The sequence below is a fragment of the Theropithecus gelada genome, chromosome 14, assembly GCF_003255815.1.
Source record: "Theropithecus gelada isolate Dixy chromosome 14, Tgel_1.0, whole genome shotgun sequence".
In the NCBI taxonomy this organism is placed as follows: Eukaryota; Metazoa; Chordata; class Mammalia; order Primates; family Cercopithecidae; genus Theropithecus; species Theropithecus gelada.
In genome coordinates this window covers 42,986,276-43,108,930 of record NC_037682.1, presented here as the reverse complement: position 1 = coordinate 43,108,930, position 122,655 = coordinate 42,986,276, and the positions used below count along the sequence as shown (strand labels likewise).

Sequence of the window (122,655 nt, the reverse complement as noted above, 5' to 3'; positions counted from 1 at the left end):
TTAGAAACATTAAAATATATATATATATAAACATGTTTAACTCATGAAATTACATGTTTTTGCACATGTAGATGTTTGCATATTGACAATGCAAATTCCTTTAAGTAGAAAGCTGGATAATCTAGAAAAATTTGAGAAGGTGGTAGTTTTTGTTGTCTTGTCTTATTTTTACTACTTTGGAAGATAAGGGTGAACAGAGAGGCCCCCAAAAAGAAAAACTGCATGTTGAAAATTACAGGTAGGTAGATAGGCAATGAGCGGGGCAAGAGAGGGCTCCCGACACACTCACTAGGAACGTAGGTGATGATTACACGATTATCATACTGTTTCTCTAAAAATTATAATTCTGCAACCAGGGAGAGGCAACCTCCTGATGATCCACACCTGTTAACATTAAAAGTGTTACTTGAATGCAGGCCCCAGGGAGAAGCAACTTCCTGGGCATGCATGTTAAGAGACAAAAATGGCGAAGTATGATCTTCCAGGCACACTCCACCTGAAAAAGGAAGAAAGCCTCAGATGGGCGTGAGTTTAATTCCAAAGGGTAAGGAGAGCACTGCAGATGCAGAAAGTCCACACTAAGGGAAGAATCATGGGAAAGAGACAAGCCGATAAAGTCCCAGGATCATGGTTAAATGCCTTTTTTCTCCTTTGGAGCTTCGGGTGCCCACTTAGGTCTCCACCCAGTGAATTTTCCTTTTTTTTTTTTTTCTTATTCTAAAGCCTTTTAAAATAAAGTCCCACCACTGCTCCAAAATGCCTTGGTCTCTTTTTCTGCTTTTTGCCCCTCAATTGAATTCTTTCTTCTGAGGAGGCAAGGACTGAAGTTGCTGTGGACCCATACGGATTCGCCTCTGGTAACTCAGGGTAACTTGGATGTCTGCCACCGCTAACAGAAATAGCTCACACATATTTTTTCTAGTCCCATGTTTTTCATAAAGAAGTCCACAACCTTGTTCATCAGAATTATCTGGGTTGCTTGTTAGAAATGCATACCCCTAGGTCTCTTATTCCCAGATCTCTAGAAACAGAGTCTTTGGAAGAGACGCTTTGAAAAATCTCTTTTGGGGGATGTTTTGGGGAATGGGTGTGGGGGAGTAGTAATACTGATGGTAATTTCATAAGATGCCAAATTCCCTAGCCCAAAGTATTTCTACAATGACTCTCAAACATTAATTTATTGTTCCAGCCCATTGAAGAAGTATGTTAAGACAGGTAGTCAGGGTTTCCAAATTTGTAGAACTGTTCCAATTCTGTTGTATATGGAAGTAGTTAAAATCCTACAGCCTAAGAGCTCTAGCCCTTTAGTTTCTTTCTTTCTTTTTTTTTTTTAAAAAAGGAAGTAGTAAATTAAATTTATTTGCTTTTACCAATATATTCAAAAAAAAAGTGTAGACTGGACAAAAATTATGGTGGATACATCCCATTCTAAGAACAAATAGAACAAAGAGTTTAACAGACAACATTTAATCAAGAAAGCAAAGCTGTTAGGAATATTATGGAATAAAGGGTTGTTTATAGAAAATAGCCCTTTTTAAATTGTGAAAGAAACGGGAAAGCAACGGTCTGGAAGAAAGATTTGGAGGATAATATGGTTTGGCTGTGTCCCCACCGAAATTTCATCTTGAAATGTAGCTCCCATAATGTCCATGTGTCCTGGGAGGGACCCAGTGGGAGGTAATTGAATCATGGGGATGGGTTTTTCCCATGCTGTTCTCATGGTAATGAATAAGTCTCACAACATGTGATGGTTTTATGAAGGGCAGTTCCCCTGCATACACTCTCTTGGCTACCGCCATGTAAGACGTGCCTTTGCTCCTCCTTCACCTTCCACCATGATTGTGAGGCCTCCCCAGTGATGTGGAACTGTGAGTCCATTAAACCTCTTTACTTTTTAATAAATTGCCCAGTCTTGGTTATTTCTTCATAGCAGTGTAAGAATGGACTAATACAGAGAGTCAGAGAAGAATAACTCTTCAGCACTCCTGAAACACTGCCATAGGTAGAGAACTTGAAGCTGGTAGAGAGATCCATGTGATGTGCTGAAGTGAGACTGGGAAGGAAAGCTAATGAAGAAGTCTATGGGGAAGTGTTACATTTATCTAGCTACTGTTTCTATAAATCTGCAGCCAAGAATCATACACAAACTTGGAGCACACTGCTGGTCAGGAATAGTTGCACATGGAGTGAAAAAGAGTGAGGAGAGGATAGAGCCCACTAGACTCCAATTTGCATGTCCTTTATCACATCTGTCCTCAAAGACCAGAAAGAAATCTTTCTGTTGCTTTACTTCTATATGCCTCTTGTACAAATCTAACCTGACACCAGATAAAGAAAAGTCTTTGAGCAGTGCAGTTCCAGCTTCACTTAGTAAGGCTACTGGCCATTTGAACAAAATGATTAATAAAATAGACACAATGTGCTTTCATTAAATGTTGTGCTCAGTAACTGAGGAATAGGGATTTCTTTACAAATACATTCTAAACACTAACAAAATCTGGTCAAATACCAAGCCCCACCCAAACAACAACAACAACAACAACCACCACCCAGCAAATCTCAAATGACTAATATAAATCAGATAATTTTCTCTGTCCACAATAGAATGAAATTATAAAAAAATTTAAAAAGATGGTAATCAAAGTTTAGAAGATAATTTTTAATTAATTATACCAAAAATACTGCACAGCTCAAATTTTGTGGGATATACTAAATATATTTTGTGGTGGTTTTAGAAGCAATGTATAGCATTTAATTAGGCTATTAAAAAAAGAACAAAGAAGTTAACCATCTAAAGAAGTTAGAGAACAGCAGTATAAACAAAAAAAATGTACAAGGAAGGGAAAATCATTTTAAGAGGAGGAATTACTGAAAAATATATGGAAAACAATATCCTTAATGGGAACATACTAGACTTATACCCTTTATAATTAGCAATAAGAAAGCACACTTGCAGCAATAATAGCCTACTTTTTCAGACTATCGCAACCCCAAAAAACACTAGAAAAACTTGGTAATGTGTTTTTAAAAATGATTGAAAGCATCAGAAAAATAAAATACAATGGGTTTTCATAGAAATAATACCTAAGAGAGGAGACAAAAGCAGAGAAGTAAGCCTGTTTTTTGTAACAATATTTTCCCTTGAGGAAATTGTAGATTCAAGAAGAAAAAAAAGGCTGAAAGAGAGGTTCTGCTGAGCTTTCAATTACAACTTGGGAGAAATATTTAGGGTCTATCAAGGATAAAGAGCCCTGGTAAAATTTCAGTACTTTCTGTGGAGACATTAAATATAAAGACACAGAAGGGTTGAAATGAACATGAGGGGAAAAAAATATTCCTTGGAAATACCAAAATAAAATAAAATTGATCTATACTAACATCAGGCAAAGTAGAGTGTGAGGCAAGGTGTAATAGTAGAGATTGAGATACTGTATAATGATAAAGTGATAAATTTAAGAATAATACATAATTAAACATGTATTCATCTAATAACATACAGGAAAACTTATCAAGAAATGTTGACAGAACTGAGAGATGGTAAACCCACTATTTTATCTGGAGATGTTAACATGCTCTTAATGACTGATAGACCAATGGAAACAAATACAATAGGATATGTAATATTTAAACTGTACAATCAATCAATTTGACAACTGACAAATACATATATGTGTATATATATAATGTATACACACACACACACATATATATACACACACACACAAACATGAGAAATAACATGCAACAATGGCAAAACACACATTTTTAAGTGTACATGGAAGATTTCCAAAATGATCGTATCCTGGACCTTAAGGCAGATGAAATTAATTTCAAAGGACTGAAATCATTTAGAGTATTTCTCTGACTATAGTAAATTAAACTAGAACTCAATAGCAGAAAGATAACTAGAAAATCACCAAAATGTTTGGAAACTAAGCAAGCAAAACACAGTTCTCAATATATATGGATCAGAGAAGAAATCTCAATGAATATTAGATAACATTTGAAAATAAAAATGAATATTTACATTTTCAAATTTGTTGGAATCAGTTAAATCATTGTTTTTAGAGAATGCAAGTGTGTGAAAAAAATCCATGCAGGGGGTGACTCAGCGCGAGATTTCAAAGGCCAAGCAGATCAAAGAGAGTTTGCCAAAAATGGGGCACCCTAGAGTAGGGGTCTCAAAGCCCAAACAGACTTTGCCAAAAAAGGGGCACCCAGAGGAGGGGTCTCAAAGCCCAAACATAGTGAGGTTGGTGAATTCATGGGAGAACAGCTTGTTTCGGAGAGTTAGTTCAACAATGGTGGGAATGGCGTAAGTGCATTCACACAGGATGAAGGTGGTCCTGGCTGTAGGTGTTGATCCTTAAAAAGGTGAGCAGGGCATCTATGCAATGCCAACCCAACACGGAGAGTCAGAGCCCAAACCAGGTGATGACCACATCCCCAAAAAGGTGTAGCCTGGAGGAAGAAATAAGAGTCAGAATGTGGCAAGGAGTGTGGACACACATGGTGGTAACATGACATGGAGTTTTGAGGCCCAACTGATGTGAAGAGAGCACCCACATAGTGCTAACGCTGGGCTGAGGGAAGGGAACTTGTCGTGACCTGACATAGTATGATGGAGCTAGGTGGGGTGAGCTGGGACTCACACAGGTAGCCAAATTATCTGAAAGTGTCAGAAACTGAATGTGAGGCACTTCGAGGGTGGGATGTCATTCTTGCAGGCTGTGATGGTGGCAGCTGAGTTGAGGTTTGGGGCTCAGAGAGGAATGAGAAGGTCATGCACATTGAGAAAGGGGTGGTAGGGGTGATGGGAAAGATAGGTTATATACAAAGGCTTAATCAAGTATGTGAAAACACTAAGGATATAATCAGCTGGAGATGGGAGTTACAGATCTCTAAAGGAGAACCATAGAACGACTCCTCTAGTGTTTGATTGAAGTTAGAGGTAATGGATAGAACTAAGGATTTTTCATATGTAGATATAGAAATAAATCTAAATGTGAGTACACACACTCACACACAAAATGGCAAGACGGGGGCAGGCAATGTCCAAGGTGACCCTGAAACATTTCATTATGCTAGAAAGCAAGAAAATTCTCAAAGGATGATTCAACGTGTTGTAAAAAGAATATAGGAGCCAGATTTCAAATGCATAACCTAAATTTAATCATGAATAAACATTGAACAAACCCAAACCTGAAGGGCATTCTACTAAATCACTCTAATTCTCGAAGTAGCAAAGACATAAAACTAATGAAAAGACTAAAGAACTATCCCAGATCAAAGTAAACTAAAGAAATTTGACAAATTTGACAAACACAGTGTGTGATTATGACCCCCATGTTTTTGCTACAAAAACCAAGATTGGTATAAATGATAATACTTGAACATTATCTGAGGATTAAATTGGAGAAATGTGTCAATGTTAATATCCTAATTTTGAAGGTTGTATTGAGTTTCTGCGGAAACTGTGTGTTTACAGGAAATACACACTAAAGAATTGTGAAGGAAAAAATAAATACTGGAATTATAAACAAAAACTAATATGATAAAATTGGAGAATATATTTGCAAATCATGAGTATGATAAGAGGTTGACATCTAAAAATACATCAGGAATGCAAACAAATCAATAGTAAAGAAAGAGATAACTAGATTTTTAAAATAGAGGAATGATCTGAATAGACATTCTCAAAAGAAGAATACAAATGGAAAGCAGATATACAAAAAATGTTCAAAATCACCGATCATAAGAGAAATGCAAATTAAAATCACAATGAGATATTACCTTAAACCTGTTAAAGGGTCATTATCAAAAAAAAAAAAAGAGAGAGAGATAAAAAGTGTTAGCAAGAATGTGGAGAAAAGGGAACACTTGCACACTGTGCGGGGTGCAGCGTAAATTAGGACAGCCATTATGGAAAACAGTATGGAGGCCCCTAAAAACATTAAAAATAGAACTATCATATGATCCAGGAATCCCACTACTGGATATGTATCCAAAGGAAATGACATCAGTATGTCAATGAGATATCTTCACTCCTATGTTCATTGCAGTACCGTTCACAATACCCAAGATATGGAGTAAATCTAAGTGTCTATCATTGGAAGAATGGATAAAGAAAGTGTAGTATATAAACACAACGTGATACTATGCATCTTTAAAATAGAAAGAAATCCTACCACTTGCTACAACATGAATGAACGTGGATGACGTTACGTCAAGAAAAGGCAGGAATAAATAAACAAATACTACATGGTCTCACATATATGTGTAGCCTAAAATAGTTGAACTCATAGGAACAAAAAGTAAAATGGTGGTTACCAGAGGCGGGGGCAGGTGGGGTATTGGGGAGATGTTGATCAAGCAACACCAAGTTAGACAGGAGACATAAGTTTAAGAGATCTGTTGTATGTCATCGCATGAGTTAATAAATATATAGCTGAAAATTGATGAGAGAGTAGATTGTAAGTGCTTTCACCGCAAAAGTACGTGAGATAATGTCTGTGTTAAATAGTTTGATATAGTCATTCCACAATGCATACCTATAAGAAAACATTGTATTGGACACCATAAATATATGCATGTTTTACTTGTCAACTACAAAGAAATAAAGAAATCTTTAATATAAATTGTTACCTAAGGGTGGTAGATGGAGCCATAAAAAGAAAAATGGAAATATGTCCCTTTGATAGTAATGTTTTGATTTTTGAACCTGTAAATATTTTAAACATAAAAAAGAGAGATCAAAAATTTTAAAAACTCGCACTAAATGTTGTAAATTAAATTAAACAAACTAAACAAAAGAAAAATAATTATTTCAAGTGATTTGGTGCATAGTATTCTGTGCATTCTTAGTGTGGTATGTTCTAAATATAAAAAGAACTGCAAAGATACCTTAAACTTCACTCTGTAGTTTTATTGTTAGTCGAAATGTTGGTATTTTGAGTTTGAAACTATTTCATTTAAACAAGCACATAAATATGTTTATAATAGGAATGAAAATTATCAATTAAAAATAAAAATATAAAATAAGTTTTTTTCAGTTGTAATATTAAATTTGAAAGAGAACTGTCCACATGAACTCATGATTATTTAATGTCTTTCGTGTATCTACTGAAAGTGTCAAGAAGAAATTAGAACCTACTATAAATAAGGACATATAGCACCCAGATTTTGGCTTCTAAATTGGTCTCCCCATTGAAAAAAAAAAAAAAGACTGACTCCAAGTTTATGGAAGAAAATAAGATAAACCTTAAATTCATTTTTAAGCAGAAAGGAAAATTTAAGCACTGATGGATCATGTCAAAAGAGTCTGAGATAAGCCTGTGCAATGTGGCAAAATCCTGTCTCTACAAAATACTACAAAAATTAGCCAGGTGTGGTGGCGTTCGCCTGTAGTCCCAGGTATTTGGGAGGCTGAGGTGGGAGGACCCCTTGAGCCCGGATGCGGCTTGTGGAGACAGGGCGGGGAGGGGAGTTGCAGTGAGCCAAGATCATGCCATTGAACTCTAACCTGGGTGACAGAGCAAGACTGGCTCGACACACTCACACACACAAACACAGAGTCAGCCTGAAGGAGCACCTTATGGTCAAATTTGAGAAAATCTGAGCACCAAAAAACATACTAACTATATATGATTACAGCACATTGAATAAATATATATATTGGGTCTATAAAACACTTAAAAAGAGAAAACTTAAAGAATGTCAGCTATTAAACTTGGAAGAAGTGATTTTAAAAATCACTATTTTGACTCGGGCATGGTGGCTCATGCCTGTAATCCCAGCACTTTGGGAGGCCGAGGCAGGCGGATCACCTGAGGTTGGGAGTTCGAGACCACCCTGACCAACATGGAGAAACCCCATCTCTGCTAAAAATGCAAAACTAGCCGGGTGTGGTGGTTCACGCCTGTAATCCCAGCTACTCGGGAGGCTGAGGCAGGAGAATGACTTGAACCTGGGAGGTGGAGCTTGCGATGAGCAGGAGATCGTGCCATTGCACTCCAGCCTGGGCAACGAGAGTGAAACACCGTCCCCCCCGCCAAAAAAAAAATCATTATTTTGCAGTCCTCTCATGTAGTAATTGATCTGTGAAAGTATCATCATTAATTGCTAAATATATTGTATAGTAAAAGGGTTTGTAAGCCGAGAATATTTACATGGTACCGAAGTATCACTTCACATACTACTTACTAATTGCAAAGAAAACTATGTGTTTTTACAATGGGAAAATCTTATGGTTATCAACCTTTTCCTTATCATCAAACTTAGCATCGCTAATTGTGGAACAACTTAATATCATATTATATAATAAGATATAAACATATAGTACAGAGCATAACATCTGAGGTATGTTTAGACTTCTAGTTTACAGGAAATCTAGGGCATAGAAGCACAAACACGGTGAGGAACCATGAAACCAATGCACAATATAGTATACCCTTATAAGACCTATAGCCATAAAACATTAAATGTAATGAAAAATAGAGGAGGAATGCTGTTGTAGATTAAAAGAGAACATTAGCCTTGATATAATATTGATATTTAAAAGTAACACAAACTATAGACTTCAGGGTAGCTGAAGATAATAGTAGTGCCACCAGTCTGCCAATATTTTTTTCCAAAACAATACAAAACAACAAAAAGAGAAAAGTAAATGTATACCAAATCCATGCTTCAGCATATCTTGAAGAAAGAGAATGGTTGAAATTTCACATTAACTGTGAGTAAAGGTAGATAAGTCACCAAATCCCAGTTAACGATCTTTCATATTCCTGCTCTACACCCATCCTACAGCAAGGCTTTACTGTGAACGAAGTTAGACCAAAAGCAAACAAATGGAAAAACCACAGGGAAGACAAATAGAAAATTATCAAAGGGGCCTAATGTTGATGTAAAAGTGCTGCCCCCAAAACTGAGTACATCAAAGTCTAGAAATACTCGAAAAGTGTCCAGGCAGATCAGAACACAGAATGCAGGGAAGAGAGTTCAAAGAATGTGCTGCTTCAAAAAAGTCTTATAATCATGACTCAAAATCCAAAGACACTGGATTGGCAAAAGATTGGTAAAGTTGATTTCATAAAAATTTTTAAAAATGCATTACAAAGGTACCATAAGGGAAATGACTAACTGGGAGAAAATATTTGCAAATTAGACAAAGAACAAATAACTATTTTATACAGAACCCTAAAAATTAAAGTACAGAGGACTGAGGGCCTATGGAAAAAATGGGACAAGAAATGAACAGATTATTAATGAAAACTATATAAAAATGGTCCTCAAATATATGAAAATTGTTGAACTTATAATTAGAGGAATGTAAATTGAAACAACACTGAGGCAGAATTTTTCCTATCAGACTGGTAAATATTTAAGTTTGATGACGAGTTCTTTATGAGGCTCTGAGGAAAAAGGCACTCTTTTACATTCCTAGTGAGTTATAAACTGTACAACCCACCAAGAAGATAATTTATTGTTTAGGGTTTTTTTGTTTGTTTGTTTGTTTGAGATGGGATCTCTGTCGCCCAGGATGGAGGGCAGTGGCGTGATCTCGGCTCACTGCAAGCTCCTTCTGGGTTTACACCATTCTCTTGCCTCAGCCTCCTGAGCATCTGGGACCACAGGCGCCCGTCACCACCCCCGGCTAATTTTTTTTTGTATTTTTAGTAGAGACAGGGTAGCCAGGATGGTCTAGATCTCCTGTCCTCGTGATCCGCCCGCCTCGGCCTCCCAAAGTGCTGGGATTACAGGCGTGAGCCACTGCACCCGACCTATCATTTAGCTTTTATTCCATTTGGGGGTTCTATCCTACATGCTGATTGATTTTAATTATTTTTTTATTTCAAGGTTTGTGAAATGTTATAATGGTTGTAACACCCAACAAAACTACATATGCATTGTTTTCACCTGACATTCCTTCTTCCAGAAATCTATTCTAAAGATGTATCTTGAACAATACAAAAATACATATGCAATAGGTTATTCTTTACAACACTGTTTATAATTGCAAAATATTAAAAACAATGTAAATGTTAATACATAGAAGAGTGAGTGCTTAAGTAAACTGTAACACATCCACACAATGGAATATTATTCAACTGTGTAAAAAAGAATAAAGAAACCTGTCTGAATTGATATGGAATGATTTGCAAGATATATAGTTATGTGAGAAAAGCAAAATCCAAAAGAGGGCCTATGGTATGCTACACTTGGTGTAAAAGTGGATTGGATAAAAAAAAGTATATATATATATATGTATGTATATCTGCTAATTTTTGCAAAAGAAATAGAAGACTAAATCAGAAACTAATGATATTACTTACCTACAGGAAATGGTTGAGAACAGAATAAATATTGTGTAGAAGGGATGATGAGTAACAATGTTTCTCTAGGCATACCTTTTCCATACCTCTGACTGTTATAACTATGGTAATGTTTCACAAACCTTGAAATAAAAAAAAACACAACAAAGTCCATCAGGATGTAGGGTACAAACCCCAGATGGAATACAAATTTAAAAAGAAATAACTATATTAAAAGTGAATAATAAATCCACTCTACAGGGCAAGGGGAAGAAAAAAAAATAACCTAAGTACCTGGAAAACAATTTAATTTGACTATATGCTGTACAGCTAAATACAGAAAGAACTATACTTACATACTATACTCTAGTTAGTTAATGTGTTTCTCACAGGAATATTAACTGGCAATTCTGAAATTACTTATATATATACTAGAATTGAAAAAAAAAGTAAATACAGTGTGGATAATGAGAATAGGGTTTATCACTGTCAGAGAAAGAAGTTACAAATAACAGAAAGAGAAAAGAAGAAATGAACTCTATGGTTTTAAGTTGGAACTAAAGATAACAAAATACTCATGATAGATTAGATAGATGATAGATGATAGATAGATAGATAGATAGATAGATAGATATAAAAAATGTAGATGTGCATATTTTAATGTACATGCTTATATTTTCTAGTTATGTTCTCTGAGAGAGCACAGGAAACAATGACACGACAGTAGTGCAGACTACAAACTAGCCTCAGTGGACTCTGGGGAAAAATACTTGATTCTAAAGACTAGAGCAGAGAGAATACAAAAGGAGTCTCAAACATTTTTTGGTGACAGAAAGTAAGAGAGTGCTCAACAAATGACGGGACATGTCAAAGGACACAGAAGTCAACCTGCAGGAACTCCTACTAACTAAACTTAGAAAAACTAGAGCAACAAAATGAGTAATAATAATAATAATAATAATACCCACTAGTTAACGCTGATACAAACAAATAAATAAATGAACAAACGAGGGAAAATATATTGAAGAATTCCAAATAATAAATTGGAAGGAATGAGAGAGACAAATCATATTAAACATAAACCACAGAAATAATTGTTAAAGGCTAAAATTAATAGGAGAAAGCATGATAAAAATAGGACATTTGAAAAGACTTAAAGAATCACTACCCACAATGTATTGATTTAATTCAAAGAGAAAAAAATAACAACTTTGCAATAGGGAAAGTTGTCATACACTACTTTAACCGAGTAATCAAGATTAACATCACCAGAATAACACGTATTACTATCATGTATCCCAGTATAATGTACTGAGGACACGTCAGTACTTTGGTATTCGTGCCAAAAAGGCATTACCTCAATCTAATTATGAAAAAAAAATCAGACAAAGTCAAATTAAGATACATTCTACTAAAGGATTAAATCATCAAAACAAAGAATGAACAGGTAACTGACAGATTAGAGGAGAGTAAAAACCTTGACAAGTACTAAGTGAAATATGAGATCTGGGGCTGGATCCTACACTTGAAAAAGGACATCAATGAGAAAACTAGTGAGATTAAAATACGCGAGTAGTGTAGCTAATCCTATTGTATCAATGTTAATTCCTTGCTTTTGAAAATTGTACTGCAGTTGTGTAAGGCACTAATATTAGAGAAAGCTGGGTAAAGGGTAGCACTATAGTTGCAATTCTTCTGTAAGTCTGAAATTATTTCAAAACATAAAGTTTAAAAAAATAACATTTTTGTGGACAATTGGAGAAATGTGGACATAGATTATGAGATGATATTCATCACTGTTAATTCTGGTAAAGGTATTTTGGTTAAATAGGAATAATACCGTTATTCTTAAAAGATGTACATTGAAGTAGGTAAGACAAAGTGACATGATGTCTAAAACTTAATGTCAAATGACTCATCAAATACGTACTAAATAGATAAAAGAAAATGACTCAAATTATTAAAAACTATTGAATCTAATTAGTACACTGACATTTAGTTACAGTATTTTCAAGCTTTTGTACTTTTGAAAATTTTTAAAATAAAAATTTGGTTTTAAAAAATCACACAATTACCCTTTTTATTCCACATGGACGTTGTAGTCAGAAAAATATAGGTTAAAGAAAGAAAATATGTATAACTCATAAAGCAATCAACAAAACTGTTACTTGTATCTAGATCTATCAATTTGCACGGGATACAGGGGTTGGAGGAACTTATTAAACATGATGGAGCCACGAACATCTAGACTACAAAACCTCCATAGGACCAATAACTGGCTTTCTTTTGTAAGTAAATTACAAGCAAAAAGAAAAGAGGTGGAGGGAAACCTATGAAAAAAAAAACAAAAAACAAAAAACAAAAAAAACTTAAGAAACCTATCACTCATGTATGCATCTCCTTTAGATCCTGATTTGAGCAAACTTCAACAAAGGAAGGAAGAGCAAAAGGAGGAAGAATAGGAGGTTGAGAAGCAGGAGGTGAAGGAGGAGATAAAAGAGAGGAAGAAGAAGAACGGAGGAAGAGAAAGCTGAACAGCGGCAGAAAAATTAGGAGAACATATTTGAGAAATGACTATCTAGTGTTTACCTCAAAATGAATGATGAATTATTTTTAATGTTAGATATGATAATGGTATTATGGCCGTGACTTTGAGAGCACATATCTTTTAAATACACATCCTAAATATTTGCAGGTGAAATGACATGATGCCTGGGATTTCCTTCAAAATTATCCCGGATGGGGATGGAGAGGTGAAATCAGAGGGGATAAATAAAACAAGATTACAAGCCGTTCATATTTGTTGAAGCTCAGTAAGGAGTGGCATATATATTTTAAATGCTATTCTTTCTACTTTTGTGTATGTTTGAATTTTTTTTTTTTTTTACAATAAAGGGTTTTTAAAAAGAGCACAAAAACTGCATACATCTGACCAGCAATTTCATTCTAGAAATCTACATTACACAAATACTCAAATTTGTAAATTGTAGATATAAAGGTGTGGGTAGAAGGTTGATAGCGTAAGTATATTTTATTATTTGCAGCGTTGTTTGTAATAGGCAAACATAGGAAACAACCTAACAACAATTAGTTTTTAAAATAATATTATGGGATATAACACAATCCATTCATTAAAATTAACATGAGTGTTCTATTATATTTGTCGAGTAAAAAACTAGTTACAAAGCTGTAGATATAGTGTAATCTCATTTGTGTGCAGTTGAGTTCCCAATTTAACTCACACTAGAAACTCCCATAAGCAGCAAAAATGTTTTAATTCTTCTTATCTTGATTGCCACCTGCTGGTCAGCAGGGGGAAATACAATTTTAAAAGTTTATGAGATTTCCGACTTGGTTGGATCCAAAGAAATGAATACTCCGTTTAGGTGGTTTTCAGAAATTCCTAGATGAAAGTGCTTAGTTTCTTGGAGATCCTGCATCCCCCTCATGCTTCTGTGGCAAATATGGTGTCCCAGTTTATTAATAGTAGGAAAATGGCATGGGAAAAGAAGGGCCTCTGGTTTATGAATATGGACTGTGTACAAGCTGCAGGTGCAGGCCACCGCTGTTATTTGGGTAAAATAGCCGTTGTTTGTTTGGTCACTGTTAACCTTACCGGCATCCTATGGCAAATAAATCTGTAGTATATTCTTTTTACTTGGATAATACTTATTGTGAAAAGCAACTATATTCCTCTTGCCAAATCTACTCTTCTTAGGTTTTGCTGGCTAAAAGCTCCTGGGTTTATGTTATGTGCCTCATATATACCCTGGTCCAGTGTTCTGCTATAAACTTCTCTAGATAGCACCTTCATTCTTCCACAGTGCATTCAATGGCAGCTTCACAGGTTCTCAGCTTAGGGTCTACTGAACACAAAAAATTGAGAGGGGCTTGAGGAGGACAACTATATATATATTATACCCACCCACTCCTCCTTGCTGTTATGCTGAGCTGACCCACATTTATGTGGAGTCCTCTGTACAACTTCTGGTTTCCTACTGGATACCCCAACTGGAAAACTGTGCAACTACCTCCCTGCTTTCAGTGTTCCCTTGCTTGTTGCAGAAAGTGCAATAAGGATGTGGGTGAAGTGCTGTATGTAGGATAGGATTCCAGGGAGTGCGCAAGTGAGAAAAGGAATAAAGCAAGTATTTATCAGTGGGTTATCATTGTGGGAAACCAGTATGTCCCGCTGAGAAGCCCTCTGAAAGACTGTTTGAAATAAAGCTCAGAAGTATCACATAGAAGAGATGAGCAAGATGGGGATTTTATCCAATTCAATCCCTCATTGATTGAGGTTGATTCTAGGAATGGTAAGTCCTTAGCAGTCCAAGATGTCCCAACCAGCCAAGCACATTCCCATAGCTAGAAAAAAATCATTAAGGTAAAAAGATGTAAGTACATACCCAGGGTAAAATGCCATCAGTCATTATGGAAATTGCCCTCTGAAGCTGCAGATAAACTTTAAGTAAGTTTGCAGCTTTGGGTGGGACACCAATGGCGTCTGCTGATATCCTCATACTTTATTTGGGCACATATTCCGCTCTGGACTGAAGCCGAGAAAGAGGAAAGGGGGAAAAAAAATTCTCTTTCTCCAACTGCTCAATAATTAAAGCATTTTTATGACTTATTCTGAACTTCAAAACCTCAGAAAACAGGAAGTATTTTGATAACGTATTTAGCAGCAATATATGATCTAATTTAATTTATAATCTAATTTTAGAGATCTATATCTTATTAATATGTTATTCTGCTTCTGACTTCATCTTTATTTTCACTATCCTCTACCAGTACAAGCAGTGATACTTCTTTCTACTGTGTTATACCTCGTTTCTTCCCAGTTCTACATCCAGTCTTGCTTAGGATTTAAATACTAAATCAAGATTGACTTCAGCTATACACTGGAAGAACTCTATAGGTGATTTCTCTAGCCTTAGTTCTTGATTTGTTAAGTGGAAGCTGAATGAATTTATTTTTTAAAAGACAGTCTGTGGAGATGTAAATACATTCCATAGAATTTATCCATTTAAAGCCTTTTGGCTATGAAGAATAATACTGATTTAAACATTCATGAACAAGTTTTTTTGTGGACATAGTTTTCATTTCTCCTGGCTATATACTAAGGCATGGAATTTCTGGGTCAAATGGTAAATCTATGTTTAATCATGTAAGAAACCAAATAAATTTATTAGATACCTATCATTTTACTATATATATAATGCCTTTATTTTATGATTATTAAAGTCCTATAAACTGCATCTTGTGTACTTGAAACTGAGTATTACTTTATACTTTGTCTTTAAATTCTTTTTTGAATAAATTTTAATTACCCTAGCTGAACAAACAGCTTATTTTGACTAAGTTGAATATTGTATACTTAGAAATATGGAAAAGTACACAAATAATTTTCAAAACATTATTCTCTATTGTATATAAATATATATATATACATATATATATGTTAGTGACTGTATGAACTTAAAAGAAGTTTAGTAAGAATACACAGTAACACATCAGCAGTGGCTTCTACAGAGTAGGATAGAGGTACCTCCATTATTCATTTTCTGAAATTAGTTGTTGTTTTAATTTTATTATGAGGAGTATATAATAGATTCATTTTTAAAGGCTAGGTGATAGAAATATATATAGAAAGTTAGCCAAACTGTTATAAAATTTAAATATTCCTCTAGAATGAACTCACATGTTTAGATCACAGTAGGTGAATGCTTTGAGGTGATACCTTAACTGAGTTACAATTTTAAATTTGAAAACTAGAAATATCCCAGTTAAATTTGCACTGCCTTGCTCTAAAACTATTGTTGAAATCATAGACTATTAAGCTATTAAGCTTCTTAATAATTTCTGTGTATGGTCCTCTCCGAAGTATTTTTTAAACTAAAAATTAACGTCACAGCCTTTGTGGGGCTACTATGGAATCTCAGAAACATGATTTTCTCTTGGCTGTGGAATCTAGAAAGCTAAGAACTGATTCAATGACATAACTTACCAACTCATTTCATCATCATTGCTGTCATCTTCATCGTCGTCATCATCATAGCAACCATTCCTTGAACGTTTATTGTGTTACATACACTGGTCTAGAACCTTAAGGCAGATGTTCTAATTCATCTTCTCAAGAAATCTATAAGATAGGTTTAATTATTGTTATTTCATGCTCAAAATCACTAAGGCCCGAAGATGTTTAGTATTCTGCTCAAAGTTATGTAATTCATGTCAGAGCAAGAATTTAATCCAAGTTAGTCTTACTCCAACATTCATCTTATTCATTAAAGAGGACTTTTTAAGTTGCAAACAACAGAACACCTCAACCAAGTTGGCTTTTAAAAATGTACAGTAAATATACATTTTATTATATATAATCTAGAAAGATAACAGTACATCTTTTACCTCACCTTACAGCTATGTAAGTTCTTAATTCTCTGCCACAATCTAGTCTGAATATGTTGACCATCTTGTAAAACAGAGAATATCACATTGGTCCACTATATTGGTAACACCATGTTTATTAAATTGTTAAAAAAAAAAAGAGCATATATTTTTTATGCGGACATAGGTAAGTTTGTTTTAAAATTTATATGGAAATGCTAGGGAGCTAGAAGAGATAAAACCACTAAACTTTGCTTGAAGTTAAGGCTTAAAAGACATTTGCAGTGATCAAGAATATTGGCGGAAGAATAAAAACATATGTTAAAGAACTATAATCAGTAATCCAGAAACAGATCGACACAAATATGCTTAAACAATTTTTGAAAATGGTGTCAGGCAATTTGATAGAGGAAGGATAGTTTTTTCAATAAACGGTGCTGGAACATTTTGACAGCCATAGGCAAAATAAAAAAAACAGCCTTGCCTGAGTAAAAGCATAAAACTTTTAAATAAAAAATAGGAGAAAATTTTCAGGACCTAAGATTAGAAAAATTAGTGTTAAACCTTACAACAAAATCATGATCTGCAAAAGGAAAGGTTGAATAAATTAGGCTTCATCAAAATTAAAAGGTTTTTACGAAAGACCTTGTAAAGAAGATGAAAAGCCAAGCTACATATTGGGAAAAAATATTTGTAAACCAGATATTCTACAAAGTATCTTATATATAGAATATAAAAATCTCTCAAAGTTACAGTCAAAAAAGAAAAGAACAATCCCATTAGTGAATGGGCAAAAGACATTTTGCTTAAGTGAGTGTACAGATGGAAAATAAGCACATGAAAAGATGTTCAGCATCATTCATCATTAGACACATGTACATTACAACCACAATGACACATCACAATACACCCATCAGAATAGCTAAAATAAAAAATAGTAATAACACCAAACACTGGTGAAGATGTAAAAAAACTGGATCATTCTGATTGTTACTGAGAATCTAAAGTGGTATATATATTCAGGAAAACAGTTTTTCAGTTTCTTATAAATCGTATATTTACCGTAAAACTCAGCAATTGAATACTTGAACATCTATGCAAGAAAAAAAAAAGCACTTAAACTTTTGCACAAAACTGGTACATGAATGTTCATAGCAGCTTTATTCATATTAGCCCCATAGTGGAAACAACCCAAATATCATTCATGTGTGAATGAGTAGACAAATGTGGTACATCCACACAGTGGAATACAACTCAGCAGTAAAAAAGGAACAACTATTGATACACCAAAAACAGCTTGAATGGACCTCAAGTAAATTGTGTTGAGTAAAATAATCCAGTCTTCAAAAGTTGCATACTGCTTGATTCTATTTATATTATAGTATTGAAATTACAAAATTATAAGGATAGTGAAAAGATTGGGGACTGTCAAGGATTTGGAGATAAGTTGTACCTATAAAAGGAGAACATGAGGAATCCTTATTAGGCAACTGTTTTATATTTTAACTGTGGTGGTGTTCACATGAATATAGATCCCCAGTACGTCAAGAATCCATAACTAGAACTCATGATCAAGAAATCTTGAATGTATATGTGCCTAATAACAGAGTTTCAAAGTTTTTAAAGCAAAAATAAGTAGAACTAAAACAAAAATTACAGAATTACAGTTGAAGTTGTTAACACATGTATTTCAGTAATTTATAGAACAAGTATATAAAAAATTAGTTAAGACATAGAAAACTTGAAAAATACTATCAGCTGATTTAATTTATATTATTTATATCACTGTAACTAAAACGGGTAGAAACCTAATTTTTTTGAAGAATATGTGGATTGTTTACTAAGATAAACTGTATTCTGGGCCATTAAAAAGTCTTAATAAATTTAAAGTAATTAAATATACAAAATAGTCTGGCTATAATAGAATTGAATAATGTATATTACAAAAAAAATCTAGAAAATTCCAACAAATTTGAAAATTAAACAACACACTTTTAAATAACCTATGACTCAAAACAAAATTTAAAACATTTTGAACTGAAAGCCAATGAAAGCACAACATATTCAAATTTGTGGGGTATGGTTAGAGAAATGGCTGAAGTAAAATTTATAACTTTAATTACTTATATTGGAAAAGAAGACACAAATCATTGACTTAAGGTTTCTCCTTGAGGCGTAGAAGAAATTAAATTAATCCCAAGATAAGTGGAATTAAATAATAAAGAGGAGTCAATAAAATATACATGGGTAAACAATTGGGAAAATCATTCAGATTAAAAACTAGTTCTATGAAATGATCAATAAAATTGATACCTTTCCCACCAGAAAGATTAATGGAAAAAATGGAGAGAATGCATTAATTGCTTGTATCAGAAACAAAGAGGGGAATGTCATTAAGGTTTCCAAAAGATGTTGTACTGATTTTTACAAAAGTGTCAACAATATGTAAAAGATATTAAGAAATTACGAAAAATTTGTGATGATAAATTTATGAATTTAGATGAAATTATTAAAGCACTTTAAAACACAAATTACAAAACTTGTACAAAGACAAATATAGAAAATTGTAATAGTTTGTAATCTATTAAAAAAATTGACTTTGTAATTTAAATTCTCCTCACAAAGAAAATTGGAAGCCCAGATGGTTTCATTTGTGACATCTATCAATCATAAAGGAAAATATAATAGTCTTATATACACTCGCTCAGAAAATATAAGAGGGAACACTTTCCAACTTATTTTATAAGGCCATACATATGGTGTTACTCTCATACCAAAACCAAAAGAAAATATTACAAAAACATGAAAGTACAGGCTTATATCCTTCATTAACATAGAAACAAAAATTCTTATCAGCAACATACACATATTATAATACATCATCACTGACAGAGGTTTATCCCCAAGTGTGAGGTTGATTTCATATTCAATATTTAATCAATGTAATTGGCCATACTTAAAGGATAAGGGAGAAAATCTACGTGATTATATTAATTAAGATCCAGGAGAAAAAATATCTATGACAAAATTCAACACCCACTCCTGATAAAAATGCTCAGCAAACTAGAAATAAAAGAGAACTTCTACAATATAAAAATATCTAATGAATACTTAAAAAATAATCTTTTGTCATCAGACCTGCACTATGAGAAAAGTTAAAGTGCCACATACTGAAAATAAATAAATAAATAAATAAAAACTTATACCAGATGGAAGCATAGATCTACTCGAAGGGTAAGAGACATCGGTATACAGAAATCAATTTCATTTAAAATAGCAGTAAAACATGAAATACTTAGAGATACACACAATAAAATATGGGCAAGACCTGTAAACTGAAAACTACCAAACATTGCTGGTAAAATTAAGAATAACATACATAAATGAGTAAGATATACTGTGTTTACAGGTTGGGAAAGTCAAAATTGGTAGAATGTTAATTCTTCCCAAATTGATCAATAGATTTATTATGTAACCAATGAAAAGCCTGTAAGGCTGTTTTAGTTTGTTTTTCTTTGTTTTTAGAAACTAACAAACTCATTCTTAAGTTTATATTTAAGGGCCTAGGAAATCTAAAATAATTACGATGAACTTTGCACTACCTGATTTCAGGACTTAAAATATAACTTCAGTAAGAAACACTGTGTGATGTTGGCATAAAGACAGACATATAAATAAATAGAACAGGATGGGGAGTCCAAAAATAGACCCATACTTAAATGGTGTATCTATTTCTATAAAAGTGTCAAAACAATTCAGTAGGGAAATGATACATTATTAAACAAACTGCTACAATAATGGGATATTCACAAGGAAACAAATGAGTCTCAAGCCTTACCTCACACTTTATACAAAAAGTAAGTCGAAATATATGATGCCAAATTTAAGAGCTAAAGCTTAAACTTTCAGAAGTAAAAACACAGGAGAAAATCTTTGCAGCTTTGGCTACATAAAAATTTCCTACAGCCATCACACACATAAAAAAACCCAAATCATTAGAGACAATTTTAAATTTAACTTTATCAAACTTAATAATGCTTACTGTTTCAAAGACATTGTATCAATAAGGGTTTTCCACAGAGGTAGATCCAGTAGGACAGAGAGACAGACAGAGAGAGAGAGAGAGAGAGAAAGAGAGAGAGAGAGAGAGAGAGAGAATATATGGGGAATTGGTTCACACAATTACAGAGGCTGAGAATTCTCAATATATGTTGGCTACATCATAAACATCGTATTTCATCCATACATTATCCCTGTATTTCACTAACTATCCCTGTATTTCCCATTGATTGAAGAGAGAAATTTAGCCAGAGAGGTAAAATCATCTATCCAGGTATTGTTGAAAATTCCAGAAACAGAATTTGGACTCAGGATGAAGTGAAACTTGTTCTTAACTACTATGCTACATTTTTTCACCACTGTCCACCTACATGAATTTCTTTACTGGAGAAATTTCTAAAGAAAAATGTCATTGACAAAGTTCTAATATTATCTTCTGCTAGAGCAGGTTGTTTTAAGGGATGTCATATCCTATTCCAGAAAACTTTCTTCATCTCCAGACTCAGAATCTTTGAGTCTGTTATTGCCACTCTATTTGTCAGAAATGTTTCTAAGAATATTCCTTCTAGACTTCTACTTGGGCAAAACATAAGCCTTTCTTAGAAACTCCCATCCTAAGTTAAGTGGGATCAGGAGGAAAAAATCTACGTTATGATTATGTGCTGGGCACTATGTTAAGAACTTCACTGACAGGAATTGGCTGTGTCCCCACCCAAATCTCATTTTGAATTATAACTCCCACAATTCCCACTGTCGTGGGAGGAACCCAGTGGGAGGTGATTAACTTATGGTGGCAGGTCTTTCCTGTGCTGTTCTCATGATAGTGAATGAGTCTCATGAGATCTGATAGTTTTAAAAATGGGAGTTTCCCTGTACAAGCTCTCTTTTTGTGTGCTGCCATCCATGTAAGACTTGACTTGCTCCTCCTTCACCTCCCACCATTATTATGAGGCTTCCTCAGCCACGTGGAACTGTGAGTTCTCCATTAAACTTCTTTCCTTTGTCAATTGTACAGTCTCAGGTATGTCTTTATCAGCAGTGTGAAAACAGACTAATACACTTTTTTATTTCTCAGTGCAACTTTATGAAGTAGAGATTGTTATGTTTCTATTATGCATAAAGAAACTGAGACTCAGAGGGAAGAAATAACTTCCCAAGTAGATAATGATGGACCAATGGTTTTTTTTCAAATGCTGCTCAAAAATGAAATAAGGCCAGGCATGGTGGCTCACACCTGTAATCCAAACACTTTGGGAGGCTGAGGGGGGCAGATCACTTGAGGTCAGGAGATCAAGACCAGCCTGATCAACATGGTGAAACCCTGTCTCTACTAAAAATACAAAAATTAGCCAGGTGTGCTGGTAAGTGCTTGTAATCCCAGCTACTCAGGAGACTGAGGCAGGAGAATCGCTTGAACCAGGAGGTGGAGGTTGCAGTGAGCCGAGATTGTGCCATTGACCTCCAACTTTGGCAACAAGAGTGAAACTCTGTCTCAAGAAAATAAATAAATAAATATAAAATAAAAAAATTAAAAAGAGATATACTGCCGGCTGAAAAGTAGCATATCTCGTTGGGGATTTCAGTTAGAACGTAAATTATTTGTGCAGGCTACCCTGGAAGATTTGTGACAGAGGGTTCCTGACAGACTTGGTCAGAAACGATACAGTTTTATTCTCACTAACTGCGCAGGTAAGAGCCAGGACTCTAGAGAAAGCAAGCTGAGTGGAGGCACAGACACCAACAAGGGGCTATCCTAAGTGTGGCTTCAGATTCCTGATACCAAAAGAAAAAAACTCCCCCTTGACAGCAACAAGTCCCTTTGATGAGTCTTTGGTAGATGTTGGATCCTGGTGGAGCAGCACTTCATATGTGGAAACAAAAGGTCGGCATCAGGAAGATTGCCATTGTGGCAGGAAGATTCCAAGGTAGGGGAGACTTGGGCTGGAAGCACTGTGCCTTGCTGACAGTTTCTTGTCTTGGCAAAATGCTCTTTCTCGGAAAATAGAGGTGACCTTGCTTCTTATGTAGTCTCTAATACCCTGAAAGGAAAAACACTTATAGGATTATCCGAAAAAAAAAAAATTAAATATGATGACAGGAAAGGGGACAGTTCTAAACAAGTCAGATGATGTCTATCTGTGATCATTTGTTTTTTGTACTGGAGCTCTCAAGTTGACTTACCCTTTCATCCTTCATTATGTGTGTTCCTTTATTCTTTCTCTCACTCTTTACTTCTTCCCTTCCTTCCTTCCTTCTCCCTGTTCTTTTTTTCTTTATCCTGTCTTTTAGTCATCTGATCAGAGCAACCCAGTAAAACTTCTCACAGCTGAGAACCGTCTCATTTCTTGTTTAAAAGAGATAAAAGGTGCTTTAACTGTCTTTTCCAGGACCAATTTTGCAGTCAGAACATAAAGTCTAAAGGAATAAAAAAGACATAAAGTAACTCCTTCCTCCTGCAGAAATATGGGCTACAAAACAAATGAGCAGAAATTATCCATCAGCTTTTATATAAGTTTTTAACCAGTCCTTTAAACTATTTTATTTAATACATCTTGTGTTTATCAATACATTCAAATATCACTTAATATTTTCACCCACAAATTTTACTAATTTTTTCAGGTAACTCATACAAGACAAAAGCATAAAAATACAAGGAAACAGTTTAAAACCGATGAACAAGACTTTGTGGGAAGTGAAGATAGGCATCCAAGGAAGTTACAGGTTACGTAACAACATGCTTAACATAAGCCCTTAACAGTTAAGAAACTTACTTAACTGAGGCACAATGGCTTAAAACCAGACATATATTATCTCAGATAGAAGAAGTCTTATAGATAGGCAGTTCCAAGACTTGTTTGTTGTTTCAATTATACTAGCAAGAACACAAGCTCATTCTTCCTTTCCACTTTGCCTTCCTTAACTGCTTATTTTTATCCTCATTCTCATCATTTCATATTATAAGATGGCTACTCTAGCTCTCGATGCCATGGTGGTATTTAAGGCAAAAGTAAAGAGCATTAGTCAAGTACCTTAGTTGAAAACAAAAAATTCATCCCTGCTAGTTTAAGCTTAAAAATAGTTTACAATCTATTCAGCATCCCATGAAACTGTTGGGAGGATGGTAGAAAAGAGGGCCTAGTCTCAGCTTTCAGGAGAAAAAAATCCCCAAGTCCCATCACAAAACAGTATGGAAACTACAGCTACTGCCATTGTTTACCCCTAAATTTTAGGAACTTGTTTTAACTGAAACTTGAGCTTACTTTCAAGTTGGTGCACATGTTATTGTGGTTTTTGCCATTACTTGTAAAAGACAAAAACCACAATTAGTTTTGCACCAAACTAATACCACACCTGTTTCAGGAATGTTACCCTAGTCACAGGGTGACCAACTGTTCAGATTTACCTGTGACTAAGGGAGTTCCTAGGGACACAAGACTTCCAGTAGCAAAACTAAGGATTAAGATTAGTAGGTTACCCTATCTTACTACTAGTATTAGTAGGTTACCCTATCTTACTATCTCTAGGAAACTGCCATCATTGCCACTGATGATGCCTAAATCCAGATACCTCAGCCATCAACCACCTAAAACAGGGTGGAAACTCCACACAGAGACTGTTTCCTAAACAGTGCTCACTTCCAAATCATCCTCATGAGGGTGTCTGATGGGGCTTAGATTGTACATCTGATCAGTTACAAGATCCTAACTTCTATGCTAGGCAATCCAAAAGATGATTGATAGTAACAAATACAAATATCTACTTCAAAGGGTCAGGAGGCAGTGACAATTAATTTGCTCCTGTACCTTTTTGTTTTATCAGAAAACAGATTAGATTTCCCAGAAGCTCTTGCTGGGCAAAACTGGGTCACATGGCCAACTGTAGCTGCAGAGGAGATTAGAAAAATTAATACTGGGATTCCCAACTCCTGGGGGAAATAAGTTGAAAATCACATTGGAGGAGTCAACCAATGATATCTACCACAAGAACATTTATGTGAATTTGTATACCTTTTCCTACAGTGGCACAGAATGTTGTCTGTGGCAGTAGTTTTGTTGTTGTTTTGTTTTTTCTTCAAAATATGGTATGCAGGTCATCACTATCAGAATTGCTTCAGATTTTTAAAAAGTCTCTTGCTATTCTAAACTCAGAATACTGGACTCAGCCTGAATGAACTAAGGCAAACCCCTAGGAGTGAAGGCCTGAGGGACTCTGCAGTGTTACAAAGCTTCCTAGGTAATTCTGAAGCATATTAAAGTCTGGGAATTACCAATATGGAGAGAAAGTTTTCAAAATGTAAATGGGAGCCATATCTGGGTAGCAGGCTTTTAGGTGAATTTAGAATTTTATTCTCCTGTTCGAATTTTTGGAACACACAAGAATAATTTGTATAGCAGTTTTTAAATTTGTAAAGGCAGAATCAGACAAAACACTCATACTTTGATCAAAGTAAAATTAAAGAAAGAATGGATAAATATATGGGTGACATATATAAGGAACGAGAATAAAATTCTGTAGGAGTAATGCCAAATTCCAGAAACTGATGACATGCAGTGAAAAAGGGATGGCACAAGAGAAACAATTTTTATATAAATAACTGTACTCAGGCTGTGTGAAGACAGGCTATGGATTTTGAATGATTTGGCCTAGAAAAGAGAAGATTAAAAAGTGAAAAAGTTATTTAATAATATTTATGAATATTAAACATGCTGCATATTCTTATGACACATTATCTTTTGCCAAATCACTGCTCACTTCTTATTCTACTATTACAGCATACAAATTATCCTGTATTTACAGCATACAACTCCATGTGGGGATAAGGCAGGTGCGTTTCATTTGATTGTGAATATGAAAAAAAAATACATGAAAAACAAACCCTCAGAATATTAGAGGTTTTAGCTGTTTCTCACATTGTCAGTTAGAAACAAAATTTTATCTAGAAAACTGGTGACTTGTCTCCTTCCTTCCACTGTGATCGCATAACTGCTTTACTCTAAATTCAGTGGCACCCAGATGTAAAAGGGCATTCAACACAGTGATAGATGCAACTTGGAAACCCTGTCTTCTTGGCAATTTGTGTCACCTTCTTTTTCTCCTTTTTCTCCCACTGCCTCCTTTACAGCTCTCAGCCACAGTTCTCATAGCACATCATTACAATAATTTGTTTGTACAGTTGTCTCCTCTACCAGCTGGCTGTTTCTTGATAGTAAAGACCATTCCTATTTGTCTTTATATTTCCACTATTTTCATAGCACCCAAGACATTGTGATTGCTTCCTAATAATGGTAAATGAAAAATATAAGTTCACTTACATGTAGTTTGATTCAGATGACTCTAAGTTTAGGTTCTAGTTCAGACACTGAAGAGCAGTGGAAACTTGGAAAATTTGCAGCTTTATCACCTGCGAAATATTGCATTATTATATTACATAATATAGTAGTATAACATGTTATATCATGTTATACTTTATTATATACCTACTTAATAGGATTGCAATAAGGACGAAATGATATATCATTTAGAAATACTTCAAACAGTACCTAAATCTTGATGAATGATCAAAGTTACACAATGCTTTTGGAAATTGGATGACATATTGATACGTTTGTTTGTTTTTGTCTCTCCAACTAAAATAAAAGCTCCATCAAGATGGAAAATTGTCTCTCTTGCTCACCTCTTTGTCTCCAGTACTTGGAATAGAGTGTGGCACACAAAAGATGCTTAATAAATATTTTTTTGTGTAAATGAATTAATTGAGTTTTGGTTGAAATATATTGAAGAACCTGAGAAACACCTAAATTTTGTCCTACTAATAACGATCCCCCTCCTCTGTAGGAATTTCATACATTAGTTTCCAAAAATAAACCAAACAACCCCTTTATTAAAAGTTTTATTATAGGTGTTAAATTTTAGGTGTTCCTATACAGACCTTTGAGGTGGGACATGCAGCTGGATGGAGCTTGTGGGTAAAACTTGATGCCTTCCTCTCAATCTAATTCTTAAAATTGTACCAAGCTTTGTACAATCATATGAAAGAAGAAATGCAAAACAAAGGAAACAAGAAGGCCACATCTGCTTAACTTACTCCCTCGGTTGCATTAATGATGAAGGTATAAAAGGCAAAAGCAGTGCTTGATACTTTATCTCAGTGACGTGCTCAAGTGGTACATGTGGCCTAACTGATGTTCTAAATTTTATCTGGGTAATACATTCTCAATTGAGGGAGTAACAAGAAAAGAGGTGGAGCTAAGGAAGTCAGATGCCTCCTGCTAAATTTTATATATAGTGTTTCTATAAATAAAAATGCATTTGTATTTTATCCACATATCCTTTGCAGTTATTAAACACAGTTTGTTACTAAGAAAGAGAGCAACAGTCTATAATATGTCCTGGGTCACTATACAAATAAAATATAAAAATAGACTCTTGCGTATTAGAGATGAAAGGACCCTTGAAACTCAGCAATGAGATGAAATAAATCCTCAAAGCTCTTCTAGTCCAGGAGTTGCATGACGTTGCATCTTAACTGTAAATGGAACAGCTTTCCTTAGTAAGTGAGCCCAGGGAAGGAGAGAATCTCTGCTAAGTGCACAATAGACCTGGTTTTCAACTCTGAATTGGAAATACCAGTGTGGTATTGTGATGTGGCCCTGGATGCATCAGGTAACCTCTCTGCTCCTCAGTTTTATCACTGGTGAACTGAGAACTTTGGGCTTAAGTTCTAAAATTATGTGGCTCAGCAAAAATCATCATTGTTTCAGCTCCTTCTATTTAAAGAAATATAAGTGACTTCAACCATCAAACTGTCAGCCCCCAAAAAGTAGATTTAAAATCTGTGCAATTCATGACTCACTTTAAAAAGAAAATGACATTTCTACCAGAGTTTTAAACCAGGTCAGTCTGATGTCAAAGCTATGCCACTAAATTGTCTGTACTGCAAAGGCAATGCAGAAATAAATGTGTTCCTCAATGGGCATATTTATTCTAGAGCACCAACTTATTCTTAGGAAACAATTTTCCTTTAAACTTCAAAGCTACTTTTAAATGTTTACTCAACAGTGTTGTTTTTCTAGACCGTAGAGATGCACGTTAAAATCTGCAAAGTCCTGGTGTGTTTCCTTCTCTCCTCACACCAAAGCATTATTCTCTCAAGGCATGCTTCACCTGCTAAGGAACAAGACTTGCCTTAGCCTGATATGTTTTACTACCTTCCCAGAAGCCTTTCTCCATTTCTGAAAGACCACCCTAGGGCTAGAAACAAATTGGATTCTCCAAACCTTCTTTTCTTTTTTTCAATTCTGGTTCTAAATAGGATTGTAGGGAAATTATTTGGGGCAGTGGTGTTAGTCAGTTCCTCCCCCGGGGTTTCAAGTCCCTTTGGTTAGAGAAAACCTCTAATGAGGACAAGGTAACTAGAACCTATTGAATTTTCACACAATTCTGTGGCACAGATTGTATTTCTAGATTTGGCCAATAACCTGGTTCATTCATTCAGTATTAATTCATTCGTTTAACTGACTAGTGCCATGAGTTGAAAAAATATTAATACTAATTAGCAAGTTATAGGCACTTAGGATGTGCCAGGTATGGTGAACTATGTGTTTTATAAACAGAATTTAATTTAATGCTCACAACAATTGACTGAAATAAGTAAGATTATTATCACCATTTGCATATGAAGAAACTGAGATTTAAGCAGATTTAGGAATTTATCCAAGTAGAAAAAGTGAAGAAACCACAACTCAATTGCAGGCATTCTGAGTTTATATCAAACTAAACATAATTCTTGTCACCATGAGATGTATATCATCATCAAGGAACCAGATATTACATATTAACTCCCTTGTGTTTGTTTGGTTGTGATTTGATTGCAATAATCAATCATTACATAATTGTGATAAGGGATGAAAAGAGGTATAGCAGGTTATTAGATTTTATTGATGATGTCAGAAAATGCCTCCTTGAGGAAGTGATACCTAAGCAGAGACACGGATGTTTATAAGGATTTAGTCAGCTAAAACGTGGGAGTGGTGCTGAGTTTCCCAGGCAGAGGGACCCACCTTATAGAAGGTAAAGGAAAGAAGCAGCAAGCATTTGTTGATGGATTTATGACAACCGGGCCATACGAAACCCTTTACAAGGAATGTATCTTTCAACCTTTACAGAAACCCTTCCAGGTAGATACCATTATCCTCATTTCGTTTACTCAGAAAGAGAAACTGGGCATAATTAAAGTAACATAGCCTAAGCCTTATATCCAGTAAGGATAGGCAGGTGCCTGGACCTGGACAGTCTAGCTCTAAAATTATATTCTTAAATATATAAATTCAATTTTTAAGTGGGGAGGAACCTTGTGTATAACTGTCATGGCTTGAATAGTATCCCCCAAAAATTCATGTTCACCCAAAACCTTAAAATGTGACCTTATTTGGAAATAGGACCTTTACAGATGTAATTAGAGCCTTGAGATGAAATCATTCTGGATTTACTGTATGCCCTAAAACTAATCACTCATTATGGCCTTATAAGAAGAGAGGGCACAAAAGCACAGAGAATAAAGCAATGTAAAGTTAGAGGCAAAGACTGGAATGACAAATCTCTAAGCTAAAGAACTGCAAGGACTGCCACCAACCACTGGAAGGTAGGAGAGACATGGAATGATTTTCCCTCACAGAAGGAACCAATCCTACTGATACCTTGAGTTTGGACTTTTATCCTTCTAAATTATGAGAGAATAAATTCATGTTATTTTAAGCCACTGAATTTGTGGTAATTTTCATGGCATCTCCAGGGAACTAATGCAACACCCTTTGCTACAGAACAGCCTTGTAACAAAGTTTAGGAGGTTTCATTTATTCAGTCATTTTTACTGTTTATACTATGTGTCAGATATTTTGGCAAGAGTTACGGACAATATAGATTATGCAAATATAGACCCCATCTTCAAAGATTGCAAGGTAGAAAGTGATGGGTGATATTAAAAATTTAGATAAAGAACCATAATTGCCACTCCCATATGTTAAGTATACTTATGTGTCAGACAGTGAGAGGTGGCTTACATGCATTATTTAATCTGAAAATGGTATATATAATTCTTTCCACTTAGATAAGTAAAATAAGTCTTAAATAATTTGAATTACCTTCTCCAAAGTTGTGTGTTTCTACCAATGGCAGCATTAGATTCCAATTTCCAATGGGAGGATAGAGGAGGAAACTTCATTCAAGAAAATGTATCTGATACAGATTTTGAATGATCAGTAATGATGGACACTGGTAAGTGGAGGCAAAGACAATATCATTATGGGTGAGAATAATAGTGAGCTTAAAGACAGAGGATCGGCCGGGCGCGGTGGCTCAAGCCTGTAATCCCAGCACTTTGGGAGGCCGAGACGGGCGGATCACGAGGACAGGAGATTGAGACCATCCTGGCTAACACGATGAAAGCCCGTCTCTACTAAAAAATACAAAAAACTAGCCGGGCGAGGTGGCGGGCGCCTGTAGTCCCAGCTACACAGGAGGCTGAGGCAGGAGAATGGCGTGAACCCGGGAGGCGGAGCTTGCAGTGAGCTGAGATCCGGCCACTGCACGCCAGTCCGAGCGACAGAGCGAGACTCCGTCTCAAAAAAAAAAAAAAAAAAAAAAAAAAGACAGAGGATCAGGGAATGGGGTTTCTGTGTGTAATAGGGCTCCAGTTTGTTGGAGTGCATAGAACACTAACAGATAAAAGTGAGAAATCAATTTAGAATTGTAGATTCAGACCAGTTGCTGACTAATGAGCAAATGTCAGGAGCTGGGAAATTTTTCCTTACAGAGAGATTAAAGTCCTGTAAGATTTTGCTAAAACAAGTGAATGATCAGGGTTTTCTTCAGGGAGATGAATTCCTCAAGAGTGTGATAATGGACTGGAGACTAGGAGAGATTTGTGACCAGGTATCTATTTAGGGAGACAAATGCCACAAGGGAGGGGGACAAAATCTACTCACTCCTTGGAAAACAACTCTATGATCAAACCTCAATTATTCTTTTATTCAAAAAATACCTGTTGAGCCTTCCCATGCTACCCAAAGAGGGGTCCGTCTGACATTGTCCTACGTTCCCATAGTAACTTAAATGGACACTTTCACAATGTCTGGAGCCCTGTAGATGAATGATGAGGATATTCTCAAATTCCTTCCAAGAGTTCACTTTGGTGGCACCAATATTGACTTTCAATGTAACTGTACATCTACAAAAGAAAAAGTAATGGTATCTATTATCTGTATATGTATAACTGTAGTGGCTTGAATAGTATCCCCCCCAAAATTCATGTTCACCCAAAACCTTAAAATGTACATCTACAAAAGAAAAAGTAATGGTGTTTGTATCATAAATCTTAAAAGGACCCGGAGGAAGCTTCAGTTGGCAACTCATGCCATTGTTGCCATTGAACATCTAGCTGATGTCAGTGTTGTTTCCTCCAGCAATAATGCCCAGCAAGCTGTGCTGATGTCTTCTGCAACCACTTTGCTGCTAGTCACTCTTATTGCTGCTAGCCAGTCCTACTGCTGGGTGCTTCACTCTCAGAAACTTCACCAGCCAGATCCATGCAGCCTCTGGAAATCAAGCCTTCTGGTGGGCCGGGCGCGGTGATTCACGCCTGTAATCCCAACACTTTGGGAGGCCAAGGTGGGCGGATCACGAGGTCAGGAGATCGAGACCATCCTGACTAACACAGTGAAACCTCGTCTCTACTAAAAATACAAAAATCAGCCGGTGGCGGGCGCCTGTAGTCCCAGCCACTTGGAAGGCTGAGGCAGGAGAATAGCGTGAACCCGGGAGGCGGAGCTTGCAGTGAGCCGAGATGGCGCCACCGCACCCCAGCCTGGGCGACACAGCGAGACTCTGTCTCAAAAAAAAAAAAAAAAAAAAAAAAAGTCTTCTGGTGGTTACTGATGTAAGCGCTGACCACCAGACTCCACAGAGTCGTCTTATTTAAACCAGCTGATCATTTCTCTGTGTGACACAGATTGTTCTCTGTACTAGGTGGATATTGCCATCTCATGCAACAACAAGAGAGTGCTCTTCTTGGGCTGATGTGATCGATTTTGACCCAGGAAGTTCTGTATATGTGCCGCTCCATGTAAGACCAACGTGATGTCAGGCCTGATCTCTACTTCTACAGAGATCTTGAAAAGATTGAAAAGGGAGAGAGCAGGTTTCTACTGGAAAGACTGTTACCAAGGAAGGGTCATTGTACATTCAGTATGAATGTAGTGCTCTAACTGCTGAGTTTGCTGCTACTCAACTTGAGGTTGGAGACTGATCTAAAGTTGTTCAGTTGTTCCCTGTGCCTATCTAGCGGTCCTCATTTGAAGACTAGGGCACTGAGTCTGAGCCAGGAAAATAGGGTCTGGAGGCAGGGAACATAAGGACGATTCACACTTCAGCTATGACAGGAAATATCCTCTCCATAGGGTGGACACCAAGTAAATGACTTTGTAACTTTACTTCATTCTTTCCATTTACATAGGGCATACACCAAGTAACCATTGGAATCCTCTAGAGGGTATTTAAACTCTCCCAAATTTTGTAATGGGCCCTTTGAGCTTGGGCCTGCTCCCACACTGTGGAGAGTGCTTTCATTTTCAATAAATCCCTTCATTCCTTCCTTGCTTTGTTTGTGCATTTTGTCCAATTGTTTGTTCAAGATGCCAAGAACCTCTCACTGCTCTGGCCACTGAATGAGGAGGAATGACCATTGAGAGGTGTTAAGCTGTGCTTCCATATGCTGTTAAGCAGAAAAACATGAATAAGTTCAACAAAAAATAGACGTTCATTTCTTTTTTTTTTTTTTTTTTTTTTTTGAGACGGAGTCTCGCTCTGTCACCCAGGCTGGAGTGCAGTGGCCGGATCTCGGCTCACTGCAAGCTCCGCCTCCCGGGTTTACGCCATTCTCCTGCCTCAGCCTCCCGAGTAGCTGGGACTACAGGCGCCCGCCACCTCGCCCGGCTAGCTTTTCGTATTTTTTTTTTTAGTAGAGACGGGCTTTCACCGTGTTAGCCAGGATGGTCTCAATCTCCTGACCTCGTGATCCGCCCGTCTCGGCCTCCCAAAGTGCTGGGATTACAGGCTTGAGCCACCACGCCCGGCCAACATTCATTTAAAAAAAAAATAATAATAAGCAATTTGCAGGGAGTCTTCTACATGCTGGAAATAGAATTCTGCAGGAGGTAGGCACAGTTCCTGCCATTTAGAAGTTTTCTCTAGTTGACTTAGGAAGGCAGAACAGAAAACAAAGCAAAGAACCAGTAGATATTGTGGTAACCATAATAATAGCCTCCCAAAGACGTTCTCTTCAAGATCCCCAGAACTTGTGAATACGTTACCTGATGTGCCAAAGGGGACTTTGCAGGTGTGATTGTGTTAAGGATCCTGAAGTATGGCAATTATTCTAGATTATCTGGCTGAGCCCAGTGAAATTATAAGGGATCTTCTTGGTGAAAGAGAGAGGCAGTAGAGACAGAGGAGATGTGATAATGAAAGCAGAGGTCTTGTTTGTTAACTTGGGGGTTGGTTGTATCACCAGTCAAGAAATGCAGGCAGCCTCCAGAAGCTAAAAAGGCAAGGATATATTCCCTCTAGAGTGTCCAGAGAATAAAGCCCTGCTGACAGCATGACATTAGCCCAGTAAGCCCTATGTCAGACTTTTAATCTACAGACTTGCAGCAAATTTGTGTTTTAGTAAGTTACTTAGTTTGTGGCCCTTCCTCACAACAGCAATAGGAAAACAAAACAGATAGTAATTAGAAAAATAAGATACTTTAGATAGTGATAAGTTGTAGAATAAAGAAAAGTTAAAAAAGGATAATATGATAGCAAGCCAGTGAAAAGGCACTAACACAGGGACACACTTGGCCTGTGTTCATGATATATAAGAGCAAGAAAGAAAAGAGTTAAGATGATGATGGAGAGGTAGCCTTCCCTAGAAACGAAATGCTTCAAAATTCTGCATGTGGTCTTAGTCAGAATAAGGAAATTTAACACTTGTATAAGCTCAAATATTAGAATTTTTTCTGTGTGTTATGTTTTTTTTACCCCTGAAAAAGAGATGTTTGCTTCTATGTTTACACATAGAAGTAAAATAACTATCAATCAAGCGTGAAAAGGAAAAAAAAATCAATTTTCAGATACACAAGTTTTCAGAGTTTACATCTCTTTTTTCAGGGGTAAATATAAACGGACACAGAGTTCCAATTAAATCTGGAAGATTGAGCATATGAGTTTGTGTCCACTTTCTCCTGGGACTCACTAAAATGATAGAAAAGCAGTTTTTGTAAAGCTATAAAAGAGAATGACAGATGAAGCCATAGCATTAAGAAGATGTTAACAGGATTTTAAAAGATGGAAAGCTGACGGATAAGGGGAAGTGACCTAGATAGTGAAGAATGATGAAACCTAAATGCCTTTTGGCAGAAAGCAATTCAAGTCATGCACAAACCATGGAAAAGCCTGGGAGTTGGAATTACCAGGATTGTGAGCCCAGGCTATAAACAGGATGGTTTGCTGCAAGTCTACATGAAGAGGACTTATACCTAGCTCAGCCTATGCAGCAAGACAAACGGACCTCGCCAACCATGGTAGAAATGGAAACTTATCTCTTCAGAGTGAATCACATAGACCCAGGCCTCAAGAACAGCAGGCATTGCTGAGATGTGGGGTTAGATGCCTTACTGAAATCAGGAAGAAAAATTGAAAGTTGCATACTGACTGGTGAGACTCTATCCTCAACTTCCTTTCTACTCAGCTTCTAGAATGCTGGTTGCCAGATGCCTAATCATCTCTAGGAAAGAGACTGAAGGACTCCCATATAGAGAAGCTTATCAGCTTAAGAAAAAGGCTTGAATTTATTGCTATCTGGGGCCCACAAGTAAAGGACTGTCGAAATAATCCCAGTTAACAAGCCTTATATACCCACAGTGCCTTGCTCTTAAATACAAATGAACAGCTAAGGACCACTAGGTATTTAAGGAAAGACCCTAAAACAAGCTAATCAAAAATGAGAAAATTAACTGGAAGAAATCAGAAAAAAATTAAAATAGTAACAACTAAAATTAACATTTTCAGGGAGAAAATATAGTGCAGCCTTAAAAGAAAAATAAGATGTTATTGAAAAAAAGAAAGATTCAAAACTAAACAGCCCTTGCAAATTAAAAATATAATAGCAGAAACTTTAACGTTAATAAGTTGGTAGAAAAAGAAGAAAATGTATGAAAAAATTAAAAATCAAAAGAAATAAACAATTAGAAATAAGATTTTAAAAACTGAAGATCAATCCAGCATGGCTAATATCCAACTGATAAGGTTTTGAGAAAGAATAGAGAAATTAGAGGAAAGGGAATTGTTAAGAAGATGATGTAAGAACAGTTTCCATTTTTTTTTCAAGGGATGAGGTCTTGCTCTGTGGCCCAGTCTGGAGTGCAGTGGTGCAATCATAGCTCACTGCAGCCTTGAACTCCTAGGCTCGAGTTAGCCTTCCATCTCAGCCTCCTGAGTAGCTGGAACTACAGGCACCCACCACTACAACCAGCTAATTTTAAAAAAATGTACACATAGGGTCTCACTATGTTGCCCAGGCTGGTCTTAAACTCCTGGCCTTGAGCAACCTGCAGTCCTCCTGCTTGGCTTCCCAAAGTGCTGGGACAGAAATGAGACACCATATCTAGCTCACTTCCAGATTTGAAGGATATGAGAGAGTCAGCCTCTGAGTGACAAGCACAAGACTATTAAAAAAGAACTTTTTCTTAAAATGCCATAAATTTTCATAACACTAGAGATAGAGTATCATAAAGTCTCTAGAGAGACTTAGCATTAAAAGTATACATGAAGCTTCAGGAATCAGAATGGTACTAGCCTACCCATTAGCAATACTAGAAGATAACAGGTAATGGGACAAAACTGCCAAAATAGAAAAACATTATTGCCCTTAGATTCACAGAAGCAAAACAACTATCAATCAAGTGTGAAAAGGAAAAAAAAAATCAATTTTCAGATACACAAGTTTTCAGAGTTTACATCCCAGGCCCCTGTTTAAGGAAACTACAAGAGTATATAATCCAGAAAGATATGGGATCCAGAAAGCAAGGAGGTGACATAGAAGAGAGAGAGAGGGGATTTCCCAAGATGATGGGGATGGAGGACCCCAAATCAGCAACTGTGTAGCAGGATAGAGGGCATTTAGTTCAAACTGAAGTAGAAGGGCAGAGAGCTCCGAGAGGAAAGCATCTAGTGAAAAAAAGAATTGATATGTTATCTGACAAGTCTGATTATGTTAAGGGAATTTTATAGCTCTCTGGGATCATTTTGAGATGGATTAATGACAGGAACACAGAAACATAAGATAACATTTACAAATAGAAATGCAATTATAAACCCCTGGGTGGGGAAATGCTATGTAAAAAAGGAAATGTACTAGGCACAGTGGCTCATGCCTGTACTCCCAGCACTTTGGGATGCCAAGGCAGGCGGATCACCTGAGCTCGGGAGTTCGAGACCAGTCGTACCAACATGAAGAAACCCCATTTCTACAAAAAAATAAAAAATAAAATAAATAAAAATAACTTGGGTGGTGGTGTATGCCTATAATCCCAGCTACTCGGGAGGCTGAGGCAGGAGAATCACTTGAGTCTGGGAGGCGGAAGTTGCAATGAGCTGAGATCGGTTCCAGCCTGGTTAACAAGAGAGAAACCCCGTTTCAAAAAACAAACAAACAAACAAACAAACGCCCTATAGTTTCATTGTGAGCAATAAGAAGTGGGCTACTTAAGTTAGAATTTTAACTCTGCTGCTGAGTTATGTGACCTTGGGACAATTGCTTAACATTTCTAATTATATAAACAGAATTTTGATTTCAATAAAATGAATTAAAAGATAGAGGGTAGGATGTGAATGTCGGGGGTGGAAAGAGAGATGAAGAGGGAGAGACAGTTGAAAGAGAGAGAATTAAATTTAGTTCCTCATCTTTCATAGGAAGATGTCAACAGACATGTAAAATATTGAAAATCAACGAACAGGCCCGGGCATGGTGGTTCACGCCTGTAATCCCAGCACTTTGGGAGGCGGAAGCGGGCGGATCACGAGGTCAGGAGATCGAGACCATCCTGGCTAACACGGTGAAACCCCGTCTCTTCCAATAATACAAAAAAGAAATTGGCCGGGCGTGGTGGCGGGCGCCTGTAGTCCCAACTACTTGGGAGGCTGAGGCAGGAGAATGGCGTGAACCCGGGAGGCAGAGGTTGCAGTGAGCCAAGATCGCGCCACTGCACTCCAGCCTGGGCGACAGAGTGAGACTCCGTCTCAAAAAACAAATGAACAACAGTATAATGATCATAATAGCTAAAACATATAGTGTTAATTCTATGCCAAACACTCCTTTATTCTGTAAGACACACACACACACACACACACACACACACACACACACACACTCTTAATTTTCTCCTCCAAAGTGATGTCTCCTAGTTACAAGAGTTGCCAGTAGATGGAATGAGTGAAATAATTGCTTCTTTTTTAAAAACAAAAAAGTAGTATTTCACCTTTACATCTTGGTACATGTATTATTTTGAGAAAATAAAAGCTAATTGAGACATAAAATATGTAATGGATTCAAGAAACTTTTGTGTTGTCTTACTTGCTATGTTAGAATAGTGCTTTAATTTCTGTGATTGCCAAAATTTCTCTTCACATAATGGATGTAATATGAAGTAATGAGCTATTGAAAATTGTTCTCACCTCTTTCTGTTCCCTCTTCTGATATTATAGCCTCTCAGAAAGCACTGTAAGAAACCTGAGCTCCACTCAAATGGCGGGGCTACTGTTTGACACGTTTTGGGTGTTCTGATTTTGTTTTAAGATCCGTTTCAACCTTAGAGACTTTCTCTAAAAGAATAATACAAATGGTAAAAACATAAATGTCAATTTGCTTACAGATTTCAATTCAAGAGGAGTCCATCACATCAGATCCATGAGAGCATCATCTGCCCTGAGGAGGATATTTTTAGATGATGGGCATATTCTACCTTGGGCTAAAGTGTAGGATGAGTTAGGGTTGCTGATTGATACCATTTGTCATTGACATTTTTTTCTTTTCTACTCACTAAATAAGTGTGTTAATTTTTTTTCCCTAATGTTTGGTGTTATAACAGAGAAGAAATAGGGGAATGTGCTAGGGATAAAGGAAATATGCTTATTATAAATTAAATTAACCCATAGAAGCAATTTCCCAATATTATTTGAGTTGTGATTCTCATATTGATTTAAGCCAAAGACCTGTGTTCTAATTCCAGGACTTGTGTACCATCTGTGTGTATATGGGTAATTTTCCCCACCCGTGAATGAGTTGAAAGCGTCATCATTACATGGGAAAGAAGAGTCATTTTAAAATATTTTATCAACTGACACACAGACTATTGCAATGGTCATCTTCTGAACTGGAGTTCCTGCCTCCATCTCTCTACCCAATTTATCACATAGTTGCCTGATTAAATTTCTAAGAGTGTTACTGTCCTTGAGCAAATTATTTATTTGCTGATACATTTTTAAAAAACTTTTCAATTGACCATAAGAAAAGTTTTACATTCTTAGTTAAAAATCTAAAAGTTCTATGAGAGCAAGATCTGTGACTTACTTATCTCTGTTTCTCTGGTACTCAACAAAGACCAGGCATATAGTATTTAACTTAGAAATGTTAAATAAAAATTTAATTTAACTAACCCTAAAATTCAAGGCTTCCTTTTGTCTGGGCCTGTCTTTCTAATATTTTGGTCTAGAATTACATGATTCTTTCTTTTTTCCAGTGTTTTAACTTTGTATTTTAAACTTTGATTCTGTTTATCCATCCTTCTTCCATACGTTTATCCATCTATCAAATATCTATAGGATAACATATCAAGATGTTCGCAGTTGCGAGCAGTAGATACCTTAACTCAAACTGGCTAAAATATTAACTGAATAATGTCATTGGCTCAAAAATTTGAAAAATCAGTCTAGTTAACAGGACTTAGTGTGGTTTGATCAGACCTCTGACTCTGTTTCTCCATAATGAACGAATGAAGGAATTAGCACTCAATATCAAAAGATCTGCAATGAGTGAACAAAAACTCTTCATGCCACACAATAAGATCTTCCCACTATACTTCTCACAACAGTATAAAGGTGTATTTACCATTATTATAAGCCCACAAGTAGGTACAAAAGAGTAAGTGGTGGCACCTTTTTTAAGTGATGTATCAGCAACAATTTCTTCTTTGTACTAGGAAAAAAGGCCACAAATAATGTTAATATCATGGGAAGCATGTTTACCCACTAACTTTCAAATGATTTAAGTCAATGTTGTAGGTCTGCCTTTTAATTCAAATAAATATTTTTCATTTTCACCACTAGCGGGCAGCAGCTAGAAAATATGAATAGTGACTACTATTGTACATTTTTTTCACTTCTTCAAAATTATGATTAACTTATGCTTACAGCAGTGAAATATCCTGGATCGTGTATATTCTGTTCTATTACAAAACTTTGTATTCAGATTTTTTGCTTTGGAAAATTTTAGTCTGAATATTGTAGAAGTAGAAACCATCTCACCCTCTGCCTCTAGTAGCTTAAGTAACTTAGAAAATAGTGTGAAATTAAACAGAAACTTCCTAGATGCTAATAGCCACGTGGGAAATTTCAATAATATTAGAAGCCTTCCTTCAAAGAAGATGGTATTTCACAGTCTATGACAACAAAATGTATGGCAGCCAAAGGAACAGAATCAGTAACCTAGGATGGTAAAAGTAAAATAGGATCCCTATGGGACTTAGATGGAGAGACATTTCAATTAGGTGTGTTTTGTCATGTCATTAAATTTATTTATTTATCTGTAAAACACCATAATTCCTGGCGGTCTGCCTTGATCTCCTTCATACTAAAGTGTATATTTCTTTTACTGTCTTTACAGATTTGCATTTATTTTCTATTCTTAGATTTTTATCAAACTTTCCTTACACAATTAAGACTTTTACTTTAAGAATTTTAGGGTTGTTTTAGAGTTGAAGATGTCAATGTTTTCAAAGTCCTTCTGTAATTTATCATGTTACTCTATGTGTATAGTGTGGAATTCATAAATAGAAATACTTTTCTGGCATTAGAGGAGCAGCATTTGTTCTCCATTCACTTTAAAGTCTTAATTTTCCCAAGACACAATGGCCTCTAGTGAATTAAGGCTATTTTCTCCCATGAATGCAGAAAGAAAAGGGGTTGAATAAGATGTTTACATTTTTCTCATAGTAAATCATAAATACAGAGGAGATGCACACAAAAAAGGAAGCATTGCATTTATGACTACATACATTGTTTTTGGTAATTAAAACATATGTTTAAGGTAACAATATAGGCTTATTTAATATTTCCTGCTTCCAGTTTTTTAATCAGACAGTTCACAGAGAAGTCAAAAGATATTTTATACCAGGCCACTAAATATAGCAGTGTAAAGTATTGGGCTATGTGCACAGGTGTGGTTTTTAAGACAAACTGAATTATTTCTTCTATTTCCAGTTCCAAGGAAATTATATAATGATAGTTTCTTAGAAATTGTCTCCGAGGCTAACACTGCAAAGTAAAATCAAATAAAGCTGAACTAAACATTGTCTGCTTAAAAACCCTTGGTAAGAAAAAGTCACAGATGAATTCTAGAGCTTTTTGTATAGCTTTGACCTGAAAGAAGTGTGTAATTATTAGACTGAACATTTACTTAGGAATTCAAAGTCAAATAAAGCCATACTGTAAAAAAAGCTTTTCACAGCAGTTTTGTCTTTAGGAATGTCCACTCTATACATATAATATAAAAAGCTATAAAAATGTATTGAGTCCATTTGTTTACTATATCCCAGAAAAGGGTCTAGCCTACAGTAGGTACAAATACCTGTTGAGTGAATATTTTTTGAAATAATAAACAGAAGTTGTTGCATTAAAAAATAGCCTCAGAATCAGTCACCTTAAGGTTTGTTTTTCTCTTTTTGAGGTGGGGTCTGGCTATATTTCCCCGACTGACTTCAAACTTCTGGGTTCCAGCAGTCCTCCCGCCTCTGCGTTCCCGGTGACTGGGACTACAGATGCATACCACCACCTTGAGGTATGTACTTGAGGTATGTTTTTTAAATCAATTTGCCTTAAAAGTACCCCAGAAATAGTTTTTGGATGACCTTAAGTATAATGCCTTTAAGATATATTTGTATTTTTGGTAGTAGGGAGCAAAACATCAAATTTATGTTACTATTTCAAAATATTTATAAAATTATCACAGTTTATTCTATTGTATATCATTTTTACCTGTGTGATTGTCATAGCATTACTAAATCTTAATACAGTGAAGTTTCCTTTAGTACTAGCTTTTTGGTTAACTGGGGGATTCTCAGACAATCAACTTATTTCTAAATACATTTAGTACTAAGGCAATTGCAAATGTGTTGTCCACAAAGAAGACTTTATAGTTTCAGACAGATTTAATTTAACAAATATCAAAAGAAAGAAAGAAAGAAAGAAAGAAAGAAAGAAAGAAAGAAAGAAAGAAAGAAAGAAAGAGAGAGAGAAAACAGTAGGTGTAATTGCATAATTAAGGACCACAATTTTCTCTAAAATATTAACATATCCTTCCACCAGAGGGCAATATTTGCAAGACATTTAAATAATTACTCAAAAGTATTTCCTCACACAGGGATATAAACAAATAGAAACCTATTACATTGCTGTTGGTTAATACCTTGTGTACATCTTGAAAAATACTATGAATGCAATTATTTAAACAATTGCATATAATACTCAATGTATACATATAGTGAAACAACAAATAAGGTAACTCTTCTTTAAATATGTAAACAGAACTTTCAGAAAGAAGCACATTTCTACATATTAGTATTTTTTCCATTTATTATTAATCATTTAACTCAAATATAATAAAAAAAAACTTAGGGTGGGAGAAACAACAAAAGAAAAGAAGTTTTATATCAATGGGTAAAGTCATGAAAAGGCATAAAATTTTACAAGCAGAAAGGATAATAGAAACCACACAATACAAGCCTTCATTTGTGCCAGTAAGAAAACTGGCTCATTAATGTTCAACGATTGATACAAAATTGCAGAGATGATAATCAGTAGAACCAGGACCCAAACTCAGGTAAACTGATTTCACATTTCATACTCCGTGATGTTGATGTTCAAAATGTGATCCTTAGGCAAGCAGTTGTGGAAATTTGTTACAATTGCTGGATATTGGGCTCCACTCTAGACCTATTGAATCAGAATCTGTATTTTAACAAGACCTTAAACTATGAAAAACTACTCTAACCTGTGCTGTTTTCTCATCACCAGTTACGCGACTTCAGGTGATTACTAAATCTCACTTTCCTCCTTGATAACATGGGAATACAGCTGTTTTAGTTTAAGGAATAATTATAAAGAATAAATAAGTTTATCATGTAAATAAAAGCTACTCATAAATTGTAATATGGTACGCACATTACATTAATTATATTCAGTGAAAACTTCTCCTTTTATTGTTCACAGTTCTTGACAAGAGGGACAATTCTTCCCCTAGAAGAAAAGTGGTCTAATAATGCAATTTAGGGCTTGTTAAAATTGGATGTAAAATATTGGGGATTTTAGTTAAAAAATCTTGACAGAGAGAGGAAGTCTTTTTCTGACATGCTTAAATTAATGTCCTACATATAACTACTAGTGTTTCTTTGCGTTAAGATAAATCTGATGAATTTAGGGCTGCAAAAGCACATGTTCAGCATTGCAATTTGTGTCCACCCATGAAGAAAATCTGTTGGGTTAGCAAATGGTGTCTGAATATACGTTTCTTACATTGGGTGCAGCTATGGGTTTAAAGCCAGCCTAAATGACATTCTTCAGTCTCAGGTGGTCTAGTAACATTTCTTGTAATTCTCCACACACAACATTTTTCATAGTTTATGGAAATACCATTAAATACATCCCCTCTGGCTGGGGTGTTATCCAAATACCACCACTCCAGCCTGCCAAACTCCACTGGACTGCCGTCATCTTTATAGAACTACATTTATTTTAACTATTAAGACAGACAAGAAAACATTGTCTCCTGAAATATATTCTGGACATTTTCACTCCCAGGCTGGGTTACTTAACTTGTGTAATTTCACTCATAATTATTTGAAATTGTATTTATGTGTCTATCTCCCATGTAGCTTGTGAGATATTTCAGGGAGAATTCCCAGATCTAATATTATTCTTGACACTCAATGAATATTTTTAGAATGAATAAATCAATATTACCAGTTATTCTGATTCAGTTGCTCATCCTATTACCAAGAGAGTGGAAGAGAGAGGAGGATGACATTCATTTCAATCAAGGTGAATATAACTGTTTTACTCTAAAAACAATGCTTTGGTGTTAGATTTATATTGCTTAGTGTTCCTTCATATTTGTATATTGGAGATGTAGCTATCATGTTTACTGATGGTTTAGGTAGATCTCTAGTCATTTGTGGTGCAACTTAACCTGGAGTGCTTAGGAAAATCATTTATATATCATCACCCCAGCTTCACAAATATTTGTTGTAAATTCTAATTTTTTTGTATAACTTCCCAGAATTCCAAAATCATTAATATCTCTAAATAAATATAATTTAATGAACTTAGTTACTAAAGATTTGAAAAATACAGATATTTTGAAAACACCTAGATAAGTCAAGTCCTGAGTAGCTTGAATCTTTTAATCTTTTTCCTTTTTTTTTTTTGTAAGGAAGTAGTAGTTTAGTGAGGGATTTTTTTTTGTCCCTTTATACTTGATCTTGAGAAATAGATATTATTCTGAGGCATCACATGGTTTTAGAGAAAATTCAAATTCACAGTTTTATTGAAGATATGTATTTTAACACAAATTTATCAAAAAAGATAGAAATGTCTTCATTATCCTTTTCCTTATCATATTTCACAATGGAAAATAATTTGACACTATCAAACTTAATAATGGCAAATGGTTTTAGCTACTTTGACATTTTTTTTTTCCAGCTATCCATTCAGTGAATACATAGCCATTATATCACTTGAACTATTCAGGTAATATTATTATTTGAATCTGAATTTAGATCCATACTTTTGAGATTTTGTCTCAGGATCTTAAGTAAAATTGACTCCCTCTGTTGGCTTATATGACATCCAAGGTTTTGACCTTGAAAATGTGGTTCAAGGCCAATCTGTTTTGTAAGCATTGGCCTGAGTTTTACACAAGAAGTTTGTGATTCATGTGAAAGAGATTAATAATTTATATTAATCTAGCACAGTTTTCTTGCTTTGCTTAATGAGATAAATTCATTGATGCTGTACCTATATACATAAAACCAAAAGTCTTACATGAGTGTCTTTCAAAACTTATGCTTTAGGGGAAGGAGATACAAAGAAAAATAAAATATGATTTGAATGTAATATATGTAAATTAGAATAAATCTTTTTGTTAATAAATCTTTAAATTATCAATTACAATTTGTTGGCAAGCACAAAGTATAGCCACATATTTCATCAGTATATTGGTTTTCAGTAGTGCATTGTAAATTAGTTAAATAAAGATACTTAAAATTCCAAGGAATTTATATTAAATTAACTCTCTTTTATTTAATCAACTTCACCGAGTTTATAGCTATTCCTTTTTTTCTCCTCCCACCTCTTTTTATTTATTTCTCCCTTGCTCTAGTCTTCCTTCTCTCCCTTTCTTTCTTTCATCTTTTTCCTGTCAGAGGTTAAAGCAAACACATGAACAATATAATTGTGTATTTTGTGTGCACATATTTTATATTCAAGGGACCCTAGGTGTCTTGGAACACCACAAGCATAAGTTAAATATATTGAAATCTTTCTTGCCTGCAATACTGGCATCAGCGTGCTGGGCAAAACGTAGCAAACTAGAAGTAACTTGTCAATTTTTAATAAAGTTGTCTTCCCTAGCAGAGCTAAATGCACCATTCTCCCTGCAAACTCTGGAGATGATGACATCTTCCCACATGGTTTCCATAGCATCCGTTCCTGAAGAGCCCCAGTATGGTCCTTGGTCAGGGCGATCCGCCCAGCTCCCCTAGAAAGTTGGCAACCTAGCTAGCCAAAAGAAGCATCCCCTTTTCCTGAAACTTACTCTGTCCGTGGTGCTGAACCATTGTACTGAGACCCGCCCAGACGGGCGCTGTCAGCCGCTGAAAAAAGATATTCCCTGACGCTGCCCAAATCAGAACGGTGTATCTTTTATTTACTCACGTCCTCAAAGAGCAGCAAGCCTTCTCCATCTTAATTTGACTCTACCGCAGAGCAGAGTTACGCTGGCGTGATGGGAGGAGATCATGGGCAGAGAGGAAAAACTAATAGCAGCATTGCTCACCTGAGACCTGAGATGCTCCCATGAGTTTTGAATATGCTCTGTTCCTTACGGCAAAGACACCATTTTTAAAAGTACTATTCTTTTGACTTTGTTGTTACCCAAGGGTTCTGTGACATTCCGGCCCCTCCGTTTAAAAACCAGCAGATTTGAGAGCAATAAATCTTCAAAACGGGGAATTTACATTGTTTTTCAGCTGACCGACTTCCAGGACAAGGACTCAACCGCATCTACCCAAATACCATGGTACTGCTTGCGCCCTTTGCCACCGGATCCTCCCCTTCCAATGAGACTTTCTGATTGTGTCTACCAACTCTCCTATTAGGAAACCCGTGGGTTGCATGCAGCTATTCTGTTATATTCTCATTCTCACTCTCCCTCCCTTCTCTCACTCTCACTCTTGCTGGAGGCAAGCCACTACCATTCTGCTGAGAAGGAAAAACCAACAACTACTTTAAGAGATTAAGACAATATGCGCAATCCTCGCCGTTTTTAGCAATCACTATTTAAATCTGGCAAGAACCGACAACAGTCTTTGCAAGAATGGAATCAGTAAAACAAAGGATTTTGGCCCCAGGAAAAGAGGGGCTAAAGAATTTTGCTGGAAAATCCCTCGGCCAGATCTACAGGTAAGACAAAGGAAACCGTTGCTTACCTGGGGCTCAGCATGAAAAAATCTGCAGGGCCGTTTCCGTAAACCCTGGTGGCTCAGAAAGATTGTAATATGATCGGAAAGTCTTTTTGTTGCCCATTGCTTGGAGCAGGGGTGCTCTGGAAACCTGCTTATTAATGCAGGAATGTTGCACTAAATGAACCTGTCTGGTGTGTGTGTGTGTGTGTGTGTGTGTGTGTGTGTGTGTGTTTGATTTTTGCTTTGGTGACTGCAGAGTTTTATCCTTTATTACACAGGATTTATCTCCTTTACAGTTAAGAAATAACCAGCACCTGCTCAAACAGCGTTTCTTTTGGTGCTCATAGAATGCCCCAAATTAAATTCCTTTCATGCAGACAAATGAATATAAAACACAACCCTCTAAAAAAATTAACCAAGAAATTCCAAAGAGTAATAGTTTATATATTATTAATATATATGTTATATATGTATATATGCTATATATATGTGTGTGTGTGTATATGTTGGGGAGAGAGAAAGAGAGAGGTCTCAGCTTCGAAAGCATAGTAGAGAATCCCCTAGTGGAATATGTCTTCTGCATTGAATGAAGAAGAATCAAAATATATCAATAATTGATAGTTGAAGCAATTCCTTTCTCTAAGACTGAAACAATGTATATGCATTTTTAATTATTTTCATCTCCTAGAGTCTATTTCTTGCATAGGAAATGTCAATGCCTGGAAGAACAGCCATAAATATAACAAGCAACATTACTTTGAAAGTCCTAGAAATGATTTAATTATTGAATCCTCCGATAGTCACTACACTAATTATGCTGTAATTTGCAAAACTTTAAATCATTTCAAGTATGTGATATGGATACAGCTTTTCTTAATAATTAGAGCAAAATCAAGAAGACAGAGCAGACATAAAAGGAAAAAGAATTACAAAGGAGCGCTAATTTTAATATTTGGGAAATTGAAGTCTCTGTAAATGCATGAGAAATGTAAAGAAAATGATCAAACCACTCCCAAATTTTCCAAATCTCTTCAGGTTTGGCGGGCTTCATGTAGGCACGATTATGCACCTATGCGGCAGTAGATACCGCAAGGGCCCTGCAGTCCCACAGCTACCATGGAAAGGGATGTTCTTTCCCAGTACAACTGCCATCCGGCGCAGAGTTCAACTTTGTAGATTTGAGCACACGAAGCCAATACAGGAAAAGAACACACACACACACACACACACACACACACACACATTGGCTGAATGTTTTTCTCCCAGTAAAAATAAATTGCAATATTTTCTAACATTATGATCAGACTTTAAGAATAAACATTAACCTAGCCACAAATACCTTTATGACCTATTCTCCAGGTGCTTTTTATAGAATTTGGAAGCCTGACATTTTTTTTCTGGTGGCCTCAAACTGCTTGACAGCAATATTCCAAGCTATGCATATTTGAAATTAATTGTAAAAATTTCGCTTGCTTCACCCGTGTGTGTGAAAACAATTGCGTGTGCACATAGCATTTAAAACGGCACAGGTGAAAAACAATTACATGGTAGACTGGAAAAAATTTCTGCAAATTGTAAACGGAGAGGCTCTTTGTTTAAATATCGAAAGTATAAATCGCAAGGGGCTACGTACGGAGATGTTATCTTATACGTTCCTTTCGTTTGTTTGTTGTTAATAGAAATTTCATAAATATGTTGTAGACTAGAACACTGCCACCTTTTAGTAAAACCATTCCTTTTCTCCGCGTTCCCCTTTTCATTTACGCCTTCTCCCAAGGACCAAAGCCAAAAATGACTTGATGGTTGAAATCTCATGAAACACTATGCAAAAACAAATATTGAAGTGAGATCTTCCCCTTTGATGTGGAATATCTTACAAAAGTTGATTTGGGAGCACGTTTGTGTATCTGGGAGTCGCATTTTGCGTCTTGGGAAAGGGATCCTTGATATTTTTCGGTGTTTGTAAGAGAGAGAGTAATGACGCAAGATTGTGAATAATTAATTATTCATGTTCTGGCAGTAGGAAGCTTAGGTGTCGGCCATATGCTGTAGAGTCCTTTGTCTCCAACTCCAGTAATAAGGAAAAAAAAATAGTAAGAAGTGTAACAGGGGCGTAAGCATTGAATTAGAACCCTGGAGCGGGATAAAGGGGCAGGAGAGTGCATGACACTCTCGGCGAGAGCTCTCAGGCCTTCTTCTTATGCACAAGCACTGGCCTAGAGAGGCCTTAGTCCCGGGGGTGCCCCAGGCTCAGCTCCAGGGGTGGGCTGGGGGACAGAATACCAGCATCGCCAAACTGGAAAACCTCAGCTTGCTAGAAACGGAAAAGGCAGCGCGGGTGGAAAAGGCTCTCAAGTTGGGCCCGCCTGCAGCGGAGTAGCCCTCTGGTGCTGGGTTGCAGGAGGACACCGCGGTTGTCAGGGTTAAGCTCTGCTGGGCGAGGGTAGGAGTGGGAGGTCCCTATTCAGGTGCAGAGGACGCTCTGGTAACCCCTGCCCTCACAAAATGCAGACCTTGCAGACTCTGCAAGAAAGTTAGGCCCAAGCGGCCTGTGTATCTGAATCAGAGCGCCCAGGGGTGGATCCCGAGACAGGGACTCGCTACCTTAGGCCTAAATGTGCTAAAGTTGAAGCAATGTCGCCGCCGCGGCCAAGGGCACCTGCAGAATGTGAGAGTGTGGGAGGTCTTGCAGCTTGGTGTCACCCCACCACCCTAATCCCCGAGGGTGGGGTGAGGTCGACGGCCCTCCTCCTAACCCCGACGGGTCCTGAAAAATGGGAATGGGTCAGCATCGGGGGTGCCTAAGCCGCCACGTCCTTGACTCGCCCCTGCTCTGCCGCGCAGGGTGCTGGAGAAGAAGCAAGACACCAGGGAGACGATCGAGCTGACGGAGGATGGGAAGCCCCTAGAGGTGCCCGAGAGGAAGGCGCCGCTGTGCGACTGCACATGCTTCGGCCTGCCGCGCCGCTACATTATCGCCATCATGAGCGGCCTGGGCTTCTGCATCTCCTTCGGCATCCGCTGCAACCTGGGCGTGGCCATTGTGGACATGGTCAACAACAGCACCATCCACCGCGGGGGCAAGGTCATCAAGGAGGTGGGCAACGTCTGGCCGCCCTGGCTCCCGCCCTTCGGCCATGCGGCCTCGCAAAACCATATCTCCTGTGTGAGCTCCGTTTTTCCCCACTGAAAGGAAGGTTTGGGTGCTCCCTAAGCTCCTCGCTAACTCTGCCGTTCTAGAATGGACCCCAGTAGTGTTATCAGTTCCCTTTTCGCTCTGCTGTCTGGGCCTTCCCTTCCTCATCTGCAAAGTAGAAAAGAGCGTCTAGCTCACCAGGTTTTGTGAACTGTGACTTAATACAAGCCGTTGGTGACTAGCAATGTCCACTAAGTCTAAATAGAAGTGTGTTTGTTTTACTTGGGTGAATAGTGCAGCATATTAATTATAGTTTTCCCAGGACTTCATTCAGTCCCCGCCAAAACATTCTTAATATTCAAAATGAAACAAACTGGAAAACAAAATCAGCTGTGTTCATATCAGCAGGTTCGGCTGAGGGGTCTTTGGGAAGGTTTACCTCCCCTAGGAGAGGCCACAATGTAAGAGGGTCCCAGGGTGGCAGGGAGTCGAGCCCAGAGGGGAGGGTCACGTCAAGGTCACAGAACCCCTGGGTCCGGACTTCCTTCTTAGAAACCCCAACTGCCGTAAACCAGACTAAGCAGGAGTTGAGAGCAGAAACTGGGGAAGGCTCTTGGAATCTGGGAGACTTTGCAAAATCCGCTGGGTGTCAAAATATCAAAGGAGAAAAAGGGTCCCCAGTTCTCAGGCGGGAAAAGCGCGCTCCCACCTTTCGGACATAAATATTGCGACCCAGTTTACTTTGAGGTTCCCCTCGGGAAGTCACCCAGGCTGATTAGAACGGAATTAGACCTCCACCTTCAGAAATACCCCTGCCCCGCATTTATTAAAACCCCTGAGCAATGACTCCCTCTCCCTTTACTCCTCCCAATTCACCGACTACTCCAAATCCTTCAGGCCCATATCCATCCCCATTTGTGGGGACACCCTTTCTCTTAGCCACCAGGAGTCCTGCATCTTTCATCCTTCGCTCCCCACCTTCTTTCCTCCCCACTTTCCTTCCCCAGAATTTCCCTATTTAAGTCGCCAGGGTTAGAAGTCACTACACTACTGCGGCCGCATTGACCGGATTCGTTAAGTGGACCCATGCCAGGCGTCTCCACATCTGGCTAACAAATCTCTTCAGGAGGAGTCCGAGTTTCCAAGACGGGCCCTCTAGATTCCTCCATTCAGATGATTCGATCTGCCTGACAGCAGTCGGGGAGCAAAGCCGGTGCGCGCGGCCTCACTATTAATCATAATACATTTTGTTAATGAGCAAGGTTTTTTCGTTGCAAGAGGCAATTTTGTTAGGAAACGAAAATGAAGCCACTCTTATCCCCGGAATGCATGAAGCGCCCAAGCGTTGGGGGCTTTTTGGCTTGTGAACCTCTGAAAGTGAGCCTTTGGCACTGACGCTACTCTTTCCCTTCACGCTTATTTCTCCTACCCCTCCATAGAAAGCCAAATTCAACTGGGACCCGGAAACCGTGGGGATGATCCACGGTTCCTTCTTTTGGGGCTACATCATCACCCAGATTCCGGGAGGCTACATCGCGTCTCGACTGGCAGCCAACAGGTAACGCACCAGGCGGGGCTGGGGCTCAGGGCGTGGTGTTTGTTCCTTCCGAAGGGGCAGCAGAAGCTGGGAGCAGAGACAACAGCCCAGAGGGGTTTGAGGACCCCCAAGCGAAGTCTTCTAGTCCCTTGACAACACCCTGTCAGGGCTGGAGCTGCTGGTGACTCCTTCCAGAATTAGTCGTCTAAACGAATGCAGGCTCTCTGGGACCGGCGCACGCGGCCTCCTTCCCTCTGCTGTGGCTGAACTTGCTTTTGGCGAAATGATCGACGTGCTTTATAGCCTGACCCGAGCTCAGGGCAGACCTAGAGCAGGCAGAGCAGGGACCGTGTGCCTGAGTGCACAAAGGAGTGGGGAACGGCAGATGCTGCGCTGTCTCCTGCACTCCCCACAGTCGCCCAGGCTCCCCGAGGGTCTGACCTCCTGGCAAGGCGCCTCGAACGGCTGGCCCCGTACCCCGCCCAGTTCGTGCTCTGGGTTTGAAGGATTTGTTTCTAGGAGGGGCAGGAACCAGCGATGCGATTCCACCTGTTAATGAGCTGCTTAGGGGCGGGGGTTGGGGGAGCCCTCAGCTGCTTTCAGTGGCCTCCTGCCTTGCTGTGGTGTCCACAACCAAGGTCCTAGCGCCTGTTCCCAGAAGCGCCACCAGCGGCACCTGCAGAGACACCCCTAAAGCATAAGTCCTAAGGACTGATGGAGTGGGGGTGTCGACGGGCATAGCCTGGCCACCAGAAGGTGAAGGATAGGTTCCTTTGCTTCACTCTGTGTATATTGATAAACAAAACTAAATGTTCTTCACGTCTGAATTGAACCCACATAGAACATATGCACCAGCACTTTCTGTTCTTTCTGCTTAGATACCACAAAGAAAGACTTTCAGTCACATTTTAACAGCAGAGGACTAGAAGTTGGCACCTCCCTAATAGTGGTCATATGCAACCTGGCCCTTTGTAACCTGGGAACACCTCATCTCTCAGGCCCCATACTGCGGCTTTTATCAATTACAATCCCTTTCACTAGCGGTGTCTTTTCTTCCCAAGGCTTCTCAGAGTCCTCAGGGCCTGGAGAGGAATTCTTGGAAATTTATTTTAGGCTTAAGGATCCCTAGAGTGAGGATGTTGGGGCAGTGCTTTAAAATGTCAAGAGGAGAGTGCCATAAATTAGGAATAATGCCTTTCGAGGGCTGTCTTTACTTGACACACGGATGGCTGACACTAAGACCAAGTAGTAGACGACTAGTCCCTACAAAAAAATCAATGTAGTGTGTATATATACCACATTTTCTTTATCCATTCATCTGCTGATGGACACTTGATGAAACTCATTAACTACGTAGAGAACCCCTTTTTATGGATGTGATAAATCAAAGAAAACATTGATATTAGGCAAAAAAAAATTAAAGAAATACTCTGTTAAATATTATTGATTATGAACATGTTACATTTTTGGATTTTAGATCCCCAATATATATAGTCTTCACTCCTTTTATTCCCTAGAAAGTATTTCCTAAAATAAAACAAAGTTTTCAGAAAGATACCCTAAACATACATGCATGGAATGTTTTCACTGCAGGAGAAAAAAAAAAGCAACAATTCACCAAAAACCAAAAAATGATACAAGAACTCAATATGATGTCAAATGAAAGTATAATGGTGGTGACTTTAAGGGTTTTTTTCAGAGTCAGAACATTCACTTTGCCAAATATTAAAATGCTAACATTTTCCTGCCAGGAAAAAACACCAGGGATGCTCCAGCTTTTCCTCTTTGTAACACTAGGAGGTCAGTAAATGGGTTTTTCTGATTTTTTTTTTTTTCTTTTTTAAAGCAAACTCATTACTATCTGTGTCACGTTTATCAATGAAAAAAGTGATGCTGACTCAGGTTCTAATTTATCTGGTAGATTTTCCTCAAAGGAATTTTTTTTTTTTTTTTTTTTTTGAGACGGATTCTCACTCTGTAGCCAGACTGAAGTGCAGTGGTAGGATTTGGGCTCACTGCAAACTCCACCTCCTGGGTCCAAGAGATTCTCCCACCTCAGCCTCCCCAATAGCGGGACTACAGGCATGCACCACCACACTCAGCTAATTTTTGTATAGAAAAAAATTTTAATTTCTAGAATTCCTATTTGAACCCAAATTAATCTTACCTTTAAATGGGTATTCAAGGGAGAGGCCTTAATATTTTCATATATGATATGTTCTACAATACTGAGAAAATTAAATTAAAAATGTATTGTAAAATATCATGAACCTATAGAAAATTACAGAGATCAACTATCTTATCTTGCCTGAAGATTCTGACATTTTGCTTCATTTTGAAAATATAACGAAACATTGCAAAATGCAGTTGAAGCCTTGTGTGATAATGATTTTTAAACATGTGTAACATTTTCTTTTCAGTTTAAAACAATATTGCATATTAGTAAGAAAAAATTATAAAAATGATAAAAATTTAATCATCCTGATACCCCTATTATTGACATGGTGAATGTCCAACTAGTACTACAGATGCTACATAGAATTTTTCCTTGGAAAGCTTTTAATAAATACAAAATCAGAAATTTTTACAAGTTGTTTGAAAGATGTATGTTTCCTATTATGATCTCTTTTTCAAAAACAGTAAAGACAAAGCAGCAAAACCAATCTTCCACTTATAAGCATCATGTACCCATTCAAATAAGCTTCTCCATATTGATCACTTAATAGTAGCATGAGATTTCCCTTGTGTGTGATATTGGGGACAGATTCCTTTCCCTTTAGGTGTAAAAAAGGCTCACTTTGGAAAGTGTTTGCCATCACTGTTGTGGGTGGAACCGAGAAAGATAAACTGAGGTGTGTGGAGACAGCCACTCAAGAGAGAAGGGCTCCTAGTTACACCTCTTGACAAATTTCTCAATGAAAAACAAAGAGCAATTATTTGGCTTCTTCAATTTGTTGATTAAGCAAAGACAGCCCCACTCTTGGTCACAATGCAGACTCCTGGTTCTTATACTACTCAGATTCGAAGTACATTTACCTTCCTGATCATTGAGAGGAGGAGTTGGAAGAGTCAGGAGGGGAGTAAACCCAATTTACTCCCAAGAGGAGAGCAAGAGGAGGGACAGCTCTTGCATCACTTTTTCCTTTGTCTTCCCTTAAAAAGCTATTGCACATTATGGGCGGCAGAATTTAGTCACCCCAGGAAAGGCCTTAGGGTGGGAGGTCAAAGGAAGATTCCTTACAAAATCTTTAATGTTTTAAGATGGGAACATATTAATATAGTAATAAAAAGATGTGGGGGGCAAATTATTTTTGTCTTTAAATAATACAGGACATGGACTTATAGTAATCCAGATATTTACAAATATGAAATTCCTGAAGACTGGTTTTACCCTGCATTTAAATTGCTGTGAAGAACCTGGACAAGTGTTTAATGGCACAAATAGCATAGATATATAATATATGACATACATAAAATATATATGAAATATATAAATATAATACATATATAAATATATATATGTATTTTTTTGCAAAAGGCATAACCACAGAAGGTCAGATACAGCAAAGGGAGTTTGATGAACATTATATTTTTAATGTATAGCACTGTATTACAAAAAGTGTTTTTGCCTTTATTTAGATGGTGATATTATTCAAACTCTATTTGATATTTTTAATACCCTGCTCCTGTCCTCTTGATTTCTCAACCCTGCTTTAATTTTTTTCATAGCACTTATCACCACCTGTCATATCAATATTTTACTTATTTATCTGTTTGTCTAATGGGAGTTTTGTCCATGTTTTCTTTTTCACTCTTGTATTGCTAGCATCTCAGAGAGTACCTGACTCATGATAAATATTCATTAAATAAATAAAATATCACAACAAGGTGTTTGGGGCTTTAAAAAAAAAAAGCAGAAAGATTTAGGCTTTAAAGCCAAACTGTAGGTTCAGGCTCTTGAATGCGTTACTTAGCGACTGAATGATATAAAATGTTATTTAACCCCTTTGCACCTCAGTTTGTATTTCTGTAAAAGAGGGCTAATCAAAGTACCTACCGTGTGTGGGTCATAACAGCTAAATATATGTAGTTTTTTTGAAGTGCCTGGAACTAGGTAATTGCTGGCTGTTATTATTTATTATTAATGAAATCTTAAATTTAGAAAAAAATGGAAGGAAAATAAATTTCTGTGACTATTCAGCTTATTTTAGTATAAATTTACCTTAAGTGTTAGTAATGCAATTGGTTTATTTCCAATGTGATAAAAATGTCTTTTTTCATGAGTCATATTTCTACCTTTAAAATTATTTCCCCGTGTACATTATTCAAATTGAAATTATTATTCACCAAAAATTCCATAAATTTTATTTGAAAGCCTTTAAAGAGCTATTTTAAAAAATATTTTTAGTCAAGTGTATAGAGTGCTAGTAATTCAGTGCCTCCAATCTTTGAATTCTAGCCAAGCATAAATACACTTAGAGAAATCCATTTTAGCTTGAGGTTAGACTTCTCTATACAAAGTTAGAGTTTATTTTCCCCTACCGTAATCCTTTATTTTTGTCTTTTCAAGTATTTCTTGAATTTCTAACTTGACTTTTTCTAAAGAAAAAATACTTCTTTATTTGAATAAGACACTTAGGATCACACTTGGTTGTAGCATATAGTGAACCCCACAAAAGGAGGAACCCATATTATCGCTGGACAGAGCTCATCTAACCCAACCCTCTCATTTTACAGAGCAGGAAATGAAATAGAGAATGAGGGAGTAGTGATGTATCTGAGGTCACAAAGGGATTGTGACTAGAACTCACGTGCCTGATAATACTTGATGGCAAGGTACCTTTACAATGAAATTTAACATCTCTGTCTGATACTATATGCTTCATTGCAAAGTTCACTTTCAGCAGTAGGCTGAGCCATCTGCTCTCTGAATGAGTGATTACAATCTATCATGCCCCAAATCCAGGGAAGAATTTCATGAATTAGAGAGAGAAGCCTTTAGCAGGCCCAAGGGATCCTTAGATTTTATTTTGGCAGGAGAATCATACTGTATTTTTTTTGTGTGTGTGTACTGGCTCCCAAGCTATTTGGCTACAACATAGCTGATTCTACACTTTTCTCTGAAAAAGGCAAACTCCACACTTGATAATGACGAAGACAAATAATCTGATATTCTATAGCAGAAAACATGGTATTTATAACTTTTTCTGCCACTCAGACACATTGGCAGTTTGGGCTCTTACCACTAAAATTGCAGAGATTTGAACATGACTGGGTGTAGATTAGACTTTTGTCTGCAGAAATGAAGCGATTTATCTTTGGGAATTTGACTGATGCAACTCAATTTATATGCTGTATCAAATAGAAAGTAATTTATATGTAAAAGTGAGCAAACCCAAAAGCATGGTTTTAAAATTTACTGGTGTGTATTTGTATTTACAAAAATACATTTTAATATACTTTAGGTAAATATTCTGACTAATTATGAAAAATCTCTTGCTAGAATAATTTTCAAAAAGAGAAGAAGACAGACATTTTAAACATAATATCTTCACGTATTAAGCCCAGAAAGGAGCAATTTTACTGGTGATGTTCTGTCTTTTTTCTTCAGAGAGATGAAACAATAAAGATGTGCATTATTTATTGTTGAAATAAGCATTGGAAATGAATTCCTAAGCACCATCATCAAACACACACACACACACACACACAAGCTGTTGGTCTATTTATATAATTTTTTCCCTCTCTCCATTGCAACCTTCATTGCAAGGAGGAGTTCCTCAATCCTTCCAGTGACAAATATTTGTGAATTCCTTATGTGTGAGAAAATAATTCAGACTATGAACATAAATCCTGCTGAAAGGGACCACCATCCTGTTCCGATGGAAATGGTTTACAAACACCCAGTCTTTTAAGGCCAGAGGTGACTTTTTCTATCTCGTGCATCTAGCTGCCAATCAAACATCTAGCCGCCTTCCTATTGTGGGCCCCATAGGTTAGGTATCTGGGGTAAGGCAGGAGAAGCCTGCATTTTTCTGACAAAAGAAAATACCCTTTACCGTAAGATGAATAGATGGATTGAGGAGGGAGGGGTCTCCAAGGGCTTGCATGTGCTTTGTCGATATGAGTTTCTCTCTCTCTCTTTTCATTCTCCAATCCCCTTACCCCTTACTAGCTCTGGGTTTTCCCGCTGCAGCAGTCTTCTGCTACTGCAGTGCAGAGGCAGCTTCTGGAGGGGAGGGACATGATTTGAGGAAGGAGAGAGTCATGTGGGCAGCTGGTAGAGTGATGCTCCCACTGCCATATGCTACCACTGGGGCTGTCTAATCTCTCTGTCGTGAGTGATGAAGTCATTTTTACAACTTAATGATGTATCAAGGGACTCAGAGGGTTGGCTCATGCCTGTGTATTCCCTTTTTAATATGGGAGTGGGGGCATCAGATGTGACAAAGGGAGGCATCCAAGCCCTGATTTGATTAGATTAAACAGATTAAACAGCCCGAGTCAGTCTACTGCAGACCCTCCAGGAAAGAATTAGTTCCACACCTGAGGTGAGGAACACTAGTTCCCTGTTAAGTGACAATCCACTGCCCAAATGGAAGTGGACTGATTGATTTAGGGAAAATGAACATCATCTGTAGAAGTGACAAGTCACCAGTGCTCCTTTCACCTCTTCTGGGAAAATCATTTTGGGGTGGGCTTGATACTTGAGGGTGTTTGTTGCTGTGGCTTAGAGAAAATATGACTAGGAATTTCAAAGCTAACTCATTATGGGCCATATTGAATGCTAATCATCAGGCAGTTTGTGATACAGGTTTTCAGCAGCTGCATTTGCCTTTCCAAACATTTCTATGTCGTGATTACTATTACACCTCTTGATTTTGGCAGTCTCTATAGTGGTATAAAGCTTCCTGCCATTTAAGAACATCAATGTGCACAAAATAATGATATGTGATTATTTCTTACTGTAAAAGAAGAGGAAAGTGTATGTGTGTGTGACAAGTAGAAGAAAAATAGAAATCAGGCTTTAACCTGACAATAATCAGCAAATTTATTTGAGAATGTTATTTGCTGCAGAGGAAATCACAAAAAAAACCCAACAAATTTAAGTGTTTTCCAATGGTTTATTATTTTGAAAACATCTTTAATAAGCAAATGGCCCTTATTTTATGTCACAGAGACTGTAATATTGTTCTTTGAAAAATTAAGAACACCCACCAATTTCTATGTATTTTCTTAAGAAATAATAACATTATTATTTTACACGTAGTTTGCACATTTCTTTCCTTTTTTTTCCCCAGCCCAATTACTGATGGCCTATCTCTGACTTATATTCACACCAGGAGTGGGTTTTCAATCTAGCACCTTAGATGCCAATTATAAGGAGAAAGACCTTAAGTGAAATGAAATACCAGACTGCTTGAGATTCATCTTATTATTTGGAACTTCAATTTCAGCTATATATATGTGTGACTTCTTTATTTCTTCTGAGAAAGCTACGTTTTACTGTGTTTATTGTTAAAAAAAATGTGTAATTTGCCAGAGTGTTTCATTCATAGTTTGTTTTAATATATAATAATGATATAAATATAATGCCTGATATTATATGAAACTTACTTTTACAATTTAAAAAATCAAAATAAACAAGTATTTAATTTTACAAAATGTATTTATTTCCAGAAAATGCTTTTTCTAGAGTGGAAAGAGAGAAGACATAAACTATATTATAAAGTCATCTTCATAATTGCCTTTGTTTTACATTTTGGGAGGCAGGTGAAATTAGAATTGAATCAAATAATAAGTATATATATGTATATATCACATTTGTAATGTACATTATCTTTATCCCTCACATGACTCTATAAGGCAGGCATTCTTTCTTTTATTATTATTTTAGATTCAAGAGATACATGTATAGGCTTGTCATGTGGATAGATTGTGCAATGGTGAGGTTTAGGCTTCTAGGGTACCCATTACCTAAATAGATAACTATACCTGAGAGATAATTTTTCGACCCTCACCAGCACCCCCAGTACTTTCACACTCTTCTCTTTTGGAGTCCCCAGTGCCTATTATTTCTATGTTTATGACCATGAAAGCAGGCATACTGAAACTTCTTTTACGCATGAGAAAACTGAATACAGAATCGTTTTCCCAAATACCACTATGAGGTATGAGGCAGAGCTGGGTTATAGACCCCAGGATGTCTGATTTCAAATTATATCATTCTTTACTAAACACATTTCTCCTATTAAGTATCTTTACTGTGTGTTTTCTTCAAAAAGCATTGTATTTTACAGTTTCTTTAAAAATCACTCTATTATTTAGTGCTGGGCTAGGTCAATAGGAAAGAACTTGCCTGTGGAACAATTTTGAGAATTGATTTACTTGTGTGGTTTTCATTGCTAGACAAGTCTTTTGATCAGAGAATAACTTTAAAATCTTTTAATGATGAACATCATTTTCAGGGCAGTAGTGCTGTGAAACCCAATTTTAAGTGTTAAAGTTAAGAGTAATCCTAGGGATAACAAAACTCACATGAACATTAAATGTTTCTTGTTATATAATCTATTTCCTTCTGTCTGTTAATATACAGAAAATATATTTAATGCTTCTGACTTCTAGCATCAGACCAAACAAAAATGATGACTGTGAAACAAGCATAATATAATATGTATAACTATATTAAATATTAATGAATGGTGAGGTTCTTTAAGAGGACAACATATCGCCTCTGAAGCATTACTTCTTAATTTAATTTTGAAAGCAGAGCTTCAGAGGCAGTGGTTTCAGAGGCTGGTGAGGATCTAGTGATGAACAGGCAGTAAAAGGCAATGTGATGGCTGCTAGTTTCAGGGGATTCCAGTGTTCTTTGCAAGATGTAAGAATGAGGCCAGACTGGGCCATGTACTTGAACTCAGCAACTATCTCAAGTGAGGATTTATCTACAGGAGTACTCTAAATTATAGCCCATAGCTGTCAATCTAGAGTTATTCTATGAAAATAACTCAGCTTCCTGGAATTGATAGTATACCCAGAACAGCAGTCTGTCCTCATTAAAAGCTAGAGAACAAATAAATAGTCAATTGCTTGAAATAAATATTCATAGAAGAAAGTTCTGTTATCACCTACATATACCTCAGGAGAGGAAGTTATAATTACCCTCAGTTGAGAGTCTTTGCACAAAAAGAAATGGATGCTCATTCCTAAGAATGTGCCATATGAAAAGCATTGTGCTAGCACGAAGGGGTTTAAAGGAATGGAGAACTGGACCCAATTCTCCAAGAGAAAAAATAATGGGAGAGCTTGGGGAACGTATGACCTCACGAGTTAAGTCTTACAAAAGTGATCTACAGTAGTTCAGCAATATCTGAGAGAGGAGACTAGTTGAAAAAGAGGTGTGTTTTTGAGGGTCGGGGCATGGGTAAGTATTGAAGGATAAAGTTGGAAGGATTCTAAGACGGTTATTGATTTAAAGAAGACTGTGAATTTTCTTTTCTGGTCATTTCCCATCAGATACTTTAGATGGACTATTGAGGCACAGACTAAGAGGCTGATGCATTTCAATCAATTCTGTATGAATTCAAAATGGGAGATAAAATTCCCATTACATGTCTTCTGCACTTCATGAAAGCTGCTAGAATTTCAGCCTGATATGGAACACCCATGTGTTCATGGGTACAGAATTAACACTATTTAATCAGTGCAAAATCATTCTGGAGAAAAAGATATGGAATAATCATTCTCTGAAAAGTCTATTAAACATTAGGAAATTTCTGTATAATAATGGTTAACCTTGACAAGCCATTTATTATGGACCAGACAGTGTCCCCTTCCATAACTGATTTATTTAATCTTCATGATACTTTATTTGAAGTATGGAAACATCTCCATTATACAGATCAAGAAATGAGGCTAAGATAATTTAAGTGATGATAACTTGCCCAAAGTTATACTTAGCAAGAAATTGGAATTCGAATTTTCACAGTGTAACAAACAAACAAAAAAAACCCTCTCATTTTTAACTAATACTATATCATGCTATTTAAAATGTCGACAAGAAACAGACTGAGAAATGAGGCTGAAGAATTTAAGTAACGACAACTTGCTCAAAGTCATACTTAGCAAGAAATTGGAGTTCTAATTTGGATTTTCACAGGGTAATAAAAAAAGAAACTCGTCTTCTTAACAAATGCTATATCATGCTATTTAAATGTCCCCAAGAAAAATATGGCAGCTGCTCAATTTGGTCAATAAGAATGGTCAAAAGCAGAAAAGAGAACTTCATTTTCATTTTTGATCTAACAATCTAATATCAATTTGTATTTTTTAAAGGACATCTTCCATTTTAGCAGTGTTTCTATTCTACCCTTGCCTCTCCCTTCTATAATAAAATGTAAGCCCTCTATTTCCACTATGTCTAACTTTGACCAGCTTTGTTTATTCTAGGTCTGGTCTTCACCCCATATTTGCCCCTTTTGTGATGTCCTGGGGGAATACCTGGCATGGTACTGCTAAGCCAGTGATTCCCAAAGCAGGACAAGCAATACTAGAATCACCTGGGATCTGGTTAGAAATGCAAATTCTCAGGCCCCAAACACATCTACTGAGTCAGAAACTCTGACATCTAGCAAACGGCATTTTAACAGGCCCCAGGTTTTTATCATGCATGTGAAAGTCTAGAAACTACTATGCTAAACAACTCTATGTATATACAATTTTTTTTTGAGACAGAGTTTTGCTCTTGTTGCCCAGGCTGGAGTGCAGTAGCACGATCTCGGCTCACTACAACCTCCGCCTCCTGGGTTCAAGTGATTCTCCTGCCTCAGCCTCCCGAGTAGCTGAGATTACAGGTGCCCACTGCCACGCCCAGCTAATTTTTGTGTTTTTAGTACAGACAGGGTTTCACCATGTTGGTCACGCTGGTCTTGAACGCCTGACCTCAGGCAATCCACCCACCTCGGCCCCCAAAAATGCTGTGATTATAGGCGTTAGCCACCACGCCAAGCAATTTTATATTCTTAAAATTCTTTTACATATTCAGTTCCACTACTTCTTTCATTTCTTTATTGAAACCTACACTTTGTTTAAGAAAGTACAAAACTTTCATAAATGAGCCTCTTCATTTTACTACTTACTTCAAAACATAGGAGAGATGGGGTAGAATTCTGCTTTCACTTCCCACTGCTACTACCATCCATCTTTCAATAACATTTTCATCTTTCAAAGTTTATGTTATTTTGTATATTGCTGTTGGCATTGTTAATGACAGTACTCATTCTGCTGCTATTATAATAAGTAGATCTTAGTGATTAGATATCCCGGATCTACAACAGATAAGTAAGGTCAACCACAGTTCTCTACTTACTATCTATATGACCTTGGCAAGTTATTTTAACTCACTCAGACATGATCACACTGTCTGTGAAGTAAGGATAGCAGTAAGAGCTTTCTAATATTGTTGTTCAGTAAAAATAAGAATCTAGAAGTGATATCCACACTAGCAATTCAATAACCATTGACAATTACTGTCTCTACCTGACTGGCTCATAGTTATGAATTTATTTTCATGTGTCAAGCATCAGACTAAGTCCTTTAGGTACATAATTCTATTTAGCCTTATAGCAATCTTAAGAGATACAATACATTAGTATTATTATAGTGCAAGTTCTAACATTCTTTAAATGCTTAGAGTGCGCCAGCCATTCTTCTGATTGTTTTACTTCTAATAACTCAGAGGTTCTGTTAATATTCCCATTGTTTAGATGAGAAATGAGGCACAGAAAGTTACATGAAGTGCTCAAGGTCACTCAAGTAATAAGTGTCAGATGAACTGTGAACCCAGGCAGTCTGACTCAAGAATCCATGCTCTGAACCATTACCTAGTGATGTCCTTTTTAAAGACAAGGAAGCAGAAATTTAGGGAAGTTAAACAACTTACCAGTTACATAATTTTTAAGCGACAAAGCTGGGGTCCTAAAAAAATTACTGTAGCGTTCTGTCAGCTTTGTCCGCCCTCTCCTACCATCAGTGACTTTGACCCCTTCCTCCTCGGCATGCCCTCATCTTGCCTGAACTTACATGGATTTTAACCACCGCTTGCTTCCTAGCTTTTGGATCCCTCTCCCTTCAATCCCAGTAAGCTTCACATTTACCTCACTTTAGTGGCATAATTGTCACCCTCTGTGGTCACCCCAAACTCAGTCATCTCCAAGATGTCACAGACTGATGGGTTTCACCCTTCACCTTCTTGGACTACCTAAACTTCCTCAAAGTCTCCTCATCCAGCATCCCACTCTAGATGTTCTTCCTTCTCCTAAGCACCTGAGCCACTATGTTCACCCATTTTCAATGCTTCCTTAGTTTCTGGTACATAAGCTAACCTCTTCCATTTGTGAAGCTTTGCTGAGCCATTCCTTGTTTCTGGAAAGTCTTTCTTCTTTTTTATATTAATCTTTCAAAGTTTCCCTACCAAAAGTTTGTGACTTGGTCAACTCAGCTGAGATTAATGTTTGTCTCTGTTGTTTTCTATCTGTACTTATGTTGTGGCCCTTGGCATACGTTGTCCCTGGACTACTTGTCTCTCTTTCCCTCTCCTACTACACTGAGGTCCACTATCTTCTTTTTCTAAGTGCCTGCTGACATCATGTGAATGAAAGAGCACAGATTTTCATGTCAGAGAGCCGTGGATTTAAATCTGAGCTCTACTACTTGCTTTTTTACTTGGCCACACTTTGTTTCAATTTCCTTATTCATAAAATGAGAGGAAAGTCTAACAACTCAGAGAGTTGTTGTGAGGATTAAATGAGTCAATATAAACTGAGAAATTACAGTAAGTGACCTGTAAATCTTACCTTCTCCTCCACACAATACTCTCCTCTGAATACAGTCTCACAGAAGTTTGAAGTGTGAGCTCATGAACGAATATTAAATGGGGAGACTGCTTTAATTTTGGCCGTATGGCAAGACAAAGTGTAAAGGCTTTCCATTTAGGGCAAGAATTTTGACAATCAGAATTTTAATTACTTAGATATTAATTAGGATAATAATTATATAAAATTAATAAAAAGATGAGGTTTGTAAAGTTTGATGGATTCATAACTAGTTACAAGAAAATCAATGGATTTTGAGGTGCAGTAGCCACTGATAATGAAAAAAGGATAGACAAAGAAATTAAGAGGCTGGGCATGGTGGCTCACACCTCTAATCTCAGCACTTTTGGAGGCTGAAGTGGGTGGATTACTTGAGGTCAGGACTTCAAGACCAGCCTTGTCAACATGGCAAAACGCAGTCTCTACTAAAAATACAAAAAATTAGCCAGGTGTTGTGGCATGGGCCTGTAGTCCCAGCTACTTAGGAGGCTGAGGCATAAGAATTCCCTAAACTCAGGAGACAGAAGTTACAGTGAGCAAAGTTAATGCCATTGCACTCCAGCCTGGGTGACAGAGTGAGATTATGTAGAAATTAAGGAACTTAAAATTAAAACCATTTCAATTATGATATGATATTGTATAATTAGAAATATTATTCAGTGCAAGAATGGAAAGTAAACATTGAAAGTAATCTCTCAGCGTTTTATTTCAGAAATAATAGTGTGATATCAAGTGGCTTTGTGAAGATTATTATTTAAATTTACAGTTAGAATGCTGAAGTATATTACTAACTACCTAATATATGCATAATTAGGTATAAATCCTAGTGGCAAAACTCACTGGGTTTTAAATAAAACAGAACTGTATCTGAAACAGGTTTTCTCTATTTAAAACCAGCTAATAATCTGAACTAGTGATTTAACTTATTTTATGTTTAGTTTTTCCATCTATAACATTGGTATATGAATAATATCCATGTTGCTGGGTCGTTAGGTGCTTGTGGAGTTTATGGCATGTGAAGTGTTAATATGGTATCTAGCAAGTCGAATAAGCACTCATTAAATTTAGCTCTGACTATAGTGTACATTCAATGAATAGTTCATACTTGGTTCAGCTTTACTAAGGGGGTGATTTTTCTCACAGGGAACATTTGACAATTACTGGAGACATTTTTGGTTGCCATAACTTAGAGGAAGGGTGTGTGCTACTGGCACCTACTGAATAAATGCCAGAGATGGTGCTAATCATCATGCAGTACACAGGACAGAACTCCACAACAAAGGGTTATCTAGGCCCAAATTTCAATCATAAAGAGGTTAAGAAACTAAGCTAAAAAATGGGTAATATTCATCTCTCACCAGCTTATCACAAGACAATCGTATTTACAAACCCTTCAAAAAGGGAGAGAAAGTGAGGATAGAACGTTACATTCATTGAAAATAAAATTTATGCATCATACCTCTAAAACAATTATAATAAAATAACACACACATACTAGATAAACCTGGATAAAAGATTTCCCTCAAATCTTAGCATGCAAAATTATCTTTGGCTTAAAACAAAAGGACATCTATTTTGGGCAAACAGCACAGTGGAAGAATGGAGCAGAATATTCACTTCATGAGTGACCGTTTATCTCAGAGGAGAGAAGCCACTAAGGGAAGGCGGATACAGGTTACACATATTTTTACACAAAATTATTTGACTAGTATATGATCAGTAGAAAAGAAGTTGTTTTAATTCATTGCCGTTTGTGATGTCATTTCTCACCTTTCTGTAGCAGATTAATAATAATCATAGACGGTCCTTTTCAGAAATCCAGGTCTTTAACAGTAACTCTTAAAAGTGCCCAGAAGAAAGATTAGCACTTCTATGAGGCAACCAACATTGACTGAATTTAAGGCTCATGTTTGACTTGATAAAATTTGCCTAAAATATATAGATTAGCTCATTGGAGTTAGCATGTCCCAAAACATCTTTACATCTTTGCAAGAAAATAGTTATAAAGTAACCCAGCTAAAGGAATACTTTTCTTACTTGGTATAAACATTATAGAAGTGTTTGTTGTTGTTGTTGTTGTTGTTGTTGTTGTTTTTGAGACAGAGTCTCACACTGTGGCCCTGGATGGAGTGCAATGGTGTGATCTTGGCTCATTGCAACCTCTGATTTCTGGGTTCACGCGATTCTCCTGCCTCAGCCTCCAGAGTAGCTGGGATTACAGGCGCACACCACCACACCCAGCTAATTATTTGTATTTTGTGTAGTAGAGATGGGATTTCACTATGTTGGCCAGACTGGTCTCGAGATCCTGACCTGGTGATCCGCTTGCCTCGACCTCCCAAAGTGCTGGGTTTAAAAGCATGAATCACTGCACCTGACCAGAAGTTTTTTTTTTTTTTTTTTAATGAAGGAATGGAATTTTTACTTATAGATGGATACAAGCTTTGGCATGATGTTTCTAGAATTTTTTTCTTGAATGATTGTATGTATGCTGCTCTAGATGTGTCTCAAATAGAAGAAAAAAATGAGAAACCTGAGAAAGGTATACTAAGTGTAATTATTTGCATTTTTTCGAGAACATGTGCTAAGGGCAATCAAGAGACTTCTTGGGACATTTAAAATACGAGTTCGTTTATAAAATTTCTATGTATGTACAGCTTGTAGGAAAGCTACAAATAGTTGCATAATGTGAGGAATAACTTTGTTTATGCATTCATTATTTCCAGTAACTCTTGAATTATTACCAGCTGTGTGTCAGGCACTGTGCTGAGTGTCAAGGATACAATGGATGTGAAAAACAAGCTCTTACCCTTAAGCAGTTTACCTTGTAGACTGAAATAGAGTCCAAAACATATACTGATTTATTAAATATTTACAATTTAAATTAAGTCTATAAAGAAAATAATAGTATATTTCTTGGCTCCTTACGAATAGTAAATGTATTGACTCCTTCTTTTATATTTTGGTGCATCAAATGTAGAATTTCTAGATGGCCCATGTGTGTATTTACAATGGCTAGCCAGTCAAATCCAGAACACATATTAGAAAAAACAATCCACCTTAAAATTATTGACACTTTTTTATTACTTTAAATGTTTAATTTCACTTGAGAAATTTATATATGTGTATGTAAGATGCTGAATCATTTAAACAGTGTTCCCATCTTTTCTATTTCAGGGTTTTTGGAGCTGCCATACTTCTTACCTCTACCCTGAATATGCTAATTCCATCAGCAGCCAGAGTGCATTATGGATGTGTCATCTTTGTTAGAATACTGCAGGGACTTGTTGAGGTATGTAACTTCAGGGTGAAGTCGTTTTAAGATTGGCATGTAGTTGAGAACCACCAGTTTATGTTTGTCTTTATCTGTAAATAAATACATTGTATTAGGTTGTATCTAAATAGAGTTAAAATAAAAAATGAAACGCTGAAAATGTTAGGCAATCAGATATTTTGTCCATAAATGATATGAAGCTACGAATGTCACTACTTACCTCCTTCTCTCTAGAATTGAGTGGGATTAAAGAAATATTTTAATGCCTATTTGACTTAAAAAACAGGGACTTTTGTTAATGTGTCATGATAAGAATTTTAGAGTTTGTCCTTTGCTGGTGCTAACCACGAATTAATATCTTGGGAGTTTTATGCTAAGTAAGTTCCTGATGACCTTGAATCATGATATGAGTTTTCACTTAAATATTTCATTGGATACATTTTTGGGTCAGCTAATTCTAATGATCAAAACTTGCTCCATCAGTCTGCAGACTTTGAAAGAATTCTACTTAAAAACTCAAGTTTGGCTTACCAATTTCCCTTTCTTTTTCCATGGAGTATAATGGAAATAGATAAATAATGTAAACTATTAAGGCACATAAAAGCAAAACAAAATAAAACGAAACAAAAAACAAACAAACAACAAACCCTTTCTCATACTATACAGCCATAAAAGGAAATGAGATCATGTCTTTTGCAGAGACACAGGTGGAGGTGGAAGCCATTAGCGTCAGCAAACTAATGTAGGAACAGAAAACCAAACACTGCATGTTCTCACTTGTAAGTGGGAGCTGAACAATGAGAACACATGGACGCAGGGAGGGGAACGACACATACTGCAGCCTATCGGGGAAGGGCAGGGTAGGGAGAGCATTAGGGAAAAGAGCTAATGAATACTGGGCTTAATACCTAGATGATGGGTTGCTAGGTCCAGTAAACCACCATGACACACATTTACCTATGTAACAAACCTGCACATCCTGCACATGTACCCCAGAACTTAAAAAAAAAAAAATAAACCCCCAAAACCCCTCTCTCCCTCCAAAAATATATATATATAAAAAGGATAGATTCAAAACAGTAGGAAAAAACTAACTATTTTAAGGTCTTAAAGGTTAGACACTGCTTTCAGGAAGTGTGAGCTCCAAGGATTTAAACTTCACTTTTCTCTGTATAGATATTTATATTTGGGAGTTACTGAATTTAATGCCCTACAAAATGATCTCCTGAATTTTTTCAAACTGTTCAGAATTGCAGATAAATTGATTAATATACAGTCTTTTCTTTTACCTTAATCAGAAAAAAAAAAAAATTGAGGTGGAAAGAAGTCTGAAGGCCAGGGAGGATTTGAACAAAATACTGAAAAGACTCTTGTTGCTAAATGGTGATGGTGATGTGTATCTTCCTCCATCACAGGGTGTTACCTACCCAGCATGTCATGGGATATGGAGCAAATGGGCCCCACCTCTAGAGAGGAGTAGACTGGCAACCACTTCTTTCTGTGGTGAGTACTGTGTGCAGATGCAGCTGTGGTGGGTAAAAGTTTAGGAACAACTTGAATAAGAATTGACAATTTGGTAAACTCACCTGTAAAACCATCTGGGTTTTGTGTGCACATCTGTGAGTGGTAAGGTTTTTAACCACCATTTCCATTTCTTTAGTTTTATTGTTTTGCTTAAATCTTCTATTTATTCTTGTGTTTGTATTTTTCTAGGAATTGATCCATTTCATCTAGGATTTCAAATATATTCATGAGTGGTTTTTATAATACTCTTATACTGCAGTACATTTTTCTGAGAACCTCAGAGGTTTCTTTTTATTCTACCTAGACGCAAAAATGTAAAAATACAAATTTTAAACACGTTTACAGAGATAAAAACATAATTAGACTATGTATTTATTTTTATGAATAAATATTAAATTTACTTTGAATTCTGCTTGGGGTTAAAATCTAACAGTTTCTCAGAATTTTTATTTGATACAGCTATATGTTTGAATTACAGTGAATAAAATGCCTATAGAAAATAACTATTATAATTTAAATTAATTAAATTAATATGATCTTTAAGTGTTCTCCTAAGCACTGTTGCTATAATTTCCCATTCATTAGAACTTTTATTTTTGGGATCATGACTGACCTTACTACTATTTTGAGAAGTAGAATTAATGAACATGTATTAAAGCTTCAATCCCAGCTTTTAAAGTGTAGCGCTCTTTCTGGTAATCTGAAGCTACTTTTTGTTCATTGTTAACTTTTAAAACATTTTAAGACAATCAGTATAATTTAAGGTCTTTTATGCCCGCAGAATGCATGTTTTACTCTTTCTACCAGAGCAGTAAGGCAAGAAAGCAATTCCCTTTCCAAATCAGATATAAGAACTACTGTAAACAATCCTAATAATAGGAAATTAAGGCTGCTGTGATTTTACTGTATCTTTAAGCCGTAAGATTAGCAGTATTATTGCCTATAGAGGTTGAATTTGCCTGTATTTGGGTCTAAATCCCAGGGCACAAATATTGCCATTTCTACCTATATGTCTAAGATTTTTTTTTTTTAAATAACCCACTATGTAAAATTCAAAGGGATGTAAATCAGGTGGTATTCACTAGAAAAGCTAATGAATGCTACCTATTATTGTGAGAATTGTCAGCATGTTTTAAACTGTTTTATGGGACAGCAAAGAAAACAAATTTGTCATGGTGGAAAAACATGATAACTTACCTTGATGATATCTTCTGGCCATGCATTGAGAACTGAAGCAATATGCCCTCAATCATGGATTCTAATAAAGAGACCTCTGGCAGAAAAAAAAAATTAAAATGAAGTCAGAAAAAACTACACAAACCTGAAACTGCATGAATTTGCTACAAGAAGATACATGCTTGAGGTGGCAAGAATAGATTTCAGGTGTCTGGTTCGTATTGGCATACTCTGTCCCAAGTTCAGCACACAGACATGCAGGACACATGCCAGTCAGCATGGCTCCATTATTATTTTTAAATATCTGTCGTGTCTTGGGTAGGAGGTAGGTGATACCCACTTGTGTAATCCCGTGTTTCTGTGTACGTATGTATACATTTACATGTTTGGTGGTGGTGGGAATTTGTCTGGGTGTGAGTCCCATATACCTGAGTGTGCAAGTGTCTTTGTGAATAAACCAAGGGATGTGAGATTTCACTCACTTTTCTCCCATTCTTCCTTACACTTTAGGTTCCTATGCCGGCGCTGTGATTGCAATGCCTTTAGCTGGCATTCTTGTGCAGTACACTGGCTGGCCTTCAGTGTTTTATGTCTATGGTATGTTATATTTCTATGCAATAGAGTTAAATGAAATGTGCATAGGCTAAAAGAAAAGTGGTTGCAGACAATGAGATCAATCACTAAATTCATTTCTATGTTTACTTACTTATTTTCTTCTCTTAAGAATCCTTTCCTTGTATTCTGAGAGGATTAGAAAACACTTCATCTCTGTTATTTTTCTTAGATTGCTATTTCTTGTTTTAAAAAGCAACCACATTGCTGACAGGAACTTTGTCATTTAGTAAATCTATGTCCTTTATTATGAAAAAATATTAAATTATCTCTTGATTAAAAGCTGATGAAGAGGAAAGAGTTAGGCAGCACCCACCTCTCTTTGCTATTGCCTTCTTGGTCATTTTCCTGATTCTGCCTCTTCAAGATTGAATGGGGGAAGATAGCTGAAAGGGGATGGTGGTGCTGATGCGACTATTCAATTCCTTGATGAAATATCAGCAGTTAGCTGCTGTAGCAGCATATCTCAGTCCTCATTTCCCCAGAATTAAAGGGAATTAAGCCTCCATGTTGAAGTAAAATATGTAATCCTAAATCTAAAACACTCTTGATATTCACCTTGTAACTATTTCAAAATATCCCTACAGTCTTTCTTTTTAAGAGGCATTTTTTAATAATGGTAAAGGAAAAATAAAGGAAAGCTGGATCTCAACTGATATTGTCAGTGATTAATATCATCTTTGGACATTGCCAAGAGAATCTGAAATATTAATGAAGTCATGTGGTAGAACACTATCTGGCTGATTCTAAATTTGCCCTGATTCATTCCCATTTTGAAATGTTCTCATCAGAACAAATTATTAGGCTTGTAGAATGTTATTAAATGTCACTTATCATAGGGACACTTTTTGTGGTTCAAAAGCCATGGATAGGTTTTGGATCCATGAATGCCCTAAATTGCAAGCCATATATGTACTTGTGAACTTTTTTTTTTCCTTAGGGAGATTTTTTTAAATCAGATTTTAATTTATACCATTCATTAGATTTTCAAAGGAGTGCATAATTCAACAAAGTTTAAAAGCACTTGTTTCGTAGGATGTATTGCATAAGTTGATATGGCTATCCATTAAATACTTTGTTTTGTGCCTTAATCTATTACTTAATTGAAGATATGTGACCTTAAAGTAAGAATACAAATTTAAACAAGGCACTCATAAACAACCAATATCATTATTTCAAGTTATATCTCATTTGATATTTATCATTGAATGATACAAAATGTAAACAGATAATCTGAAAATGTCATATCATAGTGCTTGCTTATGCTTACTTGCTGTGTGTAACAATAACTTGGTCTGGAGTCACACATTCAGTTGTCATATTTTAAAGATTAAAGAGATAAGATCAGTATAGTGATGTTAAGTTAAAACGGATAATACATATAAAGTAATTAGCAGCATATCTGTCACTTTAGGTGAATTCCATTAGTGGTAATGATAATTCTTATAAAATTACAGTATCTCTCATTTTTTGAGTGCTCATTTTGTGCCATCCACTGTGCTTGTTGATTTATACATTACCTCCTTTGACTTTTCTATAATTCCATAAAAATGAATTATTATCTCATTTTGTAGTGGAAGTTTAGAGAGATTCAGTTACTGATTGGATCATATAGCGAATGAGTGACACAGTCAGGATTTGAATCTGGGAGTTATATTCTGTAAACACTATATTATACTGAATTTTTAAGCACTATCTGAACCTAAATCATGTTTACTTCAATGTTGAGTAATTAAAAGGGACACAGTTCATCAGAAATTATGTATGGTGTTAAGGAACACTTCTTAGAGATCGGATAGGCCAAAGAAAAAGTGTTGTAGGGATCAGGAGCATTTAGATTGTTACCCAAGGGACAAAGAGAACAGTGTGAGGGAAAAAAATGAAGTGGTCAACTGCTGGGAAACTAGAAAAAATCACTTGAAATTCTTGCTACTATTAATGTTTACAGATTTATATTGCACAAAAAGGACATGTTTTAATGGTAAGAAGAGGATGAAAAAGGATTTACAGTTTAGGGCCTTGGAATTTATAACTTTCACCTGCCCAAAGAAGGATCAATAGGCAATACTATGTGGTGAAAATAATATGGCATACAGTCACGAAAAGTGTTGTTACCACATTAAGTACAGAGGCCCACTTTTTATGTAATGTAGGCACTCATGCTAAAATAATCTAGGTTTTATTTAATAGTCTGTTTGCCAGATCTGGAAGTGCTAACAGGAGAGGGAAATGAGCAATTCTTTTCTCTGGAAGTGAAACCACTTTTGTATATTCTAGGCAGGCAATAAAGAAAAGGATTCACCCCCAGAATAATTCTTTAAGGACAGGAATTTTGTTTTGTTCATTATATTTCTCGCACTTAACCAGAGTGCCTAGAATGCTAGCTGCTAAGTACTGTCGGATGAATGAATACCTTCCAAACTACACCGTTAAAATAATTATTTATGGCTTACTGTATATCAGTGCTATTTCATAGAGACAAGGAGATAAAACCACAGGCCTGACCTTTAAGAAGTTTGAAGCATAATGGCAAAAGAGAAGAAAAGATGGCTAACGTCAATTGGAGAAACATAAGCTTGAATTCTTCTTTCTAATAGAATGTGTTTGTCATGAGATGATTGCAGTTTTATTCCAGCACATCACTGTTAAATGGAAGTATTTGTGATAGATTTGACTTTCTCCTTCTGAACTGTTGCTTGCAGGAAGCTTTGGAATGGTCTGGTACATGTTTTGGCTTTTGGTGTCTTATGAAAGTCCTGCAAAGCATCCTACTATTACAGATGAAGAACGTAGGTACATAGAAGAAAGCATTGGAGAGAGTGCAAATCTTTTAGGTGCAATGGAAGTAAGAACTTTATTATGGTGTATATTCCTATCTTATTCCCATCTCGCCCCCATTGACCAACCAAACTATCTCACAAGTTCTTCTTCAGCAAAACTAATTTGGTATCAGTCATAACTTATTTTTTTTTGGTCCATCCATATTCTCTGACTTAGGAATAATAGCTGTTTCCTCCATCTGTCATTTTTTTTCCTTTATCCTTTCTTAAGCATTTAAAAATGTACACTGGGTTATAACTGTAACGGCAAACCTAAACAATATTTTTAAACAGTTCAATATGGTCTATAATTTAAACAAATACAATAACTAGTTGTCCATTTTAAATTTTAAAAATCCAAATCAGTCAGGAAAAGGGCAATTTTTGGTTTATTGAATACAGTAGTGCCCCTGGATCCTCAACAGATCTATTCCAAGACCCCCCGGGTTGCTTAAAACTGTGACTAGTACCGAACCCTACATATAACGTTTTTCCTATACACACATATCTATGATAAAATTTAATGTGTAAATTGGGTAAGTGATTGACCACAGTGACTAATATTAAAATAGAAGAATTACAACAATATACTGTAAGGAAACTTAAGTTAACTGTGCCCCCCGCTTCCCATAAAATCTTGTTGTACTGTGCAAGTAGTAACTGAAACTTCAGAAAGTGAAACCACGGTTAAGGGAGGACTGCTATGTTCTAAATGTAGGTTTAATACATGCGTATTTATGTCATCTGTGGTTTAGGAGATACTGAAGCATTAGAACACCAATAATAGACAGCTGATATAAAATAATTATAACAATTTAATTATTTTTTTGATAAAATATCATTATCTTTCAGGATTATTATTATGAATATCAAGCATCATAAAGGCAATGTTTTGAAGCCCTTTTTTCCTGATGATTTGATTCCTTCTGATTTACTTAAAAAGAGAGAAAACATAGTTCTATTTCAATAATGCAAATGTTGTATTCTATGTAACATTGATATATCGTACATAGTAATTAATACAAAAGCCCCCCGATATTATATTTTAAAAAGAAGGCTGGGCATGGTGGCTCACACCTTCAATCCCAGCACTTTGGGAGGCCGAGGTGGGTGGATTGCCTGAGGTCAGGAGTTCGAGACCAGTCTGGCCCACATGGTGAAACCCCGTCTCTACTGAAACTACTAAAATATTACCCAGGCCTGGTGGCGTGAGCCTGTAATCCCAGCCACTCGGAAGGCTAAGGCAGAGGAATTGCTTGAACCAGGGAGGTGGAGGTTGCAGTGAGCTGAAATCACACCACTGCACTCCAGCCTGGGCGACAGAGCGAGACTCAGTCTAAAAAAAAAACAAAAAACAAAAAAAAAACACAAAAATACACTGTTGAGTAAAAGTAGTGTATTTAGACATATTGAAGCATTTGGTGATCTGATCAATGATAGTTTCCTTATGCTAAGAGCTAGAAGATGTCATACACTAATTGAAGAATCAATGCCCTTTACATATTATGCATTTGTTCTTTTAAAACAAACACCTCTCCCTCCCTATTCTAGGTGTGGTTGATTCTAGCTCAGATTCTCTACTTCATTTGTTAGAGAATGCCTGTCTTTGATGTCTCATCTTAGGTTAAAAAAAAAAAAAAGTCTATCACCCATTATTGCTGAGCCAAATTGGCCTTTAATGAATAAGAAAAATCCCATATCATATATAATTCAGAAGTTGAACTTCAATGGTTTAAACAAATCTTTACTGTGTAGTTGTTCCATGAGTTAGCCTGGCATTAGAACTTTCCCCTTTGTGTTTCCTTCTGTAAATAGACTAATAATTTCTTATGGTGGCTACTCAGAAACAAGAGGTGATATGGGAGTGGGTGGAAGATTGGTAGTATGCACTGGTGCCCACTAGTTGCAGTTATTTTGAGCAGAAGGTAATGGAGATTGGTTTCTGGCAAGTTTTGAGTTTAGCCTCGATTTCTAGCCCCAAAATAATGTGATCAGCCTATATCTATATCCTATTAATTCATTATGTTCTTTTATTTACCAGTTCTTGAGAGGTCATATGTCTAGATTAGAAATAAATTTAAAAAATAATCAGAAATTCTGTCTAGGTAAAAACTAATTCCTACAAATGACCCCAGAAAGAACAGCAGGAGAATGAAAAAACAGCACAGATAATCTTCAGCTCCCCGCTTCCTATACCTCACTGCTTTTCTAAACACAATATTTTACTTCTTACTGATGTTTCATATGTTCCTGTAGCTTGAAAGTAAATTTTAAAATGAGATTTTGTGGGAATATAACTTGTATTCTAGTTTGAACTTTTATCTTGTGAACAAATTTAATATACAGCAAAGGAGAAAGAATACTGACAGGAATATCATATACTCACCACATAGGTGCAACAATTACCATCTTGCTTATTTATTTCACTTTTGTTTTGATGAACCATTTCAAAGTAAATAAAACGTCAAACTACTTTATCCATAAAAACTTCATGTGTATCTCTAGGAAAATAATATTCTCCTTCACAATGTCAGTACTAATATCACACCTAACATAATTAAAAACAATTCTGTATCATCATTTAACACCTACATCATATTCAAATTTCTAATGCTGTCTACATTCTAATATCTAACCTGTATTCAAATTTATTTTTAGCTATTTGTTTTGAATCTGAATCTGATTAAGAATCATACATTGCAACTGATGGCAATGTCTTTTAAATCTATTTTTCTCTAAAAATAGATTTAAATATAGCATATGTACAGAAAAAAATCGCAAATAGTAAACAATCAGCTTGCTTAATTTGTATAAACCAAACATAAACAGCCAGTTCAATAAATAGAACAACATCAGAATACCATAATCTTCCCTTTAATCCCCCAACAATTTTTTAAGGTATAAGATGAGATATTTTTCTCTTGCTTTTGATGAAGTGCTTTACGATGTAAAGAATAAAGTTCTTAGGAAAGATGATCCTGGTATGAATGAAAGGATCTTTGCCCAGCAGGGAAAAGTTCTTTTACTTCTAATAATATTCTGGAGTCATTTCTTATGCTAACATAATACTGTAATGCAGACATTTCTGTCTTCTGACATTTTTATTATCTGTGAAATGAATGTACTCATCTGGAATTATTTTCTTAGAACATATTGATTTCTTTTTAAAAACTGTACTTTTTGAACCTATTTATGATGCTGCCGCTAAAATTTTTTATCCAAAGCCACAGTATTCATTACATATTATTAGGACAGATTTTTGTTTTTGTTTGTTTCTTTTTTGTCTTTCATATATCTATGATCACCACATCATAACTTCCTACTGTGTTGCATTTAAAGTGATCTTTAAATGGCTTAATTACAGCCACAACCAATACTAACAATTATGATGTTTTACATTCAGGAATAATTGTTAAATCCGCGTGAAAGATGTTTGCCTCCTCTTTCAGTCATTTAGTTAGGTCAAGGATCCCAAGTTAGCTTTTAACAAAGTGATTTTAGGCCACTGTTTCCACACCAAACAGTATTTTGGTGTTCAAAATAAAGTACTTGAGAAATAATCAGGAAATATGAGAGATATTTTAATGTCTAAAAATATTAATCTTGGGGGAGAATACGTACTTGCTTACATTTTGGCATACACAGAAACTTTAAGTATAATTAGGTTTAATTTTTTAAAGGGGTCATATGCAAAGCTGATCATATTTAGGTTGTTAATTTTGAATGCTTTGAATATTTTAAGTAACTCATCAAGTGCCAAAGGTACGCTGGGGATAGACAAATGCTTTCACCCAGCTGTTCTGAGTTTTATAGAACCTTGAACTCTAGTGTCACAGAATTTATAGTTAAAGCTACTAGCTATCAAGAGAATTTATGGATTGATTGATAGTAGAATAATTGACTAAGATTGTTTGGTAGTAGAATAATTGACCTCAGGTAGGGTCTAGTCTAGAATACTGTACTCTTAAGTTTTTGTATCTTTCTCTTCATGAATACATTGGATTTTCAATGTTTTAAATGAAATGTTTTGGCTATCACAAGCTCACTGATGTGGCAATAAGTTTTTGCTGAGATACGATCTATCACCATTAAAAAAATTTAAAAAAAAGGAAAAAAAAACTTTAGAAACTAGGACCTATGCTTTTGGAATCAATTTTCTATAATTATGTAATCCTGTGTATTCCTAAAGCTGGAATAATCTAATAAGTTGCAGTGATTGAGATCATATTTTTTTTTCTTCCAATGATTACTTATGTAGCTAAGATTAACTGGGTGGTTATAATTAATGCTTCACTACATCTTTCTACCTCTTACTTATGACCTGTCATATTCATCCTGAAAATGCAAAGCACCTATTATTCCCATTTAAGTTTGAAAATATTTAAAATGGTCATAATGTCTCTCTTTTTGGAATTTCAGAAATTCAAGACTCCATGGAGGAAGTTTTTTACATCCATGCCAGTCTATGCAATAATTGTTGCAAACTTCTGCAGAAGCTGGACTTTTTATTTATTGCTTATTAGTCAGCCAGCATATTTTGAGGAAGTCTTTGGATTTGAAATTAGCAAGGTATGTAAAATGTATTCTTATATAAACTGTGGATTACCTATGTATTTAAGTGAATTTTAAATTCATTTACAAAAATTTTTGTCTTCTAATTTTCAGAGATTATTCATTTATTCATTAAACAACTGCTAGGAAATAGAAGCAAAGTAAAATGTTTCAGTGCCTACTGTATTCTATTGTCTGCTAGAATTGCTCTCTGGTACTGAGAATACAGGCAAAACAAACCTAGTTTTTGCCTTCATGGAACTTACAGGCCAGTTGGGGTGAGCAGCAGTGTAATCTTTCCCTGTAAATAAGCATAACTCCCTTTAAGTCTCAGGTCACAGACAATGTAACAAACAAAAAAAGTTTTCCACTCAAATATAATTGTACTTACTAATTTCCAATCTAATTATTCTTCAATGCTCTAGAACTCTCATCCAGCGAAAAGATAGGAGGATTGTAAAAGAAAATCTGAAAACATTTTTATACTTTGTCCATCCAATTTATTAATTTAACAAGTATTTGTTGAACACAATGTGCAGAACTTTATGTGAGATGCAGAAATAAAAACATGGTTTCTGTCCTCAAAATGCTCACAGCTTGGTGGTAAAAACATGAAAATAAGTTACCAATTAGAATACAGCATGCAAACTTCCACAGACATTTGTTCATAGCTGTGGGAATATAATCATCTTGAGATTTTCTATAAGGGTAAAATGAATATAAAAATACTACTCTATATTTATATAGGAACTCGAAATTTAGAAACTACTCTCATATTCATGAACAACTTTTGCTGGTTGATCTGTTGAACAACAGTTATAATTTCTATTGAAATGATGGGGAAACAGAAACTAGGGAAAGTAATTAAATTGCTTAAAGCCACGCTAGTAATGCATGACAAAATCAAATTTAGACAAAGATTCTTTGATTTTTGTTTAATTATCTTCACTATGCCATTCAAATTCAGGTAAATCATATATCCATTCAAGTATTTAGTGAGTATCTGCTCAATGCCATCTCTGTGTCAAGCCCTTTGCTGAGTCCTGAATACATTGTCTGTGCTGGCAATGGTCTTGCTATCTCTCTTCATGTCATTACATAAGTCCAGCTGGGCTCGCTATTCATATTCTGTCTCTACTTGAAAGACTGAGACCTGGGACTGAAGAAAACCTCAGTTTAGGAGTAGCTATTCTAAGAGCTCTTTTGTAATTCCTGTTTCTAAGGAAACTGTTTCCTCCATCCCGGAGAAGAATGGCTGCTTTAGACAGACCTCTTCTCTCTAGAGCTGATCAAACATTCCAGGGTAGCCTTTGGGAGCTCTGAGAGGTGTAATACTTCTCAACAAAGGCTGCTGGAGGTGTGAGTCCATTTTCATAATCTAGGACAAATATGACACTGAGAGGCTATGAATAAAGTCAGGTCTTGGGGGGAGAGTGACGAAGCCAACTGATGTTAATGAAACTATGTGGTCATTTTGGCCCTCTAGCTCCAATTAATTGAGGATGCTTGAGTAAAAGCAATGGTATTTTGTAAAAACTAATTATAAATCAACCAGCAGATGGGTTGGTTTATTTCATTCATTAGTTATATTTTTAACGAAAATTGTGGATAAATTCACACAGACACATTGGTCTTCATATACTAATTAGATTGGTTTAAAAAATTCTGACTTAGCTGAAAAAAATTGTATAGGACATGCTGGAGAACACAGAGAATTAGATTCGGGTCTAAGCTGACATGGCTTCAAATTCAAGGTCTACAACAAAGTATTGGTATATAATCTTGGGCATAGTTTTGAGTAATTATCGGCTTCAATTTTCTTATCTCTAAATAATGATATTAACTTAATACCATTAAATAATAAAGATATTATTTAAAAGCTGCATCCAAATTTAGGTAAAGTAAGTAAAATATTTACATGGAAGATCATTCTCTTCAACTTTAGTTAAATTGGGTATCCTACAGAAAGAAACATGAGTGCAATGGCTTAATCTTCATTCTAATTATACTGACTTAGTTAAGACAGCACCATATATATAAATAAAATTATAACATAGATTTTATATCAGTTAACTATATAAGTTAATTATATTATTTAACTGATATATATATATAATTATATACTGGCATAAGCTAATACAATATATATCAGGTATATATATTTTTATTTTTATTTTCTAAAACACACACACACATATATATATATATAATTTAATATATTATATCAGCCTATGCTTATATGTAACATTTTCAGGCCCTTGAAAATGGCATATCAGCAGGTCAGTGATAGGATTAACCAGCACTTTGAAAGGTCAGATTATAAGGGGCAAGCCAAATGAGAACAGACGTCCACTCCTTTTGAGCTTCCTATTTAAGGAGGAGAGGAATAGTGGTGGCTGGCTGTGCTTTGCTGCTATTTCTGAACAGAATATGGATCAGATAGGAAGACATACGATGTAGACTATGACCCAGAAAAGCTAAAAGAAGGCTGGGACAAAAATCTAATTACTGGAGTTTCTATGAAGAATAAATCAGTTATAAGCTCAAAAACATTTATCCTATCCTTTCAAAACCTTAAAATAATAAGCAAACTTTTATGTGATTGACATAAATGATCTTTAGGAAGGTTTTAATCATTTTGATCATGTGACAAGTGATTCCTCATAAGTCCCCAAAAGCCAAGAAGACCACTGAATAACTCACAAACTTTTGAAACCTCTTTGGCTCTTTTGAGGTGAAATACAGAGTATATCCACATATTGTTTAAGAAACTAGGAGAGTCAGTACCTTTAAATGTTAAATCAATAAGCTAAAATAGTCTAAAACTTGTCTGATTAACCCTGTAGATTGTTAGCACCTTGCATTTTCCATAGTGCTTTGCATACCCATTGCTGAAAGTGTGAAAAAATAACCATAGCTTTGTTCCTTTCTTATCCAAAGTAGTCAAAATGATTGTTCGAATAGATAGTAAATAACAGAGGATTTTCAATTAAAAAACTTTTCAGACTTATTAAACACTGGGTAAAAATGCAAGTCATTTATGTGGACTTAGGCAATGTGGTTACTTCCAGACTTTTAGCCTGCCTTTGTAAATGCCAAAAACATACCATGTAATTCTACACAAATCCTAACATAGTGTCTTTCAGAACGTTTTTGTTTTGTTCAAAGGTTTCTACACATTGACTGCTTGAAATATATTTACTCCATATTAAGAGTAAAAAGCCCTGTAGTTTTCTCAAGATGCTAGTCTCAAAAGCAATAATGGTTTTTTTTTTTTTTTTTCCTAATGTCAGTTTACCTGACGTCTTTATTTAGGTACCTGTTGAGCCCCTGCTATATACCAAGTTTCGTACTAGACTAAGCACATTAATATATATCGTCTGATTTCATTTGATTTTTCCTTCTCATGGCAGTGCTGCCAAGTATAAAGGCTAAGAGCTCAGTCTTTGGACTCAGGTAGAACTGATTCGAAACTTGACTCTCACAATCACTTAAGTCTTCTGACTCTCAATTTTTTTTTTACTTAGTAAGAAGACTATTAATATCATCCATCTGGGATGGAAGAGATCATTATGTAGCCTGAACAGTTAACCTATTGTGGAATCATTTACTATTTCAATTAATCATTACAACTCAAATCCATGATTGTGATATCATACTATATACCAGTGTAAAATAAAATAGAATCTTTGTGTCAAACCTTCGATAATCTAATTGGAAAGACATACTTAAACACACATTATGAATGCCATCTGCCAAAAATTGTTTTTCAAAGTTTACTTAGTAAAAAAACTTCCTTATATGTTTACATTCAAAGTTTATTAAGTCCACGTATGTGGTAATACATAATTTAAATGCATTTTATTTATACTTACTATCCCCATAATGCTTAGAACACAGTGCTTTGTGTGTAAGTAATGGTTAAAAATACGTGTTTAACTGATCCTGGTGGGTAAAGTTTGAAATTAGGCTATTAGCATGAAATTAATTGAGAAACTACATGCCACAATACAAAAATGTGATCAAGTATTGATATTTGATGCAGAAAATACTTAAAATTGAAGAAATTATCTGCATTATCTGGGATCTTACTCTACAGAAATTATGTCTGTGCTTTTTACTCATAAGATATCTATAAAGTACAAATATGCATTTTTCCCATATGAATTAAACATAAATTTAAAATACAGCCTCTTCAAGATGTGACAAATGTATTTTTCCTCTCTGTCTCTCTCTCGCCACTTTTGCTCTCTTTCACTAAGGATGTATTTGTGCAAACACATTTAACAATATCAGAAGAGTTGAATCATACTCAAAATTTACTGATGCATTACATAGCAAAAAATATATATATATTACTTCTCACAGAAGGTCGAAAGGGATCCAAGTAAATTTGCTTAGCTTTTCTCATGTATTCTGTGGAAAGCATTACTTATTCTAGGAATGAGCAAGTGATCATTTGGAAAGAGTATTTTTCCTTCCTTTGTCCATAAAAATGTAATGACAGATTCAGAAACTAAGGCCATTAAATTACCCATATTATTTACGGTTATGTCTATTTCTCCCCCTTCTTGTTTTTCATCAGGTTGGCATGCTATCTGCTGTGCCACACTTAGTAATGACAATTATTGTGCCTATTGGGGGGCAAATTGCAGATTTTCTAAGAAGCAAGCAGATTCTTTCAACTACAACAGTGAGAAAGATCATGAATTGTGGTGGTAAGTACATAAGTGACACTAAGGACATGTTTTTAGTTCAATCAGTTTAACCTACATGAGAAAATAACTTTTTCTACACAGATCAAATTACTTAGATGCAGTTGCATTTGTGCCTTCATTGTTCACTTAAAATAACTTCCTCATACTACGTCAAACTTTTCATAACTCCTAGTTTTAAGTAACTGCTTTATAATGCCATTTGTGGCCGGGCACGGTGGCTCATGCCTATAATCCCAGCACTTTGGGAGGCCGAGGTGGGTGGATAATGAGGTCAGGAGTTTGAGACCAACCTGGCCAACATAGTGAAACTCCATCTCGACTAAAGACACAAAAAATCAGCTTGACATGGGGGTGGGTGCCTGTAATCCAGCTACTTGGGAGGCTGAGGCAGGAGAATTGCTTGAACCTTGGAGGCAGAGGTTGCAGTGAGCCGAGATCGCACCATTGCACTCCAGCCTGGGCAACAAGAGTGAAACCCCGTCTCAAAATAAATAAATAAATAGATAAATAAATAAATAAATAAATAAAGCCATTTGTATTTATTGTAACTAACTTACCTCTTCCCATCATTGAAACTTTAGGTTGTTTTGGATGTTTTTCTTTGTTTGTTTCTGTGTTTTTGAGATGGAGTTTCACTCTTATTGCCCAGGCTGGAGTGTGATGGCGTGATCTCAGCTCACCACAATCCCCGCCTCCCGGGTTCAAGCGATTCTCCTGCCTCAGTCTCCAGAGTAGCTGGGATTACAGGCACGGGTGACCATGCTCGGCTACTTTTGTATTTTTAGTAGAGACTGGGTTTCTCCATGTTGGTCAGGCTGGCCTTGAACTTCTGACCTAAGGTGATCCTCCCACCTTGGCCTCTCAAAGTTCTGGGATTACAGGCATGAGCCACCACATCTGGCCTGGATGTTTTTATTAAAACACAAGGAAAGCTTCATGAATCTCTAGGATAATAATTATAAATAAAATAAATATAAATAAAATTATAAAATAAAAATTATTATTATTATTATTATTAGTTTGGAAGATAGACTCTCCGAAGTGGAATTTCTAGGTTAATAAATTGGAACATTTTTAGCAGTTTTGGCTCACTGCTAAAATTTCAAAAATTTCTGAAGAATTTCTATGTGTTTGATTCTGAAGGTTTTGGCATGGAAGCCACACTACTCCTGGTTGTTGGCTATTCTCATACTAGAGGGGTAGCAATCTCATTCTTGGTACTTGCAGTGGGATTCAGTGGATTTGCTATATCTGGTAAGATATATATTTTTTCTTTGTACTTGGGACATTCTGATTTTGACTGCTGATAAAAAGGCACATACATATATCTTTTTATAGATATCTTCATATATATCTTTTATAGGTTGAATAATAGTCAAATATTTCCACTAGAAAATGAAAAAAATAAAATATTTAGAAAACATTTAGATTTGTTAATACTCAATGTCCTCCTGGACTGCCTTTTTTTGTTGTTGTTAAGAAAACATTACCTCCTCTCTGGAGTGAACATCACATATTAAGTGTTGGATAAGAATTCATACCTCATTCTATTCTCATTATATCCCCGAGAGAAATTATCACAACGTAATTAAGCACGTGCTCTGAACCCAGTATATTTTAAGGAGTTGTGATGTGTGGTTTTACAGGTACTTACTTTTAAGAAGTTTAGGATCCCCTGAGTCAAAACTTATGTGTGTATTTCAGGTTTCAATGTTAACCACTTGGATATTGCTCCAAGATATGCCAGTATATTAATGGGCATTTCGAATGGTGTTGGCACATTGTCAGGAATGGTTTGTCCTATCATTGTTGGTGCAATGACAAAGAATAAGGTAAGGTGGCCAAAACAGATATTTATTCATAGAAGACAGTTTCTCAAAATGATAATCTTTTTGGAAAAGAGTTAAAATATTATCCTTAGTATTCTCTTTCTTGTCCAGTCACCACATCTCTGAGTGGGAAAGATAAATGAGACTCAGAATAAAAAATCTTTTTAAGAATTCTAAGAAAGTCAATTTCCCTAACCAATAAGCAATAGGTTTCTCAACCCTTTTTAATAATTCTGATACCCCTGATGTGACAAAAACCCCCTTTTTCTCTGGCTTGTGAAAATACTCAAGCAGATGTCTTCTGAGCTTTATTTGTAAACCTCAATTCAGATTCCTCCACAGTTGTCCAAGGGAGAATATTATCATCAGCTATTTGTACTTATATGTGTAGGCAGAGCTTCAAAATTCTGGTTTACTAGAAGTAAAGAAACAAAAGAAATGGAATAAAAAGATAAGTAAATCAATGGAAATGAAAAGAGATTATGAATATTTTAAAAATCAGCAGGCCATAGATATATTTGGAATTTTATTTCTAAACTTCTAGATTTAAAACATCAAATAATAAAAGTAATAGTATTACAGAAGTGTTATATAGAGTGTTTGCTTCACATAATCAGTACATGAATTTCCCCAAATATAGTGTTTCATGAAAATTCAGTGATGGTGTATTCAGAGAAGACGTTAGGCGTTTAAATCATGGGGAGTCTGTTCTCACAGTGCTGCTTTTTGTCACTGCAGTCACGTGAAGAGTGGCAGTATGTCTTCCTGATCGCTGCCCTAGTCCACTATGGTGGAGTTATATTTTATGCAATATTTGCCTCAGGAGAGAAACAACCCTGGGCAGACCCTGAGGAAACAAGTGAAGAAAAATGTGGATTTATTCATGAAGATGAACTTGATGAAGAAACAGGGGACATTACTCAAAATTATATAAATTATGGTACCACCAAGTCTTATGGTGCCACAACACAGGCCAATGGAGGTTGGCCCAGTGGTTGGGAAAAGAAAGAGGAATTTGTACAAGGAGAAGTACAAGACTCATATAGCTATAAGGATCGAGTTGATTATTCATAACAAAACTAATTACTGGATTTATTTTTAGTGTTTGTGATTAAATTCATGTGATTACACAAAAAATTTAAAAACACGTGATATAAACATGTAAACATATCAACCAGGCAACCTTGCTGTTAAAATGAAAACAAAACAAACCCATGAGGTTACCATCAAGTGCAATCTGTAAAATTGTGAAGTTCCATCATTTCCATTCAAGTCATCCATTCTTGCATTTGTGACTTAAAAGGTTGACTGGTCAAAATTGTAGAAACAAGTAGTTACCCTTTGGATTCATATGAGCTAAAACTCATCACTATTTAATAAAGCACAACATCTCATCCTACAAAAGTTAGGAAGCCAAAGCTACTTGATCATGCAAAACGCACTTATATATTTGTTACACTGTATTGCAGGATAGCATACAGAAGTTGGCTGCATCAGGTAGAGGCGACATTTATTAAGTGAAAATCAGGGAGTTGGGATATGTCTCAAAGAAGTACATTGTGAACTATCAGCTACAAAGTTGTACTGAATAACTATTTGAATTGCATAATGTAAGATATTTTGTTAGTCCTCAAAAGGAGTATCTTGCAGTCTTTTCTATGAAATGCTTGGCCACAAACACTTATTTCTGTGAAAGAGAACATGTAAATTGAGGGGTATGCTTCATGTTCTTCCATCCATTTACCTAACAGTATGAAACACTTCACATTTCAATAAAATCAAACTTTTCATGTAGCATATCACATAACTTTTTTGCAAAAAATATAAAAATAAATAAACTTCAATGTATTTTTATTACAACTTTATACTGGTTGTAACTTGCATTAGAAAAAAAAGAGATATATACACCACAAAGAATCTAATAAGAAATTTATTACGGAAATATAGCCCTTAAAATGCAATATTAAGAACAAAGAAATAGAAAATGGTTTAGATATCCTTCTTCCTTCATGATTAAATACTATATGAAACTTGTGCCACAGAGCTATATATAATATGAAAAGATTAACTTCATAGAGATATTGTAAGTAGGCAATTTTATTATTTAAAGTCCTATTAAGAAATATTTGTCTTAAATATATAGGACAATAAATTATATTAAAATGGTCTCTCTCTATATATATCTGTATATCTTATACATGTCCATACACAGAAACATAATAAACAATGTTCACACAAAACCAAAAATAGCATACACCTAATGTTGGGTTAGGGAATTGCAATTTCTACTTTCATAGAGTCATAGAATTTTAGGTGGGGAAGAGGCATTTTGCTTGTCATTTCTTAATATAACTCAACAAGAATTGCAACATTTGTGTACCAAGCAATAAGTGCAATGCATACAATTTCCTGTCTGTATATTACCTTCATTTTGCTTGTAGTAGCCGTTTGGGTGGTTGGAATGATTTTTTTTTTCTTTTAAAAAAGCTAACATCAGACCTCTTTATAATGTCCTAAAATTATGATAATGCATTTCCCAATTCAACTCAAAATATTATTGGTGTATTTTGTCTATTCTGGATATTTGATCTGTTCATTGTATTGTGCTAGTGACTGGAGGCCCTGCTACTGCAAATATAAAACATGAAGTTTGTTTAAAAAATGCAAATCATTCTTTACCTTAAGAAAAAAAATACCGTTTGCTTTGTGCCTCAAAGTGATGTAATGTGATCACAGCTTTTGTTGTGTTGAATGAAAATATGTGGACTGTCATTTTGTTGCAGCAAAAAAGTGTTAATAAAATGCTCTATTTATCCTTTCTTAAAAAGCCGTGCATTAATCATACATTAATTTGGATTTATTTTGTTTAGTTTTTAGCTTTAATATGAATTTAGCTGGTGGAAGCTCCAATGAAGCCAAATATAGGCTTCAAGAACAACAACAACCTTTTGACCCATTGGGCGTTTAATGAAAGAACATGGCACTCTTTAGATTGTGTGGGATGTGACTCCATAGAGTTTTAAATCAAGAAATAGGTCTCTGAGTCAAACTCCAGATTTCAATGAGTTTTCTCACAACTGCTGCTAAGTTCAAAGAAAAATTTAGGAAAAAACTCAAAATAAATCACATCAGTATTACCACCTAATTTTAATTGCACACATACCCTGTGCTAGGTAACTGTCCTAGTCATTTTTTGGTATAGAATCTCATGTAACTACACAGTGATCATCCAAAGTAGGTACTCTTTTTATTCCCAGCTTGTAAATGAAGAAACAGAAATTTAGAAGCTAAAATGTTATAATGGCATTATATTATAATATTTCAGCCAAACTAATTAGCAGTAAGCAAGCTTTATCAAGGCAGCCAAAAGAATGTCTTTGTGAGTGGAATGGAAATAATTTAGCTCAGATTCCCTAACTCATAGGAATATAGAAGATGATAGGGGTAAATATGTGTAGAATCTATATATAGAATCTATAAAATCTAAGACTCATAGAACTTTACTGCTCAGAGGACTTAGGAGATGATTTAGTTGATACCTGTTGTTGAATGAAGGAGAACACTGAAGGCCAATAAAAGGAACAGACTTGATCAAGGGGACTCAGAGATTGTTAACGGAATTGGAAAGAAATTTTGATGACTAGCTGTGCATTTATTTTTATTTTCTCTGTAAATAAGATTTCTTTTTTTTTTCTTTTTTTTTTTTTTTTTTTTGAGGCGGAGTCTCGCTCTGTCGCCCAGGCTGGAGTGCAGTGGCCGGATCTCGGCTCACTGCAAGCTCCGCCTCCTGGTTTTACGCCATTCTCCTGCCTCAGCCTCCTGAGTAGCTGGGACTACAGGCGCCCGCCACCTCGCCCGGCTAGTTTTTTGTATTTTTTAGTAGAGACGGGGTTTCACTGTGTTAGCCAGGATGGTCTCGATATCCTGACCTCGTGATCCGCCTGTCTCGGCCTCCCAAAGTGCTGGGATTACAGGCTTGAGCCACCGCGCCCGGCAAGATTTCTATTTGAGTTAATTAAATGACCATTTATTGCTTCTACCACTACTCCCATGTCCACCACTCGTATCTTCCAATCTTCTGCATAAAGAAACAATGGCCAGAGACCCAGCCTAATTCTTAAGCAGGTTCACAGGCCAGGCCATTCTCTGTAGAACTTGATAGCAGGAATAAAAATGACTTGAATTTAGCACTATATAATTTCCCCAGTTCTAAAACAAAAAGTTTACATTTCTCATAAGAAAATTGTTCTTACCTGGGAGAAATGGAACATGCCTGTAGTCCCAGTGACTCCTGAGGCTGAGCTAGAAGGATCACTGTAGCCCAGGAATTGGAGGCTGTGGCACACTATGATTGTGTCTATGAATGGTCACTGCACCCCAGCCTGAGCAACAGAGTGACACCCATTTCTAAAAAAATTGTTCTGATGATGTCTCCAAATATTACCACTAGCCACATTCATTTTCTCATCTCTCAACCCCAAAAATTCATTGTCCCCTTCTCCTCTTCCTCTCTGCCTTTTTTTTTCATTTTCCTCCTCATTATCATATGTATCTTTTTTTGCAGTTTGCAAAATGTTTCCCTATGAATTGCCACATTTTGTCTTCATATCTGCCTTTTAAAATTAAAAGACCAAGTATCATTATTGGTATTTCTATTTTCCAGGTAAGGTGGACAGGTCTAAGAGAGTGTAATAAACTTCCTAAAGATTCCCCAGGCAAAGATAGAACTAGAATACAGACTATCTGGCCACAGCAAGAGAGCATTTTCTTTTTACTTTTAAGTCATTTGATTACCTTTCTGATTATAAATGTAGTGTTTGGAGAATAGGGGAGTTTCATTAGGTGTAGGACAGCATTAAAAGCAATGAAAATAAAGTAATCAATAATTATTCTACCCAGGGATAAGCACTGTTAACATTTCGAAAGTCCTTTCTGTGAAAAACACACATAAAACTTACATTCTATTAATTAAATAATATTGCATATTATTTAGTTTCCAAGTTCAAAATTATGCTTGATTTACTACTGCTACCTAATGTTCATTTAACAGTAGAACATGTGTATTTTCCTATTTGAATAATAAAATTCTATAATCTAATATTCAATTATTTAATAAGAACTATATTTCATCTATCTATCCCATACCTTATTTATGAAACATTTTAGTTATTTCCAATATTTGGCTGCTATAATGATTGGTGTTATGAACATCTTTGTGTTACCATCTTCGCACGCTTTTCCCTTTATAATGTGTGGACCCTTTTGGGAAATGCAAAGTGACATATACACATCTTCAACTTCTATAACCATGATGGATAATCAAGTTACCATTTGTGGGTTATTATTCCTGTATTTTTCTACAGGAAATACTACTGGCAAATTGTCTTTTCTGGGGTTCACTTACTAATTAATTTGTTCAACTCAATAAATGTTTATTAATCACTCATACTATGGGAGATACTGAGGATTCACTGGTGAGAAGATGACCCAGTCCCTCAGGCATTTATTTACATGGTCCCCAGTTGCCCAGCAAGATGTGACACAAATGTGACTGAGAGAAGCTTCTGGACACAGGACCCTAAGTAACAACCCTGAAAAAGGAATTTTCTTAATCTTCCAAACTCCTGAAGATGAAATGCCTTCAAGTTGCTCCCCATGTCAAATCGATTGATTGATTGATCGTAGTTTCAGGTTAGGAATCTTCTCTCAGCCTCAGAAAGCCTCATGCTGCAGGGAGTCTAGGTCATGGAAGATACCAGCATCTAGTGTCTCCAGTACCTGAATCTCTGTAGAAGAGATGGTCTAATCTTTTAAGTGTGGTTTCCAGTTCTTCAAATTTCTTTTTGTTGTGTTCCTTTTCTGGGCTTCTCATGAGCTGTCAATTTTCTCTTTCCATTTCTTCCTTCATCTACTCTTAGTTTTAACCACAAATAGAGACTACTAAGATTTAATTCTTTTGGTAGTGACATAATTAGCAGGAATTTTAATTTTTTTCTTTCTATCTTTATTCAAGAACTCAGACCTGAATTTTCATTCAGCTATGTCAAAAACACCTTATTTGTAAAGGTTTGTCTAACACTGTTCAGTCACTTAAAGTGTTCAAGCTTCGCCAAGGTTTTCCCTAAATGCAGCTAGGCATCTAAAAATTGCATTAGCTGGATGTACCATCCTGACCACTGCTCATATTCCACATCATTTATTGAATGAAACCCTTAGCTTTCAACGAGAGCAAGCAAAATGAAGAAATCTCTCCAGTCTTGTTAAACCACATTTGAGGACGTGTTTTATTACTTTGCCCAATGTGCATTAGATAAAGATCCTTGCCTTTCTAATAGTTTGAGGAATGCTTTTTGTGATGCACTCATGTGCTGTCAACAATTACACATGAAAGACATTAAGCCTGTCATGCTTCCTTCTTTGTTTCCTCTAGGGAGCTCCAAGATACAGTTTTTGACTCAGTTGTTATTTGTTATATTGTATATATACACATATGTATATGTGTGTGTATATATATATGTGTGTGTGTGTGTATATATATATATACTCTCTTAATCTTTACAAAAACCTTTTGTGATAGGTACTATTGTAAACTTCATTTTATAAATAAAGGAACTTAGGCACAGAGAAGGTAAGGTACTTATCGAAGGTCACAGAGTTAAAATGTAAAGTTTGAATGTGAACCCAAGCCATTTGGCTTCATATCCTAAACTCTATCACTACAGTCCATGCCTCTGAATAGTTATGTGACTTTTAGAAATTCCTTAATTTATCTGAGCCTTGCTTTTTCTTCCATAATATGGTACTTTAATACCAAATTAGTAGTTAGTTTGTGACTAAACCAAATAGTATGAAATGCTTAACACAGCACCCTGTATATTAATACAGTGTAATAAATGCTTAATGTATGTAAACACGTAAGTGTTTAACAAACGTCATTTCTCTGCACCCTTTCCTTATGATGCTAAGTAAATATAAGGTATTAACTCTTCAAGTGTGATGGTAATGTCAGATCCATCACAATGGACCATTTTGGAAACTATCTTGAGGTATTTTTATTTTTAACACTACTAAGTTACTCAGATTGGTTACCTAAATTACTTTTCTATTTATATTTTATAAATTTTATATGACATAAAACAAGTACAGAACAACAGGCACTATAAAACACTACACTGATTTTTTTTTTTTTTTTTTTTGGCTGAAGCCAGAAAGCATGAAAGAAAGTTCAAATTTGGCCTTTTTCCAATTTGAAAGAATATCTGAAGCAAAGAATAAAATATCAATATTTCTTTATTCTGAGAATCCACATATCTATTTTTATTATATTTTATGCTACTTTTCTGTGTTTCAAAATACAAAACCCAGCAAACCAGATATAGTCTTATTGCTCTCCAGTCTTTTTTTTAATCTCTGTGCTGCCAATTAAGACGTTGCCATAATCTTCAAGAACACTTGACAGTTTTCTGAAGCCATAAATTTTACAGCATTGGCAGAATGTTTTCATTTTATTAAAAAAAAAGGTAAAAAAGGAATTATACACATTTATGAACAGGTTTATGAATCCAAATGAAGTTCTTTTGCACAAAGCCAACAAAAGTGTGCATAAGAATAAATGTCACAGATAAAAGCCATCTTTCCCACAGATCTCTTGGACTGCTTCTTGAGGATTTTTTAAAAAAGGGGGGCAATGTGGTGGGGGCACGTGTCTACCTCCACAAATGGAAGGTAGAAATTAGTATGTCACCGTTAGGCTAAAGGCACATTAATGGTCTCAATTCCAGTTGCAATGGGGATAGCAGAAGAAACAGAACTGTTTGGGTTTGAGCCCTGAACCTGCCACTTCCCTTAGGTAAATACAAGGCATGTCATGCCAGATCTCTGAGCCTCAGCTTCCCCATCTGGAAAATAAGGAATTGGTCTGCTTCAATGGTTCATGAAATCTCAGCTCCAAAATTTTCTGGCTTTAATCTCTCTGACAAATTACTAAATTCCTCAGGTCAACTTGAAGAAATATAATAAATTGTTCTCAGAATTCAATCAAATATGAGACTGAATGTTTACTTTCTGCCTATATTTCTACTGACTTTATTAGCCACTCATTTTGATAACTAATAAGATAGAAGTTATGGGAGAGAGAGGCTTCTTTCAACCTGATGGGCTTCTTTGTGTGATACTCCCTACTCCCTGACTTATCTAGGGATATCTTATATATTTTTACAGAATTTTGAATTTTAGAATTTCAGTAAACTCTTTACAACCTAAATCCTTTCCAGTGAGTTGGAATACATGTATTAAAAACCATGAGTCTAAGTTCTAATGACTGGTTGCACTCAACTTTTACTAGTTTAATGGAATATATTATAGCCCACTAGCATGCTGGAAAGAATGAAAATAATATGAAAATCCTTGACTTTTAGACAGCAGTGCAATGGCATGGTCTTGGCTGACTGCAACCTCTACCTCCCTGATTCAAATGATTCTCTCGCCTCAGCCTACTGAGTAGTTGGGACTACTGGCGCATGCCACCACGCAAGGCTAATTTTTGTATTTTTAGTAGAGACTGGGGTTTCACCATGTTGATCAGGCTGGACTCGAACTCCTGACCTTGTGATCCACCCACCTCGGCCTCCCAAAGTGCTGGGATTACAGGCGTGAGATACTGTGCCTGGCCTACTTTATAAATGGAAAGGCTGAAGTCAGAAAGGTGAAGTGACTGTTCAAATCACCCAGTTAGTTAGTGACAGAAGGGTAACTCAAACCTACATTGTGGGATTCACAACAGTGCTTCTGATATAACTGAAAATCACTTTTTTATTCTGTAAGTCCATCGATTTGCCAAACAACAAATATTCATTGAGAATGTATTATGTGACAGGTACCAGGAATATAATGGAGGGAAAAGACTAAGTGGACCCTGCCTCTATAGAACTCTTAATGCAGTGTGAATTATAGATAATAAAGAGATAACCAGAAAAATCTATTATAATTCTGGTAGATGCTATAAAAGAAAATTTAGGTGTTTTAAAAAGGTTAAACACATGACCCAGTCTATAAGTTGAGAAAAATTTGCTCAGGGATGTGACATATACCATGAGACCTCAGAGATAAATATGAGTTAGCCTGGCATAGCATGACAGGAAGAGAGTTTCAGAAACAAGAAATGGCATGTGGAAAACACCGTAAGGTGAAAAGAGTTTAGTATGTATTTGGTATTTTAGCGTTAGCACTATTCAAATGTTAGTGAGTATGCATATAGAGTAAGTGATGTTTATTTAATAGATAGAAATGCTAAACAACTGAACGTAAATGTACAAACTAAAACATTATTTCAAGAGCTACACTCTGCCTATTCATTACTTCATTCAACATCTATTGAGCTATGTGCTGGCTTGTTACTGCACTGTGGGGATACAAAAATGAATGAAACATTTATATAACATCTCTTAATTGGGCAGCAAATTCTGCATATCAACAGATAAATCATTTCTTACATGACTATACCACTTAACACAGTGTTTATCATAATTTGCAACTAGGTTTTTTGTTTCTTTTTGGAATTTAACGTATTTCTTCTACTAACCCATAAAACTCATACGGCAGATCTTTTGTTCTAAATGCTGCATACAGGGCCTAACATAGATTAGGAGCTCAACAAAAGCTTTATGGATGAAAGAAAACATGGTTATATTTGATTTGGCCAGAAAATTATAGCGGTAGGAAGAATGATATGATCCTCCTCATTAAATTAATTTTTCTGAAAGAAGAAAAGTCTGAAAAGGGGAAAAGAGAAGACATTGAACTGGAATTTGAAAGTGAAATAGGTGTTTGTCTATCTTATAGGTGGAGGAAAAGCATAGAGGTAGAGACCACATCACTAACAAATTGTGGAGGCGTGTCAACCATACTGTTTGGAGATAAGTGAGAAGATAGTGTGATTGGAAGATCAAGTATGCTTAGGAGCAGAAATGAGGCTGGATAGGACTATTGAGATGGTTGTGCAATGCTTTAGATACCAGACTAACTTGTTCAAATTTTATCTTATAATTGAAGGGATGTTAGGCAGGGACTAAGATGATCAGATCTGTCTAGAACGTCACATGGAAATGGAGAGAGACTGGAGGTGGCTTCTGTATTACAGTGCCAAGGAAGACATGGAGGGGGAAGATGGTGTAGCCCGGGAATTGTGGCATGTTTCCAGATGTCAAGACAAAACTTGACATATTTATTCCTTCCTTATCCACCCACTTACAACTCAAACCCCAGAGCAGAATGTAGATAATCAAAATAGACGGACAAAGACAAAATTCATGCTTTCTGCATCTTGCATAATGATTCAAAGGCACAGTGATCCCCTTGTCCCTGACTTCTATAACTCTGGACAAAAAGAACTACACACAACATTTATTATGAGAACACTTATCTCTTTCTCTTTCTACTTTTCTGAAGTCCAGTCTCAAACATTAAGGTTATACACAAGGAGAAGAGAAAGTGTATCAATATTATTTTTGTTTTCTGTCTCATACTTGGAGACATATTTATGCTAGCAGTATCTCCAGTTTAGTGTCTTTCCAAAAACAAAAAACAAAACAGAACAAATAAACAAACAAACAAATCAATGCTCTCAATCCTGGGAACAAAAGACTCATCTTAACAGTAGATTTGACTTAAGCTTCTGACCATATCCCCATCAGTTTTTGTGCTTTTTTTTTTTTTTTTTGAGACGGAGTCTGGCTCTGTCGCCCAGGCCGGAGTGCAGTGGCCGGATCTCAGGTCACTGCAAGCTCCGCCTCCCGGGTTTACGCCATTCGCCTGCCTCAGCCTCCCGAGTAGCTGGGACTACAGGCGCCGGCCATCTCGCCCGGCTAGTTTTTTGTATTTTTTGAGTAGAGACGGGGTTTCACCGTGTTAGCCAGGATGGTCTCGATCTCCTGACCTTGTGATCCGCCCGTCTCGGCCTCCGAAAGTGCTGGGATTACAAGCAGTTTTTGTGCTTTTAAAAATATTTTCTTTCTTTCTTTTCTCCTGACAGCATAGTTCTTTATAATGTGCCTAAAAACACATATAAAAACCTGATGTGTCATTGGAAGGCTTTCCAAGTCAAAATCTCATTCTTCATCTGTAATAATGAACATTACTGTTGCCTTTATTAAGGATTTATTATAAAAACCATAGAAAGGATGGGGTAATACAAACTACCCTCTCACTAGGGGTTCCAAATGCAATATGAGAAGCATTGGACTTGACTTCACATCACAACCTCAGACACTTATGAATAAACTACCTAATATTGCCAAGATCCAGTACACTCATCTGCAAAACAGGCATAACAATGCATAACTCACTGAATTGTGGTAAAAATTCAACAAGATTATTTGATTTTCAAGCTTTGTAAATCTTTTTAAGGTACCAAACAAATGCAGAATTTTCAAATTTTTCCATCTGGTTGAAGGTGGTAGGTCTCCCAGAGGCTTCTAGTAAGAGAGAAATATTTAATTGTATGTAAACATATTAAGCTAACTGCAACTATGAATATTTTATCATATATGGCAGATTTTTAGAATACTTTCAAACATTTTTCTTTATTTGATCCTTGTTCCAATGATTTGACATATAATGGAGAAGAGTCATTATTCCCCCTTTTCCAGATGAAAAATAAAGATTCAGGGATTTTCTATTATTTGTCCAATTTGGGACTAGAACACAAGACTAGTGCTAATTCAGATACAACACAGTACTCACTCTCGGGATAGATCCAAGTGAAATGAATCCGAGGAGCAGTGGTAATCAGAAAGAGCTGCTTTCCGGAAAAAGTAGGTGTCTTAGGAACACCCTTTGTGGAGGGCAGGAACAGTCACATCACTGTATGGAAACCCTGTGTAGGGTGGTGAGAAAGGTAGCACTAAGAAGGAAGGGAATGGGTCTAGAGGGTTTGTCTATCATGCTTTTTTCTGTTCACTGACAGCAAGTTATTATTATTTATTATTTTATTATTAATATTTTATGTATTATATATTATTTATTATTACTATTTATTATTGCCTTATTATTTTGCTCCCCAGCAAACTCACTGAAGGTAAGAACCACCTCTTAAGTCTCTCATATCTTCCCATGGTTCCCAAAATTGTAACTCCTATCTAATTAATACACAATTGTGCAAAAGAGAATAGTGTCTAATCCAAAATCTGCAAACTCACAACACCTCTATGTTAGTTTCCTAGGGAGGTTTTAACAAAATATCACAGACTAAATGTCCTAGAACAACAGAAATTTACTGTCTTAAAGCTCTGGAGGCCAGAAGTCTGGATTCAAGATGCCAACAGGGTTGTGCTCCTGCTGAAGGCGCTACGGAAGGATCTGCTCCAGGCCTTTCTCCTAGCTTCTGTTAGTCCCTTGGCTTATGGCAGCATGACTCTAATCTTGACATGGTGTTCTGCGTGTGTGTATGTCTGTCTCTTCACATGAACTTCTTTTTATAAAGATACCAATCATATTGAATTAGTTACTACTCTACTTCATTATGACCACATCTTAACTAATTAAGTCAGCAATGACCCGATTACCAGATAAGGTAACATTCTGAGGCAGTAGGAGTAAGGACTTCAATATATGAGGTTTTAGGGACATAATTCAATGCATAGCAACCTCCTCCTGTCCTTAGGAGAATCTATCATGGTCTTAGTTTTTAAGATCTTGTTCAATTAGTGACCACAAACAGTTACTCTTTATAATCTCTCCATTTCTCTCTCCTCTACTTTGGGTAATACGATTCTTGACCAATACTGTTATGCTTGCCTTAGTATGGGCATTGGTTTTCTAGCATTGTCTCCAAGATGTGCAGGAATGTGAACATCTGATTTTACCATTAATACCATCTGAAATGCAGAATGTGAAATGTTAGTCAGCAATGGAAAAGCGAACATGAATTCTTGATGGTGAGGAAGATATCATATTGACGCTACACTGCCACTCTTCTGACAAGAAGTCTGTCTGACAAGACACGTTGTCGGTTCCCTAAGGATCAGATGGCAGAAGTCCTATGTCAAAGGGCAATAAATAAAATGAGCACTGGAGACAAGGGCATAAAACAAGTGTACTTGGCTGTGTGACTGGCATCTCAAATGACTCAAGAGTCTGATTTCTTCCACTTGGCAGTTTGTATCATAGTCTACACTTAACATCACTCAGAAAATTCAGGGGAACTATTCAGTGCAATAGCAACATCAGTCACGCAGAAGGCAGAGCTATTACTTGGGGTAATGTATTTATTTGAGAACCAACAGCTGTATATACCTCAATGTGAGATCTGCAGAGCATATGAAACTGAAAAGTTGCCTGAAAAGCAAAACCAGAATCCCTGTGAGTCATTCTGCTTCTAGGTTCTAATGTGGTTACTTAACAGTCAAACCTGAAGTCTACTCCTGTCTCAATGTCCAGTTTTCCTTTTGGGGAGCTTCCCGTGTGCTCTCATGTCTGTCTGAGTCACTGCCTGGGCCTTTGCTGATTTAGGTGCTTGAGAACTGATCCCCAGCCACAGACCACTTTTTGTACAACTACTAAGAGTTTCAATAAGGACTCTTTTTGCTACTCTCATGCTGTCCTAAGGGATCATTGGCCCTTACCTGCTACATAGGACCCACAATTGGCCAATGAATTACAAAGAGGCAGATGATCTTTGAAAAGGACACCCCTTCTTCTGGTTGAGGCTGTCTCATGCTTCGGTACATTGCTTGGCATGTGGAATTCTGAGTTTACACTCTCAACAGATCTCTTCTCCTAGTCCCTTTGTGCAGGGTACACCTTACACCAAGATATGGGTGCTTCTATAATCTCCTATTTATCAGTCAAATTTTCCCTTTAGTTACTCACTATACAGTTTAAGCTTTAAACATAGGTTATTCCCCAAAAGAATATGGGATTGTAGAAAAAGATCTAAATACAGTGATTTTTAACAGTCATTATGAGGGTTACAAACTCAAAGGCATACAGAGACCAAATATATTATGCGATAAAAGAAGAATGGCTAGTGGGGATATGGTAGCATTGAAAACACACATCCGGCAGAACAGGGGTATTAGCACCTCAGTCCAAGCAGATTATGGCCATGTGGGAATGATACCACTTATTTTCAAGAGGGGCTAAAAATCTAGATGTTTGTATGACATTTCACATTTATTTAAATGCCTCCAGGCCAATTTGGCCCTCAGATTTGGACTCAGAAATCTCGGGCTGGTGCATGATTTGGGCCTTCCTCAGGCGTCTCTTATAGCATACTCCAGGCTGATTTCCTGGCAAGGCTCAGCTAATGTCATGCCTTCTTCTTGGTCTATGTCTCTGAGGTAGAGATCACCTTTTTCTTCTCTACCTGCAGCTATATTAAAAACATCTACCTACCTCAGAGACCAGGATCAAGGGATTGAAGTCCAGGGAGAGACGGCCTTTCCCTCTTCATCCATATTAAAGCCTGCATTCCTTCCATTCAATAGACATTGACTGTGTGACCACACATAAATAGGCACTGTTCCAAACATACATACGTATGTCATGACATACGTATGTATGTCACATGTATGTACGTCAAGACATGCAAAGTTTATTACATGTCTTGGAGGCAGATTTTTAAAAGTAAATAAATAAGAAAAAGTCCCAAAATTGTGTATATTTGAGCAAAAGTAAGAGAAGATAATGGGATAGAGAAGATAGTGGTGGGTTGAGGTTAGATTGGGTTGTCAAGAAAGCCTCTCTAAGGAGGTGGCTAGTTAATATATATAAAATTTTATTTTATTTTGAGATGGAGTTTTGCTTTTGTTGCCCAGGCTGGAGTGCAATGGCGTGATCTGGGCTCACCCTAACCTCTGCCTCCCAGGTTCAAGCAATTCTCCTGACTCAGCTTCCCGAGTAGCTGGGATTACAGGCATGCGCCACCACGCCCGACTCATTTTGTATGTTTAGTAGAGACAGGATTTATCCATGTTGCTCAGGCTGGTCTTGAACTCCCAACCTCAGGTGATCTGCCCTCCTTGGTCTCCCAAAGTGCTGGGATTACAGGCGTGAGCCACCATGCCCGGCTGGAAGGTTAATATTGAATGTCAACTTGACTGGATTGAAGGATATTGTTCTTGGGTGTGTCTCTGAGGGTGTTGCCAAAGGAGATTAACATTTGAGTCAGTGGGCTGGGAGAGGTAGATCCACCCTTAACCTGGGTAGGCACCATCCCCTCAGCTGCCAGCATGGCTAGAAAAAGCAGGCAGAAGAACCTGGAAGGAGCAGACTTGCTGAGTTTTACAGTCTTCATCTTCCTCCTGTGCTGGATGCTTCCTACCCTTGAATGTCGGACTCCAAGTTCTTCAGCTTTTGGATTCCTGGACTTACACCAGTGATGTGCCAGAGGCTCTGAGGCCTTCAGCCACAGACTGAAGGCTGCACTGTTGGCTTTCTTACTTCTAAGGTTTTGGAATTCAGACTGGCTTCCTTGCTTCTCAGCTTGCAAATGGCCTGTGGTGGGACTTCAGTTTGTGACTGTGTGAGTCAATACTTCTAATGAACTCCCCTTCATATATACATATATCCTATTACTTCTATCCCTCTAGAGAACCCTGACTAACACAGGAGTAGTCTTGGGTAGAGTTTCTGAGAAGCGGAGCCCAAGATGGGGATTCCTGTAAGTGATTGTTGAAGGTATGTTATCAGGAGAAGGGAAACCAGGAAGAAAAGAAAACACGGGAAGAAAGAAAAGCAGGGATGTGGTCCCAGCTGTGGCTCCCTTCAGGCTGGTCCCACCAAGAGCTCTAGAACATGAATTGCACCACATATTGGTCACCTGTGGCAAGAGGACTGGCTTTTGTATGTCCACATCAGTCATTGGCTGCATTCCATCCCTGGTGGGGGGATTACTACTTCTTAAATAAGGGGGGTGAGGGCAACTCTTTGGAAAATGTGGCAGCTGTGAGTTGTTAATAATATACCCACAGCAGGAGATGAGAGCACCACAGAGCAAAGGGGTATGGATGGGAACCATATCCACTATAGGGGGTGATCTTTGATCTGAGACATGAAAGTGAGAAAGGGTCAGCCATGCAAATATCTGAAGGAAAAGTGCTTCAAAAAGAAGGAAAAGCAAGTGTTCCTATCCATTGGGAATGATCTTGGCTAATGCTCGTGGGGCTCAATGGGAATGTGGAACATGAGATAAAATTTAGCTGGAGGAGCAGATAACGAAAAAAGACTTGTATGGATTTTCTTGTAAGTGTTATGGAAAAGAAGTATAAGCAGCCTGTGATAATACATGAAATTTTAGACACAATTTTGAAGTTCCCTTGTGGAGGATATATTATAGGGGAAGTAAGAATAGAGGCAGGAGACCAGTTGGGTTACTGCAACATTCAGTTGACAGACAATAGAGACTGGACTAGGGAAGTAACCATAGAAAAGATGAGAAGCTATCAGAGTTGCAAAATGTTTTGAACAAAAAGCAGACAGGATTTCCTGATGAATTTAATTATGAGGTAAGGGGAAAAATAAATCAGGGATAATCTTCAGAATTTTTGGCATTTGTTAGCTGCCAGTGTTATTAGCTAACTTGGGTTAATAAACAAGGGAAAAAGAAAACTTAATGTGGGGAAATGAATACCTTTTGGACATGCTACATATTAGATGCTTATTAGAATTCTAGTGTAGATGTTATGTGAAAAGTTGGACAAATAAGTTTAATGCTCAAGAGGGAGATCAGGGCTACAGTCATAAATTTGAGAGTCATTTACCAATTGATAATATTTAAAGTCATCAAAAAGGTGATATCAACCAAGTGATATCATACCAAGATGATATCATACCAAGAAAAAATATAGAGAAGAGAAGAAGACCTAGGTTCAAGCTCTGAAACATCCGGTATGTACAGCTTCAATGGATGAGAGCCAGTCATGAGCACTAAGAGAGAGAGATGTGTGATTTCACCAAAGATGAAATAGACCTTCTATTTCACTAACTGTCTTCTAATTCATTCCTTCTTCCTGGTGTGGTAGCTGTGGAATTTGGATGGGATCGATCCTATCTTATCTCCAAAAAAGGTCCTGATTAGTGTGAATCTGTCAGGATAATATTATCCCCCTTGACTCAGGAGTTGGTTTTGATAGACTTGGCTTAATTCAAATAATGCATATTATTATCTTGACTATACAAATCTATTCTAGGCTGTTTTAATAAATATAAAACTCAGGCTGGGCGCGGTGGCTCAAGCCTGTAATCCCAGCACTTTGGGAGGCCGAGACGGGTGGATCACAAGGTCAGGAGATCGAGACCATCCTGGCTAACACGGTGAAACCCCATCTCTACTAAAAAATACAAAAAACTAGCCGGGCGAGGTGGTGGGTGCCTGTAGTCCCAGCTACTCGGGAGGCTGAGGCAGGCGAATGGCGTAAACCCGGGAGGCGGAGCTTGCAGTGACCTGAGATCCGGCCACTGCACCCCAGCCTGGGCGACAGAGCAAGACTCCGTCTCAAAAAAAAAAAAAAAAAAAAAAAAAAAACTCAGGGTTTTATTTTTCCACAATTAAAGCAAAGCTATCTTTTCTCCAGCTGTAGGTGAGAAAGCAGTTTGCCTTAGATTTGGCTGTATTCTATCTTGAAATTATAAAGAACACACTCATGGATGAAACTGACTCTTGGAAGAAGGGCAGTACTCAAAGGACTGTATATAAATGGAAATAGAGGCCAGACCAAACTCTATCTGAAGGCATTCAGTTTTACTCCTGATCTTTTCATACTTGTATTGTGTCAATGACCTTTTAAGCCAGATTTTCTAGAGTTCAGTAACTTGCAATCCAGGGCCCTCCCATGGATGCAAAATTTAGAAGAAAAGAGTATCTCAGGAAGAAAAGGGCGACCATAGTGTCAAATGCTGCTGAGATTTCTTTAAAGGAGGAAATAAATTAATGCTTGAATTTTATAAGATGGATATTATCGATGACGTTGATAAATGGCATTTCTCCTGTGAAAAAGTAGTTCAAAGGAAGCACATATAATTTTACAAGATACTTGGTATTTTGAAGGCACATCACTCTAAATCCATACTTGGAAATTAGACCTTCTCTGAAGGAAACACAGTATGCAGATATGCAGCTCTGCCCAACATCAATAAACACTCAGACTAGTACATCAAGCAGTTTAGCACCTGAATTCTGCAACTTCTGACACACTTACATTTCTGAAAGTCATCTCCATGAAACACTTGTACAACTAAATGCCTGATTTGTGTGATTTTCCAAGGAATAAGAACAATCTACCACAAAGGTATATTTAATTTTCATAATAATTTGTCACTATTTTAACAATGCCATTAAGATTTAAGTGCTCTAAGAGGTAGTACCGGTCAGATTTTAGGTGTAAGCTACCATGTATTCATCCAGAAATCTGTGTAAAAAGAAAATTTTTCTCAAGCCCATGATACAGAAATGCATCTAAGCTCTGAGATTATAGCAGGGAGAATCTCTGCTATATTTGGAAAAGCAAATCAAAAAAGATTTGCTTTTCCAAATCTTTCTCTGGGGAATCACTGCCTTTTCCCTGGGTATTTGTTAGCTGACCTTTTTGCCAAGTCTATACCCAATCTCTACTCAGGTTGAGCTAAAACACCCTGTTAAACTTTTTTTTTTTTTGGTATCTTGAGATATGAAATTTAATGCTAACAAAAATGGGCTATGTTAACTTGAAACTTTAGGATAAGCTCCTGTTTTCATTGATGAAGCTTTCCTAGTAATGTGAAAAAGGATACCATTACACCATGACAAACACTCAATATTCTTGGAATTAATTACTGAACCAGCTTTCAAACTTTATCTTTTCTACAATGGACTTATTTTCATACTCTGATCGTTATTTTATTCCTCTTCTGCTGTACTTTTCTACTTTACTGATTTATTCATTAAGAATATTTTTCTTATTTTAAACACTTTCTGTTGCTTCCTGGATATCACTTTTTTTTTTCCTCCTGGACTGACATTTCAATGAACTGAAAAACCTGAATCACTCCCCATGTTTTCAGGCTTATTATTAGTTAGAATTATTTGGTGAAAGAGAAAGAAGTCTAACCCAAATTAGAATGCAATAGTTTATATAAAACTGAAAAAAAAAAGAATCAATTGGTGTACAGATTTCAGGAAAATATTTATCTAATCTCTCAAATATTGAAATTAGGTATGCATTGACTTTGCTTTCTTCTAAGTTTTAGCCACTCTCAAGGAGACTCTACTTCCCTTGAAAAAACAACTTTGGAAAGGAAATTTGATATTGTAACCAACTGGACATGGGTTTGATTCCTATCCCTGGAATTAAGCGGGGAGTCAGTTCCAACTGAAGTTCATAACCTGAGAGCAGTGGAGGAGATGAATTCCCCTCCCTCTCCAAAATTGGAAGCTATTAACAGACAAGTAATAGTGAATGATTGGCAGCTTCAAAACGCCCGTTTTGCCTCCTACTATTCCACATACATTTAAACTTTTGGGAAATAATTAGGTTTATGAAGACTCAGGTTTAGAGTGGAAAACTCCTCACTAATATCATGGTGAGATGCTGAAGCAATACGAGAGAACAGAAACAAGAAATGGGTAGAAAAACAAATGGAAATTTAATAAGATCCTTCTAAAAACAGAAATGGATGCTGGGGTATACAGTCAGGAATCAGAGCCAGGGATGTGAATATTACAGTAGGCAAAAATCATCTATATAATCACATTTTCAAAGATATGTATTGACATGAGAACATGTAGAGATAAACTAGATGCTCACCAGAACTGTCACATTTCAACTTCCTGAGCACACAGCTAAATTGCATTTCCTAGCCTCTTGCATTTAGGTTTTCTCATATGACTGAATGTTGGTCAATAGTGTAAAAGCAGAGGTCATAGGTATCATTTTCAAGCATGACTTCTGAAATCTCCTATGAGATCCTTCATGCCTCCATACTAAACCTTGTCTTACCTGTTAGCCAGATCCAGAGAATTCAGTATATGACTTTGTAGCACCAGAAGATGGCGTAGCCACTAGGTGGAAGGTTCCAGGGTCTCTGAATGACTCGAGTGCAAAAAATATCCCTATTAAACTATTCTCAACTATGGTTTCAGTGAGAAATACATATTAGTTATGTTAAGCAGTGCAGTTGGAGTTGTTTGTTATAGCAGTTGGGATTCCTTTATTATTATACATAATATAGAGTTGTATTATTTTTCAAATGTGAAAAGTATGTACTGTAACATTTATTTTAAAAAATAAAAGAAGAAAACACAAATCAAAACAGTAGGAATGGTTAACTCCAGGTGCTGGGCTTACTAGCAATTTAAAATGATTTTGTCTGGGATTTAAAGCAATTTTTAAAGTAAGATAAACTGATATTATATGCTGCAAACAAAATTTTAAGAAAAGTTAAATGGGAATGGTGTTGAGAGCTTGCTTAAATTTTATATTCTGTGTTGGTTTGATTTTTGGAGTGTGATCTGGAGCACAGAGCATAAGCTGAGTGATTAAGTTTTAAAGAGATTGAACAGAAAAATACTTCCCAAAGAATCTCCATTTGAACATTCAGGGAACTTTTATATCTGCAAGCTGAGCTCCCAGTAGATCTAGAACAACAAAGAAATATTATTCCCAACATATAAAAGAGATTTCAGTAGGTGCATTGGAATGAAGAAAATCTTGTTTAAATATGGTTAATGGCAACTCTAAAACCCAAACTTTGGGCACTTTCAAATCAAGAGCCTGATTCGTAGTAAAGAACCCTGGCACATGGAGTGACTAGTCCAGTGAAAAAATGGTGTGGACAAGAATACAATACAGTACTTAGGATGCAGGCTTGCTTGTTGTAAGAATAAGGCTTCCAAACATATTGGCTTGCTTGACTTAAACAGGATCAAAGTTTGCCTTATTCATCTCCCAGAAGGGAGTCCAAGGCTGGTAGAATTATTTAACAGTACTGAAGACAGAAGCTTGCTCATTTGGTTGCTCTCCCATCTTGAGCATGTTACCCTCATCTGCATATTTGCAGGTGACTCTCCTCCACTTCCATATTCCAGTCTATGAGAAGAGGCATAATCTAGAAATTTAACACATTGCTCTGCTGAGATTGCATTGGCCCAAACCTAAACAAACTGTACATATCTTCAAGGGAGGCTGAATAATCTTTACCTGGTGACCATAAATACTATGAAAAGTTCTCTCATTTAAAAAAGGAAAGAAAGAGTGAGTATTGGGTGTTATCGAGCATTGCGCAACACACTGAGAAGAATCCTGGGCAATTAGAACAGAGGAAAAATTAGAAAGAATTAGATGGGCTCAGAATTAACAGTAGTGGTGAAGAAAAAAAAAATGAAATTCAATCTTCACTGTTTATTACTATAGTTTATTGTATATAATTGTGTTAAAATGGCCCTCTTAGTTAAAAGGAAAAGGTTCACAGGGTGCATTAATAACTTTTAAACTCCTGAGTGAGTGAAAGAAATCTTCAGGTTATTTCTGTACTTTGATAAAGAGGATCAACTGAACTACGTTGACTCTCATCATGAGTGCTAGGCCTGCTACTTAATTAAGCAAACAGAGTTTTTGGCAGGTGCAGGAGCTGACATGGTTGTGGTCAAAATCTCTGAGCTAGGAGATTCTGAGAAACAAATAAATAAAAGAAAAGGTAGCCAGGAAAGGTAAAATAAGGAAAAGAATCTGACGCCAAGACTGCAGCTTCCCAGCCTCAGTGGTCTTTATTTAAACCCTTCTCACCCTGAAAAGATACAACTCCCTCCAGATAAGACCTTGTCAGCTGTATGGGAGATAGGACTTGTGAGGAGGATCCAGACTGTTCTTAGGCTCTTTTCCTCCACTCTAAGAATGGCTTCTTTGGTAGGACTAAGCTTTGGATCTGCTTTTCTTACTCCTACAAATATGGGTATTTATAGGAATTAGATGACTTTCTTGCTCATATTCATCAACCTTGACAGTCCCCCACTGATCCAAGTATCTTCCTGCTGGGCCTGCTATTTCCCTCTGCTACAAATCTTCACTCCACTCCCATGCCATTTCTCCCCTTTTCCACTTATAATTTATCTTAGTGTGACTTTTGGATAAGCTTAAGAACCACAGTAATATGTGCTCTTTAAATACAAAAGAAGAGAGTATACTTAAAAGAAAGGTTTGATTAAGACAGACATTTTAAAATTCAGCCATTTCCATTTTTCAAACCTACTTGATGTGAATTGTACTGCCAGTAAAATTGTGAACAAGAAAACTTTCACAATTTGTTCTTTGGCTTACAAGGTGTTTTGGCTTTTCTTTACAAAGACAACTGGAATGAAAAAGAGACACCCAGGCCTGTTGGAACATGGAATATTCTTTAGCTAAACAGGTCCACTGAATTCTCATTAGGATGAACTAGTAATTGATATTCCAATTTATGTATTAAACAAACATGCATTGTACACCTTCTAATGACCACAAGAACAACCGAGAACTTAAGTGTACAATCTTTCATGTTAAATAAGAGTACTCACATCATAGAGATTGTGAGGATTAAATGTGACAACATGCTTAAAGAATTTAGGGCAGGGCCTGTTATTTAGTAGGTACTCAATAAATAAAGGTTATTCATGTAAAACAGTGCTATGTTTTGGAGATTCAGTGATAATTGACAAGATTCTAGGCTTTGAAAGTCTTTGATGGACCAGCAAAAAAGGGATTCAAAGACATTAGAGGAGAGTATTGAAATAAATTAAGTTGGAATTTCTAACTTTATCAATTAATAAAATCTGAATGAAAATGAAATGCCTGAAGACAGGTTTTGATAAAAAATAGAGAAAAACTGTTAGGTACGTGATGGGGAGCTGTTAAGTCTGAGCTGAGAAGACCTTGTCAAAATAACAACGTTGCTGAGGGCCAAACCTGAACCTGGATATGACAACTATTTACTTCACTTTCTTGTCATTTTCTTCCTGTTATTTGTTAGGTTTTGGATCTGCAGACATTCTCAGCGATAATACAATTCAGCAATACATCTATTCTTTGAATTTATGGAAAAAGTAATTAATAAAAGATAGAAATTCTATAAATCAGAATTATATTCTGCACATGGTGATAGAGTAAGATAAAATAAATATTTAAGCACTTGAGCATTTTTAATGTTCAGAAGAATGTTTCTAATTGACACAATGATGTCCACTTCGTATTCTAGGGTTTAATATCTTAAGATATGAGGGCTAACCACAGAGTAGTTTACTATTTGACTTTGGTATAAGCAAAAACTATTTATAGACAGTTGAATAACCAATTTGGAAATTTAAGCTTATCTCACAAAATGTGGAAAGTCAGAGTGCTTATATTAAGAAAATATATGTGTATATATTTGAAATGCACATTTATATGTGTGTGTAGAGAGCCAGGTTCTCATCAGGAAACCTCACAATCAAACAGAGTAAAGGAAAACATTTTGATACTGGGTCTGTTTACCAAGTGTGGGCTTGGTTAAAGGAAACCACCAAGAGATAGTGAAGCACTTTGTAGTTGGTAACTGCAGAAATCCAGGGAGTTATTGCCACCCTTAGACACAAAGAAGCAAGGTAAAGGAGCACTTCAGCTAACTGGAGATGATAGCTGTAACTATAGCTGTAGCTAAAGGAGAAGACTCAGCAAAAAGGGCCTGACTGTAGCTATGGCTTTGGTAGAGGGAACAGTGAATCCATTATGACCCTGTAGAGAGAAATTGAGGAGTATAATACCTTGCTTCTTCCCCAGCTATTCTCTATCCACGGTTCTATCTTCCTTTGGCCAAACCCAACTGGAAGACAAAGGGCAGAAGACAACAATGATGCAATTCAAGGAAGTAATATCTTCTTGTTCACTCGTACCTTTAGAAAATAATCAGTTTATTCAATCTATTTTTCCCTGTTGGATTATATTTTTGAGACATTAATATTGCCAGTTCCCTTTTCTCTTTATTAGCATTTACTTATGTCATTGTTCCATTCTTTGTTTCCAAACTTTGTCTTTTTTTGTTTTATTGCCTTTCTTAGATATATTCCTGATATTTTTAAGGACAAGATTTGAGATTTTGAGTTTAATTGGGAGATTATAACTCATTCAAATTTACTGTCATTCCTGGTATTTTTGATACACTATTACTGCATTTTTTTTTCTACTCATTATGTTTTCATATTATTTTTACATTGTATCTTTTATTCCTCACCTTTGTTAAAATTATTTTTTTGAGCAATGTTTCTTCATATGTTTTAATCTCTATTTTTAGCAGATATTGTAAAAGTTTAACAATATTTAAATTTTATTGCTCTATCAATATTTGGCCTTAAACAAGTCAAAAAGAAGCATAGCATATTTGGAGGGCTTTGGGCTAAATAGAACTTTGCAAATTTTATGAACCAAAGGAAGGCCATAGATCCAAGGAAAGATTGGTCTGAAATGAGAATAGCTAGGTAAGCAGGGGCAATCACAATAAAAGTAGTCTGGGTGAAGTTCAGTTCTTATGTCAATGAGACAATAATTCTTCTTGACAATCAACTGTAAAATCTTGGTGGCATACAACAATAAACACTTATTTCTGGCTCACAATCTATTAGTGAACTGAGGCAGCTCTGCTTTATGCTAACGATCTGCTCCAGATAACTCTCATCTTTCTTCTGGGACTAACAAGCTGGCAGTGATGGCAGAAGTGCAAGAGGGGAAGCCCCACTGATCATACATATTCTGAACCCCATCACATCTGCTAATATCTCATCAGATAAAGTGATTCACATACCTGAAGCCAAAGATAGGGAGGGGACATTAATACCTTTGTGGAAAGAATTCTAAAATCTCATGACAAAGGGCACGAATACAGGGAAGAGTAAAGAATCACAATTTATAATTCAGTCTACCACACCTTATACTTTTCATGAATTTTATACAAGCAAATCAAAACAGATCAGGAATCGTACATCAAAGGCCTTCCTATAAGGAATTTTTACAGCTACCATGGGCCAGGTGGCAAAGTAGGTGAAACTTTGTAGGTCAAGTTAAAATGTTGGATTTTATTTTAACTTCAATGGGAATGATTGAGGGATTTTAAGCAAAGAGTAAAGTAACCAATTTATACTTTAAAATGATTACTTTGGCTACTGGAATGGGGGAGGGAAGAAATGGACTATTATGGCACAGTTTCCATATTAAAGTGGCATTATGGATGGTAAAGAGTGGATACTGTGTGTATATACATACACACACATATATAATATGTTATATATGTTATTTTATGAAATGTAATGAGCATTTTGAAAAGAGAACAAAACAAGTGTACAGCACAATAATTTTCTAAATGTGAAGTACAGTTAAGCAATGTTTCTTCAAGCCAAATAGAGACATGGAACATTTTCTGCACTACAGGACACATCTTCATGCTCCCTACCATTCAGTAATCTCACAAAGTTAATGACTGTTTGATAGCTATTGCCATATGTTAGTCTTTTGCCTTTGAGCTTCATGTAAATGAATTCATACAGCATATTTTCTCTTGCATATAGCTTAATTCTCACTGCTATGTATGTGAGAGTCATCCACATTTTTTTCATGCACCAGTAGTTCATCCTTTTGCAGTGCTGCATAATGTATCATTGTATCAATATACCAGATTTATTCATTCTATTAGCTTTGAATCTTTTTGGCCACTTTAATAGATTTTATTGATTGGAGGAGTTATCTACATATTATGGATACAATCCTTTGTCAAGTATATGTATTAAAAATCTTTACCCCATTATGGCTTGAATTTAAATCCTTAAATTTGTCTTTTGATAAAATAAACTAAGAAAGACCTGAAGAAATGGAAGTCTATACTCTGCTGATGTATTGGAAGACTTGATATTCTTTAATTGTCAATTCTCCTCAAACATATGCATAGATTTTGTATAATCTAAGTTACAATTTCATATTTTCATGGAAATTGACAAGCTTTTCTATTTAGAAATGCAAAAGATTTAGAATAGCTAAGACACGCTGAGAACAAAGCTGAGAACTTATACAAACAGATACCAAAATTTCATTATAAAGCTACAGCAATTAAGACAGTGTGGTATGACACAAAAATAGAAAAACTGGTCAATCCAGAGCAGATTGCCTGGTCACATACATGCACATTTACAGTCATCTGGTTTATTGCAAATTTTCCACTTTCAATTAAGTATAGAAAAACTTGTCATTTCAATAAGCGAAACACAGCAAGTTGCTATCCTAATAGAAAATGTCAACGTTTAAACAATAAAGTTTCCAGAGAAAAAAAGAAGAATGAAGCAAATATACCTTAAACAGGTAAAGAAACACTCATCATAAAAATATTTATAAGTAAACTTTATTAACATTGGATATATTTTTATTGAAGGATTGACACGAATTTGTGATGTTAGAGTTGAGTGTTAGAAGTTTTAATCATGCAAAATGAACATGTTTTAGAGATATAATGTACAGCACGGGGAAGATAGTTAAAAATACTGTATGTTATGCTTGAAATATGCTAAGAAAATGATCTTAAATTTCACCACACACACACACACACACAGTAATTATGTAGAAGTGATACATAAGTTCTCTAGCTGGAATATAGTTTTACAATATATATGGTACATCAAAGTATCAAGTTGTACACCTGAAACATATATGATTTTTATATGTCAATGATGTGTCAGTAAAACTGCTAAATTTTATTTGAAGATTATTCCCAAGATTCTGGCATAAGAAACTATATCGTTGAATAAAGGGCTCACTAACTGAGGTGGGAACACTGGAGAAAAGCACATTTGATGGGAAGAATAGTGTTGCCTTCTGATATCTTGTGTTCCTTGTTTTGGTCTTTGTTCCAATTAGATTATCATCAAATATATAGCATAGGGATTTAAAAAAATCTTCTATTCTGTTTCCTCTTTGAAATTTTAGGCATTTAAGGTAGACTCTGTAGAGTACACCTGTAACTCTGAGCAGTACCCCTGGGGCCGAAACATCACAGTGGCCCTAGTCCAAATGAAAGACTCCAAGTGATTGCCTGAGCCTGAGTATCATGGCATATACGGAGATCAGGCAAAGAAATCAAAGTTACCGGATAAAATCCCTAAAGACAAACATTAACACCCATTTGTCTTTTATCTTGATAATAGTCCCTCTTTCACAATGTGAGCTATAGGCCTAACTTTAAAAAGGACCATGAATCATATTTTACCTGAAAAAAATAATATTGGACTCACCTCAATGAACTTCACATCTAAGGGTTTAGCACCTCAATTTCTGGCTGCCTCAGCAGCTCACTGTTGCCTTCAAACAAATATGTCTTTGTCTTTCATGTAGTTCTTCCTAGGACAAAAACAGAAATGGAAGAAATCTTTGGCCTCATCTCTTAAAATGCTGTCAGCTCACAAAGTAAGGAGTTAGTCTGAATAAAATCAATTATGGGAGAAGAAGATTTCCATGGGGCAGGCAAGGAAGTCCTGAATGTTAGTGGAGGGTCTACGTGATGGCCAACTCCACAATTTTGTTCTATATAAGAAGCCAAATGGTAACGGATCAGTTCCATTCAAAATCCCAAGATGTGGCAGGTTTAATGAGGGTTCATATCCTTCAAATCTACTTATAAGGTTTTCATTTAGGGACAATGAATTTATGGGTCTTCCTCAAAAGTGAGTGCAAAAACAATGGTTCTGGGTGACACAGAGTTTGATTCACAAATGGGATTAAATCATCTGGCTTTGAAGGCTACTGACTTGAAGAAATATGTTAGCTTGCATAGAATTCTGTTGTCTGTGTTGTATAAGCATATTCTTATCACTACAAAACATCATGTTATAAATGTATTATTTCTTTGTTTATTACATGTCTCTCTTTCCTAACTACAGCTCTACGGACAGGATATTTCTGTTTAGTTTGCTGATATATCAATACCACTCAGAACAATAACTAAAATGTAGTTGATGTTCAGTAAGCATATATTGAGTAATGGATCAATTTATCTCTCTTTACTAGTAAGTCTAACCTTTTGCTTTTTTCTGACCTCATTCAATCAATAATCAGTTACATGTGTGCCCAATTTATACAGCACATTGTGCTGTCTATGAATTACCATGTCCTTGGCTGACCACATCTCTTTCTGTCCTCTCACCTTCTCTGATCAATGTTTATAGTGATCCTCCTTTGATCTGGCATTGCAGTTCTCAGCACTGACTTGGTGTCTTACTGTATTAATATTAGCATTAAAACTCATTTGTGCATTAGTGGTACACTATAATAGCCTCCCTGTTGGCATTTCCTTTATTGAAATTTACCCCCACCACAGGACCTTTAGAGAGAGGATACCGGAGTATCCACATTTTGACCACATGACCTTATCTCCTTAGAATTGAATGGGCCAGAGTGTAGATGTTGCCCAGGAGTATCTACGCATAGGATTCATTTTTTCGCCTTTGTCTCTCTGCCTCTCTATTTCTCTGTCTCCCCTTCTTTATCTCACTCTTGAATTTAAACAAAGAGGTTTAGTTATTTATATAAGGCCACTGAGAGTTATCACTACAGTTTTTGCCATCATTAACAGAGCTCCAAAATGATACTTAGAGAAGAAGCAGGTGCTCCAAAAAGTTAACAGGAAAGATGTGCAGACATCTACAACCATCTGATATTCAACAAACCTGATGAAGACAAGTAATGGGTAAAGAATTCCCTACTTAATAAATGGTGCTGGGAAAACTAGCTAGCCATATGCAGAAAATGGAAACTGGACCCCTTCCTTACATCTTACACAAAAATAAACTTAAAATGGAGTAAATACTTAAATGTAAAACCCCAACCTATAAAAACTCTAGAAGGAAATCTAGTCAATACCATTCAAGATATAGGCACAGGCAAAGATTTCATGACAAAATCTCCGAAAGCAATTGCAACAAAGACAAAAATTGACAAATGGGATTTAATTAAACTAAAGAACTTCTGCACAGCAGAAGAAACAATAGTCAGAGTGAAAAGGAAACTTACAGAGTGGGAGAAAATTTTTGAAATCCACCCATCTGACAAAGGTCTAATATCCAGAATCTACAGGGAACTTAAACAAATTTATAAGAAAAAAACAAATGACCATATTAAAAAGTGAGCAAAGGATATTAACAGACGCTTCTCAAAAGAAGACATTCATTTGGCCAACAAACATGAAAAAGCCCTCAACCTCATTGATCATTAGAGAAATGTGAATTAAAACCACAATGAGGTACTATCTCATGCCAGTCAGAATGGCGATTATTAAAAAGTCAAGAAACAACAGATGCTGAGGAGGCTGTGGAGAAATAAAAACACTTCTACACTGTTGGAGGGAATGCAAATTAGTTCAACCATTGTGGGAGACGGAGTGGAGATCCCTCAAATATCTAGAACCAGAAATACCATTTGACCCAGCAATCCCATTACTGGGTATATACCCAAAGAGATATAAATCATTCTATTACAAAGATACATGCACTTGTATGTTCACTACAGCACTATTCACAGTAGCAAAGACATGGAATCAACCCAAATGCCCATTAATGATAGACTGGATAAATAAAATATGGTACATATATACCATAGAATACAATGAAGCCATAAAAAGGAAGAAGATAATGTCCTTTGCAGGGACATGGATGGAGCTGGAAGCCATTATTCTCAGCAAACTAATGCAGGAACAGAAAACCAAACACTGCATGTTCTCACTTATAAATGGGAGCTGAGCAATGAGAACACATGAGCATAGGGGAGGGAATAATACACACTGGGGCCTGTCTGCAGGTGGGGTGGTGGGAGGGAAAATCATTAGGAAAAATAGCTAATACCTAGGTGATGGGTGAATACCTAGGTGATGGTATTTTAATTATTATTTTCATATAACCAAAAATAATAAGTAGTTTCTGTCTGCAATGAATGCAAACAGTAGTTCTGTTTGCATATATCAGAAATTCAATAAAATCAAATCAGTAAAGACCACTTTTGAGCTGTGGGAGAGGCTTTAATATTTTACGAGGTCAATACCTACGTGATGGGTTGATAGGTGCAGCAAACCATCATGGCGCATGTTTACTTATGTAACAAACCTGGACATCCTGCACATGTACCCCAGAATTTAAAATTAAAATTAAAATTTAAAAAAAGAAAGAAAAGACATGTAGAGAGAACCTCAAATCTCAAAGTATTTGTACTCAATGGAAGAAAGAGAGTATAATGATGAGTCTGGCCACATTTTTGATGATTGATTGTTTACAGTTTTCAAGTCTCACCCTGCACCCTCTTTCTCTTCTATGTCACACCTTGGTAAACTGATAAAGCCCTAGTGCTCCCTCCCTTCGCACTGGTGGAAAGTTCAGTCATGAAACTCCCTGCCTGAGAACCCATACCCCAGCCCCACACAAACCACAATAAACTTTAAAGCCGATTGCTCCTACTTCCTCAAGTCATTTTTGGAATGGCTTGAGAGCCTGCCCTGCTCTCCCCAGAAAGCTTTATTATGTGAATGATGAATCTTTGCATAGCCTCTGCTATGTGTGTGTGGCATTATTAGTCTCAACATCTGAACTAAATTTTTGATAGAGGGTCCATTCTTCAGTGAGGTAACCACAACAGAAAGAGGGAAAGAGAGAGATAGACAGAGAGAGAGACAGAGACAGAAATTTTCACATAACATTTTAGTTACTCTAGGGCATAAATCTGTTTCATTTCTTGAACTTAGATGCATGTGGGGTTGCTTATTATTCCTTATCATAAATGCTATTTTATCTAGGTTAGTTTTAAAGGGTTTCTGTGTTGCTGTTCTTGGCAATCAAATGATCCCTGATTATGACACATGATGGCTCCTCTTTTATAATAGCCTGCAGACTTTGTAAAATATTAATGATGCCTCTCCCAAAGCTCATAAGTGGCCTTTACTGATTTGATTTTATTGAATTTCTGATATACTCAAAGAATAACAGCTCATTATAAACAGAATCTACTTATTATTTTTGGTAATATAAAAATAATAACTAAAAGATAGAAGAAAAGAAAAATATTTGCTCAAGCTGTAGATAAAGCAAAGTCAGAGAATATCTAACTCATATGTTTCCAGAGCAAAGAGTATGAAAAATGTAGAGACTATGTCATTGGAACTGAAATGGTTCTACCCTCCTGGGGAAACACACTAGTCTCATTCCTTTTGGCTGTCAGAGTTGCTGTTAATTTTGTCTGCAATTGCCAACAAAGTGTAAGAAGATGTATGAGGATGAATTATTGATTTCCACTTGGATTCTGATTGAAGTGGTTTTGCAGCTTATTTCCAAGTAACTCGTTTCATCTTCATGGCAATAAATACAAACATCAGTTTAATTTATCTCTTTGAGGTAGCACCTTTTATGACAAATTGTATTTATAAAACTAATCATTCTCTCATTATAATCAGCAAATGAAGAACTAGAGTTGAGCAGAGTCTTCTAATACACCAAAATTTAGAAATAGCAACTTTCAGAAAAAAAAAAAAAAGATTTAAAGAAAGTGAACATAGAGTATAGAAGGTTTTCAATACAATTAATCTTGCAGGTTAAAGAAAAAAGAAGTTTCCTGTGGAAAATATTGTTGATAGTGATTGAGGAATATGTTCCTTCACTCAAACTAAATTTTCTGGATTGTGAGAGATTTGGTTAATTACATTAATCCTCTGTACTTTTGTGACTTCCCCCACTCCCCTAGCCCCCACCCCCACAAGAAGAAAAGCGACATCTCAGCGCTGCAGAGCTAAGCTGCAGTACTCTGAAAGCACTCAAGCTACATAGCTTTTTTGTTTGCTATGTCTGCTGAAGAGCTCTTGCACCTTCCTTCCATTTGCTTAGGAGACAATGGTTTCAAAGAAATATCTAGGATAGCTATTGGGCACAAAGTAGGCCCCTCACTGCTCAGTCGCTGTTTGAAACCTTCTGACTCCAACCTGCAAGAGGATTTGAAATTTCAGGATTTGATTTAATAAGGATGGTGACAGACTCACAGCTTCAGAACAGTTCACCTATCTAAAATAGCACATTTTTACCAGAAGTCCTAATAATTGAAAACCATTTCATATGTTCTTCCTACAAAAAGACATGCTTTCTTCTCTATCAAGCTGAGAAATGAGGCTCACCAACTTAAACACATACACATAACAAAAACTCTTATGTCTGATAGCTCATTTTAGCATCCATTCAAATGGCTTTTCTTTTCATTGAGAAGTTTTCTGGGAGAAAAATTTAATTAGGTGAGGACAGTAATCGTTAAAATTTTATCTTCTAAAAGTATAAAACTCACTGATAAAAATAAGGGTGCTGCCAAATTTAGAATACTTTAATACTATAATGATGGTGTGTAAATCACTCATATCTTTAGCACAAAGGTTAAAAAATAAAACTATTAAAAATAATAGCTGCTATAATTTGTTAGGTGATATACAATATACTAATATAAATTTGGTAAATATAAATATAACTGCACTATATAATGTTCACACAACAGTGAAATTACCTAACACTAATTTCTTAGAACATATTCCCATCTTTAAACAACGTATATGCACCTAATATCTGAGCACCTAAATATATAAAGAAAATATTAACAGATTGAAAGGGGAGATGAACTGTAATGCAATAATAGTAGGGGACTTCAGTACCCCACTTTGAGCAATGGAGAGATCATCTAAAAAGAAAATCAATCAGGAAACACTGGGCTTAAACAATACTTTAGACCAATGGATCTCACAGACAGATATAGAACATTTCATTCAACAACAGCAGAAGATGCATTCTTCTCATGCACACATAGAACATTCTTCAGGAACAAGTGCTAAGAAATTTAAGAAGATTAAGATCATATCAAGTATCTTTTCTGACCACAATGGTATAAAACTAGAAGTCAATAACAAAGAATTTGGTAAAAATTTACAAATACACAGAAATTAAACAACATGCTTCTGAGTAACCAGTGGGTCAAAGAAGAAATTAAAAGCCAATTTTTAAAATATCTTGAGAGAAACAAAAACAGAGACACAGCATACTAAAACTTATGGGATGCAGCAGAAGCAATTCTATGAGGGAAGTGTACTAGCAATAAATGCCTATATCAAAAAAGAAGAAAGATTTCAAACAATTAACCTTGTATTACACCTAAAAAACTAGAAAAACAAGAACAAACTAAGCCCAAAAGTAGTAGAAGGAAGGAGATCATAAGAATCAGAACAGAAATAAATGAAATAGACACCAGATAAACAATAGAAAAGGTCAAAGAAACTAAGTGTTAATTTTTTTAAAAAGGATAAACACAATTTAAAAAGTTTACATAGTCTTACTGAGATAAAATGAGGGAAGTCAGAAATAAAATCAGAAATGAGAGAGGAGACAATATAATAAATACAACAGAAACACAAAGGATCTTGAGAGATAATTACGAGTAATTATACACCAAAAATTTGGATAACTTAGTAGAAATGAATAAATTCCTGGACGTATACAATGCACAAAGACTGAATAACGATGAAACAGAAAAATCTGAACACACCAATAAGGAGTCAGGAGATCAAATCCATAACAAATACTCTCCTGCCAAAGAATAGCCCAGGTCCTGGATGGCATCTTGCTGAATTCAACCAAACTTTTAAGGAAGAACTAGTACCAATCTTTCTTAAACTCTTCCAAAAAATTAAAGGAGAGGTAGTACTTTGAGAATTATCTTAGAAGACCAGGATTACTCTGATATCAAAGCCAGATAAGGACACTACAAAAAAAGAAAATTACAGGCCAATATTCCCGATGAACATAGATGCAAAACTCCTCAAAAAAATGCTAGCAAAACAAATTCAACAGCACATCAAAAGGATCTTTCACCAAGGTCAAGTGACACCTCACAGAGGTTAGTTTTGTGCAACATATGCAAATTTATAAATGCAACACACAACATAAACAGAATGAAGGACGAAAACCGTATGATCTCAATAAATGTAGAAAAAGCTTTAGATGAAATTCAACATTTTCATCATAAACTCAACTAATTAAGTATACAAAGAATGCACCTCAATATAATACAGGACATATAACAAAAGCCCATAGCTAACATCATATTCAATGGTAAAACCTTGAAAGCTTTTCCTCTAAGATTAGGAACAAGGCAAGGATGCCCACTTGTGACACTTCTATTTGACATAGTACTGGAAGTTGTAGCCAGACTGATTAGGCAAGATAAACGAACAAAAGTCATCCAAAGCAGAAAGGAAGAAATTAAATGGTGTTTGTTTGCAGAAAAGATAATCTTATATACGGAAAACTGTTAAAACTAATAAATGAATTCAGTAAAGTTTCAGGATACTGAATCAGCATACACAAATCAGTAGCATCTCTACAAAAACCTGTTAAAACTAATAAATGAATTCAGTAAAGTTACAGGATACTGAATCAGCATACACAAATCAGCAGCATCTCTATATACCAACAACAAGCTATCTGTTTTTTTGTTTGTTTGTTTGTTTTGGAGTCAGGATCTGCTCATTCAGTTGCCCAGGCTGGAGTGTGGTGGTGCAATAACAGTTCACTGCAGTCCCAAACTCCTGAACTCAAGCAGTCCTCTTCCTCAGCCACCTGGGTAGCCGGGATTACAGGCATACACCACTATGCCTGGATATTTTCTTTATTTTTCTTTTGTAGAGATGGAGTCTCACCATGCTGACCAGGCTGGTTTCAAACTCCTGGCCTCAAGCAATCTTCCTACTTCGACCTCCCAAAGTGCTGGGACTACAGGTGTGAGCCACAGTGCCTGGCACAACAAGCTGTCTGAAAAACAAATAAAGAAAACAATCCTATTTACAATAGATACATAAAAATACTTAAGAATAAATTGAACCACAGAGAAGAATGATCTATACACTGAAAACTATAAAGCATTGATAAAAGAAATCAAAGAAGAGAGAAATAAATGGAAATATCACTCACATTCATGAATTGGAAGAATTAATATTGTCAAAATATCCATACTACACTAAGTGATCTACAGATTCAATACAATCCCTATGAAAACTTCAATAATTTTTTTAGAGGAATAGAAGAGACAATTTTCAAATTTATGTGAAACCACAGAAGATTTCAAATAGCCAAAGCAATCTTGAGCAAAAAGAACAAAGCTGGAAGTATACAATACTTCAAAATATATTACAAAACTATGGTAATCAAAAAACATAGTGCTGGCAAAAAACAGATACATAGATCAATGAAACAGAATAGAAAGCCTAGAAATAAATCCACATATTTATAGTCAGTTGATTTTTTTATAAGGGTGCCAAGAACACAAAATGGGGAAAGGACAGTCTCTTCAATAAACGGTGCTGGGAAAACTGTATATCAACAGACAGAAGAATAAAATTAGACCTTTATCTCACACTATATACAAAAATAAATCAAGACAAAATGGATTAAAGACATAAACATACCATCTGAAACTGCAAAACAATGGGAAGAAAACAAAGAGAAAAAGCTCACTGCCATTAACCCGGGCAGTAATTTTTTGGATATAGCCCCAAAAGTACATGCAACAAAAGCAAAAATAGACAAATGAGATTACATCATACTGAAAAGCTTCTGCACAGCAAAGGGTACAATCAACAGAGTGAAGAGACAACCTACAGAATGAGAAAAATAATCAGCAAATCATTAGTCGTATAAGGAGTTACTATGCAAAATTTATAAGGAATTACAAGGTCTAAAACAACAGAATAGCAAGAAAAAAATTTAAAATGCCTAAAGAACCTGAATACATGTGTCAAAATAAGGCATACAAATGGGCAACAGTTATATGAAAAAATGTTCAATATCCCTAATTATCGAGAATATGCAAATTAAAACCACAATGATTTATCACCTCACACTTTTTAGCATGACTATTTTTTAAAAAGATAATAAATACCTGGTGTTGGAGAAAAGGGAACCTTTGCACATGGTTGGTGGGAATGTAAACTAGTATGGCCATTATGGAAAAGAGTATGGATATTCCTAAAAAAAATAATTAAAAATAGAACTACCAGATGATTCAGTAAGCCCACTACTAGGTATATATATCAAATGGAACTGAAATCAGTATTTCAAGGAGATATTTGCATTCCTATGTTCATTGTAGTATTATTCACAACATCCAAGACGTAATCAATCTAAGTGTCCATCAATAGAAGAGGAGTAAAGAAAATGTGGTATATACACACAACGGAATACTGTTCAGTCTTCAAAAAGAAGGCAGTCTTGTCATTTCCAACAACATCGATGAATTTGGAAGACATTATCTTAAGTGAAATAACCCAGACACAGAAAGACAAACACCTCATGATTTCACTTGTATGTGGAATCTAAACAGCTGAACTCATAGAAGCAGAGAGTAGAATGATGTAGTTACCAGAAACTAAAGGGTGGTGAGGGCTGGGGCGAAAGGATACAAAATTTCAGTTAGACAGGGGGAATAAGTTGAAGAGATCTACTGCACAATATAATGATTATGGCTAATCACAAGCTGTTATTTTGAAAATCACTAGGAGAGTAGATTTTAAGTGTTCTCACCACAAAAAATAAGTATGTGAAGCAATGAATATATCAGCTCAACTGAGCCATTCCAAAATGTGTGCATATTTCAAAACATCATGTTGTACCTGATAAATATATACACTTTCAATTTATCAATTTAAAAATTTAATTAGTTAAAAAACTGTCTTCTTAAATATTATCCTTTAAATTTTCTATCTTATGATTCATTTAATTTTGAGGAATTTTTAATGATATTTTTATTATTTTATATCTTGATTATTTTGTTGAAAATATTTATTCTCTTTTGTATACTGTGTTTTTGCATGTATTACCCTAGGTGTCAAGAAAAAAATATAAAAACCAGACAATTTGCTATGTTCTGAGGTAATACTGAAAAATACAATGGCTTCTATTCCTGGAGGGTACAAGAACAGAATGACCAAATTGAAAGAAAAACACTTTATGAATATATTATTAGCCCAAGACGCATTTTTCCATGCTGTTGAGCTGCCATGAGACGGCTCAGAGGGTTTAAATTGTCTTTGGTTTATGTGTTATTTTCACTCTCACCTCCCAGTTAGAGCAGAACTGCCAAGCTGCAGGGAATTGAGAGGGAAAGTGGAGGTTGCTAAGAAAAGGGATGACTTGAATTATGTTATTTTCTGGGACAGGAGCATCAAGCCCAGAAAAAGAAGGCTCTATGTGCTGGACTAATCTGTTGCATGAGAATGTGTGTGGCTCCCACATTTGTGTGACTTTGGAGACATGGCGAACTCTCCGCTCTGACAAAGGGCCTGCATTTGTCAGGGGCTGTACAAGGTATGAGATACAAGGAGAAAAGAGATGCCTCTTACCTATAGATGGTTTACAATATAGCGGAGCCTATGGAAAAGAGACATGTAGGATACGAAGTGATAAATGTTATAATAAGGAGAAACGTAAAAACTGTGGAGCATAGAACAGAAACATTTACCTGGTCCTTGGAGTCAAGAAAAGCTTCTGAAAGGAGCGATGATAGGCTCACACTTGAAGGGCTTATAGAAGTTTGTTAGTTGAAGGGAGAAAGGAGAAAAGAAAGAAAAGGCAAGAACGTGACAGGCAGAAGGGAGAGCTTGGAGTCAGAGGAATGACATTCCATAGTGGCTCTACCATATTGGTGGTTTGACCTTTGGCAAGCACTTATCTTCTTTAAAACTCAGTTTACTTATCTGGAAAATATGGATAATAATACTTATCTTTCAGCGTTACTGAAAAGTAAAAGAGCTTGATTGTTACCGAGTGATAGAAATCCAGCATCAGCAAGTTTACGTGTAAAAGGCAATGATTTGCAAGGTTATTGGGATATGCCACAGAACATGAAAACTTTATGGAAGGGAGGGATATGACCGTGTCTCAAGACCAACTGCAATCAGAGATTCAAATGCCACTGGGACACTACTGCTTCTCATATCTAGTTCCATTTGCATGTAGATGGAAATAGATATGGAAACATATCTATTTATCATTTCCATATTTACTGTTTCCTCCCACTAGACACCAACTTTCTACTCATAGTAGATGAACATGGCCTCCCAAGAAGTTGGCTTCTGAGGTTTACATCTTTGGCCAAACCTTACTCAAAGAAAGTTTGCTTTTCTCAATTACAGTTCCAAAAGTCTCAGGAAAGAACTGGTCAGATTCCTACTCCGTGGCCTCAATTGTGGCCAGAGAGTGAGGTCATAATGTACTCTCATGGTGGTTCCTGGAATGACTTTGATGCGGGAGGTAGTTTTCAGAAGGGGAAAAGAGCTGGCGAGGCAGTCCAGTTCTTGGTTCTTAGTAATATTAATTAAAATTTCTTATCTTTGGTACATATCTACTATATATCATGCACCGTGTAAAAGTTTTAGATTCATTATCTAATAAATGTTAACCTAGGGAGGGCATTACTCTTATTATCTCTTTGTCACAGATGACGAAACTAAACTCCGGAGAAAGGGTCACTTGCTCAAGTTTCATGCAGTTAGGTGAGAAGCCATAATACCAAACCAGGATTGCCTGGCTCAGAGTTTGAGCTATTGGTTAGTATGTACACTTAGTTTAATTAATGTCTCTTTCAGCCACAGACCAGAATTCTACTTCCCCTCACTTAGAGGAAGAAGTGTGTACCTTGTAGAGATGGGGGAATAGCTTATTCTTCTCTCCTTCCAGTGTTTAGGCCAGCCAGAGATTGCAAGCAGTTCTATCTTGAACAAAAAAGCCAAAGCTGA

The 122,655-nt window shown here is 36.2% G+C and overlaps 1 protein-coding gene across 3 annotated transcripts; it reads left to right on the top strand.

The window, feature by feature from the left end:
• Positions 1-44,849: 44,849 nt before the first annotated feature.
• SLC17A6 (solute carrier family 17 member 6) lies at positions 44,850-86,677 on the top strand. Of its 3 annotated transcripts, none has more exons than XM_025356960.1 (12): positions 44,850-45,800; positions 48,647-48,899; positions 50,378-50,496; positions 66,525-66,639; positions 68,037-68,124; positions 69,832-69,918; positions 72,636-72,778; positions 77,172-77,321; positions 81,889-82,021; positions 83,165-83,275; positions 83,726-83,853; positions 84,589-86,677. In XM_025356960.1, the coding sequence occupies exons 1-12, from the start codon at positions 45,715-45,717 to the stop codon at positions 84,922-84,924; spliced, it is 1,749 nt and encodes a 582-aa protein (XP_025212745.1). In that variant the 5' UTR covers positions 44,850-45,714; the 3' UTR covers positions 84,925-86,677. The 3 variants fall into 3 exon arrangements, with proteins under 3 accessions (XP_025212745.1, XP_025212747.1, XP_025212748.1); XM_025356962.1 differs by having other exon boundaries at positions 69,832-69,922; positions 72,640-72,778; positions 84,589-86,672; XM_025356963.1 differs by lacking the exon at positions 77,172-77,321 and having other exon boundaries at positions 69,832-69,922; positions 72,640-72,778; positions 84,589-86,672.
• The last annotated feature ends 35,978 nt before the right edge of the window (positions 86,678-122,655 follow it).

What these genes read in the sequence shown, in the direction of transcription:
- SLC17A6 (XM_025356960.1), top strand. Translation starts at nt 45,715, where the DNA reads ATGGAATCAGTAAAACAAAGGATTTTGGCCCCAGGAAAAGAGGGGCTA. An exon ending in ATCTTTTAGGTGCAATGGAA is followed by an intron (nt 72,779 to 77,171) that starts GTAAGAACTTTA and finishes TTGGAATTTCAG; the next exon opens with AAATTCAAGACTCCATGGAG. An exon ending in AAAGATCATGAATTGTGGTG is followed by an intron (nt 82,022 to 83,164) that starts GTAAGTACATAA and finishes TTGATTCTGAAG; the next exon opens with GTTTTGGCATGGAAGCCACA.